The following is a 144,179-nucleotide window of genomic DNA, read 5'->3' as shown; positions in this document are numbered from 1 at the left end:
ATTTGTGACATTTTCATGTCCTCTAACAAATCATAAATACAGACATCCGATAAACGTGAAAATCACATTACACTTCATGAGCGCCATCCTAAAACAGATATCTTCTCCGTCAATGGTGCATCAGTAGCTGTTTTTTAATTTTATACAAAAAATCATAATACACATAGGTAAAATAACATTACAATATTATGCTCTTTATGAGCCAGTGTTAAAGGAGACTAATTCATCAATGGATAATTGATGTTTTGTATAGAAAACATCTGATATCTTGGTCTGAATGAGCCTTATATTTTTCTATGCAATTGTTGTAGCCAGTGAAATATTGCCCCTAAAAGACAAATCATTTAGGGCTCCACATGAGCCTGTAATATGACTTCAAAATATTGGACTGCTTAATCAAAAAAAAATTCAATGATGCAGAGAAATAAGAAATCAAAGAATCACACTTCTATAGATCAATACTTCCATACCGGGTAATGTGCCTGAAATGTTTATCGTTCTTATGTTCTATATTTTAACCTAAGTGTATGGCTAATTCTTCCTCAGTGTTGAAAGCGAATGGGATCTTAGTTTGCAGATCCACAATGAATCGGGACTCCAACCGTCTTAATTTTTTAATCCTATCACCACTTCTCTCATTTGGTGGGATATGACCTATAAAAAAACAGAGATTACTATTGCTTTTATGGTGAGTGGCAAAATGTCTTGCAACAGGGTAGGTTTGATCATTTCTCTCAATTGTCGGCGCATGTTCCAAAATCCAACTCTTTGTTGGATGTATCCGACTGCCTATATACATTAGATGGCAAAGACATTGTAAGCAAGAAACACCGAATGGTGTGTTGCATGTCATGAAATTGGTGATGTTCCTTAATCTTTTACATCCCAGTACTACATATGAGAGTGTCTTGCTGCTGTTTTTACATGCTTTACATTGTGTGCATGGAAAGAATTCTGTAATCTCATTGATCCTAGGACTAAAGGAGGCCAATAGTAGATGGCTCTGTACTATGGTGTCTTTTATTGAGTGACTTTTTCTATATGTTATCTTAGGAAATTCTTGCATTGTCTTTCTTATCACGGAATCAGTTTTTAAGATATGCCAATTGTGCTGCATAATCTTGGTCATAGCACCAACATCATTAGAGAAGGTTGAAATAAGTCTAAACTCTTTATCTGTTTTCTCTTCAATAATCTTATCTTTGAGTAGAGTGATAAGTGAAACTTTTCCGTGTCTTTCTTGGGCCTGTTTCAAAACAGTGTCCGAATACCCTCTCATTTTAAATCTATCCATAGCAGCATGGGCTTCCTGTTCATAATCCTACATATATATCTATTTATCCAACAATGATTTCTCCACTTCTGAGAGCCTCTACGGTGCGCGCACAATGAAAAACCCTTAAACAAAAAAAAAACATTTTAAACTGTTTATAAGTTTATAGAAGATATTAACTATGATGTTCAACTTTATCCAAATTAAAAAAAAAAGAGCTGAGCCATTCCATATTACAGGATACAGTCAATCTATAACTATATACATAGGTAGTTTATTGTAAAGTAAATATATAAAAAATATAATAATACATACATAAATTAGCATTTAAAAAACCTTGCAAATTCACTTAAAAAACCATAGGTTTCACACACGTTATAGTTAGGAATTAGCATTTAAAAAACCTTGCAAATTCACTGAAAAAAACATAGGTTTCACACATGTTATAGTTAGCTGGACATTTCACTCGTAAAAAACCATTGAAATTCCCCCGTTATAGTTAGTTCAGCTAACTATAACTCGCGCGACCGCAATCCACTGCTGATGACGTCACATATTACATCACTCATGACATGGTCAGTGACATCACTCATGACATCACTGATGACATCTCAAATGACATCACTGATGACATCACTGATGACATCATCCAGTGAATATGTGTCTTTCTGAAAAAAAAAAAAAATTTATATATGTATATCTAAAGGTTAATGGAAGAATAAATGGGTAAATAAGTGTTTAAATGGATGTTTTTTTTGGTAAAATTAATTGTATAACTGACTTATTAACAGTATCTTAGTGAATACAGTGATGTATATGTGACGTCATCAGCAGTGGATTGCGGTGGCGCGAGTTATAGTTAGCTGAACTAACTATAACGGGGGAATTTCAATGTTTTTTTACGAGTGAAATGTCCAGCTAACTATAACATGTGTGAAACCTATGTTTTTTTCAGTGAATTTGCAAGGTTTTTTAAATGCTAATTCCTAACTATAACGTGTGTGAAACCTATGGTTTTTTAAGTGAATATATATCTATATATATATATATATATATATATATATATATATATATATATATATGCTTTTTCTCCATGGAACTCCACAATCATGCAACACCACTGAAAATGTCTCATGCTGCTTTGCTTTTAGTAGAAATTAGAGGTGGGCTCTGATGTCAGTGAAATAACTAAAGTGGACCTCAATCAATGACTAAGAAAGACTAGTACCCCCTCAGCATAGGTTATGAAGTCACTGTAGGTGGTGGCTGTGTGATTATATAAAATCTTCCTGTGAGAAACTGCCAGCTAGCACTCCCTCCCCCCCAAAAAAGTGTGTCCAATCACCGTAACAGGGTTTAGTTGTTTTCAATTTTTCTTGTCTGAGTCATGAATGCAAGATGTTTGTATGTGTGTGGAGGTGGTGGATTGGTGAATGTTAGGATCTATTAGGACCCTGTGTATGTGCTACGGAAAATGGTGATATCCTTCCTGTAGTCCAACTATATCCAATTTGAGTATTCCAGCTTCAACCACATTTTCCAGTGTTCTTCCTTGAATCTGGTGTACCTGCTGAGCTGGGAGAGGTTCAGTACATTTCTTTGTTCAGGGTAGATATCCTTGCCATGAGTCAAACTTGTCAATTTCCTTTGTTTTGGTCCTCCTCTTTGGTAACAGGAGTGGATACAGACCTGAGAGTGAGTTCAATACACATAACGCCTACATCTGTCAAACTTATTTTGACTGGGTACTCCACTCTGAAGCCTGCAAAAATCTGGTCATCAGCAAAGAATTTCTTGGATTGGAGGAGCCCATGTATTTTGAAGTATTACACACCTTCTGGTTGATTCTGGCATCCTAGCTAAACCATCAGAGATATAAGTACTGTGGTCCTCGGCCACTTCTGAATTTATTGTCTTCGTCATGACACCAAGGAGACTTGCAAGCCCTGTAAAAGAGAGAAGAGTGCAAGTCAGAAGTAAATTTGGGGGAAACCTGCAGATTCACCCTCCTGCTTAGGACTGTGGAGAGAATGAAAGCCTATATGGCCTCAGTGGATTTGGATTGTACCTGCTAGGAGGAGGCAGCCTGATCTGCAGGATGATCTGCACAAGGACCGGCTGTTTGTAAGACCTATTGGAATACACACAGGTAGACAGAAAGTGCCCAGAAGAAACTAGGTTGCCTCAGCTCTGCTGCCTGAGAAGAAGCAAGAATCATAAAGATCAGTGTGTGAATTAAGCAGCTGCAACTTTGCATTTCCAGATTGCAATGGGGGGTAGCCGGACTGTTCCATGTTGATACGGTGTTGATTCCCTCCTCTCTGCCCCAGTAAGGACAGGAATGTAGTCAATTTATACACCCCTAGCAGGGACTCCAATGTGGATGACTGGAGAAGCAATAATGTCACTAGTATTTTTCTAATAGACTTGTTCAGTATCCGAAAATATTGAGGAATCTGATTTACAAGATGAACTGACAAAAGGGAATAGCTATTATAGGGGAGCACGATTTAGCTCCCCTCAGAACACTGCAATTCAACTCACTGTTGGCATGGAATCAGCATGAACAAAATGACATGGGTGCTTTTTTTTTCTTTTTAGTTACTGATCCAGTTGGATCAGCAAACTAAAAAGAAAAAAAAAACATGCAAAAGCATCTTTAAAAAAAAAAAAGCATGTGGGGTAATAGAACCAATATGTCTGAAAACAATGGGGCTGTGGAAGCAACACAGGGAAGACTTAGAGGACACCAAAGAAGCACTGGATTTGGAAGCAACACAGGGGAAGGCAGGGAGAAACAAAAGAAACTAGGGCCTCAGAAGCAATCAGAGTAGTGCGGGAATCAATACATGGTCTCTGAAGAGCAACAGAGAGGGCAAAGGTGAGTAAAGCAACAACAGGAGGGAAGAAAGATGGTGTGGGTAGGGGAAACAGCATGGACGGCACAGGTAAGTAATGAGAAGAAACACATGAGGAGCACAATGGGGGAAGAAGCCCACAGGCAACAAAAAGCAAAACAGTGTGCTGGGGGAGGGAAGTAAAAAGCTCAAAAACACATAAACTTTCATGGAGTACTTAATAACACAAAAGAAAAAAGTAGTACTTGAAAAGTAAGCAGTGGAAGCAAAGGTGCAAGCCAATCAAAAGATATTGTAAGGAGTCAATGCTCCATAAGAGGAACAAACAGAAGACTGACAAGCTACTCTTACCCTCAACTGATCTCCCAACATATGCCCGAGATGCACTCCTCTCACAATCTTCCACACAACACTCCAGAACTTTATTAATCTTCCCACGTATGAATGGCTTCTTCTCTGTGTTGAATGTTGTATTGTCATGTAGGATTTGATTATTGTGTCTCCTACCCCTGTGTGGGGTATTTAGGCACTTACCTACATGGATAGCAAGCTACACTGTATGGGAAATGTGGTTGGGAGGATGAGAGTCTTTATGTCATACATGATGATCACCGAAGTGCGGTTATCGTGTGATGGGACGCAGCACTAGCTGTGTGATGGCTGAGGTTATCTGCGAGACAGACATGCAAATAATAATTAAAATAACAACTAACCAGGTTAGCCACAGGGCAGAAGGATGCTGTGTGCCCCAAACCCAAAAGGGGTGTTTTTCTGAGAGAAACCCATTAGTCTATATGACAACATGCACAAGGCAGTGATGCTGTTCATAAAGTAAAAGGATACCAAAAGGACAAGAATGGGTCTTGGTAACATAAGCAGCAGACATGCACCATTTCATTTTTTTCATTTATTTGTTTATCAAAGGCAAGGATACAGCCTGCTGCTGAATAAATACATCCCACGAACGAGGAAGTAAGTGGAAGAGTCATCAAGACTGGCAAACTGAGCAGAAAAATGCTAACTTCAAAAGAGTAAGACCATCTACTCCTGCTAGACTAAAGGAAGGCAAGGGTTCACAGTCTAAATTCTTCTAAAGTTCTCGAAGGGTCTCAAAGCCAGGAGGGCACAGTATGCAAGGCCTAGTCGGGACATGAATTGGATCCCAGCAAGGCTAAAACTAAACACGTGCAAGGGTGAGAAGAAGCACTTGGTAGGTTGCTGCCCTGACTGTTCTTACCCCTCCATGTGAGCTGACACCTTTTCTTGAAAGCCAGAGACTCATTATGTCTATCTTACATAAAGACACAGTATCCCACCATTCTAAAATTTCCTCCCAGAAAAACGTCCACTTTCATTATTAGTGGTGATTTCAGGGTCAAAAGGAGACAATGTCGTGAATGTGGACTTGCCCAGCTTCCAATTCTTTGGCTAGGAGCACTAATTTGGTAGTTCTAAATTTGTACAATCTTAGTCCAGCTCTTCCCTGATCTATACGCCTATTGAATAACACTGTAGATGTCTCCAATACTTAACTTCCCATCTGAGTTCTGTTGATCGGTTTCCTGTTCCATTCAAACCCTGCCTCTACTCTACTCCTCCCCCCCTTTAACTCTGCTCTCACATTTAGCCAGAGGCCTTTGAGGCTAAATAATATTAGCAAATAGGTGTCATTTCCTGTCCTGGACAACTCCTTGTTTAACCCCTCTGATTGCCGACACCAGCCAGCAGAATGTGTTCAATGAGTCTAATGGATATTGCAGCTTAGGTCTGCCCTGGGACAGCGGAGCTGTTGTCTGTCTTATTTATTCATGAACTCCTGACTGGGGACAGATAGTTGCATTGTGGGGAAAAATTAGCCTACCCATTACCAATTTGAGGCTTGGTGCTATGTCCTGGCCTAACCTCACAGATTACTGGGCCACATCCTGCTGACCTATAGCATTATAAATATGTGACCCAGAATCTGCATTTATGAGCATTTAAATATGGAAGTACTCTAAACCCTGCCAGCTAGGACAAAATTAACTACCCCTTCCACATCGAGGCTGGTCGCAATGTGTTGAACTGGCCTTGCTGAATCCTATGTAATTAGTTGTGTCCCACAGATACTTTTTCCTGTGAAGATATGGCCCTTAATCTAACTTTATAAGCATTGAAAGATGAAAGTATGCTAAGCCCTGCCCACCAGGAAATATCACACTAACCATATTAAGGCTGGATGCAATATGTCTGGCTAGACTTGCTGCATCCTAAGCAATTGCATCAATTCTGCTAACCCTTCCCGTTATGTAAATATGACCAGCATTTGAGGCAGAGCTTCTATTAGTAAAAGAAACTCCTGTTTCCTCACTTCTTCTATCCTATCCTTGAAGTCTAGCTCAAAACTGACATGCTGGGACACAGTACGACCTACCGCAGACAGACATGGCACCCATCACAAGTGTGTGTTTTTCTTTCATTCCTTTGTATGATTGTGATACTTGTATAGCATACACATAGCCAAAAGGCAGCACAGTTGTGAATAGGGCTGAAGAGCAAACATCCACTCAATGAGTGAATGCTGAGGTATCTGGGTTCTGAGAGCAGAAGTGTACTGTTACTGCATTGTGATGAAGTGTTCTTTAAAGAGGTGCATCGTCAACATTTTCCTGAACTGGAGCAGGATTGGATGTTCCTGAAGGGTACAGGTATATTGTTCCAGACCCTGAGTGCATTGAGGAAGAAGGCCTGTTGCCTTGTTTTTTTCTTTAGTACTCATGTATGCATCCAGTTTTATGGTGCCCTGGTTTCAGGAGTGCAGTCACCAGAGATAACAAGCTTGTCATCCAGCTAATCAAAGGTGCTGGTTGTGATGGCTTTTGTAAATGATACAGCTTGTTTTGGAGATGGCATGTACTGGTAAGGAGAGCCAGTAAAGTTCCAGATGGATGGAGGTGATAGGATATTTTTTCTGACCATGGATAAAATGTGCTGCAGTATTTAGGAAGCCATTAAGGGGACCAGTGTGGAATCTGCAAATTGACGGAACAAGGTATTGCTACCATACAGATGCGAGAAAATGTAGGCAGGAACAGCAGTTCTAAAGTTGATTTCTGGGAGGTACAATTAGATATTCTTCCTAGGAGTGGTCTGGAATTAGGTCATCTTAATTTTATTGCTAATGGGTTCCTTCGGGGAGAAGTTGTGTCCAGGGTGAATCCAAGTACTTGGAATTGCCTGAAAGTTGTGGTTCAAAGCTGTCAAGGTTCATGATGAGCCATGTTTGCGCAATGGACGAAGGCACCATTGGTAGCGATTCTCTTTTTGTAACGGAAAATGATTTACAGCCTGGGGACCGATGCATCTGGGGAAGCTAGGAAATAGTCAGATGAAAAGGATGATTTGCATTCCATTGCTTAATGCATTTCAACATAAGAATATGTTATTTCCTTCTTCAAAAGAAATCTTCTGTATTTTTTTGTTGGAAGGTGCCTCAAGTTCAATGTAAACAGAATCTGATATAAGCTGAAGATATCTGGCAAGAGGCTTGCTAATATGTGATGCAGCAAAATACCTCTGAAAACACCATAGGTTGCAAATTGTCCCTTGTCCTGTCTGACACCATAAGCAATTCCTCGGTCAATATATAGCTGAACTTTGGGGCTTGTAGATTTCATTTTAACAATCATGTGTATCATTCAAGCTTGACCTGCCAGTGATGTTCATGATGCCTGTGCCAAAGTGAATCTCCCAATTAAAGTTGAGTCTTTTCACATGGGCCTCTGCTGGCATTGGGATTCCAATAGGACATTGGAGAATGTAATTCAACAGCATAGCATAGCATAGCATCTGGCAAATGATGGTTGTCCATGGGTATGTTAAGGCTGTATCTTCGACATGGTAGAAGTCGTTGAAGTATGTGTATGATAACTAAATAGTGCTATACTGCCTCTACCACCTTTTTTATTGAATTAATCCTGAACTAGGGAAAAAAACCTAATCCTACTTACTAGAATTTGCTAAACAGTTAACTATAGTTAGTCAAATACTCTATAAATAAAAATATTCGTAAAGAGAGAACTTAATATACTAAATAAATTAGCTTAGTTTATTGAAGCAAAATATTACTATCTCAAAAAAACAAAACTTTTTACACTTAAGACATTTGTAACATAAAGAAATTCTATACACTAAATTTAATTACAAAGTGTAAGTCCATCAAACCTCCCAACATAGCACACAGCCATCCTGTCCTAAAACACACCTTCTTATTTATACCTCACATATCTCCATACATACCATATCATAAAAAATAAGCATAAATAGCATCAAAATGTTGTGCTCAGAATGAAAAGAACTTCATCATAGCTAATTCATTTTTGCTGTACATCCTATCAATATTCAATTATTGTTTTTCTCTCTTGTTACATATTTCCTGTCAGCATTGTTAGCATACCTCACTTTCTCTTTAATTCTTTTCACACATTTTGCTATACCAGCTATGCCAATCATTCACTGTACCAGGACTGGTGCAGTGTCCACCCTCACAATCAGTTGGCAGTGTTTATTTTTAAACGCCAAAAATGTTTATCATCAAAATAAGAAAATCTTCAATATATTTTGGACCAAAGGTCCTTCATCAGGAGGTCATTGTATACTGTGGAAAAAAAGAAAACTCATGTTCAAATACATATGTTGAAAATGTCATTATACATCTCACTTAATTAACATTGCTTCAAGAGATCAGGTTCAATGCCTATAATGTACAACTCAAGCTGAAAATCACACCCAAAATATCATAAGTTAAAATAAACAACTCCTGCTTGCACATTCATTACACGCGCAAGGTTTCATAGTTTACAGGGCATTTGCCTTTATCCCTTTTGAGTGTGGATTCTAAGCTATTTACCTTTGTTTATTGTAGGAAGGTGGCTTTGTATATACTATACCAAAAAGAGGTATAGTGTGCACAGAGTCCAGTGAGCTCCCAAATGTATGGCAAAGGTTAAAGTAGATAATACCATCCTCTCAATTTAGTCATAGCTGAGCAGAGCAGTTAGGCTTTTCAGAGGGTAGTTTGAATGCATTTGGTGCACATACTCATTCAAGACAGTTACACACACTCAATGGCTGACTCCAGGCCAATGGATGTCGACAAATATTATTTTTATTACTTTTTTTTCTTATTAAACTTTTACTCTTTTATTTCTAGTAACCAAGTTGAACTCAGTTACAGACAAGTAGACTTTTATGCAATACTTTCAATTACTGGCAATAGGTATTGTAGAGCATCAACAATACTTTGCATGTGCATGAAATGCTTTTCAATACAGAAAGAGATACTTTGTAAGCAGGATCACACTTAGTAGAATACAGGTAGACCAATGCAATCCTATAGGAAAAAGACACACAAGTAACTTACAAGTAAGTATGCGTTTCTCAAGTTCAGTCTCCGGGGGTTTGAGTCAACACTGGGCCAGGGTCTGACCAAGGTCGGTACTGCACCACCAGTGGCACTGGAGAGGCCGTGTGCAGAGGTCACGGGCCAAATGTTATCCTATGAAGGCTGGGGGCACCTCAAAGATGCGCCAGTTACCGGTAAGTACCTGTGGCACAGGGACACAGGCCCTGGGAGTTAATATCAGCACTGGAGGCGCCACCATAGAGCACTGAGACTGCACCACCGAGGCACAGGGGCGGATGGGTGCTGAGCGCAAAGAAGGCTTTTGGAATCTCTTTGAAACCAATGGAGATCCTCGGTCAGGCAAAAGGGATGCAGGCTAGATTCTGAAGGCTAACAACCAAAGAACAAACAGCTGACTTAGGTCAAGCACTTAATTTCCATGTATCGTCCGTATAGGTATATGAGTGCCACAACTTCCAGTATCCGCTGTCTAAAGATACTTATAATTCAACCAGTCCACAAAAGAAGGAAGGTGCACTCTATCACGAGTAATGCAAGAACCAACACCTGTAGTAGAAAAAGTTTCTTCTTTATTCGTCGTCTTGTTTAAAAGACAGGCACACAGCCAACGCGTTTCGTTCCCCTGTGCCTTGGGAACTTCGTCAGGGCTCACTACAAGTTACTAGAGTGTTCACTAGAACGTCAAATGGCAATGACCGACCAGAGTGTAAACATATATGCACGACATCAGTGCGTACAATTCTTAATATATATCCAATAGAACTCCCGTATTCTACCGCTTAAATATTGCAGGAATCAAGTAACGCTCCCAGCAAGGCTAAAACTAAACACGAAGATCAAGCAGCTATCGAACTGTGTCGCTTGCAGACTGCCGAATTTATATATGCCATGAGGACTTTCTCGTTACTTGATTCCTGCAATATTTAAGCGGTAGAATACGGGAGTTCTATTGGATATATATTAAGAATTGTACGCACTGCTAACCAGTGCTAAAGTGCATCTGCTCTCTTCCAAAAGCATTGTAACATTAGTTCAGACCCAAATGACATATTTAATTTAGTTATAAGTCCCTAGTCAAGTGCACTACATGTGTCCAGGGCCTGAAAATGAAATGCTACAAGTTGGCCTGCACAACTCCTTGTGCCACCCACCTAAGTAGCCCCCTAATCATGTCTCAGGCCTGCCACTGTAGGGCCTGTGTGCCCAGTGTACTGCCACTTAGACTTGGCATTTAAAACTAATTGCCAACCCTTATACTCCCATTTTATTACACCTATGTCAACTCTAAGGTAGGCCCTAAGAAGCCCTGAGGGCAGGGTGATGTGTAACTAAAAGGGAGGACATGTAATTGTATGTTTTACATGTTCTGGTAGTGGCAAACAGCTACATTTGTTTTTCACTGCTGCGAGGTCTGCTCCTCTCATAGGCTAACATTGGGAATCCCTTAAAATACCTTTAAGCTGTAATTCCTGATTAGAAAGGTATAGTCGCATCATGTTTCATATCTTTGGAATGGTAATGATAAATCCTCTTTACTGGTAAAAGTTGGATTTAACATCACTATTTTAGAAATGTCACTATTGGAAAGTGGACATTTCTCTGCTCCCTGTCTCCAATACACGTCTGGGCTAGGTGACAGTTATACCTTGTGCGTTCCTTCCAGACAGGAAGGGACAAAGGGGCTAGGCCTGGGCGGAGTTGCAGAACTCTGCAACGTGACCAAAAAGTGCATTAGGTTGCGCTGTTTGTGTGGATTTTTAGCATTGGGTGTTTGTCCCGTGCTGGAAAATCAGCACGAACAGCACCGTGTGCAGAACAAGAGGGAACTGTTTCTTTTTGCTGCTTGAGTAGATTTTCTACTCGAACAGTAGCTTCCTCAATGCGAACGGATGTTTTCTCAAAGCGAGCGGTCGCAATCATCCGCGACCGCCCACATTGAGAAATCTCACTGGGATGCAGTCTAGCGTTGGATTTTCCTCGCTCGTGCTCACCAACTTAACATTGGCAAGTGAGGAAAAAACTCTACTCCAGTTTTTCAAACCTCCTCATGCTCCGTAGAGTGCAGAAAACTCTGCTAACTCTGCGAATGGAGCAGAGTTCACTGCCCAGGCCTATAAGGGACACACACTTACACTTTAAAGGGTACTGGTCTGACCCCACACAAAAGACTGATTATCCCCCCACTGATAGCCTGGCAGACAGGACTGGGCTGAAAGGGATACTGGTGCACTTCAAAGCCATTCTTTGAAGCCTCCCCCACTTTAAAGGCATATTTGGGTATAAGTACTGTTTGTCTGATCCCAGTAAATCAGACACTTCTGGACCTACACCTTAGCCTCTGTGAGAATAACTGCTGTGCTGCTCAAAGGACTGCTGATGTGGAAGGCCTACTTTTCTGTTTGTTGTTGTTGCTCTGCTGCCTGCTGCTCTCAGACTCTGCTGAAGGAGAGCTGGACTCTGCCTTCTTCTAAGTGATCTCCAAGGGCTTGTTTTCTTGCCGCCTGTTGCTTGACACTCAGGGATTTCAAAGTCCCTACACCTGCTCTGGTCCAGATACTTGCAACATGGATTTTGATGCATCTCCTCTCTCGGGGTGTAGCAGAACAGACGCATCCACCAGGTTGCCGGAGTGAAAAAATTGCATTGCATAAGAATCAGCGCGTTGCCTCCAGAGATCGATGCTTCAGATAGTGAATTGCTACCCCTGCAGCTTGGTAAGATCACCACATCCCCGTGACTATGTGCAGAAACCAGTGTATTGCTCAACGTCTCTCAAATCCAACACTCGTCTTTGGAATTGGCATCTCCCTCACTACCTGGAGAAGATCAACACATCTCGCTGCTTGCGACTATAAAAGGTACTTTGTTCACTGGGGCCTGATGGGCCCTGTAACCAGCCAGTGCTCCACTGTGGTTGGTCGAGCTTTGACTTTGCCCCAGTGCAGAGCTACCCAAAGTAACCTTTTTAGCGCTACTTGCCTCTAAGCTCTTTACTGCATTTATTTCTTCAAAATTCAATATCTCAAATTCCACACATTCGATTTTTGTCATATTATCCTCTATTTTTCTAAACCGTTGTGGAATATTTTTGTGGTATTTTTGCTGTGTTACTGTATGAGTTATTGCACAAATACTTCACACATTGCCTTCTAAGTTAGGCCTCCCTGCTCTGTGCCAAGCTACTAGAGGTGAGCACAGGATAATTTAGGTTGTGTTGTGACTTTTTCTGACCAGATTTCTGGTCCCTACTTGGAAAGGGTACATAGCTCTGCCAACTAGAGACTCAGGGCCCCATTTATGCGGTATTGGCATAGGCCAGCACGACAATTCTTCCTGCGGCGCTGCACTACCCCAATGTACAAGAGAAGGATTGCACTATATGTTTGAAATATGGTGCATTCCTGTCCTTTTCCCTGTACTGGCACACAATTAGCTGCCTAGCACCAATATAGGCACCCTTGCACCATGGTGCAAGGGTGCCTCCAAGCAGGCAGGATTGTTTTTGCGCAGGTAGGGGCACCTTCCGGAGCAAAAACTATCCAGAGAGGCGTTTTCCTCTTTCTATGTATGCGAAAGAATGCTGCACGCATGGAAAGAGGAAAAAACGAGGAGAAATACAAAATACTTCTCCTCGCTGTGCCTGCTCTGGGGAGGTGTAAGGTTTTGGTGCTGCCCCAGGTTTACATGATTAAATAAATCTGGAGCAGCGTCAAAATCCATGGGTGTTGCATGGGAAAACCCAGCGCAATGCCCATGGAATGCCTCCTTGACGCAGAGTAAGGCAAGACAGTGAATTGCACTGCTTTGTCTTGCTCCATATCTATGAGGCCATGCAGAGTGGCTTTGCATCGCCTCATAGATATGATTGAGAGGCTTGCGCTACCAGAGCGTCAAAAAAGTAACACTCCAGAGCCTCAAGCCCCTCATAAATAAGCCCCCCAATATCTAACAGACTCCAAAATCCTTATCAATAATACTACTGGAAACAAAAATACCCTCAGCCATATGTGTACCCACAGCACCCAAAACACCAAACATAATAATGTTTATATAGACATATACTATATCTTCACCCATCAATGAGCTGTCACCAGAGCTTAACTGACATGTTTAAGCCCACACATCACCAGTATCACAATGTGTGTCCTCATAACCAACCCAATTGACAAAAACAAAACCAGAGCATCACACACCTGTCTGACCAAAGGTCCAGTTATCTGAATCGCAAAGGCACACCTAGAACCAACAATATTACCTTTAAGATGTGGTATATGTATCCCAAAGTGCTGCTCAAAGGGATAACGAGTAGGCCTCCATTATAGAAAACAGTTTAGAGAGCAGCCCCATTAATAGATTCTGCAGATCCGAGGTAATTACCTCCATCTGCAAAAAAATTATGAATTATTATCAGTCAATGTCACAGAACTACATCAACACAACTGAAAATCTACTTGAAAAATCCAAAGCCTTTGTCTTAGGACTAAAGTGTACCCATATTAGAAAACCAAATGCCACTACCCTAGTATATAACCCTTCCTATTCATGTAGTCCTTACACATGTCCAAAGATGTATAATAAAGGATCGACCAGAGTGCAAAAAAAAGTATAATCCCATTGAAGAGTAAAAAACAAAGATGAAAGAGAATCAGTGCCCAACACAGTATAAGATCCCCAGGGCCTAAAAGTAGCAAGCTAAACTGACAACCTACAATCCTTTAATACACAAGACCACTGAAGAAAACCCCGATACACTGCCTCTCACATGCTTATGGATACAAGCCAAAGTCAGAGCACTCTTGAGTTTCCCTACATCGAGAAAGACATCTAACATCCTGAGCGGCTTGATATATTTTCACATCAATTCTCCCATTTGACTAAGAAAGTAAAACATATTGCCTCCTTTTAGTTTAGGGGACCAACTTAAAATGATCAAAACGAGGATATAAGATGGCCAAAAGTTGATTACTTCCTTAACCACAAGTGATTTACCATCCCAATGCAGGAAAAAGAGCAAGAATTTCACAAGAATAGTCATTCGATACCACACAGAAATCTAAATAAGGCACAACCAGTAAAGAAGCAAGAACTAATAATCATAAACAAATTAAGCTTCCAAACTAGGGGAATGCCTTGATATACGTAACTTAATATTGCATAAACCGGGATACTAGGAGACATACTCTCACATAATGGAGTTACAAAAATAAAAACAGAGGGAGGGAAGGGGGGAAAGAAGAGATTGGGGGACAATATTCCCAGCTGATGCTAGATGGTATTCTCCCATGGGATCATATCATTTAGTCCCTCCTTCTGCATTCCTATGGTGAATATCCAATAGACTTCTGTTTTGCTCCAAAATGTGGTACTGTCTACTACATTTATGGTTCTAATTTTTTCTAAAATTGTCCACCTAAGGCTACTCTCTGAGTGGTCATTTCCAACACAATGTGGAACTACAGGGGCCTGAGGTTTCTTCATTATTATTAAGGGCTGATTTATGTCCACAATATCCAAAGTGGAATTTGTGCCCTGTTTCTCCCACATAGCCCAGGCCACATAAGCACAGGACCAAATACACTACAGTTGATCATTTACTGAAGTGAAATGAGGATAGCCCTATATCTGATTTAGATAGCTACTATAGCTTTTGGTAGTGTACGCATTGGTGATTACTAGTCACTGGGGATCCCCTGACAGAGACTTGTATAAAGTTAGATTGAGTTGTGAATCTAGATCTCAATAATCTGTCTCTCAAGTTACAAACCAGGCAGCCTTTAGTTTATTTCTGCTTATGCTAGAACATGAGCTCTCTATTCTAATACCTGACCCTATTAACTGACAATCACCTGGAATACCCTATTTTCAACGTCTTTTCATTTAAATTATCATTATGGTTCCATTTCTAAAGCTTCCATCCTGATGCCAAAAACAGATATACCTTTAGTAATTTTTTTCGGATTCATAGGAATAGCTCCAGTCTGCAGGATTTTGTGCACAATGTGGATAATTTAAAGGACAAAATTGTTAAAAAGAGGATATCTTAGAAATTTGGTCTGAGATTCATTCAATGGGCTAAATAATTCTAATGCTCCAACAAGCTAAGCACATACTGGAGATGACTAGACTATTGGCTACATTGCAAGAGGAGCTATGCAAGATAACCAATAATTACCAGCTAAAAAATAATGACGTTCACGCTGTAACAAGTGAAATCATTTGCAAGTAGATTGACCATTAAAGTAATAATATACAGACACAAGAAACCACATGCTAAATTGTGCACCTGGGCCCTCGAGTAAATGCAAATTCATCTAGATCTACGACCAGGCATTCATTGCAGCTTTGCACTTCTCATACTTTATGTGCCCAATGACACAACCAATTCAATCTGCTGAAAAGGGCAGAAATACATTCCTTGATTTGTTAACTGGCCAAACATCTTAGCATCTAATACTTTCAAACACTTTATTTTTTAAACAAGAAGAGGCTCCCATGGCAAGAGAGTTCACCAAATCTCAAGGAAAGCTTCAAGTTAAAATTGGAGGATATTTTCTTTTGGAAAATGTGGTTTCTGGCTCTTAATTCTGATGGAGTCATTATCAAACGTTCCTGGCCACATTGAATATATGGGTCAGAGACTCACTTGCAGAGACCCTCTTGCTAAAGGTTAGCATGTCACTGGGTGTAATACTGGGTGAATCAAGAACAACCAGGATAATTACTAATTATTCTGGTAATTCCACATTTCCTAGGTTACTTTCAGGGATTTATAATTTTGCAGTATGTTTGGGATCACACATCTAGATGATTTTGTTGAGTACGATTTAACATGGATCCATGACTTCACTACATTTGGAGAATTGGGTGCCTAGCATTTAAGATGAATTTTCATTAATCTTTTCCAGCATTGCAACCATGATCACATTCTATTCTTTAACAGTGTGAGTACAAATACAATATTTTTAAGTTAAAGATTATTAATTCCCTTCACCTTCTCCTCTTTCACTGGAGTACCTTTGCCTTACGTACTTTGCTTATGGTCCCATATAGTCCGATGGCTGATAGAAAATGTGTATCCAACATTATGCTACTCTAAAACTAATTACCATATGTCTACAAACACTCCATTGAGCATTAATATTAATTTAAGTGTTTGCTTTTTTGGTTAACTGAAGAATAAGAGTAAATCCAAACTCAGGTTAATGTATATCATAAAAAAAACACGTTCTGCAGCCTGGAGCCAGTTGCTGAGTCCACTGCAAGAAGAGAAGGCATAAATTAAGTCACAGTAGAAATGAAAGAACCTAACTTGATAGGATTCTCCTAAATGGAATTAAAATGCCATATACACTAAATAAACCAAGGGCCTTATTTTTGGTATGAAAAGCGATAGAAATCGTAATTGTGCTATCAACATTAAAGCTAATTTAATCAAATATGAAAAGGTGAGAAAATCAAAAATAGAAATTCATGCTCTTGGGATGAGTTGGAAGTTGTTTGTGCTGGAGACCAAAGTCTGTGGATAGAGTTCCTGATTCTCTGTATTTGTCCAGCAGCTGATTTACTCTTTTGTGGTTGGGTTCCAAAAAGAATTACAGTAACACATGAGCTGCAATATCCTAAGGAGATCCTATTGTGTAGAAATATTTATTTAGAAGCTATAGATGAGTGATGATATCTTCTTCCTCTATGTGTGCCTGCCTGTAAGTATAATCCATCTGATGTCATTATTCCATCTCTCTTACAGTATGATAGGTTGACATAATTTCTACATACCTGTCTTTATCATTTTCTTTTCTGTTTTGCCACATTTCATTGGATAAACAGGCACCAACGGGATGAACAACGAATAGGATATTGAAGAAAGGTATTGGGAGGTTAGAAATAAATGGTGTGTGGGGCACGTTTTAGCATCAACTTAACTCTGATTAGCATGCATATTGATGATATGTCAGCCTTGCCTGAGAGTTCCTTGTCTCCTTGCTATCGCTGCATAACACAGAAGTAAAATACTTGTGACATGCTGATGATGTGGTAATTCAGATTGGAAACCTGACCGCCCCCGCAGAACCTACTTCTGACAAAGTGATACGGCAGATATGGCCCACTAAGGCTGATCTTTTACAGACATAGTTATTGTCTTCCAAAATAAACTGAAAAATAATTCAAATAAATTAAATATTTTATGAATGGCACAGAATTCGATCACAGATTTTAATTTTAATAATTTTGTCTCAGGTAAAGTGTGTCATGGAGCTTTAGCCTCGCATTAAAATAACTTTAGTAAAATGCATTGTGTGAATTCTAGCAAAAAAAATAAATCACTGAACAGTTTCGCTAAAACTGCTGCGAAATATATTTGACAATAGAGTTCTGCCAATCATATCGTTGTACGTGAAGACTGAATTCCAGCAATTAACCGAACTTGAGAGAAAACAATTGGAGAAATCACCCCCTACAGGTTTGTACAAAGGAACACTATAAATGAAAAAAGATTTCCCTAAACTCCCATAATTTGGCTGCAGAGCAGAATGAGCAAATTCCCTGCCGTTGTCAGGGATCCGGAAATTGACCGTTGCATTTTGGCTCAATCTGAGTAATAGTGATACAAAATTAATCCATCACCAGACACTCAATAAACACGAATAGAAACCAGATAAATCAGTTTGGGATCCTGATCTGTTCACCTATGAGAATATAACCAGCCTAGTCTATCAGCCCATAAAGCGATACCAGGCTCACAAACAAGAAAAAGCACTAAATGCAAACACATGAGTGATTGAGATCAAATGAAAGCGATTTTGGTCTGAGTTAGTTGCCAGACTCTGGGGAAATACTTTAGCAGATTTAACATTAAAAAGGGAAGGTGGAGTTGATGAGAGGCATAAAAACGTTGAGAACTGGCTTTGAGGCTCTAAGGATGCCTTGATCCCTCTGAAGTTAACAGGATTAGGTGCCCGGCAAGTCATGCCCCTTGGTACTCTACTAACCATACTGAATTAAATAGAGAAGCAAAAAAAGCAGAAAGACAGTGGAAAAAATGTACGAAGGACTAAGTATGGCATTATACAAAAGAGCAACAAAAAAATACCAGTATGCCATCAGAGAAGCAAGGCTACTATATTTCAGCATCAAAATAGAAAATGCACCAAATACCTCAAAGGAATTGTTTAAACGCATAAACAGTTTTACAAAGCCAGCGGAAACTCAAAATGGGCCCACACCCTCAGTTAAGTGGTGTTACACACTAGCTGATTTCTTTCTATGAAAGGTGAACAATATCCTACTTACCCTTCTCACAAACCCTACTCAATATTCTATCAACACCGTGAGTGCTTCTGTAAGCTATACACTAACATCCTTCCCCAAACTGCACATTGAGACAACTGAGGAGATCCTCAGCACAATTGAATCAGGTTCTCCCTTAAATATATCCCCTCCAGACATTCTAAAAAAAAGGAGGGAATATTATGTTGATTGAACTGAAATATCTCCTCTGTTATACATTAGAGAGGGCTACAGTCCCTGGGACATGGAAACATGTGGTAGTTAAAACCCTCCTGAAAAAGCCAATCCTCTGCTGGTGGAAAGCTACCACCCCATATCAGTCCTTCCTGGAGTGAGCATGATTCTTGAAAAATATGTGAATAAACACCTTTTCACCTCTTGGAAACACATTCCATCCTGCACCCTATCCAGATAGTGTTTAGACCAGGTAACAGTACTGAGACAGCCCTCTTAGTGGCAACTGAAGAGCTAAGATCGATCCTGGATCAAGGTGGCTTAGCAGCAAGGATCTTGCTGGATCTGAGCACCGCCTTTGACACAATATCCCACCCAGTCCTCATTCAGAGAATAAAGGAGGCAGTAATAAATGGAACTGCTCTCAAATGGCTAACAGACTTTCTATAGCTGTGAAGCTTCTAAATTCAGGAGGACTCCTCCTTCTCTTCAACCTTTTCATTAAATTGTGGAGTACCCCAGGGATCCTCATTGAGTCCCACCCGTTTTAATCTTTATGCATGCCCACTGGCAGAAATTACACAAACTTATGGGTTCACTCTTGTCTCGTATGCAGATAACACTCGGATTGTCATCTCGCTCTCTACAGACATCAAGAAAACCTCACAGCAGCTGAATGCATGCCTTAAGAATGTTACCAACTGGATGTAGGACAGTCACCAAAAACTGAATGAGGATAAAACAGAGGTGTTGGTCATAGGGAGCAACACCCTTCCCTCTGGAATGAACTGAGCTGGCCAATTGAGTTACGATTGCCTCCGACACCTCCTCCATCAGTGAAGAGCTTAGGATTCTGGTTCAATAAAAGACTATCGATGGAAGTCCAGGCCACAAATTTGACATCATGTTGATTCGGATTTCTTCGCTCCTTAAGAAGGTTCTTGAGATGGCTTCCAATCCAGCTGTGCAGAATAGTAGTTCAGGGTCTTCTCAACTTGTACTTAGACAGTGGGAACTCCCTTTACCTAGGCAGTCCCAAATTTGTTACCAATCTACTGCAGGTAATACAGAACGCAGCAGCAAGTACACTTTTTAAAATCCCTAAGCACACCTCAGCTGCTCCGGCATTGGCAGCACTTCATTGGCTGCCAATCCAGAAGAGAATACAGTTTAAGGCTCTCTGCCTGGTCCACCAAGCTGTACACAGAAAGGGACCCCAGCCCATTCAACTTCTTATAACCCTCTATGTCCCTAAATCAACCTTACATTCTGAGGGTCAGAAACGTCTTCTTGATCCCAGGATCAAGAGATTAAGAAGTGGCAGAAGCTTCTTTACATTTCTAGCTCCCAAGCTCTGGAATGAGCTCCCTTTGTACATTAGATAGGAGAAATCAGAAATGTCCTACAGGAAGCTATGGAAAACCCACCTATTCTAATGACTTCTAGATATTCTATAACCAGAGCGGAGGTCATTACCAGTGCTGGAAGGCCCATTGGGAAGCCTTGCGCTATTTAAATCCCAGAAAATAGAAATAAATAGGATAGCTGAAAATGAACACCAAGCCGGACTGGTTTGGCTGTGGCGGGAGCTGCTGTTTAACGTGGGTGGTGAAGAAAAAAATAACTTACCTTCAGGCCAGTCGCCCCCTCTCGGTCCTCCATGCAGGCAGCTCCCACGCTCCCGTAGCCAATCACGATGCTGTTGTCACCATGACAGCAGCGTCGTGATTGGTCTGAGCGCCGTGGTTCAGTGCTCAGACAGGGACTGAGACCCTTTGCATTTTCTCCACCCAGGCTGTGCAATACAGCCAGCGGAGAACATTCAAAGTGGGCATGACTGTATGGCCGGCTCAAGACAGACGGCCAAACCGTCATGCGTACATAAGAGAGTGCCCACCACTCCACCTGTGAAACCCAAGCCCCGCCCCAGATGAGCCGAGATGGAAAAATAGAATGATAATAACTGTGTTACTATCATTTAAATTTTCCTTTTTGAACCGCTCACAGAGCAGTGGGGCGATGCTCCGCTGCCTTAGCGGTGGAGCCGCTCTTGTGTAACCACACAGCCCAACAGGATTCCCCACCTCCCTGTCTGGAATACAGCCTAGAAAACCCCTACCAGACACAGACTTTGTAACCACTAACTGGAGATAAAACAGTTTGATACAAAAATAAGTGTAACTCAAGAAAGCCTCGGCTACTCACGCAGCTTAGTTAATGAGAAATAGAAACTGAAGGGCGCTTTCTTCCGGAATTCCCAAGTTAAATAAATATCAGAGAAACATATTTTCTGAAATGACTATGTATCACCTAGGAGAAAACGAAGTGCACGAAGGTGTTTGGCAGATATATTGCAACATGTCATAAGTCAAGATAAGGAATATATACAAAAGTATTTTTGAGCAACTACATGGGTATTTGTTATTCGCGTGGGAAAACTGTAAAGTAATAATGCACTGACAGTGCAGTTTGTCCATTGTCTGTATACGTTTGCCAGCATTGATGTGAACTGACGTGCCAATGAAGTTCACAGAATTTAATTACATTGATTTAAGGAGAGAATGTGTGATGGCTGTTTGTGTTCTGTTGTTTTAGGTCTGGCTTCCTAAGAAGTGATATTATATTTTTATTTTTTTTAAGTTTAAGTTTATTTGTCATGAAACAATAATGTACAAATAGAAATAACATGTACAAAAGTAATCTTAACAACAATACTCTGTAAAGGAATGCATAAAAGCAAATGAAGTTAATTTTTGTAAGCATACAAGGCAATTTGAGGAATTAAGAAAACAACTATTATAATAAGAAATTAAGGAAAAAACATATTTGACATAAGCAAGTTAAGGCAACCAAGATGTCAAGGAGGTTTCCGAACCTCATCTGAAGTTTGGACTAATGGAGTACAGTAAGAGGCCAAGTCAAGCAGGTTTTATTCGACAATTGTCATAAAAGCACAATGCATACATTAATCATAAAAATTCATACCCTTGCTTTAAAAGAAAAACTTTAAAAGATTACACAATAAAAAACGTCATAGTCTTAAAATGCAGATGCGATATTTTCATAATAAATATCATACAAATAGGATATTTAAGAAAATCAACCACTAATCATTTTTCTCCTTAGAGCCCAAGACCACCCAAGAAACTTTGCCACTGTTATATAAACAAAAGGAATGGTACTTGTGCAGATAATTCTAGTTGCTAAAACACCACTCCTAGTACCAAGTAGCTTGCACATAGGTCTCAGCCATACCCTGCGCGGAGCAGAGTATGCCGAGCACTCAAATAGAATGTGAATAACTGATTCCATAGGTGCTAGGCAACTAGGAAAGGTGGCCATCTCGATGTAAATGCTCTAATTGGCAAGCTTCCAATTCTAAGTTGAAAATAGAGCTTTCTATCAAGTGGCTTAGTTATATCATCCCAGTATGCTTCAAGGCCAATTTGATCTTTAAAATCTAAGAAAGTCCCTGTAAGCGAGAGTGGGGCACTTGTCCTAAAAGTCTTAGATGCTACCATCTCCCAGTATTTATTCTTAAGGACCTTCTTAGATGGAAAACTAGCATTAAGAGGATCCTCCCATAGTGTTTCCATTCCCAGTTCTCCGAGAATGCCCCTGATGCCAACTAGCCATTTGATTTTGTGAAAGATATCATACTTTATAATATCCATAAGACCTGTGGCGTATGTTCTTAGTTCAGGGGTTAACCACAGGCACCTCCAATATAGCACAGGGCACAATTTTGCAATGTAATTAATTGGCTTCATTCGTAAATCATAAAAAAGGGGACACATAGGAGTACTCTGTGGTAGATTAATAAGAATACGTAGGAACTTGTTCTCGGATACAGACATTTTTGGTAGATTCTCAAAGCCCCAAATCTCGGCACTGTAGAGGGCAGAACTAACCACCTTCGCGTCATAGACTCGGAGGACTAGAGCAATTGTCTTAGTAAATGATTTAGCAAACACAGAATATAGGGCTCCTGTCAATTTAAGCGTTGCCAATTCTGTCTGTTGGTTTCAATGTAAATCATGTTGGACATTTACACCCAGATAGCTAAATGCCCTCACTTGGTCAAGCAGTAAGTTATTCATAAAAAGTTTACCCTTGAAGGTTTTGTGCTGATTAAAAGACATAAATTTAGATTTTAGCACATTTACCTCAAGGCCTCTTGTGGTACAGAATTCTTCAAAAATAACTAGTGCTCTCTGTAACCCACTCGGGGTCTTGGAAACAATTAGGGTATCATCTGCAAACATTAAAATGGGTACTTTAACACCAGCTAGAATTGGGGCATCTACATTGGCTTCGATCATTAGCTTGGCTACGCCATTAATATACAATGAAAACAAAGTGGGTGCCAGGACACATCCCTGGCGTACCCCTCTCTCTACTGGAAACTGGCTGGTAACAATTCCAGGGGAACCCCACCTAATTTATGCGTAATTATGCTCATGAAGTCTCATGACCAATGTTAAAAGGGCACAAGGCATGCCCAAGTCGTGCAAAACCGACCACAAAGTAGAGCGTGGAACAAGATCGAAAGCTGCCCTTAAATCGATAAAGGCAGCATATAGACTACCCTTTTCCAGTTGCACTGCCTTCCGGTGCAACATTGAAAAATTTAATACTTGGTCAATGGTGCTGGTGCAAGCCCAAAATCCTGCCTGGAGGTGTGATAGGATGTTCTGCTCTCGCTCCCAGGCCTGGATTTTGTTTAAAATCATTCTACCTAAAATCTTTTGCATAGAATCTATCAGACTAATCATCCCCCTTTTTGTAAACTGGTATAATTTCCGCACCATTCCATGAGGCCGGAATGGGCGCTCCTTTCGCCACTGCGTTCGCTAATAACAGTATATACCTACCCCAGGACTTTTTATCATGCAAAAAAGTGTCTGCTGGGACACCGTCTATGCCCGGCGCCCTGCCAGCAACCACAGATTCCAGTGCCAAGTTTATGTCCCCTATATTAAATGCCTCATCTAAGAAGGGTGAGTAGGTAGGTTGATCCCTAATGCTTGCTGCCAAGCTTTTTGCATATTGGGGCTTAAAATAAACCACCCAGTCATCCTGTGCAACCCAGTTATGGGGTTTTTCTGATTTCCCAATACATCCCCACTTGATTATGCTCCAAAAACACTTTGAGTTTTTGAGGGCACTAGCCTTTTTGAGCTCTTGCCACCTTTGTTCGTCCCATGCGCGTTTTGCTTTATACATTGCTTTTTTGTAGTCAATCCTTGCACTGTGGACAGCACTACTAGTTCCTACTCTTATAGCCTGCCCCAAAGCAAAACAAGCTTGCCTACATTCTTGGTTATACCAGCGTGGCGAGTTATTGGGCAATTCCTTACTTGGCTTTGCTGGTCTAATGAAGAGGTTTTTTAGTTGGTGAAAGAACGTTTCGTGGACCTTGGTAAAAGACTCAAGGTCTGAGCTACTACTAAGGATTGTACTCATCTCATGGGTTGCATGTGATAACTTACTAAGAATAAGGTCTACTTTCACCTGGTTATCTCCCATTTGCACCCACTTCAAATGGCGCATATCATTTGTAGGAACTATATATGGGGGGGACGATTCATTATACACACTTTCAGGTACGGTCAATACCCAGCAAGACAAAAACATACGTAGAGGGTTATGATCGCTCTCCAACCGATCAATAACCAACATATCCTCTAGGTAAACCCATAATCTTAGAGTCACTAGGATATAATCTCTTCTACTTCGGCCCAAACTGCTCTTATAGGTACTTGCCCCCAACCTGTCCTGTGCAGTCCTACCATTGGCTGCCCTAAGGCCTTTGTTTAGACATATTGAATTGATCTGGATAGCCACCTCGGACCATCTTTTAATTGGCGCAAGTTCCAGTTTTGGGATACCCCATTGAGGATCTTCTTCCATTGTGAGGTTCCAATCGTAGCTTAACATGGGATCGAATGTCACATTAAAATCACCAGCAACAATTATATGCGATTGTGTAGAATATCTTTCGATAAGGTCTTCTAAGGCAGCGATTGTCTCGGATTTCCTACCCCCTGTGCTCCTGGCATATACGTTGTAAATATCCACAGGTTTAGACTGCCCTTGTTTGAGACTGATGATCTGGATATCCCTATGGTTAGATGGAAGTGACTTCACACTAATTTCCAAATTCTGCTTTATCCAGATAGTCAATCCCCCTGAGGGACGCCCTTTTGCGCCCTTCTCTGCCGGTGTATTAAAAATGCCGGGTCGAGAAGCAATGTTTCCTGAAATATGAAAATACTGTACAAGTTAATAAAGGTGGTCCATTCCGGAATCAGTACTTTAGAGTTCAATCCTGCAATGTTCCAAAATAAGATTGAACCGGGTTTCTCTAAAGTATCAGGGGAATTAAAAGGTTCAATCTTGTTAGGAACATTTGGATAATTTCTTTGCCCAAGGGATGGTAAACCTTCCAACATACCTGAAGTTTCTGAAGTGCTCATAATACCTAAATCAGGGTTCGCATGTTTACTTTGGCTTTCTGCTGACTTGCCCTGGAAAGGATTAAATAAGTCACTTGGCCACCCTAGTCAATCATTAAGTTCGAGGCCCGAGCAATAATTGTCTTTCTCAGTTAACCATTTTATCTGGCTATCGTGCCAATGTCGGGGGAGTGTGGATCTAAGTTGAATAGCCGAATAATCTGGAGAACAACTTCTAAACTCCAGTGAGACTAGATTTTCTGCCATGACCACCTTTTTAAATGTCAATTCAATGCAATCAGTTGACTCCCCATAGTGAGTAAGCCTGCGCGCCCTGGTAATGTCTTCACTAATCACAGAGCAACAGCCCCTGGTGTGCCTGATCCCATGAATAGCCTTGTTTGTTAAAGAATCTGTTGATTCTATATTTTTTCCTAAGCCCAGTCTAGGGACGTTCACCATATAAACTTTAGTTTAGGTACTCTAGGCGTCTTTACAACACTCGGGTAATCACCCCTAGAATCAGTGGTAGGTTTACTGTTAACTTTTTTAGATATAAAAGAGAAGTTGCTGCTACTATGCATGTCATTTACTTGTTGTCGACCACTCCTTTCATTGGGCAATGATTTCCTAGGTCCATCACATTTTTGGTTTGCACTATGAGCTTTCTCGACCCCCTTTTTACGTTTGACCACTTCGCTATATTGGACGGCAGTTTCAGGCTGTCCAATAGCCCTACAAGTGCCATGCATGGTGGATTGCACTAGCTCTTTTACCGGGACTTTAGGTATGCCACTTGATTCCTTATTAGCTAGGCAAGTTGGACAGTGGCCTTTATCTAATAGACTACTACTCACTACAGCGGTGAGGTTGTCAATCTTGGCTTTCATACATTCAACTGTCTCACATAATAATTGGACCATGGAGGTCAGGTCAATCCGACCATCCATGTTGGATGCATGAAGATCAGGAACATCACACAATAATATCTCTTTATCACCTCGGGAAGCATCAGACTTACACGAGCTAGCTAAGTGTAAATCATGACCTATCATGTGATTATCACTTACTGCATTTGCTAAAGCTGAGAATCTGTTTTTACATACTATGATAGGATCAACCACAAGAGGGCAGATATCTCTTATCTCAGTATTGGTGTTCGAGCGACCCCCCCCCCCCCTCAGTGTTGTTTCGCTCTTGGCCTTTGTTAGGATAATCACTCTTGTTCCTAGCTACAAACATTTCTGGGACCACTGGGCCTTGTTTTTTGCCAACCCTCGATACAGAGACTGGATTTTTACACCCTTTTTCTACTGGCTTCCTTGAGACGGGGTTGGCTATAAGTAGGTCTCCACATTCCTCAATTAAGTCATCTATACGATTCATAACACAATTGTTCCCCGCATGTGTAGCTAGCTTCCTTGTCTCTCTAGCTTTTTTTACCTTGGTCAACACACTTGAACTCTCATCCCCTCCCTCAATGGTCTTCCTTTTCCCCATGATATAGGTCTTATTTAAAGCAACTGGGCTTTTTCAGTCTGAAGGAGTCAATATCAGTTAAGTATCTTTGGGAAGGAAGAGTAGCACAACAACAGTACCTTTAGATCATGAAATAGGGGGTGGCCCAGCCCGGCCTCATCCGGTCACAGACGGGCAAGGACGGGCCCGCCCGCGCGCGTCCCGCGCTGCGGTGCTCGTCAGTGCTTCTTAAGCGCAAGGGCAGTGGTGGCTCCTCCCTCCTGGGAGCAAAGGACTCTGGTGCTGGTAGTCCCCCCTGCAGGCAATCAGGCAAAGTACAGCGCGTCCCACGCTGCCGTGCTCGTCGGCGCTTCTTAGGCGCAAGGGCAGTGGTGGCTCCTCCCTCCTGGGAGCAAAGGACTCTGGTGCTGGTAGTCCCCCCTGCAGGCAATCAGGCAAAGTACAGCTCGTCCCGCGCTGCGGTGCTCGTCGGCGCTTCTTAAGCGCAAGGGCAGTGATGGCTCCTCCCTCCTGGGAGCAAATGACTCTGGTGCTGGTAGTCCCCCCTGCAGGCAATCAGGCAAAGTACAGCACGTCCTGCGCTGCAGTGCTCATCGGCGCTTCTTAAGCACAAGGGCAGTGGTGGCTCCTCCCTTCTGGGAGCAAAGGACTCTGGTGCTGGTAGTCCCCCCTGCAGGCAATCAGGCAAAGTACAGCGCGTCCCGCGCTGCGGTGCTCGTCGGCGCTTCTTAAGTGCAAGGGCAGTGGTGGCTCCTCCCTCCTTGGAGCAAAGGACTCTGGTGTTGGTAGTCCACCCTGCAGGCAATCAGGCAAAGTACAGCGCGTCCCGCGCTGCAGTGCTCGCCGGCGCTTCTTAAGCGCAAGGGCAGTGATAGCTCCTCCCTCCTGGGAGCAAAGGACTCTGGTGCTGGTAGCCCCCCCTGCAGGCAATCAGGCAAAGTACAGCGCGTAAGAGGCAATATGTGTCAGGTATGAGGAGACAGGAAGCCATAAAAGGTCTCATTTAATGGACATTGAAAGAGGGGAAATGTAACTTGTATCAAGTCTGTGATGGAAACATACAGCATTCCACCAAGCTTTAAAAGTGACTTTGTCGGCTTGTTTCCAATTAGAGGTGATTAAGTGAAGAGCTATTTCCAATAACAGGTCTAATGTTTTGTAATTAGAGGGAGATCGGGGCCAATCAGGTGACAAAGAACCTAGAAAAATGTTGGAAGGAGAAAAGGGAATTTTTGTGTTAAAAATTGTATTAATCTGAGTCCAAACCAATTGCCAGAAATGATGAATAGGAGTACAGTCAAACAGCATGTGCTTGAGATCAGCATTTGTGCATGGGCAGGACCAACAAGTAGGAGTAGATTCTGTAGAGAAGGAAGCTAACCTTGCGGGAGTAAATAAAACACGTTGATGGACAAAATAAAGGGTTTGAGAAGTGTTAGCAGCTCTGGAAGTCTTATGAATTTTAATCCATATCTTATCCCAAAAAGAAGTTGTCCAACATTCCGTCAGATCCTTTACCCAAGCCAACTCAGCTTTTGTCTTTTTTTGATCGGAAGAGTTACGGATTAGTTGTGAGATCCAAAGTATACCCCTACTCCTCCACTTTTTCCAGTAGATAGTATGATTCTTAATGCGTAGTAATCCATTATGCCAGATGGGCTGTTGATCTAATGAAGACAATGCTGGATAGGTAGAGGACAACAATGGCGCAAGAAGTTTATGAGTGTGAGAAATGATTGGAGTTCGAAAAGAAGAAAGATTGTTAGTAAAAGCAAGAGATTCTTGAAAATTGAAAGGTGACATAAGGAACTTCTCTATAGTCAACCAAATTGGCGGATATATATACCGATCAAGAGAAAGCCAACGGGAAGATTGTTTTATAGAAAAGGCATAATGATATTTTCTAAAGTCGGGAAATTTGAGACCGCCTGCAGTTTTATCTGCTTTCAGAGTGGACAAAGCTATTCTGGGAGATTTATTTCCCCAAAGGAATCTTCTTAAAAGAGAATCAATTTTTTCAAAGTATAATTGAGGAATATTAACAGGAATCATTGAAAGAACATATAAGACTAAGGGAGAAAGCATCATCTTGATAGAATCTAATCGTCCCCACCAGGAGAGAAAAAGTGGATGCCAGCGGTCAATAGAATCAGATAGAGTTTTGGTTATATACGCAAAATTGAGCTTTAGCGTCTCGGGAATATTAGAAGAGAACCATAACCCGAGATATTTTATCTTAGAAATGTTCCAAGAAAAACCCGTAGAAATGAAGTCCTGTTTGAGGCAAAGCACATTAAGAGGAAGAACTTCACACTTATCAGAATTTAGACGATAACCGGATAATTGAGAAAAAATATCAACCTGTTTCATAAAAGCAGGAATGGATGTAGAAGGGTTGGAACAATATAAAAGAATATCATCTGCATAAACAGACATTTTAACCTGGGACGAATCAAGTCGAAAACCGGTAATTTGAGCATCTTGCCTAATTCTAGTTAAAAAGGGTTCCAATGCTATTATAAATGAAAGAGGAGAAAGGGGGCATCCCTGACGAACCCCTCTTAAAAGTGGAAAAAATCAGAAATTTTCCCATTAACAAAAATAGAAGCTTTAGGACCAGAATACAATAGTGAAATAAGCGATATTAATTTAGGAGGAAATCCTATCCAATGTAATGCCTGGAACATGCAAGCCCAACCAGTTCTGTCAAATGCTTTTTCTGCGTCTAGTGCTATAGCAGCAATAGGGTAATCAAGAGAGGAAGATTTACCGAGGATATTAAAAAAGACTCTGGAATTATCGGATGCCAAACGAACTTTAACAAAACCTGATTGCTCAGAGCCAATAAGATTAGGTAGAATAGGATCAATACGAAGGGCAAGGATTTTTGCAAAAATCTTATAATCAAGATTGACTAAGGAGATCGGACGGTAATTCTTGCATAGCAAAGGGTCTTTATTATCCTTGGGTATTAAACAGATCATAGCTTCTTGAAAGGTACCAGAAGAAGCCCCTGCGGTAATAAATGAATTAAAAAGTAATAGAAGATGTGGGAGAAGAAGATTAGCAAAATATGCATAAAACTTAACAGTAAAACCATCTGGAAACCTGTTGGGACAAAGATTTACTAAAAAAGAGATAATCTATTCGCGATTGTGAGTGATGGGAGGGAGAATAAAAGCTGTATTCTCGGGTGTCGGGGTTACAAAGTCTCCAAATATCAACGAGGAATTTACGGTTTATGGTACAAGTAAATTGGGAATCCATCTTAGTGTTGGTAAATTTAACTGAAGAACGCCTGTCCAAAATGGGATCAAAGATCTGGTTACAGTCGCCACCAAAAATAATATATTCATCGTCCAGCAAAAGAAGCTTCTCAGAAATATGAGTCCAAAAAACATTATCTACTGTAACTGGAGCATAGACATTGAACAATACTAAAGGTATATGGTTTACGAGGAACCTGACTATTACCCAACGCCCCTCTGAGTCACATTCTTGATGGGAGACTGACACTTGGTATTTTTTATGACAGAGAATAGAGACTCCATTTTTCTTACCTAAAGCTTGAGAAGAAAAAACATTACCTATCCAACAACGCTTCAATTTAGACGCTTCAGCATCAGATAAGTGTGTTTCTTGAATAAGGGCTATGTCCGTCTTCAATTTAGCTAAATGGGATAATACCCGTAGCCTTTTTATAGGATTATTTAATCCTTTAACATTCCATGTAACTACTCTAAAAGGAACCAATCAAAATCCATTTGAACAGTTATTATGCAAACAGTGAGTATACTAAAAACCTTATTGAATAAAAGGTACAAAGTAAAATGAGAATATAACCAAATAACTGCAACATAAACTGTTGTAATGCAAGTAATAAAAAAACTAAGTTCATTACGTAAAGAAAGGTAGAGAAAAGGAAAATAATGAGAGAAATAGAAGAAAATCCAGATTGGGAAGAAGATATAGAGATAAATGGAAAAACTATCACCAATTAGAAAAAGGAAAAGGGGAAAAAAGAAGAAGAGAATTAAAACAGGCGAAGAAAAGAGGGGAGAAGAAAAGAGTATAGGGAGGAAGGAAACATAGAACAGGAATATAAAACAATTCAAACAACATGTGTTGACGATGGACATAAATGTCAAAAAGACATACCACAAGAAGACAATGAAGATGGGGAAGTAGGAACCACATAGGGAAGGTAACACACCGGACGGAAGACTCCAAGGCGGCGCAGCAAAGGGGAAACCACCTCCGGGCATTAAACGGAAAAAATCATACAACAGATGATCACAGGACCGCACCTAAAAAAAGAAAGGGGAAACATTAGGAAGAATTATTATACCCCACCCAGATACAACAGGAGAGGGAAGTAAAAAACAATTAACAGCACATAAAGAAGGAGCAAACAAGACAATTATAGATGTGGAATGTCCATAGAATCATTTCTACAAGAGTTCAGGAACTGTTGAAGAAGTGCAGGATCTCCATAATTAGTCGTTCTATTATTGTAGGTCACTTTGAAGAGACAAGGATGAAAAAGTCCGTAACGAGCATTCAGGGTACAGAGAGCAGGCCTCATGTCCAAAAACTGTTTCCGGCGATCTGCAGTAGCTTTAGCGTAATCTTGCGCAAAAAAGAGATTCGAACCATTCCAAGTAAGTTTCCCTTTTTGTTTGGCTGCTTGGATAACTTTAAGCAAATCCGTGTATTCAAGGAAATAAAGGATAACCCCTCTAGGTTTCACAGACGATGAAAAAGAGTTGGATGAGTGAGAAAGTGGGCCCAAACGATGAGCCCGTTGAATCTTCAATGGAGGAGAGCTGGAGAGACCAAGGAGGGTTGGCAAAAATGATTGAAAGAAATGTATAGGATCAGGAGTCTTGAGACCTTCCGCCAGACCATAAATTCGTAGATTATTGCGTCTGTTACGATTTTCCAAATATCCAACTTGTTGCTTTAGATTCTGTATTTCTCTATGCATGGTTGGAACCTGGTCTGAGACTACTTGCACTGAGGCCATTCTTCTTTCAAGATCCGCAACTTGCTGCTCGGTATGAGACCATTTATCTTCCAGACTTTGAAGGCGTGTATTCGTTTCTGCCATGTAAGGTTTAAGCGAGCGAATCTCTTCTAGGAGAAGTTCCCTCGATATGGAAGAGGAGGAATTAGTAGGGGAAGGAGGATTTGCCTTAGCTCGCTTTCCTGAAGTGGAAGGTATTTTAGAATTAGGTTTGGCACCAGGACGTGTGATGGTAGAGGAGGAACCCTTCATCCCTGCTGAATCTGTAAGAGTTTCATCCATGCTGTCTTGTAACACACTAAAGGGGTTATTATCCTCAAGCGATACGCAGTTACTGTTGATTTGTTGCACAGTACTGCGATTGGAGCGAGCCATTATATCCAGGAAAATGACAGAACTGGAGCCTGTTAGCCGGTCCGTAAGTGACAAGTCAAAAGAAATGATGTGAGGAGGTATAAAAAGCCACCTAATACCTGTCTGGGATAAGTTCAAAAGACTGAATAAAACATGTTATGCAAATCCAATGAGCCTGGCTAGGCTCTTGACTCCATGGAAAGACTTAAAATGGCGTCCAAGGGAAGAAATGACACTCTGAGGGACTATTTGCTCCAGTCTCCAAGTGCCTCAAAACACATGCTGCAGTCCACAAGAAAAAATAGAGGAATGAGAAATGAGGCAGTGTACTAGCAGAGAGGCGGATTGCAGTCCAATATAAAACTCCTGAGAGGGATTCCAGCGAGAAACGTGGGAGCGGCAAATATACAAAATGGCCGCCGCGACTCGGCCGCTAATTATTTCGCCGAAAACATCAAAAATGCTCACCCCGCAGCTCCTCAATGCTCCAAAACAGCGCAGGCGAGGTTCCGCTGCCCAGGGAAGCAGTCCTGCGGTCTACCCATCAACGTTGGGAGCCCGGAGGAGGCCCGTCGCTCTGCGCTCCCTCGGAGCTCCTCAGAGCGGCGGCCATTCCCTCCGGCTCCTAAGCCACGCCCCAATATTATATTTTTCAAGTTGGCTTTCTCTTAACTTTCAGAGAGAATCAGGATGTTGATTATACCCTTGAGTTTTATTTGAGTTTAATTCCAGAGGTATAATGTGGCATCTGCAGGAAAGGGTAAGCTAGCATTAAAGATAGTCAGTATCATAGCAAGGCTAGTCATGAAAGAGCAGTCTCTGCTAAATGGCATGCCTGTGCTGAATAGATTTAAAGATGTGTTTTTGTCTGGGGCTTCGAGTGTGATTCACAGGTATCAAGATGCGCTTTACAAACAACGAAAAACACACAATCCACTTACCTTTCAACAAGCGCGAAGAGAGATGACCTCGTATTGAGTTAGTGATTTGTTAGTCTTCAGAGCTTTCTCTGTGCTGTTCAGATATGTATTTGTTCATCACAGGCAAAGACCCAGGCATTAAAAAATTATTGTTGTTTTGTAAACAGACATCAAATTTGGCAAAGAGTGTTGTAACAATCCTATGACTGCTTTGAAGCAGAAGCTCTGGGGACGTCATTAGTAGCCCTGTAGTGTTGGTGTGATATGATCAGATTTTGATTGCAAATATGATAATACTGTAATTGGTTGTCAAAGCCTTTGTTGTATGCCTTTTCTTTTCCTGTTCCTACTGTGAGCTTGCTTTCTCAAAAGCTTGCAGCTACAATGGTCACAGATGTCCCCAAAAGAGATGAACAAACAAGGAATCTTTTGTTACCTGTGCACAAGAGGCTAAGAGTGTGTCACATGGCCCATGGGGACATTGTCCTCTATGTTAGCATGAGCTGCAGACAGCACGCAGCTCTGGCTTTAGTTTTGCAAAGACTTTATTCGTACTTTTCACATGAGAACCGACTGCTGTGTTCAATCTCTGCCTATTACTGGGATTTAGTCTGAACATTGTGAGCAAGGTCGGTAAACAACGCCCCTTATTATTTGTTCTGGTCAGGCCCTAGCACCTAGACAAAACATACCAATGCAGCTGTTTGGAAATTGCACTTTGGTATTATTGAGATGCATCTATAGGGGGCATACACTTGGAGACAGACCTTTCCAGGGAGAAGAGCGATACAGCACCTATGATGTAGAACTACTCTCTATAGTCTAAGGTATGGGGTCTGCAGACAAAACCCAGAGATCTTCTAATATATAATACTACTACTTCTAAGCAAGGGGAGGGAGGTTGGAGTATACAGTCTTTTTTCATGATGGCATCTCCTCATGATTTATGGACTAGCTGCTGTGCTGCTATGCTGACTGTATTTGTATTTTCCTGCTTGTTGCGGCACGCATACTGCATGTTGGAGCATGTTAGTTAAAATACATATTTTAAACTGGTTCGTGTCTCTGTCATATCTTATTGTGGACAGGTACAAGAGTGTGAGCGAAAGGGTGTGTCTTGCAAATGTGAGTCCTGAAAGATTTGGGAGTTTTATGTTCTGGAGTGTCTAATCACTTGCTTCTCTGTTTGTGAGTAGAAGGGCAGGTGAGACACTATAGCTAGTTGGTCCTGGGCGCATGGGTACTAAGGTGGCAGGATGACTCAGTCCGAGGACCCATAATCCTACGTATAGTTCTGCTCTTGGGCAGAATCCCTGCAACAAGCGAAACAGAAAATGGGTCTGAATTAATCAACCTTTATTCTTGCGAGTAAATATGCAGCAGCAGTTTATGGAAGTAATGTAGAGTTTGGAGGACAGTCAACTCCATTACAAATGCAACTGAGTAACCAGTCTGCCAAACTGATGGTCTGTCCGCCCCAATTTGAAGTAGGTGGACAATAAGCTTTCTGTCAGTGGAGCCCCTGTTGGATTGGAAGATGAAAACCTTCCTCCAATGGCTTGATGGAGTAGGGGTCAATTGCCCTATTTAGGGTGGCTGATATGATTTTCTCTTTTACTGTATGTCTCCACCAAGTAAGGAGGTGGCATGGGACAGAAAGGATGAGGTTTGGGACAGAAAAAAACTAAAAATAACCAACACACTCAGGGAAAAAATCCCTGAATGTACGGCCATTAGATGTTTTTTTTTCAATAACCAACTTCCCCTTTGAGAGTTGTTTTTTAAAGAAACAACAAAACTTTGGATGGCCTTCAAAATTAGTGGTGGCCAGCCATCAAACTTTTGGTGCCTTGACACGACCATCACGATCTGCCAAGGTACAGAAATCATAGCTCAATCTGAACTGGTCTCTATATTTGGCCATCAGTATTGCAGAAGTAATGTCCTTCACCACCCTGACTAAGTGCCATCTAGCAAAATCTAAATTAGTATTGACTTAAGAGAAGTAGTGTGGGGGTGATTTTAAGGCTCAGATTTAAACAAGGGTTTGGTGATTATTTCCACAATGCAAAATGGGAGAAAGCAGTCAAAAGAGCCACAAACACAGTGTCAATAAGCTTTCCAGCACCACAGGATTTCAGTGTGGTAAGTTGGCTTTCCCGCACAATCAAACCCGTTTTGACAGTGAACGGCCTGAAGCCTAGTAATATGCTCAAAAGGTCCTTTTCTGGGGCTGAGAAGTGCAAACTTCCATAGCTTATAATGCAAATCCATCAAGTAAGTCAGTGTGACTTTTCTTTCAGTCAAAAGATAACGCCCAGTAAAACCAGGCACAATTTTTTGTTGCAAGTGGTACCAGAAAAAAACATGTACATGTGTAGCACATATCATGTGTGCTAGGCAAAAAGCACACATCCTACATTTTTAACTTCTGGAGTTTGAGTTTGAGTTTGAGTTTAAAAATGCTTATATAGCGCTCTTACACCAGCGGTTTCATGGCGCTGTAACTGGCAGATCTCCTCAATAGGCAAGGAAGGGAGGTCGGGTAACAGAGGATTAAATGAAAATTTTGCTGAAGAAGTAGGCTTTAAGTTTCTTTCGAAACTGGGAATATGGGGTTAGGGATCTGAGATCAAGGGGTAATGAGTTCCAAAGGGTTGGGGCAAGGGTCGCAAATTTTGAGCCCCCCCACTTTTTCCGGTGAAACCGGGGAACTATCAGGAGGGATTGGGAAGAAGATCGGAGCTCCCTAGTTGGCAAGTAGGGGATAATCTCCGAAGAAATGAATGCAGGGGCCGTACCCAATCGAGCCTGGCAAGTGAGTTGTTTATGCATAGGAATCTGTACTGAAGGCTATACCTTTAGGACAAAGCCCAATAACAGACAGAGCAGGCTCACCCTTGAATCATGGCGCTAGGACATGCATTGCACAAAGCAGTAATTTTTAGCATGAGTGCCACCAATGGCATCATAAGCAGAAACCTTTTTGTAAATTTCGTGTGAACTACAATTTATTGTTCAAGAAATACAGCACAACTGCAGGAATGTGCCACTTTCTGACAAGGTCACCCCCTCTTTTTGCCCTAGTACTGATGCTTTATGACTGAAGTTGCACTGGTACCTGCTAACCGGGTCCCCGGTGCCAGTGCTCTTTCCCTAACACAAGGTACATTTTCTATTGTAACCGAATTAGCATGGACTTTAGAACCCTTGTAATACCCTAATAAATGGTACCCCTGGTACCCAGGGCATGTGTAGTTAAGAGGGTCCCTAAAGGCTGCTGCATGTATTATGCCACCCTAAGTGACCTACACAAAAACTGCATGCAGACTGCCATTGCTGTATGTGTGAAATGGAGAAAAACATCTTGAAAGCACGACATGGCACACTCCCTGTGTGCCTATGTGCCATAGGGAGTGTGCCATGACACACTCCCTATGTGCCATGTCATGTAAGTCACCCCTACAGCAGGCCTTGGAGCCCTAAGGCAGGGTGCATTATATTATATGTGAAGGCCCATCTGCATGAGCAGATAGGCCCCGATGATGTCTAGGTATATTACGCAGACATTGATAGTGATCAGGCAGCCATCTTGAATATATGTAATACGAGTATATGTAAAGAGCTACAACATGGCTGCACGCAATCCAATGGTGTTTGGTATCAAACACATCATCTCAATAAATCTATACTGATGCCAGTATCAGCCTTGCAGTTCAGGATTGACTGTTCCCATGAGGCACAGGGTCAAGACTGATTTGCATATGGCTGGGTCTGAACTGGGGTGGCAAAGTGAGCTAAAGAACGATAATGGATTCAACCCAGATCTGTGACTGAGGGTGAGCGTGAGTGTCTGAAAAGTTTCAGTGCTCCATTCATCATCACCTTGTATTTGCTTTGTTCGCCCTAAGTTGGCAGGGTATGCCCAGACGTGGGTCCCTTGCTCAGTTTGCCCCTGGATTCAAGCTAGCCTATCTGATATGGGGTGTTACCCCGAAACTGGTCCACGGATCCTTGTTTCCGGTCAAGGGAGGACCTGGCCTGGCAGTTCGGGCTGGACTGTTCCCATGAGGCACAGGGTCAAGACTGATTTGCATTTGGCTGGGTCTGAACTGGGGTGGCAAAGTGAGCTAAAGAACGATAATGGATTCAACCCAGATCTGTGACTGAGTGTAAGCGTGAGTGTCTGAAAAGTTTCAGTGCTCCATTCATCAACACCTTGTGTTTGCTTTGTTCGCCCTAAGTTGGCAGGGTATGCCCAGACGTGGGTCCCTTGCTCAGTTTGCCCCTGGATTCAAGCTAGCCTATCTGATATGGGGTGTTACCCCGAAACTGGTCCAAGGATCCTTGTTTCCGGTCAAGGGAGGACCTGGCCTGGCAGTTCGGGCTGGACTGTTCCCATGAGGCACAGGGTCAAGACTGATTTGCATTTGGCTGGGTCTGAACTGGGGTGACAAAGTGAGCTAAAGAATGATGAAGGATTCAACCCAGATCTGTGACTAGGGGTGAGTGTCTGAAAAGTTTCAGTGCTCCGTCCATCATCTCCTTGTGTTTGCTTAGGGCTATTACGTAGACATTGCAAGGGGTCAGGCAGCCATCTTGAATATATGTAATGGGCTAATGGGAGTATATGTAAAGAGCTACATCATGGCTGCACTGAAACCAATGGTGTTTGGTATCAAACACCTCATTTCAGTAAATCTATACTGATGACAGTATCTGATTTATTATGACATCCATCCAGAGGGCACCTTAGAGGTCCCCTGAAAACCTACTAGTCCTCCAGTGTGTTGGCTGAATGGTATCATCCAGCCTGCCACCCAGGTGAGTTTCTGGCCCCCTGTAGGTGAGAGCCCACACTCTCAGCGACCAGAAACAATGCCTGCACCATAAGAAGGTATTCACTCCTCTTCCAGCAGGTTGGCTGGCAAATCAGCATGTCATGACCAGCGGCTTCAAAGCCTCTGCCGCCTTGCATATGTGACCATGGCTTCTCACCAGACCTAAAGAATGTCAATTCCTCTTCTGTGGCCCATTTGGCACCAGAGCAGGTGGGAAAATTAGATAGTCAGACAGCGAGTCACATTTTCAGGCAAGGTACAATCCTAAGGTGGGTCATCAGAAGTGACAGTCAAGAAAGGGTTTTACCATCTTGGATTTTGTGAAACTAGAAACTCTCAGCGGTGGCCGGCACAGGTAAACGCAGTGGGGCGGTGGGGCGAGACAGGGTGGGAGGGGGAGTTGACAGACGACAGAATAGGTATAATTAAATAAATAAATAATACCTATTTTGTTGTATGTGGGCTTCCCCCAGCCGAGTCCTGCCCCACCCCACCCTGCTTACCTCTGCCAGCTGCCACTGGAATCTCTAGGCCAGGATTATGCCCACTCTCCACAGAAAGTGGTCACATAGGGGATGCAGTCAGCCAAGGGGTAAGTAGCCCATTGACTACTACCTTACACTCCCCTCAACGCCTCTAAAATCAATATTTATGGGTGCCCCTGACAACAGGAACTCAGATTTGTCTACTGGGAACCGAAGGAAGGACAAAGAAGAGCTGAAGGTGTGAGAACAGAGATCCTACACCAACATTGATGCCAAACCTTGCCTGGCTGCTTGCTCCGTGACAATCACAAAGACTGACTCATCCAGAAGCTGAACAGCCTCCCCAAACCTGTGCAGGACTGTTCTTACCTTCAACAACCAATTAGCATCTCCCTTGGGGTGGAGGAACTTTCACCCTGCAGCTGTAGGCCGCCAACCGTGCTTCCCTGTACTTCGACAGAAGTCTTCTCTGCTCCAGGTCAGATCCATCTTCTTGCCAGGTTTGGAGATGCCAGGCCCTCCAGGAGACTACCTGCCCCAATTCCCTGGTTACCAGAGCATTTGTCCCAACCAAGACTTGTTATGTGTCCAGTACGGGCACCACCAATGTCAACCTGCCAATGAGGGACTTAAGGATTACCGTGGCCAGCATCGAGGGTGTCCCTGCTGCCCTGTTTTCTCACTCTCTCCAGATCACCAAAGCCAAGCGAGAGACTCTAACTACAGCAATCTGCTGGCCAAAACACCTCTGAACCAGAGCCCTCCAGCCCACGTCATTATGATTTACTATTCTTAATTGTACATCTACGCACCTTCCAGAGATATATAACATCAAGGTACATATACGTGGAGTTAATTATAGAAAGCATGTAGTTATCTATATATACTATTCAATAGTTTGACTATGATAAAACATGCATCACACCTCAGGTTTATGCAATCATAAACAGTACCATGTAAGTATAAGATTTGCACAAATCTTTAATATCCCGTTCGTCGACACACAAAATCTGTGATCAAAATCCATCAAATATGTTGTACATTGACTATTGTTCACAAAATGCATTGGAACTGTAACCATTAGTGCCTACCTTTAGAAAAACGTCAGATGATTAGCATCTGAGGTAAAGTGTTCTATAGAAGGTATGCTTGAACATATGTACACATTCCTGTGGACACACAAGCAGGCTGATCAAAAAAGTCTGGTGTCTTAGTCACCCTGGCATCGGCACACAAGCGCTAAAGCAGATGGGACCCAGAATAAATTGATCTTGGCTTGCTGAGGTTGTATAACTCAATTGAAAATCCAAGATGAGATCTCCCTGTTCCTCTGGCTGAAGTGTAAATTCTGTACCGTGTTAACTACTTTAGACTATGATAAAAGTATGTCTAAGCCATAACTTTTCATTGACATAATAAAAGTAGGAAAGTCATTGACTTAGCTTTCCTTCTAAACTTCTAGGTCGAGAACATGTATACAAAATAATATTTATTCTAAATGCTTTCATTTATGTGCTTTTAATATGGGCATATTTCCCTGAACCAGCCTTAATGAAATGCATGCTTTGATCTACTTGTCTGCTCAAGTTAATTACTCTGCAGGTCAGCTGACACTTCAAATCCACCCCACCACAAAATGAGTAATAGGCCTATCCTGAGAGATTAGCCTTACCATGGCATTGGAGTGGTAGGGGCTGAAATGTCCATAAGGTAGTTAATTGCATTTCCTTGAACAGAAATGTCATAATGTTCGCATAGGGATCAGCAAGACATAGCATTTCAATTCACTACAAGAAGATTTATTTCAAGATGTTTAGGGAAGAAACCAAATCTTTAGAGGCAGAGCTTGACTCAACGAGAGGGATCTGTCCATATGTCCCTTCAATTTGCCATTTGAATTCTTCCTACTTGGCTGTGCAGGGGTGTTGGACAGCCAGTGCGCTGCTCCCAGGTACGGCCAATCAAGTGTGGCAACCTCTATTTTGAAACCCCTTTACAGGGAAGAACCTTTCTGAAGAGGAGAAGCAATAGATGGAGAAGAAGAAGCCCACAGTGTGCATGAAGCCCTGTCTAGAGTGGACGCATACTCTGGAGCCATACTTCTTGAACTTTTGTTGGGCTCTATCTTCAAAGGCAGATAATAGATTTGCTGGGGACCATGTAGAAAGGTCCTCTTGCCCATTCGTGAACTAGTCCTTGTTTAGGATGCACAAGGTGATGGTACATAAAGGCTTCTCTTGTACAGTTGTGCTCTAAGGTAACTGTAGCGCCCCGTCATGCACAGTTTTTGCATCTATAAATTTATTGTAAATGGTGTACTGATATTATCAATGATGTCATAAAAGATGTCATGATATAACATGTGCGGTAATTAGCAGGGCGTGAGTTATGGTTATCTTAGAGCACAAGTTGTAGTTACTTAAGACAACTCTAGATATAATTGCTACATTTGTATGGTTTTTGTGTGTGTAAAATCTGAACCTAACTATAACGCCCCTGTAACCTTTGTTTTTTCAGTGAACTTCTACATTTTTGTATTGCTATTTTCTAACTCTAACGTCTATGTAACCTTTGCTTTTTCAGTGAATTTCTATATTTATTTATTTTTAAAGTAAAGTAATCTTTATTTACCATACATTAATTCAACCGCATTTGGCAATGCATGGCATGGAATTGGCCAGGCCCTGCGGCCAATCGCCCACATGCAGCCAACCCCACACCACGCACAGCTTTTGGCTGTGCACAGCAAGACATTGGCCACAAAGCCTGGCTTGTAGCCATTCCCTTTGGCCAAACACCCAAAGGCAGCCAACATGTGGGCCCAATCCTTGGACTGCTTGTGGCCCCAGGACCCATCTCTGGGGCCCGACCAATTACTAAGGGGAGGGGGATGCCAAGCACCCATCCCCAGGCTGATTTCTTTCCCAGGGACCCCATCCTCCAGGGCCTGGCCAACAAAGTGTGAGTGCCATGGTGCTCCCATAGGGCATCCACCATATCTTTGGTGGGGTCCATGGGGGGAGCCCCAAGGCACCTGCAGCCCCAGCCGATGCCCGCATCGAGCGGGAGCCAGCAGTGCTCTTGCCACTGGCAGCAGCTACAAATGTAACATTCAGATCTGTTTCCCTACCCGCATCACAGTGGGAAGGGAAACAGATCTGAAGTCCGCTCCAAGCTGGTGGGAGCATTTGTAAAGCTCCCATCAGCTGGGAGCAGACTACGTGTTTGATCTCGCTTGGTGGGAGCTTTGAAATTGCTCCAGCCAAGCGAGAGCAAACATTGGTATCCCTGTTCACACCAATATGGGCAGGGAACCCAGGGCCGTTAATGGCTCAGGCAGAGGGGCCATATTCCCACCATCCCCTTTTGTATTGTGGCCATGCCCTAGGAGATGGGTTCCTTGGGGACAAAATTGGCCAATGGATGGGGGCCATGTGGCCCCCTTCCCCATTACTAACACAGCTGGGTGCCGTGTAATGGAGTCCACAGGGCTGAAATCAACCAAGGGAGGTGGGCTGCATGCCCCCTCCCCCTCATTAACTTTGGCTGGGCCCCGGGGAAATGGGTACCTGGGGCCAAAATCCCAGGAGCTGAAATCAGCCTGGTGACTAAGACCACATGCACTTCCTCCCCATATTAAAAAAAACAAATCCCCCTGGGACCTGGCCCACCCAGGGGCTAAATAAATAAAGCACAGGAGACCGGGCTTGTCTTTTTAAAAATAAAAAATATTGCAGTGGATCCACCACAAATTTGTGGTAACATTTAATACAAAAATCATTGTGGGACCCAGGCGGGATCCCTGTGGAACCCGACCACCAGATCTAGGGGGTCAGGGTATTACTACACTACCCCATTGTGTTTGTTTTCCATTTGTCTTCAGACTTGGGCTGAGTCCCGAGTTCCATGTTGGCTGTCACCACTTCCAGGCTGACGTTGTGGCAGCCAATCAGATTTCAACATGAGATCTGTCGAATAAGCAAACCCTCTGAGTCCCTAAATGCTTTTTTATAATTACTTAAAAACTACTGAATGGATTTACACTGAATTACAAAAAGCACTCTTTCTGGAGCAAGGTCTTGCGTTCTGCTAAATTTGGTGTAATTCCATTCTGCAGTTCGGGCTGAAGTCGTGTCCAAAAATCGCTATAGGAAATTACATGGGGAAAACGTGTTTTGAGACCCCCCTTTTTCTTGGCCTCTTCTCAATGAATCACTCCGAAACTTTGCAGACAATAGTTAAATGGACTGGCACACTAATTTTGAAAAATTTGAGAAGATTCGTTCAACTGCACCAAAGTTATTAGAAAAACAAAAATTGTTTTTTTTATTTAGAAACTATGTCTTAACTATGATTACCTGCTGGTAACCGCCAGGTGTGCATATGTATACAAGTATAGAGCACAGTGCTATCCACGCCCAGATAGAAAGGGACAGAAAGGGACAAAGTCTTTTGCCATTGGCAAAATACGTTGTCCCTTTCTATCTCATTGTGTATGGCACTGCTTAAAGACTTTGATAGAAAAGCAGACATTTGAACTGAGCAAATTTAGAGTGTTGCTGGTGTTGAGTGTGCTCTGTACTGGAGATGCTTTCGACCTAAATCTGAGAACTACCCAAAGTTCTCTGCTTCTTTTTTTGCATAATTTATGCATCACTCTATGCCTGAAAGGGTTTTGTTTTGACTTATACTGGGTGCTCCCTTGTGTCTGGACAAAGCTATACCTCTCTGAAGAGCTCTAATGAGAGTGAAATACGTTACGGGTTGCTTTTATTCATTTCAAGTTGACTTGGATGGTATTTTACCAATTCAAAGCTGTAATACTGTGCCTGGAGTGGTAAAAGGCTTTGGTAATTTTACAGCTTTGGTATGGATAGCACTGTGTTTAAAGACTTTGCTGTAGAAATGGCAAAGACATTGTCCCTTTCTATCTCCGCATGGATGACACTGTGCTAATCCTCTGCTTAAAGACTTTGATTAAAAAGCAGACATTTGAGGTGAGCAAATTTATAGTAGAGCTGGTGCTGAAAGTGCTCTATACTGGTGCTGCTTTTCACCTAAACTTGAGTACTACCCAAAGTTCTTTGCTTCTTTTTTTGCATATCTCTCCCAAATTGGTGTCCCCCCATTAGTTGCGGTGCTCATTTGCGCATGAAGTATGAGTCCATGCAGCCCCCCTTTTTTTTTTCTTTTTTGTTTTGTAGCAAAGGATGGACATGTTGGCTTTGAGGCCTTAGTGAAAACCAACATGAGACAAGGAAGCAATTGCAACTGCCACTTTTCTGGGGAAACATAACTATCAAACCAGTTTTTAGTCACTGCTGCAGACTCAAATATAATCCCTTCTTGATGGGTCTGAGTGCTGCCCCCCCCACCACCGCTTAGCCCCGACCTGGTAGGCAATAGTCTCTCATCATAAGTGCATCAGTTGCATGTGCACTTTCTACTGTGAGGGTTTGTGTTACACAAAGGACAGTTTTAGTGTGTGGCACAGCTCATGCCCAGAGCGCCCGGCACAAATGGCATGTGAGGCATTCAATGTTGTGTCCCAGATGAGGTCTAGGTATTGTGGTCAAGTCCTTCCCCGCCCTCAATTCAGGGCGGTTTCTCATCTGTTTTGAATTTTAGTGCTGCCAAATAGTCTTTCCATGTGTCTGCAGCAGGATCTCTTAGACCCTGTGCACATAGTTTATTCACATGTCAGGCTCCACTATCCCCCTTTTGAGGAGATGTTTTAGCACCTGTTGATGCTTCAGGACCCCTGGCGACTTTCAGGCCATGGTAATGTGACTGGAGCGTATGTCAGGGCTATGAATATCGCACCTATTTGGTCTTTTTCGTGTGTGGTATCAAACCTAGAAGAAACTGTTCAGGGGTCTGTGTAAGCAGTCTGTTCATATGCTCAGTCATGGTCCCCACCACGTCCTCTCAGTAGCTTTCTTATTTCAGGGCAGGACCAAACCATGTATTGGAAATCTGCTGTCTGTGTGGTACATCATGGGGATTTGGGTTCTATACCCAGGAACATGCAGCCCAGCAGCACGGGGGTAAGGTATTCCTGATGGAAATAAGTGAACTGGGTAAACTTGATACTCAGGTTCCTTGACACTGTCTTTACATGCCTCATCACCTCCTCCCACTGCGTTTTTGTCAATTTCTGTCACATAATGGTATCCCATTTACCCGTTAGGTCAGGGTACTCAGTGAGGCGGGTGCCAGGCAAAGCATTCTATAATAGTATTACCGCCCTCCTGCCGGTCCGTGTGCTAACAAGAGCCCCAGCATTTCGGAGATGTGTGGCTTGGTCTGGTCTTGATCCTATGTCTTTCTAAAGACCTGCTACAGTGCGTTATACATCATGAAGTGCCCTGGGCCAATTCCATATTTCTCAGTCAGTTACGGGAACATGAGCAATATGGTGTGTTCAAAAATATCTCCAAATATGAACAGTCCATTCTCTAACAAGTGCTTCATATCATGGTGTTGAGTGAGTGATTTCAAGTCAGGGAGTACCCATAGGGGCATGGCTGGAAAATAGGGAAAATTGGACATCCCAGTGAGTACATATTTATGACAACAGTGCTTTGCCACTTTAGCTAGTCTGCTATCCATGATGTCCATGGCCCCTGAATCCTGCAACCACTCCAGTAATGACTTCTCTTTGAGCCCCTGTGATATGTGCATTGTTTTAGGATTCAAATTTTCCAACAGCCATTTCATGGGCCATGCAGGTGCGCAGCTGCATAATATAACTCATAATTGGGTATTCCCAGACCCCCGCTATCCATCAGGTTATAAAACTTCTGCAATGCTACCCTCTTCCTGTCATGTCCCCAGACTAAATCTGTCAGGGGACTGTCCAGCTACGTGAAAATGTTCAAAGGAGCTACACTTGGAGCGCCACAAAATAGTACAGCAATCTCGGAAGTACCATCATCTTGGCTATAGCTTTTCTGGCCATTGGAAGATAGTGGAGGGGTCTTCCAAAATTGCACCAATTGTCTAGTGCTAGTCATGACCTTGGACAAGTTCCCTTGTAGTAGAGCCCTGTTCGTGTGGTATATATATTCACTCCCAGGTATTTGAAGGTGTCTCATCTCCATTCCATCCCTGTGTCCGCTAATCCCTCCCTTTCTGTGTCACTCACAGCCCTAAGTAGGAACAAGAATGTCATCACCTCATTGAGCTTCAGCACTGTCCTTTCCCCCAAACTCTTCCAGCATGGGCAGTGTGCTGGGGAGGGCTTGTTAAACATCCCTGTGGTAGAGGAGTGTGTCATTCGCAAAAAGGGAGATGATGTCCCGTGTGCCAGTGTTTGTTATTCCCCATTCTGAGCACCTCTCTCTAAAAAGAGAAGCAAACGACTTGATGACTCGTACAAATATTAAGGATGACAATGGGCACCTTTGTCTGGTACCCTAGTCAATAGGAAAACATTCAGAAGTGTTTCCGTGTGTGTGTATTCTAGCCATTAGGTATAGGAGACCAATCCTGTGTCTAGTTTCAGGTCCAAATGTTCTAGTACTGCCTTCAGGAACGGCCATCCCACCATAATAAATGCTTTCTCTGTCTAGAGACATCGTTTTCAGTGATGTACCTTCTTCCGGCGTCCGTTCCATTATTGAGATCGCTCACTGTAGATTAAGGAATTTATTACTCTGTGGGATAAACTCATTTTGATCCAGATGCAACAGAGTACTAATCACGTGGTTCAACTTGTTTGACATCACCTTTCCTAATATCTTACAGTCAGTACTGAGCAATGAGAGAGGCCGGTAGGATATCGAATCCAAGGGATCACGATTTGGTTTGGGTAGAACAATTATCAATGCATCCCTCATTGTATGGGGTAGGACTCTGGAGGTTTTAGCTTCCTCAAACAGCTACAGGAGTTTCCGAGCTAATTGCAATCTGTAGGTTGTGTACAACTCCACAGGGAGGCCATGAGTCTTGTTGTTCGTCAACTGGTCTATCGCTGCACATACTTCCGCTATATTGAGTGATTCATCAAGGACAGCTCTCTGTAGGGGTCTAAGCATGAAATAGGTGTTCTATCCAAGAATGTATAGAGTGCTGCATAGAAAGCTGAAAATACTTTGCTAATATTTGCCTGTGAGGTAAGTATGTCAATGGCTTGCGACCTTATAGCAACAATGGGGGCTCTCAAGTAGTCCGATTGGAGGAGCCATGTGAGAAGTCAATCTGCTCTATCCCCATTAGCATCCTGTCAGGAAACATATTCCCTGTAGTCTACCTGCCCTAGGTGGTTTGTCAATGTCCTATATTCACGTCACAATTTGGAAGGTTTGCACCCGTCTCCCCACTCTACCATCTGCCTTATCTCTACTGCCCTGATTCGATGTTCCAATGCTTTAATCTCACTCATTAGTGTGTGCCTTACCCCATAGGATGTCTTGAAGCAAAGCCTCCGGATTACCACCTTGAAGGCATCACACTTCATGCCCCTCCCGGATGTCGAGCTGTCATTTTCAGTGATGTATTGATCTATGTGTTCCCCAATAGTCTCCCTGTATGGAGTGCATTACAAAGCATTGGAATTCTGCCACCCCCATGTGGGTATGCATGTGCAGAGTCTGCCCCAGCCCACTACCACTTTGAGAGGGCTATGGTCCGGTAGGGTCTGGCCCAACTACTCAATGTCTTGAATATTGACTTACATTGCCTCACTACACAACGCTAAGTCAATTCTCATGTGAATCTGGTGTACAGGTGAAGAGTATTCCAAACTATCAGGGTGCAGTGTTTTCCACAAATCATGGGGTTGCCCGTCTGTGGTCCATGTGCTGAAGAGGTGCAACACCGATGAGCTGTTCATGTCCAACTATGGGGTGTCGATCAGTAAGGTATTCAGTTAAAATCCTCCGCCATGTGCACGGAGCAGTCAAGTCTCACACCAGTGTGGGGAGGAGAGTGTCCAGAAACTGCAGTAGGTTTCTGTTGGGAGCATATACCACAACCAGCACCAATGGGCACTTGTCCAGTTCCCCATCGACCGCCACATAGATCTCCTCCATATCAGTGACAGTGCGATGAATCACTGAAGGCATGCACTGAGGCTGAGCTCCATATTAAGACTACACAAGCATATGCTGAGTAGGTCATGCCCATATGTGCCCCCTCCACTTTTTGGAGAATCTCTGGAAATTTAGAGAGGGCGAATGTGTGTCTTGTAGGTATGCCACGTGAACCCACCTGCACTTTAAGTAGGTATGGATCTTGTGCTGTTTTGCTGATGTGGCTATTCTGTAAAAATTCCAGGTCATATTAGTGTACCGATGTGGTGCCCTCCCCCATGTGTTCACCATAGCGAGTTAGTATGTGTCGGGCTACATCCCAGAGAGATGGCACATGTGGTGTTGCCCCAGGGTTCTATCATCTGCACATGATGCAGCCAGTAACTTATCCCCATAAACCTGAACAACTATATAATATTCAACCCCCTTACCCAGGTCCAGCACACAACAGTGAGCCAACCAGGTCATGAGGGGTAGGCCAAACCCTGCCAATTTGTAGCTGAGGAACCACCCCTGTGCCCCAATGCATTCAATATACTCCATGTCTCCCCTCCAATGATGGGCTATAATTTGTGTGCCACTCCTTTTCCCAGCACCCAGTGCCACGGGCCAACCACCTTGTGTTCAACACACAAAGAAATTACACTTTTCAGGTAAAATGACCTGGTCTGAGGTAATCTGGGTAACATCTGGTCAGATACTAAGCTCCAACTCAGTCTCCTTCGCCTGTTCATTAATGAGTCACAGTGGAGAGTCTTGAGGTGTTTAGAGTGGAGCTGCATCAGCGTGACCTTGCTGTTCATGTTCCGCTAGCACCATGGCTCTTTCCTTTTCTGCCTGTGCTTGTGAGGGTTTACCCCTCATGGCCTGTGCTTTCTGCCACTCCCAGCCTTCCCATAGCACCAGTTGGCTGTCCATCGGTACCCCTTTTGCACTCTCCAGCCAATCACGTACCTCTGATTGAGATGTCAAAAACAGACTTTTCTGAGTCCAACACCCAGAGTTTAGCTGAGAACATAAGTGATTATTTGATGCCAAGTTGCCAGAGCTGGCTCTTGACATCTAAGAAGGCGATGCAGCATCTTTGAACCTCCTTTGTGTAGTCTGGGAATATATGTACAGTCCCTTTGCCCACCTGCCATGGGCCTCTTCTTCTCGAGCTCTGCCAGATGTGGTCCCTGTCGCGGTAATTGAACAGCTTTGCCTCCACTAATCATGAGGGGGCTCTGGGTGGGAGTTTTCTGGCGGGTGCCCTGTGCTCCTATTCTACGGAGATAAAATGTGATATCTTCCATCTCAAGACCATGTTCGTCAACCAGTCTTCAAGGTATAGTCCATTCTAGGGCCTTCCGTTCCCTCTTATAAGCCTGTGTTACACACATTATTGCACAGGGAGCCGCCTTCTGCATCGTCTGCATTCACTCCAGGGTGGCCACAGTATCTGCAGATCCTGTAGCTATGTTTGCATATCTGTTACAGTTGTTTGTATACCAGCCAGCATGCATTCCATAATGACTACATGATTTACAAGCTTTTTATTATCCACGTGCAAAAGCCCAATCTCAATCGTCAACACATCTAGTTTAGGCTCCAATGTCATTGGGATGTCTTTAATGGCCTGTAGGAGCATCTTGAACGGCCCCAAGGTGTTCGAATCATTTGTTTCTGCTGCATTTGTCTCCATCACATATGTCGGGCAGGCACAGCACGTCAAGCACTTTGTACCCATCTTCGGACCCTTTGGACTCACCAGGCTTTGTGTCGGTGTAGTGCCAGAGTGGCTACAAACAATGTGGCCCAGAAGGCCAGGGGACCCCCTCTCACCACCTTCCACTAGGTGTCTGCATGCACTCCTCTAGTTCATGCACTGGCCAGCCCTGTGTGTTTCCCTTGTGGCAATTTTTCCCCAGACACTAGGGCTCCTCAGGTGTGGTCCTCCGTTTCAGCAGGGGAGGGGATGTCCAGCATAAATGCACCACCACCTCCGAAGCAGGCACTCCTCCAGGCTTGCTGTTCTCTTGAGCCACGTCTCGCCTTTCGTTGCAGCCGATCGTCAGTTGGGAGATTCTTAGGCCCTTTGGCATTCTCCGATCGGGTTGATCTCCCTGCATGAGGCTCCTCTTTTTTCACAGGCCCCGATGGCGCCTTGTGTCGGGCCACTCCCTGCAGCAGTATGGCTTCACAGTGTGTGTGTCTCTGTCCCATCTCCATCTTGCGACCTTGTCAGAGCCCGGGATCGGGTCCCACTGTAGAGGCTGCAGATACTGTTGTCTGCTTGGTGCCAGGAATGCAGCTGCCGTGATCACAGCAGCCCTCTGTTCTGTCCCATGGAGATCAGAGGGATTGTCGTATCCAACCAGGGGAGACCGGTTGTCAGTCCACAGGATAAATTGTATGGGCACAGCAGAGCTCACTAATGTGCTACCAGCACAGCCACCATCTTAACCGCCTCCCAACAACATTTGGAGTTAAAGAAAAAATGTGACCTGTGATCAATAATTGTTTTTATTGTAATATATCTGTACTTACAGAACAGCACATTGATGGTTATCAATAAAGTGAATATTTTCCACTTAGGAATCAAATCATTATCTGGGTTAGCAGCACAAATTTCGATAAGGGGGAGATTTTAATCCTCTTAAACAAAGACCAGTGGTGGCTGACGGAGACAAAGACCAGTGGGGTGGGTGGATGGGGCAAGGGGGGGGAGAGGGGACTGATGTGAAGCGGCATGGGGGGGGTTGGGGTTAATAATAAAAATTAAAAAACAAGACTTACCTTGTGCTGTTGGCTGTCTCGCGCTCCTCTCTTCCTGGTCCCAGCAGTCCCTGGGACAGCATCTGACTCCCCATCCAATCCCCACACTGCTCTCAAGCATGAGAGTAGCGTGGAGATTGGCCTGACTAGGCTGAAAAGCCACTCACTCATGCACAGGGAGTCTGTGCTGTTTCTCCAACCCAGCTGTACAGTAAACCCGGGTTGGAGAAACCTAAGTGTGCATGTCAGTTTGGCTGGCCAAACTGACATGCTACTGACAAAGACAGTTGCCTGTGTAATAGGCGGAGCCAAAGATTTAAAACCTCAAATGTCAGAAATGTCTACAGAAGGTGCTGAGTTGCTTACTCCTGCAACTTGTCTGGCATGTGATAAAAGCAGGTGTTCCATAAATGTGACTTTCATAAATTAGCAGCTACCCATGGTCTTTATGGATTATACTATGGTGACTTTCACAGTGCTCAGCCATCTAACTCCCTTTGCTGATATAGAAACACGTGGAAGGTGGGTCTAAAGCTAGGATATCCCATGTTTTATTTAGACGGAGGAAAGGAGTGAGTGCACAGAACTGTTAAAAGTTACTTTAATTGTACAAGTGTGTGACATCATAAATGTACTCTATTCCTTTTTTCAACAAAAAAATTTAAATCAGTGTGTACGTTGGTCTTCGGTTTGTTGTCTTATGTTGCTTCATTTGCATCAACTGGACCAAAGCATCAGCTCCAGAATACAAAAAACAATCATGGCCCAGAATCGCTGTTGTTGAGTAAAATTAAACCATCTGAAGAAGAATTTATTAGGGGGGGTATATAATCTTAATTGCAAAGATGCACTAAATTATTTGTGTTATGTTCTACATAAAGCAAAACTCCAAAACTGTGGTCCAGTACTCATGAATTAAAATGTGGCTGGTGGGAATGCAAGGGTTCTTCATCCAGTGATCTGTATACTTGGGCTGCCTCTGGAGTATGGAGTGACAACTTTCTTGGGTTTTGTGTTTCTCAAACAGCAGTCAGCAGAGTCAGTATCCACCCTGGAATATAATTATAGACTTTCCTGTTCCCTTCACTTTATGCTCTGTGTATCTCAGGCATCAGGCCAAACTGCAAAACAAATGACACAGGTTACTTTATCTTCTACCTTATCGTGTGATCTTAATCAGATCAAACATAATGTTCTATGCTTGGATTTGAAAGTGATCATTGCAAAAGCATCAAAGTACCTGTTAAATCGCTTCCATTTCCAGCAACTGGTCACTCCCCTGAACTCCTTCTCTTACCAAAAATAGCGAGGCAGATAATTAAATGCGTCAGGCGTAAGTCTGAGGTTGCACCCCAAAGACCTAAATTAGTAACCACTTTCACCAACTTTGAGCACACAACTTTTCTTTATTCATTTCTGTTGATTCTTAAATTCTACTTTGTATTTTTAATGTTTTGCAGTGCTTCTGTTAATTGCATGATCTATATGTCTCATTTTGTGATGCAGTATCTGCACTTTCGTGTGTAAAAGATTTTGAACTGAGGCTGTGGGCAAATGTAAATAGCACTGGTACACTAGTGTTTTTTGCTTCCCTACTCACTTCATGAAGCAACTCTCATCCATCTTGGGGGGACTGGTAGTACTTCACTCTCACAGGGGGGATCAGTCCACACAACTTGGAACAGTTCCACAGATCAAAGTACAACAGAAAGGCATTGTTCGATGTAACATAACCAGAAAGGCAGCATACAATTTTAACCCAACAGCCATCTGGACAGTGCCTGGGCTCCTATCCTACGCATTCTGCTAGGAACAGCAGATTAATTCCAAGACTCCTATGACCTAAGGTACAATAGACATTTCAGAATGATGTGTTAATAGAGTTTTAGTATTGTTAGATGTCTAACAAGCTTGTCACCAATGTCACAGAGTAAACATTGACTTCATGTTTTATGGAACTGTAGTGATTTTCTTCTTGCATAAAGAGAAAGCAAGTTTATGGAAGCAAAGCTGAAAACACACATGATGTTCTAGTTCATGCATTAGAGGATTTAAGACGTAGCTTTCTAGATTTAGGAAATCCCTGAAGTTGGGTGTGAGAAGTTGGCCTGGTATATGATGCTCACTAGTTAAAGTGATCACCTTGCACCATGCCAAGCAACCCTTATGGTGTGGTTGTAAGTCAACCTTTTCGGACTAGCTGCCCTAGTGGTAGCGTAGGCTAAGCAGTCTTTGAGGCTAAACTCGTGAAGCGTGTTAAGCCAGCTGTTTTACCAAATGTAACCCCCTTTTATACCAATGAAAGGACACCACACAGATATATATTCAAAATATATATGTATTTATTTCTCAAAGTAACCCCTAGTCTCTTTATGAGCACAGGAGCACAAATCGTCAAACAAGATTACAGTAGAATACACAGAAGTTGCACTTTATATGGATAGGCCCTGGTGGCCGCTCAAACCATATACTAAAATAGTGGTATAAGTACCACGAACAGAAAAGGGAAAAGGCCTAGGGCCTCTAGAATCGCTGGGCCTACAAGGAGCTAACTTCAGTTAGTGACCAGGAGGTCCACGGGTGGCGTGTGCAGAGCAAATAGTCACACGCGTGCTCCCATAGGTTTCAATGGGTGCGTAAAAAGTACAAAGTTACTGCAAAGAGGATCTTCCGGATGGACTAGGAACTCAAGATTTGGAACACAGGCACTAGAGATGTAATACTACACTTGGGCACAGGTGTGCCAGCTTTACCTCACCCACAGGAAGCGGGTGCATAGGCCTCGAAGTGCGTCGGGTTTCTTCTATCTGTTCCGTGGAGCTTGAAGACAAAGATGCTGCAGGCGGTCGGTCCGGGAGAGATGCAGTGGATCCAAGAGTGGATCGGAGATGTTGAAGACCTGTAAGCAGAGGGGACAGTGTTCACAGTCACTAGCCAGTGACCAGCGTGGCACCAGGTGTGTACCAGGCAATGTCGGGTGCAAACAGGAAGAAAGGTGTATCTTGTCTCTGCAGCCACGTGGTCCCTGGAGGTCGACGACGTCCAGGAGTCGGTTCACGAGCTGTCCCACGCAGGCTCTCGCTGTCGGCGGTGTCGGCGACTTGATCGAAGCAAACAAGCCTTGGCAAAAGCAATTGTTGTAGGAGATTAAATAAGCTGATGGTTCTGATCAGCAAGGTCAGAAGGACTGCTCCTTTGGAGGGGAGCAAGGGCCAGTCTGGAGCAACCAGACCAGCGGTGTATTTTGTAAAGTTCGTCGCCAAGATGGCTACTAGCCAGCGGGCCAGCAACTGGTTAGGCGCGTCGAGTGGCAAAATGCAGAAGGGCCCCACGCAGATCGTGGAGATGCTGGAGGGCTCACCTTTGGTGCAGATGCTGCTCGAGGGTTGGGCTTCTCGGATCCCAAAGCACAACTTGGAGGGAGCCTCGGTTGTTGCACTTGCAGCTTGTCGTCGTCGTTCCAAGATGGCTGGCTCCACGTGTCTCGTTGCCTCCACGGGTCTCCTCTTCTCAGGGACTGTGAATCGGGCGGTGAGAGGTCTGGAGGTCCAGGTCTTGTCAGTCTCTGGGCTCGGGCTCCGGCGGGAGGCGGCGGCAAAGCAGACGTTGATTCGCTGGATGGTGCTTGCGTTAGCAAGGTGGTCACTCCCTGACCACAGGGGAGATTTCCTTCAGTCTTCTGTGCAGCAGAATGTCGAAGTTCCCGTCTTCTTCTTAGTTTCAAGTTGATTCCAGGATGTCTGAAGTCTTAGGACACAGCTCCTACCTTTAAGCGGATTCTAGGGGCCGGACTACCTGCTAGGTCCCTCCCTATGGGTGGGACCAGGAAGGGGGGTGGTTACACCCCCAATCCTTTGTCCAGCTCGCCCCAGGCCCGGGACTGGTGTGCCCCAGGACCGGTTTGAACTGGCATATGCACCGAGGCTCCTTGTGAGCCACAGGCATGTCTGGTTTCTTTCAAGCCCTACCTGACCAATACACAAAATCCTGTCTGGGGTGGTGCATGCACCTCCCCTGGCAGGAAACCCTTTGTCCACACCTCCCAAGCTGGAAGGACTCCCAGCAGCAGGAGGGCAGACTTGTGTCTGTGGTGGCAGCATCCATTTTGTGGAGCTGAGGCTATGTCTGATTTTACCCGGGTTTCAGGTACTGTACATGTCGTGTCCCTCTAGAAGGGTGGAATGCTAACCCCGTCGCCAGAATTGGCGAGGGGTTAGTATTCCAATTCGTATGACACCTTACTCGACATGTTTTGATAAAGCCAAACCAAAGATAGCATTTAACCGCGAGGTTCATAATGCACTTAAGAGTATATGGTATGACGATATCTGGAAACAGTAGAAGGAAGTTGTTCCGACCACTGCAGACAGGCTCAGCTCATGCCAGAGCACCATCTCACATGGAACCAAGCACTCTGCCTTCAGGATTGTTAAGGCCTGCCATAGGAGTGACTTATAGGTTACCAGGTGTCCCATTTAAGGTTAGGTATAGGTATACTACACCTTAGTAAGAGGTGATTACACCAACTTACCCCAGCTGAGTGATCAGCCAGTTGTGTCAAATTGTTAGGCCAAGCCTGGGGTGGCATAATACATGCTTCAGCCCCTGGCAGGCCTTGGGTACACCAATGCCCTGGGTACCTAGTGTACACTGGTACAGGGGCTGACAGGGTGATCCAACCAATTGGGTATGTACCTAGGGTACATGGAGTCCATTTTAAAGAGAGAACAGCCAGGCTGAGATCCTGAATAGCAGGATCTCAGGCCAACTAAGTCGAAAAACCAGCTAGACACTAGGCAAAAATTTGGGGGTAACCATAGTCAGATATCCACTTTCCTACACAACCCCCCCCCCCCAAACGAAGGGAGATAAGGCTGACCTTGACCAGGTAAGCCTATATTGCCCAAGTGGCCATATAAGGAGGAACCAGCACTGGCATGGTTACCCCCTGTCTCATGGTCCACTAAGCAATCCCTCACCCTAAGGGTATCAGAGGGTCTCCACCATAGGGAATCTCTACCTTTGGTGTGTCTTGGCAAAGTAAAAGGCTGGTGTTGAGATGGAGTACTGAAGTGAGTGTCCTCAAAGTGAGGCCTCACCTTCCTCCAATCCCCCTCCACCATGGATGCCTTTCTTTCCTTAACTGAGTTGCACTGTGCTCTCAGGGTCAGCCTCTGGCTACCTAAAGCTGGAGGCTGGGTCCCTTTTGTGGGCTTACTGGAGGGACAGGTCAGGTCTGGGGCCCTAAGGTCCCATGTTTGCCTGTACCCAACAGAATCCCTCTGGGGGAGGTCCCTAACTACCTGTAAAGGAGATCCCTCAGGAATGTTTTTACCCATCACCTGACTAGGGCTACTAGCCAGGCAATCCTCATTCTTTTGATGGGGGGGTTCTTGTGGACAGGGGCCCTCTTGGGGTCCACTGGTCTCCCTGACCTCTGCAGCCCTGGGCTGACTGAGGCAGGGTAGAGAGAGGCAGGCTACCTGCACCAGACTGGGTCCCACCTTGGAAGGGGCCACTGACATCAGAGGCTCTGCCAGGCCAGGCCTGGCTACCTCTGGGGCAGTTCCTTCACAAGGGGTGAGGTCAGCTCCCTGAGGAGGCTGACTTTTTCCTAATGTCTGGGGAGAGGGAGACTTTTCTTCCTCCCCACTACTCTCTGTTTGTGTGGAGTGATCCATAGTTTCAGGCTTCACTACACCTATGTCAGTCTGAGTATAGGCTGAGACCATTACAGCCTTGCCAACCTTTTCAGGGGGGCCCTCAGTTTGTGTTTGAGCTGTGACTGTCACAGCTCTGCCAGTCTCTACAGGGAAGTCTGTCTGGGCCTGGGCTGTGGCTACCACTGCCCTTCCAACCTTTCCAGGGAGGAAATCTATTTGGACAGGGGTTGTGAATGGCACAACCCCACTACCCTTTTGTGAAAGGCCTAACATTTTAGAATGGGTGTCTTGTTCAACTCCAGCCCAAGCTGAGAGTTCTAAGTCATTCCCCAGTAAGCAGTCTACAGGCAAGGTTGGGGACACTGCCACCCTTTTAGGGCCAGTGACACCTCCCCAGCTGAGACATACCTCTGCCATGGGATGACTGTTCTGTTTGCCATCAATGTTGGTCACCTGGTAGGAGAAACCAGGCAAAAGCTGCTCAGAGGGAACTAGCCAATGGGCCACCATTGTGATGCTAGCTCCAGTGTCTCTGTAGGCCTCAGCTTTTGTACCATGGATGTAGGGCTCCTGTCTGTACCTACCCAAAGTGTTGGGACAGGCAGTGAAGTTGGCAAACCCCATGCCACCATCATAGACAAGAGTATCTGCTGCAGGGGAATTGGCTAAGCCAGGGTCCCCCTGTGTTCCCCAAGTAAACCCACCCAAATTTTTGGGGGCATTCCCACCACCTGGGGGATTACTGCTGACAGTAATAGGTGGTGTGACAGGAGTAATTGGAGGAACAGTTTTGTTTGTAGCCCTTGGGCAACTGCTGTCAGTTTTCCAATGCCCAGGAGTTTTACACTCATGGCAGTAAGGCTTTTTACCTGTGGTAGAGGAGGGAGCTTGGGACCCACCACCCTGTGTGGAGTTTTGGGGCCCTGGGGAAGATTTCTCTTTTGCTTTATCTCCACCCTTCTCTTGAGGTTTGGTGGTATCTTTCTTTTGGTCACCACCCTGATTCTTAGGCCTGATCTTGGTCCTGACCCATTTATCTGCCCTCTTTCCCAATTCTTGGGGAGAGGTCAAATCTGAGTCTACCAGGTGTTGATGGAGGAGCTGGTTTTGACAGTTACTTAAAATCTGTTCTGTCATCATCAAATTGTACAATCCTGTATAATCAGATACCTTACTTCCCAGCAACCAACCCTCCAAAGCCTTAGTGGCACATTCAACATATTCAGACCAGTCCTGAGTCTGTGTCTTTTGGGTGTCTCTGAACATTAACCTGTACTGTTCAGTGGTTAAGCCTAACCCATCAACCAGAACACTCTTCAGGACTCTGTAATTTCTGACATCCTCTTCTATAACAGTGAGGAGTCTGTCTCTGCCTCTTCCTTCAAAGGAGAGCCAGAGGATTGCTGCCCACTGGTCTTCAGGAACCTGCTGTACTTTGCAGGCTCTCTCAAGAGCAGTTATCCATTTGTGGATGTCATCCCCACTTTTGTAGGGGGGCACAACCTTAGACAGGTTCCTATTATCAAAGACCCTATCTTTGGCCTTAGGGACAATGCTGCCACCAGTGGGTATAGACCCACTCTCTCTAGGTTGCCTAGCCTTGTTCAGTTTTTCTTCCATCAGGGCTACTTCTAGCTCCTGCTTCCTGATCCTCAGCTGGGCTTCCTGCATTCTGGCCTCATGTTCCCTCCTCTGAGGGGTGGTCATCCTTTTCCTGGAGTGACCTTGAGAGCTTCTAGAGCCATGAGAAGCATTGGAGTCACCTGAGCGATTCCTTTGCCTCCCAAGCCCTGTGTTAAGTCCACTGGGGAGATCCAATGGGGTAAACCCATTGTCAGTCCCCAATAGCCTTAGTTTAGCTGGGCCAAGTATAACACTTGGCACTGGGCTAGTTCTCTCTTCATCATCACTACTTTCTGTATCAGCACCTTTATCACTCTCATCCTCTGTGGTATTATTGCCATCTAAGGGGTGACTATTGGAACTGGGTAGCTCTGTAGCATCTTCAGAAGGGGGGCCTCCTGTTCCTGTCCCTAAGGGGGCTAACTGGGAAGCTTTCTTGAGTTCTCTCTGATTCTCATCATTTTGCAAGAGTTCTCTGAGCTCAGCAGAGGTAGGGTTCTTGGGCTGTTTAAGGCCTCTAAGAGTTGCCAAATGCCTGAGCTCATTCTGATTAAGGGTAGCAAAGATGGATGGTGCCCTCTGGGGGTCACTCTCAACAGAGATAGGTACATTGGACCCCTCTGCCCCAGCCATTGCTCTTAAGTGTGGGTGGATGTGTTGCAATCTACCTACACTTGGGTTTACCTACTAAACCTATCTAGTAGTTGTAGTCAGGGTGTGCTACTCCCTTTGCTCTACAACAACTAAGTTCAGTAGAACCTATGTATATCTAATCTTGTTTTATATGTACCTACAGGTACCTATGTGATCTTTCAATTGGTAACCAAGAGATTACAATGGTAAAACACAGCAAGCTCAAATCCCACCGCTGCTCACCAATGTGAGAAGTTGGCCTGGTATATGATGCTCACTAGTTAAAGTGATCACCTTGTACCATGCCAAGCAACCCTTATGGTGTGGTTGTAAGTCAACCTTTTCGGACTAGCTGCCCTAGTGGTAGCGTAGGCTAAGCAGTCTTTGAGGCTAAACTCGTGAAGCGTGTTAAGCCAGCTGTTTTACCAAATGTAACCCCCTTTTATACCAATGAAAGGACACCACACAGATATATATTCAAAATATATATGTATTTATTTCTCAAAGTAACCCCTAGTCTCTTTATGAGCACAGGAGCACAAATCGTCAAACAAGATTACAGTAGAATACACAGAAGTTGCACTTTATATGGATAGGCCCTGGTGGCCGCTCAAACCATATACTAAAATAGTGGTATAAATACCACGAACAGAAAAGGGAAAAGGCCTAGGGCCCCTAGAATCGCTGGGCCTACAAGGAGCTAACTTCAGTTAGTGACCAGGAGGTCCACGGGTGGCGTGTGCAGAGCAAATAGTCACACGCGTGCTCCCATAGGTTTCAATGGGTGCGTAAAAAGTACAAAGTTACTGCAAAGAGGATCTTCCGGATGGACTAGGAACTCAAGATTTGGAACACAGGCACTAGAGATGTAATACTACACTTGGGCACAGGTGTGCCAGCTTTACCTCACCCACAGGAAGCGGGTGCATAGGCCTCGAAGTGCGTCGGGTTTCTTCTATCTGTTCCGTGGAGCTTGAAGACAAAGATGCTGCAGGCGGTCGGTCCGGGAGAGATGCAGTGGATCCAAGAGTGGATCGGAGATGTTGAAGACCTGTAAGCAGAGGGGACAGTGTTCACAGTCACTAGCCAGTGACCAGCGTGGCACCAGGTGGGTACCAGGCAATGTCGGGTGCAAACAGGAAGAAAGGTGTAGCTTGTCTCTGCAGCCACGCGGTCCCTGGAGGTCGACGACATCCAGGAGTCGGTTCACGAGCTGTCCCACGCAGGTTCTCGCTGTCGGCGGTGTCGGCGACTTGATCGAAGCAAACAAGCCTTGGCAAAAGCAATTGTTGTAGGAGATGAAATAAGCTGATGGTTCTGACCAGCAAGGTCAGAAGGACTGCTCCTTTGGAGGGGAGCAAGGGCCAGTCTGGAGCAACCAGACCAGTGGTGTATTTCGTAAAGTTCGTCGCCAAGATGGCTACTAGCCAGCGGGCCAGCAACCGGTTAGGCGCGTCGAGTGGCAAAATGCAGAAGGGCCCCACGCAGATCATGGAGATGCTGGAGGGCTCACCTTTGGTGCAGATGCTGCTCGAGGGTTGGGCTTCTCGGATCCCAAAGCACAACTTGGAGGGAGCCTCGGTTGTTGCACTTGCAGCTTGTCGTCGTCGTTCCAAGATGGCTGGCTCCACGTGTCTCGTTGCCTCCACGGGTCTTCTCTTCTCAGGGACTGTGGATCGGGCGGTGAGAGGTCTGGAGGTCCAGGTCTTGTCAGTCTCTGGGCTCGGGCTCCGGCGGGAGGCGGCGGCAAAGCAGACGTTGATTCGCTGGATGGTGCTTGCGTTAGCAAGGTGGTCACTCCCTGACCACAGGGGAGATTTCCTTCAGTCTTCTGTGCAGCAGAATGTCGAAGTTCCCGTCTTCTTCTTAGTTTCAAGTTGATTCCAGGATGTCTGAAGTCTTAGGACACAGCTCCTACCTTTAAGCGGATTCTAGGGGCCGGACTACCTGCTAGGTCCCTCCCTATGGGTGGGACCAGGAAGGGAGGTGGTTACACCCCCAATCCTTTGTCCAGCTCGCCCCAGGCCCGGGACTGGTGTGCCCCAGGACCGGTTTGAACTGGCATATGCACCGAGGCTCCTTGTGAGCCACAGGCATGTCTGGTTTCTTTCAAGCCCTACCTGACCAATACACAAAATCCTGTCTGGGGTGGTGCATGCACCTCCCCTGGCAGGAAACCCTTTGTCCACACCTCCCAAGCTGGAAGGACTCCCAGCAGCAGGAGGGCAGACTTGTGTCTGTGGTGGCAGCATCCATTTTGTGGAGCTGAGGCTATGTCTGATTTTACCCGGGTTTCAGGTACTGTACATGTCGTGTCCCTCTAGAAGGGTGGAATGCTAACCCCGTCGCCAGAATTGGCGAGGGGTTAGTATTCCAATTCGTATGACACCTTACTCGACATGTTTTGATAAAGCCAAACCAAAGATAGCATTTAACCGCGAGGTTCATAATGCACTTAAGAGTATATGGTATGACGATATCTGGAAACAGTAGAAGGAAGTTGTTCCGACCACTGCAGACAGGCTCAGCTCATGCCAGAGCACCATCTCACATGGAACCAAGCACTCTGCCTTCAGGATTGTTAAGGCCTGCCATAGGAGTGACTTATAGGTTACCAGGTGTCCCATTTAAGGTTAGGTATAGGTATACTACACCTTAGTAAGAGGTGATTACACCAACTTACCCCAGCTGAGTGATCAGCCAGTTGTGTCAAATTGTTAGGCCAAGCCTGGGGTGGCATAATACATGCTTCAGCCCCTGGCAGGCCTTGGGTACACCAATGCCCTGGGTACCTAGTGTACACTGGTACAGGGGCTGACAGGGTGATCCAACCAATTGGGTATGTACCTAGGGTACATGGAGTCCATTTTAAAGAGAGAACAGCCAGGCTGAGATCCTGAATAGCAGGATCTCAGGCCAACTAAGTCGAAAAACCAGCTAGACACTAGGCAAAAATTTGGGGGTAACCATAGTCAGATATCCACCTTCCTACATTGGGTCTGTTTACAGGGCTGCCTTTGGCACTGGTGGCGCCTGGTGCAACATTGTTTGTTGGCGCCCCAATGCCCACCTTCGCCACGGATTTCATATCTTCCACCCTTTAACAGTGCCCCTCAAGTGTCCATAACCCCTCTCTCTCAGGTGCATTTAATTTGTTTTATGGCACCAACTCATGCCAGTGTACGTTGTCAGAGCACTTTACATCACACACATATTACATAGAGACAATCATACGTAAGTAAATCAGTATGCAGGAAATGTTACATAAGACAGATGACTACAAGGTGTAGTAGTCACGTCATTGATACTGGTAGGTAGTATAGTTTAATAGTGCTTGGTCTGGAGGAGCACAAATTCAGAATGTAAAACATAACACCATGGTTGGGTGTTCACCTTAATAATAAGAATTGATTTCTACCCAAATTAACCCTTTTTGCAACATTAGGATAATGAAAGACTAGGGAAAAAATATTAACACTCTAATCTATATCTTGCAGTTTGCTTGCAGCTCTTTATTGACAGTTGATATCTCACTGTTCTATATTAGGATTTTAACTTATAAACTGCAAATAACATAAGGATCTCTCTGACAAAAGCAGTAACCCACTGACCTATTTTACATTATATGCACTTTGTGATCTGCATGGTACTCGTTCTTTGCAGCAGGCATATTAACCCTCTGCGCTACCTTACGATGTCTTACCATGAGTCAGAACTTCCACTACAGAAAACTCTGCTCTCCCTCTTGGGAAGAACATTAATCACAGGAGTTATCTTGACATTTTTATTGTTGCCTGAAAATTGCTGGCGGCTGGGAACACAGGCAGCAGTAGGCGCTTTTAAAACCATAACATTCTTGCAAACATAGTGCCCCCCTCCCCACCCAAAGTCAGCGCCCGGTGCGGTTGCACCAGTCGGACTGTCCTAGAGTCAGCCTTTCCTGTTCAGGCAGGCCTTTGGCCTCCTCTTTATACATGAATGACATGGTACAAGTCATCAGAAGCCAGTTAATGTGATTATGGTTTCACTGGGCTGTTTGAAGCTCTCTTCCAGGTTCTTTGCAACTGCAACCCCTGAAGGTGGCTCAGTGAGTTTTATATTTTTTACTAATTTAATTATTTGTTTTACAGAGTTTCATATAGCGCGAACTTGACCCGAATTGGGTATCAGAGCGCTTTACATAGCACCAGTTGCATTAGATGAGGACACATACATTTATTTTTTTTGTTAGGCATGGAAGATTAAGTTATTTGCCCAGAATCACAGGATGTTCAGCATCATTGCCGAGACTCGAACCTAGTTCCCCAGATTCGAGGTCGACCACCCTAGCTCTTAGGCCAGATTTACACTCATTTAACAAAAATGATTATGTATAAAGGCTGAGCCACAAAAGTGAGGGAACCCTGACACAAAGTTTTAGGAAGTCTGCCTCTTAATGCTCATCGATAATATATTCTATAATCTCGAATTTTGACTTTTCCGATAGTACCATAACATTGGATTAAAGTTATAGCCGCTACTTAGGAAATGTATAAATATCAGAAGCACTGTAAGCAAAAAAATGTTGATACTATGACCACCTCTTCTCTTGAAAGTGCTCTCTGAACCGGCCTCCCGTTAGAAGCATAAAAATAAAGTAACGAAAACATTCATATCAATTTTTTGCGCACATTTGTAATGACATCTTGCAAAGAAGGTCGGGAAAGCCATTCAGCCACTCTGACATTTTTCCGGTAGCCTGCTGACAAGGTGGCTACCTCCTGACCCCACTCTAGTCGTGGCCCAGTGTGGGGCTGGTTTACATTTTTTTGTCAGGACTGAATTTGGTTTCTAGTCTTGCGCTGTTGCACAGGATTACTGCAGATTTGAGGTCTGGGATGTTCTTTCTGACCTGAGTATGTAACTGATTTGTGTGCGGGTCACGGTGGGGGCAGCGAAAGTGTCAGCCTCTATAAACAGCACGCGTAATTAGCCATGCATGTCTTCCTCTACTAAGTGGTCTCTTCCTGTTGTTATCAGGCAGCCATGGAGGGATTAAAATGGAGCATGCGAGGTGGGGGGTGTTCAAGGCCTTGCCATGTATCTGCTTAAATTAATCCAATGTGAGCTGGGTAAAAATACATTCGAGGCCCCCTCAACAAACATACAAAAGGGAAAAAAGATTCGGAGTGGCAAGTTATTAGTCTGACGGTGACGCGGCCTGCTTCCTGTCACTCCAGCTAATATATTTTTCCAGTTATGAAGGCAGCCGTTATCAGACGGAACAATCATAGTGTATGACAAGGCCTCGCAATTATTTGAGCAGCCTTTCTATCAATGCCATCGCGAGCGGTTTTATTAAAAAATAATTCTCTCTGATATTCAATATGTATTTAAAGCCCGGGGGCGCTGCTTGTTAATTTGGAGATGGCGTTGCCGGACTGCGTTTGTAGCTAATGTGGCGGCTGGCTTTAAAATGTGTTGTCTCAGCAGGAAGAAGATTCATTTCACTTCTTTGTCATGTCTCGCTGGCTTCCTGTCCTGTCTGCCTGTTATCTCCGGTATGCCACTGCTGTCACAGTGCATTCGCTTTCTACTCAGTTCCCGTTATCCATGGATCTGTCCACGGGAGCTCGCTTCTCGGTGTACTTACTGCGCAGTGTTTTTTTTGCCTGGACGGCATCCGCTGTCACTAACTCCGCATTGGAGGTTTTAGATTCGTTTAAATCCACAAACGTTCCTATGCAAAGGATACTTTTTAAACAATAAAATACATTTTGCACGTGGTGTGGAGTGAGAGTTAAACAGACTACTGTCTTTGAGAAATGGCTATTGACGACATCCAAAATCAGCTTAAAAATTAAGAGCAAACATTGTTAGGCATTTGAAATGCAGTAGGTCTCGCATTTACGAGAGTGTGAGTTATTGGCATTGTAAATGGCAATGCCTTTTATTTATGTGTTGCTTTAAAACATAAATGAAAGGCATTGCCATTTACAAAGCCAATAGCTTAAACTCCCGCAAATGCGAGACCTATTGCACTGCATATGCGTTTGGCGCCCATCTACAAAAAATCTAGGGGCATATTATCAAGAAACGGCGTTGAAATTATCGCCGCTTTAGCGGCAGAAAACTGCCGCTAAAACGGCGATAATGGGCTTGATAATATGCCCTTGTGAATTCCCATAGAAGCCCATGTTCCGGTGTGAACGTGGGCTTCTATTGGAATTCTCTGCGGCATATTATCAAGCCCATTATCGCCGCTATAGCGGCAGATTTCTGCTGCTAAAGCGGCGATAATTTTAACGCTGTGCTTGATAATATGCCCCATATTTTGTAAAGCGTTAGGAGAGAGCTTGTCTTGCCTGCAACACATGTAATAGGGGTGTCGTCATGGGACAAGGCGGTATTAAACCCATTAACCAATGAACTGTTACATTTTATCGTGGATAATGACACAAGATATGGGTGGAGAGTCCCTACCTGAATACAGCATGCCTCCCAAAGCAGCTCATGCGCTGCCCAGGCTCTACCTGAAAAGGATTGTTACCGCATTTTACAGCATGCTCTAGAAAGAAGAATGGGGCATATTATCAAGACAGGCGATAAAATTATCGCCGCTTTAGCTAAAGCGGCGATAATGGGCTTGATAATATGCTCTATGGAATTCCAATTGAAGCCCATGTTAAATGTCCTTCACATCTAACATGGGCTTCAATTGGAATTCCATAGAGCATATTATCAAGCCCATTTTCGTCGTTTTAGCAGCAGTTTTCTGCCGCTAAAGCGGCGATAATGTTATCGCCTGTCTTGATAATATGCCCCTTTGTTCTTTGTGATGGCAGGTGTGTGCCTCTTCGAAGCTCAGGGTATTAAGAAGAATGTAACATGCATAAAAAGCTGCAGCAGCTCTGATTTAACAAAAAATGGCCCATCATGTGTATGCTAAAGTGTTCTTTACAAAGAAAAGTAATGCACTATTCAGCAGGTTCCACATATTCCTCTGCCAACGCTCTGTTTATGGCCGTATTTACATCAATGCAGTACAAAAGTCTTGCAAAAGTGAGGTTTTGGTCCTGTATACCATTACAGAGTGGCTACACATTTTAATATCTAAATTCAAAACAATATGCTAAAGTTATAGCTCTGTTTTTTTGTCTAGAGCATGTTAGCAACATCCATCCATCTCTTTTTGTGCCTAGATTCTTACCTGCCTGAATGTATATTTAGCTATCTCACTCCTCTCGGTTTATCTCTGCTCCTGCTTTCCTATAAGCTGACTCTTCATCTGTCTATCACTTTGAAATCCAAAGTGCCTGGGACCAGCAAGAGCCGGAAGTTTGTATCAACTGCATTGGTGTTAGGACAAGTACTGCAAACGCGACTTATTCTGTACAGTACTCGTACAAAGGCTATGCAAATCATAACTCGCACATCAAATGCAATGCTCAGGGCCTAACCCTTAATGCAACAGATGCTGTTAGAAATGTTGTAAATCATTTGAGAGATAAATGTTTTTGTTTATTAGTACAAATGCTGTGAGGTGATATGCATTGAATTTGCTTTTCATGATTGTTTTGTGAGTTATTATTTGTCGTCTGGAACATAACTTGTGAATTTTAGTTATATTTGGTTTTAATTCATGACCGTAACTGTACTTTAACTGTGCTTTTGTAGGTGAATTTCTGAGCTTTTTTATACATACATGTTGTTAGCAACATATAACTTCAACTTAACCTTTGTTTTTTCAGTCATAGTTTTTTTTAACCATAATCCACTTTAAAGAGTCCCCCGGACCCAACCCTCAGCGGTAGTCAAATGACTGCACCCCACCTTCTGCAGACAGCCAGCCCCCACTGCACATGTCCTTCAGCAGTGCACAGTGGGGATTCGCCAAAGGCCCTGGGCATTCTCCAGGTGTGGCCAACCTGCAGCTAGCAATGCATAGGGCCATATGAAGTGGAGGTTGGTCAAAAGGCCTGGCCTCTGGACAGGCCCTGCTTTTCTTTCATTTCTGAATGTTTTTAAAAGTTTGTGGACCCAACATTGAATACACAGTTCCCTGAGAGGCTGTGGGCAAACTTTAAATTCTGGTACAGCGATCCCAGGGCAAACTTCATAGATTTTGAATTCTGAAACAGAGCAGCGACTCCAACAGTAGGTCAGTATTGGGCCATGACGCTTGCCCTAAATTTGCAGTTTCATGCCCATAGGCCTGTACCATGTTTGGGGTTCCCAGTTGGGATCTGTAGAACTGGGGAGATCGCGCTGGTGACAGTGAAACAGACGTCGGTATCTGTGAATCTTGTGGAAAGATCATCATTTCATTTATTTTAAATAATTCGCAGTCCTTTTTGTGCTGCTCCACCCACATGGTGCCTTTTCACATCATTTTCAAGTGTCAAGAGCGTGCGAGTCCCCATGTACTGTAATAACGGCAACAACATTTCGTCAGTATTCTTTGGCCAGCTTACAGATTCTTTCAGTTTAAATCTGAAAATGGCCAACAGGTGAAAAAGCTCCTTCAGACAATTAGTTTCAAGTATCTTTTTTCAATTTTTGTATCTGCAGACCTCCACGAATCCGGATTCATGAAATTCAGGGCGCTATTCACAATGACCCTCTGCAGTGGTGGAGGCTCTGCAGTCCTGGCTGAGTCTTCGCACTCATGGTGAAACTTCACCAATGAGAAACTGCATTGCGGAGATTCCACCACGAGTGTGGATACCCCGATATGACTGTGGATCATGCCCCCAGTGAATTAATAGTCCAGATCTCTCTAAAATGTAAGCTCTTCGCCTCAATCTGGTCCTTTCATACCTGCTAATTTCTTGAAAACTACTCAACAGGTTTATACTAAACCAAAAAAAGGTACCACTTGCTCAAATAAAGTTTTACTTTCTTTCCAAATGTGGTGCAATACCATTCAGCTGTTTTTTTCTGTATCGAGGACCAAGTATCCTATGGGAATTAAAATATCAAAGACCATTTACAGAACCCCCTTTTTCGGCTCCTGTTTTATGGATCTGCAGAAATTTTCCATGAAGGACCAAGAGTGGATGTAGTTTGTTTTGGAAAGTTTTGTGCAGATTCAGCGTCAGGGTTTAGAATGGCCCTTTGATGTGTATATTGGACCATATGATAGGGATATATATATGGGACAGGCAGTCCAGAGGAAAACATAGGCGGGTGCTGGGAGATTAGTATTCGAGTCGGTCAAGTGTATTAAACCATTTATAGTTTAGGCTTGGGGCATGTTACATGATTCGCTAGAACTCTGTGAGCTTAGCTGTATTTCATGCATTTTAAAAAACACAGCTTTGAGCATCATCCTATAACCGAGGTCAGAGGCTTATCAATGGTGAACTGGGAGTCCCTGAAGCATTTATACTCTGTTTTTTTTTTCAAAGTGACTGTTGTGTCATACGTAGCAGCGCTGCTTTTCAAGTATTTTTATCCATTTTGAGTGTTATATTTAGAGGCAATATACTACGAGTGATGGGCGTCGCATTGTCAATGTATAGAATATTCCTACTAAGGCGGATATCACAATTCGTCTTGAAATACAATTAATATGTTCCATGCTTTTAAAATTACAGTAAAACATTGAGAATTGATTATTAGCACTGTGCTAAATATTTGCATTTGTTTTACGAGTTATAGCATGTATATATCAAAGCATTGCTTGAAAGTATTTCTTTTGTGTTTGTCAATGCCTTAAGAGGGAAGGACACACTATATATGCTTACCTAATGGTGGAGCCAATCAGATTGACAAAGGCTTCTGCGAAGCCAAAACGCGTCCCTCGTATGTCCAGGTCGAGGGTGACCTGAAATAATAAAAGAAGCCATATTCCTAACAGCCTGATGTCCGTGCCTTCTTCGTTGGAAGCATCTATGGAAGCGGGATTGTTTGTTCATTCAAATGTAGCTTTAACGGTCTCAACGCTTTTCACGGAACACTGGTCGTTTTGTGGCTCTCCCATATGACCAAATTTTGTGCGAACAGTACGGAAGTGCTATCGGGATAGCCCTCAGTAGGGTATCCAGAGAGAGGACCAAGGATGGCAGCAATGGGAGATCAAGAGCCTGCAGTGGGGAGGTTTGTCGACTGCCAGCACAGGGTCAGTGTTTCCCTTGCGAGAAATGCCTTGCCTACGATACTGGTGCCCACTGGTGACCGGGCACCGCCAACGCCTAAGCCGAAGCGGTGAGGTCTGTTTTGGCACACGGAGATTTTTTAATTATCGATCCCCCTCCACCTGGATTTTGTGCTTGGTCCAATTTAATATTTGGCGCTCGTCATCATTGTCACGGGAATTTACACTATCAAGAGACATCATATTGTCCTTTTAACTATATAGTGTTTTATGGCCCCGTTACACTATGCCTCTGACTTTTCTACAGACTTTTGCCCATGTACTTCTGTCAAACATGCACCCGTCGAGCTGCATTATGGGACAGGCAGTCCCAAGGAAAACATAGGCGGGTGCTGGGAGATCAGTATTCGAGTCGGTCAAGTGTATTAAACCATTTATAGTTTAGGCTTTGGGCATGTTACATGATTCGCTATACCTCTGTGAGCTTAGCTGTATTTCATGCATTTTAAAAAACACAGCTTTGAGCATCATCCTGTAACCGAGGTCGGAGTCTTATCAATGGTGAACTGGGCGTCCCTGAAGCATTTATACTTTGTTTTTTTTGCAGGAACGGAATCCGTTCCTGCAATTAAGAGCCCGCCCTGCAGAGCCGGTGGCCCCCGGTAAAATGGAGGACCTTTTGGAACTATTAAAAAAGAGGGGGCATGGCACGCTTTGGTACGCACCTAACCACGGACTGCCACAGGTATTGGTAGCGTTATTCAGAGAAAGGGAACAGGGGGAGACGTTTCTCCTCGTGTGTAACTCTGCAGTGCAATCGCTTATCATGGATGGGGGCAGTATTGTGCACTTGCTAAGAAATTACGTTGTGTGTGCATCTCAGATCGTGCAAGATTGTCAGGACATTGCGGCAATTTACGCTATTTGGGCAATACGAACATTAAGCAATGCCTTGTGAATACATGACGATTGTGATGCATGCTGGGACCTGAAGTTATACATGAAGGCCTCGTGACCACATGGTTGAAAATGCAACTCACCTGTGATAAAGGCGTGATGACGCCGAAACCGGTCAGGACTATGAGTTACTTAAATACTGCCTCAGACGAATAAAGTCTTTCGTTTTGCACAGAAGCCAGAGTGGGGCTCTATTTCTTTGGCGTTTTACTGATGCAGGATTCTCCGTTCCTGCAATTAAGAGCCCGCCCTGCAGAGCCGGTGGCCCCCGCTAAAATGGAGGACCTTTTGGAACTATATATATATATATATATATATATATATATATATTCACTGAAAAAACCATAGGTTTCACACATGTTATAGTTAGCTGTACATTTCACTCGTAAAAAACCAATGAAATTCCACGTTATAGTTAGATCAGGTAACTATAACTTGTGCGCCCACAATAAACTGCTGATGACGTCACATATTACATCACTCATGACATGGTCAGTGACATCACTCATCACATCAATGATGACATCTCAAATGACACATTGTGGATTGCGGTCCATGTGTGAAACCTATGGTTTTTTCAGTGAATTTGCAAGGTTTTTTAAATGCTAATTCCTAACTATAACGTGTGTGAAACCTATGGTTTTTTCAGTGAATTTGTACGGTTTTTTAATTGCTAAGTTATGTATTTATTTTTCATTTTTGCGCGCACGGTGCGCTTCTCGCCCCGTGCGCTCGCTGTGGGCACGCGGTGCGCCTCACGCACCGAGCGCCCACGTTGCGCATTTCGTACCGTGCACGCCTCGCCATTTTTTACAAAATATCAATTGTTTTTTTCTCTCTTGGGGGTCCTTAGATTTATATATTAAATGTGATTGTTAATTCTTTTTTTTTTTTTATTTTTTTTTACCGTACGGTAAGCTTACCGTACGCGCACCCCGCGATTTTTAAAAAAAATTATTAAATTCATTTTTCATACTTTTTGGTCCTTCGTGATCCCCCTGACGAACGCTAGGGGGTCTGCAACTCTCTTCGTTGCCCCCTTTTCATGTTATCAACCTTTTTTTTTCAGTGCGAGAGACAGAAAATGGCGGCCGATACTTCCTGGTTTCGACCGATTCGAATGTTTACTTTGATCTAACAACCAATCAGAATCGCGCTCGCGCACGGCACCGTACGCGTACGGTAAGCTTACCGTAAGCGCACGGTAAGCGCACGGAGCGCGCTTACAGATATATATATTGATTTAAATGCTATTTTCTCAGGAACTACTGAACAGATTTACACCAGACCGACAAAAGGCACATGCTTGACCTGTGGACTACCTCTCTGCCAAATTACAAGTAATTCTGTTCAGCCGTTTGGGCTGTAGCTGTGTCTAAAGGTCCTATGGAAAAATGCATGGGGAAAACGCGTTTTGGGACCCCCCTTTTTTCTCAGCCCCCGCTTGACGAATCACCCCGAGACTTTCAGGGTAGGAGCGGAGCGTAGCGCCCCATTAGTTTTGAAAATTTCGCGAGGATTCGTCAACCGGTGCCAAAGTTATTCAAAATAGAATTTTCAGATTTCCTATGGAAACACGTTCCTAACTATAACTACCTACTGGCGACCGCCAGTAGGTAATATATATATATATATATATATATATATATATATATATATATATATATATATATATATATATATATATATATATATATATATATATATATATATTTATTTGTATATATATAAAAACACAGAAGGCATATTTAGAAATGAGCATTTAAAAAACCTTAGAAACTCACTGAAACGAACTGACGTTTCAGGAACATAGTAGTTAGGAATTAGAAGTACAGAAAGAAGGAACAGGGGTGCAGAAAGAGGCAAGAGGGGTGCAGAAAGAGGGAAGAGGGGTGCAGAAAGAGGCACGAGGGGTGCCTGTAAGAAGCAAGAGAGGTGCAGAAAAAACAAAAGAAATGTAGAAAGAAGCAACAGTGGTGCAGAAAGAGGGATGAGGGGTGGAGGAAAAGGCAAGAGAAGTACATAAAGAAGCAACAGAAATGTAAAAAGTGGGAACAGCGGGTGGAGAAAGTGGCAAGAGGGGTGCAGAAAGACACACGAGAGGTGCAGAAAGAAACAAAAGAAGTGCAGAAAGAAGGAAAAGAGGGGCAGAAAAAGGCAAGAGCGGTGCAAAAAGAGTAAAGAGGGATCCAGAAAGAAGTACGAGTGGTGCAAGAAGAAGCAAGAGAGGTGCAGAAAGAAGCATGAGGGGTGCAGAAAGAAGCAACAGAAGGGCAAAAAGAGGCAAGAGGGGTGCAAAAAGAGGGAATGGGGTGCAGAAAGAGGCAAGAGGGGTGCAGAAAGAAGCAAGTTATGTGCAGAAAGAAACAAAAGAAGTGCAGAAAGAAGGAACATAGGTGCAGAAAGAGCAACAGAAGTGCAGAAAGTGGGAAGAGGGTGGGGAAAGAGGCAAGGGGTGCAGAAAGAAGCAAGAGAGCTGAACAAAGAAACAAAAGAAGTGCAGAAAGAAGGAACAGAGATGCAGAAAGAGGCAAGAAGGATGTAGAAAGAGGCAAAAGGGGTGCAGAAAGAAGAGAATTATGCAAAAAGAAACAAAAGAAGTGCAGAAACAAGGAGCAGAGGTGTAGAAAGAGGCAAGAGGGGTGCAGAAAGAAGGAAGAGGGGTGTGAAAGAGGCACAAGGCATGCAGAAAGGAGCAACAGAGGTGCAGAAAGAGGGAAGAGGGGTGGGGAAAGAAGCACGAGTGGTGCAGAAAGAAGCAAGAGAAGTACAGAAAGAAGCAAGAGGAGTGCAGAAAGAAGCAACAGAGGTGCAGAAAGAGGCAAGAGGGGTGCAAAAAGAGGGAAGAGGGGTGCAGAAAGAGGCATGAGGGGTGCAGAAAGAAGCAAGAGATGTGCAGAACGAAACAAAAAAGTACAGAAAGAAGGAACAGAGGTGCAGAAAGAGGCAACAGAGGTGCCGAAAGAGGGATGAGGGTGGAGAAAGAGGCATGGGGTGCAGAAAGAAGCAAGAGAGCTGCAGAAAGAAACAAAAGAAATGCAGAAAGTAGGAACAGAGGTGCAGAAAGAGGCAAGAGGGGTGCAGAAAGAGGCAAAAGGGGTGCAGAAAGAAGTGAGAGGTGCAGAAAGAAACAACAGAAGTGCAGAAAGAAAGAACAGAGGTGCAGAAAGAGGCAAGATGTGTACAGAGGGGTATGAAAGAGGCACAAGGGGTACAGAAAGAAGCAAGAGAGGTGCAGAAAGAGGGAAGAGGGGTGGAGAAAGAGACAAGAGATGTGCAGAAAGAAGCAACAGAGATGCAGAAAGGGGTAAGAGGGGTGGAGAAAGAGACAAGGAGGGTTCAGAAAGAAGCTAGAACGGTGCAGAACTAACAAAAGAAGTGCAGAAAGAAGGAACAGAGGTGCAAAAAGAGGGTTGGAGCGGAGAAAGAGGCAGGAGGGCTGCAGTAAGAAGCAAGAGGTGTGCAGAAAGAAGCAAGAGAAGTACAGAAAGAAGCAACAGAGGTACAGAAAGAGGATTGAGGGGCGGAGAAAGAGGCAAGAGATGTGCAGAAAGAATCTACAGAGTTGCAAAAATGGGGAACAGGGGTGGAGAAAGTGGCAAGAGGAGTGCACAAAGAAGCAAGAGAGGTGCAGAAAGAAACAAAAGAAGTACAGACAGAAGGAACAGAGGTGTAGAAAGAGGCAAGAGAGGTGCAGAAAGGGGGAAGAGGGGTGCAGAAAGAAGTATGAGTGGTGCAGAAAGAAGCAAGAGAGGTGCAGAAAGAAGCAAGAGGAGTGCACAAGGATGCAGCAGAGGTGCAGAAAGAGGCAAGAGGGATACAAAAAGAGGGAAGAAAGAGGCACAAGGGATGCCGAAAGAAGCAAGAGATGTGCAGAAAGAAACATTAGAAGTGCAGAAAGAAGGAACAGAGGTGCAGAAAGAGTCAACAGAGGTGCAGAAAGAGGGAAGAGGGGTGGAGAAAGAGGCAAGGGGTGAAGAAAGAAACAAGAGAGCTGCAGAAAGATGCAAAAGAAGTGCAGAAAGAGGCAAAAGGAGTGCAGAAAGCGGCAAAAGGGGTGCAGAAAGAAACAAAAGAAGTGCAGAAAGAAGGAACAGAGGTGCAGAAAGAGGCAAGATGGGTGCAGAATGAGGGAAGAGGGGTGTGAAAGAGGCACAAAGGGTTTAGAAAGAAGCAACAGAGGTGCAGAAAGAAGCAACAGAGGTGCAGAAAGAGGGAAGTGGGGTGGAGAAAGAGACAAAAGAAGTGCAAAAAGAAGGGAGAGAGGTGCAGAAAGAAACACAAGAAGTACATAAAGAAGGAACAGAGTTGCAGAGAGAGGCAAGAGGGGTGCAGAAAGAGGGAAGAGGGGAGCTGAAAGAGGCACGAGGGGTCCAAAAAGATACAAGTGAGGTGCAGAAAGAAGCAAGAGAACAACAGAAAGAAGCAACAGAGGTGCAAAAAGAGAGAAGAGGGTTGCAGAAAGAGGCAAGAGGGGTATAGAAAGAGGGAAGAAAGGTGCAGAAAGAAGCAAGAAAGGTGAAGAACGAAACAAAAGAAGTGCAGAAAGAAGCAAGAGGGGTGCAAAAAGAGGGAAGAGGGTGGGGAAAGAGGCAAGGGGTGCAGAAAGAAGCAAGAGAGCTGAACAAAGAAACAAAATAAGTGCAGAAAGAAGGAACAGAGGTGCACAAAGAGGCAAGAAGGATGTAGAAAGAGGCAAAAGGGGTGCAGAAAGAAGAGAATTATGCAAAAAGAAACAAAAGAAGTGCAGAAACAAGGAGCAGAGGTGTAGAAAGAGGCAAGAGGGGTGCAGAAAGAGGGAAGAGGGGTGTGAAAGAGGCACAAGGCGTGCAGAAAGGAGCAACAGAGGTGCTGAAAGAGGGAAGAGGGGTGGGGAAAGAAGCACGAGTGGTGCAGAAAGAAGCAAGAGAAGTACAGAAAGAAGCAAGAGGAGTGCAGAAAGAAGCAACAGAGGTGCAGAAAGAGGCAAGAGGGGTGCAAAAAGAGGGAAGAGGGGTGCAGAAAGAGGCATGAGGGGTGCAGAAAGAAGCAAGAGATGTGCAGAACGAAACAAAAAAGTACAGAAAGAAGGAACAGAGGTGCAGAAAGAGGCAACAGAGGTGCCGAAAGAGGGATGAGGGTGGAGAAAGAGGCATGGGGTGCAGAAAGAAGCAAGAGAGCTGCAGAAAGAAACAAAAGAAATGCAGAAAGTAGGAACAGAGGTGCAGAAAGAGGCAAGAGGGGTGCAGAAAGAGGCAAAAGGGGTGCAGAAAGAAGTGAGAGGTGCAGAAAGAAACAACAGAAGTGCAGAAAGAAAGAACAGAGGTGCAGAAAGAGGCAAGATGTGTACAGAGGGGTATGAAAGAGGCACAAGGGGTACAGAAAGAAGCAAGAGAGGTGCAGAAAGAGGGAAGAGGGGTGGAGAAAGAGACAAGAGATGTGCAGAAAGAAGCAACAGAGATGCAGAAAGGGGTAAGAGGGGTGGAGAAAGAGACAAGAGGGGTCAGAAAGAAGCTAGAACGGTGCAGAACTAACAAAAGAAGTGCAGAAAGAAGGAACAGAGGTGCAAAAAGAGGGTTGGAGCGGAGAAAGAGGCAGGAGGGCTGCAGTAAGAAGCAAGAGGTGTGCAGAAAGAAGCAAGAGAAGTACAGAAAGAAGCAACAGAGGTACAGAAAGAGGATTGAGGGGCGGAGAAAGAGGCAAGAGATGTGCAGAAAGAATCTACAGAGTTGCAAAAATGGGGAACAGGGGTGGAGAAAGTGGCAAGAGGAGTGCACAAAGAAGCAAGAGAGGTGCAGAAAGAAACAAAAGAAGTACAGACAGAAGGAACAGAGGTGTAGAAAGAGGCAAGAGAGGTGCAGAAAGGGGGAAGAGGGGTGCAGAAAGAAGTATGAGTGGTGCAGAAAGAAGCAAGAGAGGTGCAGAAAGAAGCAAGAGGAGTGCACAAGGATGCAGCAGAGGTGCAGAAAGAGGCAAGAGGGATACAAAAAGAGGGAAGAAAGAGGCACAAGGGATGCCGAAAGAAGCAAGAGATGTGCAGAAAGAAACATTAGAAGTGCAGAAAGAAGGAACAGAGGTGCAGAAAGAGTCAACAGAGGTGCAGAAAGAGGGAAGAGGGGTGGAGAAAGAGGCAAGGGGTGAAGAAAGAAACAAGAGAGCTGCAGAAAGATGCAAAAGAAGTGCAGAAAGAGGCAAAAGGAGTGCAGAAAGAGGCAAAAGGGGTGCAGAAAGAAACAAAAGAAGTGCAGAAAGAAGGAACAGAGGTGCAGAAAGAGGCAAGATGGGTGCAGAATGAGGGAAGAGGGGTGTGAAAGAGGCACAAAGGGTTTAGAAAGAAGCAACAGAGGTGCAGAAAGAAGCAACAGAGGTGCAGAAAGAGGGAAGTGGGGTGGAGAAAGAGACAAAAGAAGTGCAAAAAGAAGGGAGAGAGGTGCAGAAAGAAACACAAGAAGTACATAAAGAAGGAACAGAGTTGCAGAGAGAGGCAAGAGGGGTGCAGAAAGAGGGAAGAGGGGAGCTGAAAGAGGCACGAGGGGTCCAAAAAGATACAAGTGAGGTGCAGAAAGAAGCAAGAGAACAACAGAAAGAAGCAACAGAGGTGCAAAAAGAGAGAAGAGGGTTGCAGAAAGAGGCAAGAGGGGTATAGAAAGAGGGAAGAAAGGTGCAGAAAGAAGCAAGAAAGGTGAAGAACGAAACAAAAGAAGTGCAGAAAGAAGCAAGAGGGGTGCAAAAAGAGGGAAGAGGGTGGGGAAAGAGGCAAGGGGTGCAGAAAGAAGCAAGAGAGCTGAACAAAGAAACAAAATAAGTGCAGAAAGAAGGAACAGAGGTGCACAAAGAGGCAAGAAGGATGTAGAAAGAGGCAAAAGGGGTGCAGAAAGAAGAGAATTATGCAAAAAGAAACAAAAGAAGTGCAGAAACAAGGAGCAGAGGTGTAGAAAGAGGCAAGAGGGGTGCAGAAAGAGGGAAGAGGGGTGTGAAAGAGGCACAAGGCGTGCAGAAAGGAGCAACAGAGGTGCTGAAAGAGGGAAGAGGGGTGGGGAAAGAAGCACGAGTGGTGCAGAAAGAAGCAAGAGAAGTACAGAAAGAAGCAAGAGGAGTGCAGAAAGAAGCAACAGAGGTGCAGAAAGAGGCAAGAGGGGTGCAAAAAGAGGGAAGAGGGGTGCAGAAAGAGGCATGAGGGGTGCAGAAAGAAGCAAGAGATGTGCAGAACGAAACAAAAAAGTACAGAAAGAAGGAACAGAGGTGCAGAAAGAGGCAACAGAGGTGCCGAAAGAGGGATGAGGGTGGAGAAAGAGGCATGGGGTGCAGAAAGAAGCAAGAGAGCTGCAGAAAGAAACAAAAGAAATGCAGAAAGTAGGAACAGAGGTGCAGAAAGAGGCAAGAGGGGTGCAGAAAGAGGCAAAAGGGGTGCAGAAAGAAGTGAGAGGTGCAGAAAGAAACAACAGAAGTGCAGAAAGAAAGAACAGAGGTGCAGAAAGAGGCAAGATGTGTACAGAGGGGTATGAAAGAGGCACAAGGGGTACAGAAAGAAGCAAGAGAGGTGCAGAAAGAGGGAAGAGGGGTGGAGAAAGAGACAAGAGATGTGCAGAAAGAAGCAACAGAGATGCAGAAAGGGGTAAGAGGGGTGGAGAAAGAGACAAGAGGGGTCAGAAAGAAGCTAGAACGGTGCAGAACTAACAAAAGAAGTGCAGAAAGAAGGAACAGAGGTGCAAAAAGAGGGTTGGAGCGGAGAAAGAGGCAGGAGGGCTGCAGTAAGAAGCAAGAGGTGTGCAGAAAGAAGCAAGAGAAGTACAGAAAGAAGCAACAGAGGTACAGAAAGAGGATTGAGGGGCGGAGAAAGAGGCAAGAGATGTGCAGAAAGAATCTACAGAGTTGCAAAAATGGGGAACAGGGGTGGAGAAAGTGGCAAGAGGAGTGCACAAAGAAGCAAGAGAGGTGCAGAAAGAAACAAAAGAAGTACAGACAGAAGGAACAGAGGTGTAGAAAGAGGCAAGAGAGGTGCAGAAAGGGGGAAGAGGGGTGCAGAAAGAAGTATGAGTGGTGCAGAAAGAAGCAAGAGAGGTGCAGAAAGAAGCAAGAGGAGTGCACAAGGATGCAGCAGAGGTGCAGAAAGAGGCAAGAGGGATACAAAAAGAGGGAAGAAAGAGGCACAAGGGATGCCGAAAGAAGCAAGAGATGTGCAGAAAGAAACATTAGAAGTGCAGAAAGAAGGAACAGAGGTGCAGAAAGAGTCAACAGAGGTGCAGAAAGAGGGAAGAGGGGTGGAGAAAGAGGCAAGGGGTGAAGAAAGAAACAAGAGAGCTGCAGAAAGATGCAAAAGAAGTGCAGAAAGAGGCAAAAGGAGTGCAGAAAGCGGCAAAAGGGGTGCAGAAAGAAACAAAAGAAGTGCAGAAAGAAGGAACAGAGGTGCAGAAAGAGGCAAGATGGGTGCAGAATGAGGGAAGAGGGGTGTGAAAGAGGCACAAAGGGTTTAGAAAGAAGCAACAGAGGTGCAGAAAGAAGCAACAGAGGTGCAGAAAGAGGGAAGTGGGGTGGAGAAAGAGACAAAAGAAGTGCAAAAAGAAGGGAGAGAGGTGCAGAAAGAAACACAAGAAGTACATAAAGAAGGAACAGAGTTGCAGAGAGAGGCAAGAGGGGTGCAGAAAGAGGGAAGAGGGGAGCTGAAAGAGGCACGAGGGGTCCAGAAAGATACAAGTGAGGTGCAGAAAGAAGCAAGAGAACAACAGAAAGAAGCAACAGAGGTGCAAAAAGAGAGAAGAGGGTTGCAGAAAGAGGCAAGAGGGGTATAGAAAGAGGGAAGAAAGGTGCAGAAAGAAGCAAGAAAGGTGAAGAACGAAACAAAAGAAGTGCAGAAAGAAGCAAGAGGGGTGCAAAAAGAGGGAAGAGGGTGGGGAAAGAAGCAAGGGGTGCAGAAAGAAGCAAGAGAGCTGAACAAAGAAACAAAATAAGTGCAGAAAGAAGGAACAGAGGTGCACAAAGAGGCAAGAAGGATGTAGAAAGAGGCAAAAGGGGTGCAGAAAGAAGAGAATTATGCAAAAAGAAACAAAAGAAGTGCAGAAACAAGGAGCAGAGGTGTAGAAAGAGGCAAGAGGGGTGCAGAAAGAGGGAAGAGGGGTGTGAAAGAGGCACAAGGCGTGCAGAAAGGAGCAACAGAGGTGCTGAAAGAGGGAAGAGGGGTGGGGAAAGAAGCACGAGTGGTGCAGAAAGAAGCAAGAGAAGTACAGAAAGAAGCAAGAGGAGTGCAGAAAGAAGCAACAGAAGTACAGAAAGAGGCAAGAGGGGTGCAAAAAGAGGAAAGAGGGGTGCAGAAAGAGGCATGAGGGGTGCAGAAAGAAGCAAGAGATGTGCAGAACGAGACTAAAAAGTACAGAAAGAAGGAACAGAGGTGCAGAAAGAAACAAAAGAAATGCAGAAAGTAGGAACAGAGGTGCAAAAAGAGGCAAGAGGGGTGCAGAAAGAGGCAAAAGGGGCACAGAAAAAAGTGAGAGGTGCAGAATGAAACCAAAGAAGTGCAGAAAGAAGGAACATAGGTGCAGAAAGGGGAAAGACGTGTACAGAGGGGTATGAAAGAGGCACAAGGGGTACAGAAAGAAGCAAGAGAGGTGAAGAAAGAGGGAAGAGGGGTGGAGAAAGAGACAAGAGATGTGCAAAAAGTAGCAACAGAGATGCAGAAAGGGGTAAGAGGGGTGGAGAAAGAGACAAGGAGGGTGCAGAAAGAAGCAAGAGCGGTGCAGAACTAACAAAAGAAGTGCAGAAAGAAGGAACAGAGGTGCAAAAAGAGGGTTGGAGCGGAGAAAGAGGCATGTGGGGTGCAGTAAGAAGCAAGAGATGTGCAGAAAGAAGCAAGAGAAGTACAGAAAGAAGCAACATAGGTACAGAAAGAGGATTGAGGGGTGGAGAAAGAGGCAAGAGATGTGCAGAAAGAATCTGCAGAGTTGCAAAAATGGGGAACAGGGGTTGAGAAAGTGGCAAGAGGAGTGCACAAAGAAGCAAGAGAGGTGCAGAAAGAAACAAAAGAAGTACAGACAGAAGGAACAGAGGTGTAGAAAAGAGGCAAGAGGGGTACAGAAAGGGGGAAGAGGGGTGCAGAAAGAAGTATGAGTGGTGCAGAAAGAAGCAAGAGAGGTGCAGAAAGAAGCAAGAGGAATGCACAAGGATGCAGCAGAGGTGCAGAAAGAGGCAAGAGGGATACAAAACGAGGGAAGAAGGGGGAAGAAAGTGGCACAAGGGATGCAGAAAGAAGCAAGAGATGTGCTGGAAGAAACATTAAAAGTGCAGAAAGAAGGAACAGAGGTGCCGAAAGAGTCAACAGAGGTGCAGAAAGAGGGAAGAGGGGTGGAGAAAGAGGCAAGGGGTGAAGAAAAAAACAAGAGAGCTGCAGAAAGATGCAAAAGAAGTGCAGAAAGAGGCAGAAGGAGTGCAGAAAGAGGCAAAAGGGGTGCAGAAAGAAACAAAAGAAGTGCAGAAAGAAGGAACAGAGGTGCAGAAAGAGGCAAGATGGGTGCAGAATGAGGGAAGAGGGGTGTGAAAGAGGCACGAAGGGTTTAGAAAGAAGCAACAGAGGTGCAGAAAGAAGCAACAGAGGTGCAGAAAGAGGGAAGAGGGGTGGAGAAAGAGACAAAAGAAGTGCAAAAAGAAGGAAGAGAGGTGCAGAAAGAAACAAAAGAAGTACAGAAAGAAGGAACAGAGTTGCAGAGAGAGGCAAGAGGGGTGCAGAAAGAGGGAAGAGGGGAGCTGAAAGAGGCACGAGGGGTCCAGAAAGATACAAGTGAGGTGCAGAAAGAAGCAAGAGTAATGCAGATTGAAGCAACAGAGGTGCAGAAAGAGGGAAGATGGGTGCAAAGGAGTATGAAAGAGGCACAATGGGTGCAGAAGAAGAAACAGAGGTACAACAAGAGGGATTAGGGGTGGAGAAAGAGGCATGAGAGGTGCAGAAAGAAGCAAGAGATGTGCAGAAAGAAGCAAGAGAAGTACAGAAAGAAGCAACAGAGGTGCAGAAAGAGGGATGAGCGGTGGAGAAAGAAGCAAGAGATGTGCAGAAAGAAGCAACAGAGATGCAAAAATGGGGAACAGGGGTGGAGAAAGTGCCAAGAGGGGTGCAGAAGAAGCAAGAGTGATGCAGAAAGAAGCAAGAGAGGTGCAGAAAGAAAGAAGAGGAGTGCACAAGGATGCAGCAGAGGTGCAGCAAGAGGCAAGAGGGATACAAAAAGAGGGAAGAGGGGTGCAGAAAGAAGCACAAGGGATGCAGAAAGAAGGAACAGAGGTGCATAAAGAATCAACAGAGGTGCAGACAGAGGGAAGAAGGTTGGAAAAAGAGGTAAGGGGTGCAGAAAGAAGCAAGATAGCTGCAGAAAGGTGCAAAAGAAGTGCAGAAAGAAAGAACTGAGGTGCAGAAAGAGGCAAAAGGGGTGCAGAAAGAAGCAAGAGGTGCAGAAAGAAACAAAAGTGCAGAGAGAAGGAATAGAGGTGCAGAAAGAGGCAAGATGGGTGCAGAATGAGGGGTGTGAAAGAGGCACAAGGGGTTTAGAAAGAAGCAACAGAGGTGCAGAAAGAAGGAAGAGGGGTGGAGAAAGATACAAGAGTAGTGCAAAAAGAAGCAAGAGAGGTGCGGAAAGAAACAAAAGAAGTACAGAAAGAAGGAACAGAGGTGCAGAGAGAGGCAAGAGGGGGTGCAGAAAGAGGGAAGAGGGGAGCAGAAAGAGGCAGGAGGGGTGCAGAAAGATGCAAGAGAGGTGCATAAAGAAGCAAGAGAAAAACAGAAAGAAGCAACAGAGGTGCAGAAATAGGGAAGAGGGTTGCAGAAAGAGGCAAGAGGGGTATAGAAAGAGGGAAGAAAGGTGCAGAAAGAAGCAAGAGAGGTGAAGAATGAAACAAAAGAAGTGCAGAAAGAAGCAAGAGGGGTACAAAAAGAGGGAAGAGGGGTGGAGAAAGAGGCAAGAGGGGTGCAGAAAGAAGCAAGGGAGGTGCAGAAAGAAACAAAAGAAGAAGTGCAGAAAGAAGGAACAGAGGTGCAGAAAGAGGCTGGAGAGGTACAAAAAGAGGGAAGAGGGGTGCAGAAAGAGGCAAGAGAGGTACAGAAAGAGGGGAGAAGGATGCAGAAGGAGGAAAGAGGGGTGCAGAAAGAAGCAAGTGAGGTGCAGAAAGAGGAAACAGATGTGCAGAAAGAGGCAAGAGAGGTGCAGAAAGTAGAAGAGATGGACAGAAAGTGGCAAGAGTAGTGCAGAAAAAGAAAGAAAGGTGCAGGAAGAAGCAACAGAAATGGAGAAAGAGGCAAGAGAGGCACAGAAAGAAGCAAGAGTGGTTTGCACACCTTTAGTACCAATTTAACACCCACATTTAGCAATAAGTAACAGGTAACTATTCTAGGTTTTCAAAGGGCCTTCCATCACACTGCATTTTAGGAAATGTTTGAGCCGTTTGAGCTAGAAACAAGATTTTTTTGTTCAAATCTGCAGATTAGGCAGCAGATGATGGATTTTGTGGCTAATGAGGAAATGTATAATTGTGTGAATGTAGGTCTAGCCAAACAGTTGCATAATTCCAGTGGCCCTGTTCATACCTCTGACTAGGTCCAGAAGTGCTCCTCATTGGATCCTTCTTTTATTTGTCTTCATAGTTTAGCTTCTATGGAAACGAGGAATATTAAATGTGAGATTATCACTCCACAACACAGACTACCATACCACATAATTACTCTTCATAAGACATACTCCCACTCTACATAATTCCTATACACTAAATACCACATACTTTCTCTCCACATAATTTCACTGCACAAATATACCACATAATTCCACTATACAAAACGTACATCCACTCCACTCCAAAAAACATTAGTAAAAAACTTTTACATTTACAATGCCAATAGGTATAACTCTCGCAAATGCAAAACCTATTACATTGCAAATGCTTCTTTAACTAGTAGTTGCATTTGCAGAGTGGTGGATAAAGTGTGCTGGGACTCTGACGAGTGGTCAGGAATTGCGCTGCGTAGGACTTACAGGAGGTACCAGGAGGGCTTCTTGGCCCCCAAAGTCCCTCAGTAGTAAAGTGGACTTTATCCCCCGTGTGTTTGCAGATTGGTGGAGAAAAGGGAGCGTAGCCTCCATAGACCTCTGAGCAATCCCACTGTGTGAGACTTACAGGAAGTAACAGGACGGGTAGTTGGCCCACAAGGACATCTTTGGGGGCCAACTACCCCTCCTATTACCTCCAGCAAGTCTCACACAGCAGGGTTGCTAAGTTCTCATATGAGGCACGCCCTCTTTGCCCACCACTCTGCAAACTCACCTCCTGGCACACTCTTGGATGGGGATTGAAGTCCCCTTCACTTGTGGGGGTCCTCAGGGGCCAACTAGCTTACCTGATACCTCCAGTAGGCCCCAGATAGTGGAATTGCTGAGAGGTGGACACAGGCCATGCCCCCTTTCTCCTCCACTCTGCAAACGCGCCTCCTGGGGCGCTCTTGGCTAGGGGATGAAGTTCATTTGCCTCCTGAGGGTCCCAGGGGGCCAACTAGCCCTCCTGTTATATCTAGTAAGCCCCACACAGCTGGATTGCTGAGTGGTCAGAGGCCACGCCCCCTTTTTACACCACTCTGCAAACGCGCCACCTGGCGTATTGCTGCTCGGGGGATGAAGTCCACTTTAGTCCTGAGGTCCTCTGGACACAGGAGGACCTCATCACCCCACCAGCAATGCACCAAGAGGTGTGTTTGCAGAGTGGTGTAAAAAGGGGAGTGGCCTTGGACCACCTCTCAGCTATCCCACTGTGTAGGGCTTACTGGAGGTACATGGTGGGCTAGTTGGCCCCCTGGGACCCTCAGGAGGCAAATTAACTTCAACCCCTAACCAAGAGCACCCCAGGAGGTGCGTGTGCAGAGTGGCAGAGAAAGGGGGCATGGCCTGTGTCCACCTCTCAGAAATCCCACTTTCTGGGGCCTACTGGAGGTATCAGGTAAGCTAGTTGGCCCCTGAGGACCCCCACAAGTGAAGGGGACTTCAATCCCCATCCAAGAGCGTGCCAGACCTTGAAGCCTTTTTCGGCCCTGGCACCCCATACCCCGGGGCTTTGCCTCTTTTTTTCTTTTCTTTTTTTCGGTAGGGAAGCAGTGTGGCCCCATTTCCCTTGGCCACTTTTTGCCCTGGGGACCCCATCCCCAGGGCCTGGCCTCACACTGAGGGAATCCTGGGGGAGCCCCAATGCCCCCACGGTCCCTGCGAGCTCCCAGCCTCCTGCAGGAGCTGGCATTGCTTTTGAGTCGAGGGAGCTCCAAACATGCAGCTCCCTTTTCCCAAAAGAAATACTGCTTCGCTTCATGGAAGCGAGAGCAGGTTTCTCCCCGCCCTGCCATTGCAAACTGCAATGTCCCAGGGGTGAGCACCCTGGAACATTGCTGGAGCCGGCCCTGGGGGGTTGATGGTCCCCAGGGCCAAGGAGGGCTCCTGGAGGGGGGCCGAGTGGCCCCCCTCTCAACTGATGTGAAGCCACGGAGAGGTGATGATCCCCAGGGCCAGGGGCCGGGGCCAGGGGTCTGCAATGGACCCTCATATTTAAATGAAGTGTGCCCCGGCGCCCCAGTGCCCTGGTGGTGGTCCTCCGGGCGGTGTGGAGGGCTGGAGCCTCCCACACTTCCTTTTTACAAGTAGCCCCAGGGAGGTGGTAGTCCCCGGGACTTGGGAGGCCCACAAGGCCCCCCGCCCATAATAAATTGAAGCCCTGGGGAGGTGGTGATCCCCGTGTCGGGGGAAAGGGTCCTCCAGGCACTTTTTCACCAAGTCCCAGGGAGGTAGTGGTGTCTGGGGCTGCTGGGGGCTGCATGCCCCCTGTGAGATATTATCAAAGCCCCAGGGAGGCTGTGGAGGCGCCCATGTGCCCCCACTACATAATAAAGGATTGCCCCCGGGATCTGGCCCACCCAGGGATATAACACGAATGAAGCACAAATCCCACCTACATTTGTTTTTTAAATGCATTTTTGGGCCCTCTGGGTCCCTGTGGGACTCCCTGAGTGGGCCTAGGGGGTCAGGGTGTTTCTACCATGCCCCCTTATCTTGTTTTTTATGTTTTTTCTTGTGACTCGGTTCTACAGAGTTACAAGATGGCTGCCAACACTTCTTGGTTTGAAGTGTTGACAGCCAAGCAGAGTCAAGCTCGTGCTCGGAGGGTTCGCCGATCCACCGCAGTCACCAGATATAGAAGTTTTCTTTTTTTTAGAATTTCTCATAAACTTCAGAATGGATTTACACCATTTAAGAAAAGGTCACTCTCTGAACCCAGAGATACCTTTTTGCCAAATTTGGTGTAATTCCGTTCAGCAGTTCAGGCTGTAGCTTTGTCTAAAATTTCTTATGGAAATTAACATGGAGAAAGCGCGTTTTGGGACCCCCATTTTTTCTCTGCCCCCGTTTGACTAATCACACCTAAACTTTCAAGACAGAGGTGACAGGAGTGCCCCATTAGTTTTGAACATTTTGCGAAGATTTGTCAAATGGCGCTAAAGACACTGGCAAATCAAAAAATGATTTTCCTATGGAAACTAGGTCCTAACTATAACTACCTACTGGCTGCCGCTAGTAGGTAATATACACACACATATATATAAATAAATAAATATATATATACATTCAATGAAAAAACCAAAGGTTTCACACATGTTATAGTTAGCTGGACATTTCACTCGTAAAAAACCAATGAAATTCCCCCGTTATAGTTAGTTCAGCTAACTATAACTCGCGCGCCCGCAATGTACTACTGATGACGTCACATATTACATCACTCATGACATGGTCAGTGACATCACTCATGACATCACTGATGACATCTCAAATGACATCACTGATGACATCATCCAGTGAATGTGTGTTTTTCTGAAAATTAAATATGTTTTATATATGTATATCTCAAGGTCAATGGAAGAATCAATGGGTATATAAGTGTCTAAGTGGATGATTTGTTTTTGAAAAATTGATTGTATTTCTGACTGATTAAGTGTATCTTATTGAATACATGGCTTACTGAGTAATGTTTAAATATGTAAATATCTGTATCAGTCTCTCACTTTGTGTATAAGTGGCTGCGTGGGTTGGTGAGTAGCTACATGAGTGTCTATAGAGGCTATTAGTTGGTTTTTTGAGTATCACTATGAGTGTCTGTATGGTTCGGTGGGGGGTATTATGTAGTGCATAGGTGCATGAATGAGTGACTCACTCTTTGTATGTGTTGAAGACAGCATGTGTGCAGGACTGTATGGGTGGATGACTGTATGCATGGATGTGTTAGTGAGTGAATGACTGTCTCAATAGTGTCTTTATGAGTAACTACATATGTTTTAAACTAGTATATGTGACTATTGGTGTATATAAGTGAGTATATGTGAGAGTGAGAGATTGAAAGAGTTCCTGTATGAATAAGAATGTGTTTCTATAAGTGATTGTTAAAAAGACTAAGTATGTGTAAGTTTCTGTTAAAGTAAGTGTGCTGGTGTGTGTATAACTGTATATGCAAGTAAATTGATGTTTGTTTCTTTATTAGCATGAGTGACTATGTGTGTGAGTACCTCTATGGATGAGTGGCATTGTGTAACAGGATGTATACGTGTATGAGTACATATGATGAGTGAGTACATGTATGAGTGCCTGTATAGGACTGTTGGTGGATGAGTGGATGTGTATGTTGATCTTAGAAATACTGAATAGGTTGTTGTTACTGTTATTGGTATGTCCATTGTTTTGATAATTTTAGTATCTATTTTTAAATGTGTGTATCAAAGGTTATATTAGGGTGAGAGGAGGTCTACCACTCTCTCACAAGGATGATGTCATCAGTGATGTCATTTGAGATGTCATCAGTGATGTCATGAGTGATGTCACTGACCATGTCATGAGTGATGTAATATGTGACGTCATCAGTAGTACATTGCGGGCGCGCGAGTTATAGTTAGCTGAACTAACTATAACGGGGGAATTTCATTGGTTTTTTACGAGTGAAATGTCCAGCTAACTATAACATGTGTGAAACCTTTGGTTTTTTCATTGAATTTCTAAGGTTTTTTAAATGCTAATTCCTAACTATAACGTGTGTGAAACCCATGGTTTTTTCAGTGAATTTGCAAGGTTTTTTAAATGCTAATTCCTAACTATAACGTGTGTTTAACCCATGGTTTTTTCAGTGAATGTGCAAGGTTTTTTAAATGCTAATTTTTTTTTCTTTCTTTTTTTTTTTTACATATTTTTATTTTAATTTTCTATCCTTTTTTAAAGATTATGGTTAAATTTTTAAAATTCTAGAATATGTTTTTTTTAATATATTTTATAAAATAAACATGTAAAATTTATTAGCAATACATTTTTTCCTTTTTTTTTTATTTTTTTTTAGTACGCGTACCGTAAGCTTACGGTAAGCGTACGGTTTACGCAACGTCTGTAATTTTTCTACGCTGTTTGCGTATAGTTACGCAATTTGCGTAGCCGCGCGTACTCCGCGTGGGACGCGTACGCGTGTACGCTACACGCGCACGTTACGCGGAAGTGTCGGGTAGTGACTGTTATGCGCATGCGCGCAAGCGCGTGTCTTTTTTACGCGCATGCGTACTTTTGCCGTAAGCGCACCGTAAGCGTACCGTAAGCGTACGGTAGGTCATGTGATCATGAAACACAACTTTTGATTGGATGAAACTACTTTCAGTTCTAGAACTCTCCTACACCACACCCATTCCCCTCATTTCTGCTTGTGATCCCTTAGGAGAAGGAGCTGGGTTGTCTTTGTGATACGATGGCAGAACAGCAGAGCTCTTCTGAGAGTGAGGCTAGCACTAGCAGCACTACCTTGAGGCAGAGAGCGAGGAAACAAAAGACCTCTTATGTATGGGATTATTTTACTTTTCCTGAAGGCCAGCTAAAGGTAAATGCACCCTTAGTGACTTGCAAGCTGTGTCAGCGTGTACTTTCAAGAGGTAATCCTGACAGGAAGTATTCCTTTGGGAATCATACCATGATGAGGCACCTCAAGGATGTACACAAAAGGACACATGCTCGACTTTTTGGAGGTAACCCTTCATTAAGTCAACCAAGCACATCCACAGCAGCTCAGCCTGGACCATCATCTGCAGGGCTGAGTCCTTCTTCTGCAGGTCAGGTGAGCCCTTCATCTGTGGGGGGAGCATCTCCTTTTGCTGACCCTCAGGAAATTAACCCTCGATTTCTGAGGGTTGATATTCGATGCGCCTCTTGTCATGATCTAATTTGTCATAGGGAGACCAGTGTTTCCCTAGTGAACAACAAAATAGATCAGCACACTTGTCGCAGAGACTAATATTCCCACTCTTTCTTTCCTCTGTCCCTGCATGAACACAACGGCTCTTTTAAGAGCCAACCTTATCTTTCATCTTTTTTTTATATATGTTTTTAAAAACTTTTTTTTTTTTTTTTTTACCGTACGCGTACGGTGCGCGTAATTTTTTTTTTTTTTTTTTAAAAACACTAAAAATCAATTATCACATTACAAGGTCCTTGAGAGACTACAATTATTATTATTGACTTACCATACCCACTCAAAAAAATATTTATTCATTTGTTTTTAAAAAAAATTGCTTTAAAAATGGTTCTAGTTTTCGAAAATTTTCTATATCAATCTGAAAAAAAAGAAAAAAGTATTAATATTTTTAAAACATGTTATAATACAGTACACATATTTACATATTTATCAAAAAATATTTTTGCCTTATTTTTGCTGTTTTCAGAATATATTGCATTTCACTATAAATTGTGAAAGCAATTGCATTCATCATTTTACAGCGGGCAAAAAAAAATAACAATCTCAAAGATTGTATTAAAAAAGCCCAGAATCTCTTTTTACTTAAACTTAACATTATAGAAATGCATAATATTCTAAAAAAATATCATCTAATACCAATACTTATTTCTTTAAAATACCGTCTGATATGTTTGTTTCAGAAGTATAATCACAATATTATATATCAAATAACTCCACATTACATCTGGTTCCATTTCCTTTAGGCCAAATAGTAATTTTAAAATTCTTTTTTGATTATATTTCCAATGGTAATCCAATAAAATTCTAAAGTTTTATTTGTACAGATCTCACCGATTCTCTGTAACATATTGGTTCCCGAAAGATTTATTAATAATTTATTAAGTCCACAATAGAATTGGTTACCTTTCCACATGGCCAAATAGTAATTTAAAAAATCTTTTTTGAATAAATTTCCAATGGCACTCCAATAACATTCCAAAATTTAAATTGTGCAGATGTTACCGATTTTCTCTAAATTTTTGGTTTTCCAAAGTTTCATTAAAAATTAAAAAAGTCCACATTACAATTGGTTATCTTTCCATTAGGCCAAATGATAATTTATAAAATCTTTATTTTTGAAAATTCCAATGGTAATCCAATCAAATGGTAAAATTGTTTTGTCCAGATCTTGCCAAGTCTCTCTAAAATTTAGGTTTCAGGAAGATTAGATAGGAATTTGCTAAATCAAAAGGCAAACGTTGCTTAAAAACCAATTGGGAATCATTACACAGTGTCCAGCCTTTTTCACATTTAAGATAAACTGTGTAATGTCCAGAAGTAACAGTAGGTCCTTCATGGAAAATTATTGCAACAGTTACAAAAGTTTTTCCTGAAATTGATAATTGCTGTCCTGTAAACTTCTTTATTAAAGTATCCAATTTTGAACCATCAGCTCTACATCGTTGCATCATTAAAATTAAATACTGTCCGTATTCCTTTAAAATTAATGTTGAAAACATGTCAGATTGACACTCACTGCATTGCATGCTATGATTAGCATCTTTAACTAATTTAGCAAAAGTGACTGTTTTAGTCTCTGGCAATGTCAAAAAAATAAACCTTTCATTATCAACATTAGAGCCACATATATTATAACAGTTTTCACAACTATGTTCCCATTTATAAGAGAGACCAAATAAATTATCAATTGCAACTTCTTCTTCTTCCAGTACCTGAAGAAAAAACATCAAAAATTCGTGTGCATCTTGCTGTTCATTTTGAGAAAACTGTGTTCGTCCTGAACATACATCTAAAAGTTTTCTAATTTCAGTAGCACTTTCTATTTGAGTTTTATCATTACTCAGCTTTTGAAAAAGGAGACTCAGCTCTGAACAGAATCTTTTTCCCTGATTTACTATTATCTGCTCTTGCAAACTTTCCAGATAAAATGCAACATTCAGCACTACATTTGCGTAGCAGTTGACACCAGAGCTATTTTCAAAATGACATCCTACAACCTGTTCTTCTTTTTCCTTACTCTTTTTGCTTGCAATTACATCACTCCTCTTTTTTTTCCTCCTCTGTACATCTTCATTACAGATATTCTCATTTCTCCTTTTACGAGAAACTACACATTTCTCCAACACAGGATACTGACCTAAATGAGGAGCATAGCTTCTTCTTAATCTATTATACTCCTTTACACAATTTGTATCAGCACTAACTTTTGAGTCATCAAAGTCTATCATGAATAAACCTGATAATGTTTTCACTCGTGACAAAGCAACATATGCCATACCTTCTTTGAACACAGTTGAACCAATGTTCACAAATGCACAATCTACAGTCAATCCTTGAGACTTGTGAATAGTTACAGCATATGCTAGCGAAAACGGAAACTGCTTCCTACGTACATATAAGTCTTTCACAAGCATGAAACGAACTGAACAACGACAAATGTCTTTAACTTCTTCTATCTGATCAAATTTTATTTTTAAACATTCAATTCCATCTTTTTTCTGATAATTAATAAAACCCACAACTCTTCCCATAGCTCCATTAACTAAACCTTTTTCAACATCCAAATTTCTCCTTAAAAATACTCTACAGTTCATGCAAACATATAGATTTTTTTCTAATCCAGCTGTTTTGGAAATGTTCTTCTCTAGTGAATCCAATTTATTTTTCAGTGTGCCTGTTACTGTGACAGTAATTCTTCCATCCTCTATTTTGTCCACTGCTTCTAATTTCCTGATCTCTTCCTTTTCCAATTTCAAAAGCTCCTCATTGAATATTGAGCATTCACGTAGAGTTGGCATTAAGCAGATGATACTTTTCTTTTCTGCAATGTTCTTGTATATCTTCTCTGCAACTATTTCTTCCTTTGGAAATAAATTATGTAGCAGCCGACTCTGTAATGCTTTTTTGCCAACTTCTGTGAGTAGTCCAATTCTGATATCTTTCAGAATACTTCCATATTCTTCATCGCTTGCTTGCCTCATATTAGTAGTAAGTTCCTTGTACTCAAAGAAGGACCAAATATTTGTATTTCCGATGCTTCCCAATGACTTCTTTGTGTCTTCATGTGTCACAGTATTAAACACTGGTTGTCCTTTAACTGGAGTAAGTTGCAAAAGATCTCCAAAAACTATGACGTGTTTTCCACCAAATAACATGTCATAGTCTGTCTTCAGAATTTGCTGCATTCTTAAATGCACAAAGGCAAGCATTAAGTTTGAAACCATGCTCACCTCATCAATAATGAGAACTTGCATCTTCTTCAAGACTCTTGAAACTTCCAAGGATGCTTCTCCAGTTAGCTTGTTGTATTGTATTTTGTTCTCATGCTCCACTGGTAACATTAGCAAACGATGTAAAGTGATTCCTTTTATGTTATATGCTGCTAACCCAGTTGGAGCAGTAACCACACAAGACAAAGTAGAATCCGTTTTTTGCTGTAGGTAGCTTCTGATGACTTTAATTAGGAAACTTTTTCCAGTTCCAGCTTGTCCGCTTACATACATCCTGATTGGATGAAATGATGTGCATGAGCACTCTTTTTTTTCATGTAGAAATCCGTGATCAATTTTGTTTCTGATCTCTTCATAAATTTGTTGCTGCTCTTCGTTCAGTTGTCTTTCCAAATTTTGTAAGTCTATAAATTCTTCTTGAGCTTGATTCATAGCCGTTTCCACTTCATTCATGGCTATTGATGCTTCATTTTCAACGATTGGTTGTCCTAGGGGATCTTGACTGAGTGTTCCTGAACTTTGGCTGTCCTGAGAACTGTCTCTAGCTATTTCTGCTGCAATTGTAGTTTCCTGTTCAATTTCTTCATTTAACATTTGCAGATAACTTGAGAATGTACTGCATTGTATGCTGTCTTTGCAAGCATTAAAAGAATCTTCATAGCTTTGAAATTCTCCCAGTAGTTCATCCTCTGTACGCCATGGTTTAAACAACTGTAAAAGAGCCAAGTAGTAAAATTCCTTCTTGTCAGTAGTGTCGCAACTCAGCTTCCTGTGATTTATCAAACTTCCTTTTGTTTGCTTCACCAAACATCCTTCCTCACCAATGACTTTATATTTTCCATTGTTGATGTCTTCTGCGGCTTTCCGTGAATAAATGTAGTTCTGCAGCACTTCATAGAGACACATGTTCTCCAGATGTTGACTTCTCTTGGGATAATATCTGTCCAACATGTTTGATTTCAAAATATCTGTACTTTCTGGGTCATTCTCGGCCAAATATTCAATTTCTCCAACAGATTTTAGTACCCGATTTCTCATTGCTGCAAGGCCTAAACTTGCCCAAATTCTTCTTCTTGACTTCGAGTAGAGACTTGCAGAAGATAACCTATCTGAACATTCGTAGGATCCAATTTCTCGATGCGATAACATCTTCAAACTGAAACTGTACAGCTTCTTACTGACAGTCTTCTCGTGAGAAATCTCTTCCCACATTTCCTTCAATTCTGTTTTTTCTGATTTTGTAATGTAAGATGTTACATATCGAGCAACAGCAATGGAATTGTCAGCTACATACTGTATATCCATGTTAGCGTTCCACATGGATAAAATGACTGGGTTGTAGTCATTTATATTTTTTGATTCTTCTTTTCTTTTAAGGTTGTAGGTATTCTTAGGTGATTTTCTTGTGATAGTATGTCTCACAGCTGACATAAAACTGTTTACTCTTCCATTTGAAAGAACAGGTCTAGGAAATCCAAATCGACATTTAGTGTAGTATTTATCTTTGCTCTTGTATTTCCGTCGACAGTATTTTCCACACCGATGACTTTGGAAACGTAAAACTTGCTCCTTTAACTTTTTCTCTTCTGTGCTTTTTGGTATAGCACATGTTGCATATTCTTCAATGTAAGATAACACTGCTTCATCAGTATCTGTTCCAAACTTTGGGGCATCCTTGATCCACAACAGCATATGAATATGAGGAGCACCTCTTGCCTGGTACTCTTTTCTCCAAAAGAAATCTACTACTTCTCCAAGAGGTGGATTTTTTTTATTGCAGATGAAGGACATCATAGCCTCAAATCTATGATTGAAATATCTGCAAACATTAACCGGATCCAATGAGCACAGTTCTCCTGCTGTCTTGTATTCGATGTTTTTAATGTTTGAATTTGCCTCTCGTAGAAAATCCAGTAAATCATCCCAAGCGTACTCCGCACAGCTTAGGGTAACGAACCATGTTGGTGTTCCTAAATTCCGTAACATGCATTTTAATTCACCATGGCGTCGGTACCAATATTCATTTGTCCCACGCTGACAAGCCATCAGATTGATCAGTTGTGTTTCCAAATGATCATCTCGGTGCTGCACTTTCTCCATAAAATCCTTAGCAGACACATTTTGTAAATGTACTCCACTTTTTAAAATGTGATTTACTGCATAAGACAGTGCAGACAAGTCGCTTTCAAATAAAAGATGGAACAAATAAGGAATACTTTGTCGAAATCTGGGATCTTCAGCATATAGTCTTGTAGTCCGATACTCAGAAGCTGGAATCTGTTCCGGACGTTCATCGTATCGTCCTCCTTTTCCTTTAGGAAACAGCTGGGGAAATCATCGAGCTTCCAAGCTCTCCTCCCATACACTCACGGGACTTCCTTTTGCTTTCTTCATCTGAAAGAGATCAATATTGTCTCCCATAACTTCTTTTGAATGAAGAGGATGTATGCAAAAATGTTCATAAATTTCTTCTTCCTTTGACTTGTCCACTTTTTCAATTTGTCCAGTTGGTGTTTCTGTGTCTTCTTGTAAATCTTCTTCTTCTTCTTCTTCTATATAAATTGATTCATACCATTTGTTATTCCTTTTCAAATACAAATTTGCTCTTTGTACTTTCCGTACATCTACCAGCTCCTGCCAAATCTTCTTATTCTTTGTAGGTACACCATTAACCAGAATAATTAATGGTTCAGTTTCCAAAGTATCCGCATCAAGAGTTTCCATATTTTTTTTCAAATCCAAGGGCAAATACACCACTCTACCTTTTAAACCTCTCAGTAAATCAGAAGGAGGTAATTTACCAGTTTTGGGCTCCATACGTACTATGGTCTGGAACGGATGAACACATTGAATGAGTATAGACTCATATGTATTTAATTCAGAAAGTTCAGCAGGAATAGCATCCAATTCTAAATTATTATGTACTGCTCTGGTCGGCATTCTATTTTCCTCTAACTTGTTGTAACAGTATTTACAAATACGCTGTACTTCACCCAATTCAAAACAATTTTCAAGAAATATATATGTGGCAAAATCCTTCCACTTATAATTATCTTCATTTTCACTCTTTCTGTAGAGATCAACATACCTGGTTTGTTTTCTATAATGAGTTCTGCGGCAACAAATACAAGTAATATTTGGTCTTTCATTAGAGATTATTGCAAATTTTGTTATGTGATCATTAAATGTCTTACTTACAGAGGGTTCTACATTCTCTTCCACTTCTTCCTCATTTACTGTGTCCTTCTCTGCACTGTTTTGTTCAGGACCAAAGTAACAAAACTGAATTTCATCAACAACCTTCTCTACATCTGATACCGTTCCACGGAACAGAGCCCTATTCAATTCATCTAACTTTATTGCTGGACTTTTAGCAAAATACAACCGTCTCACAAACTTTCTCATTTCAGTATGATGAACAGCCAACATCCTAAAATGATGGAAAACACTATTACACACTTTCCTAGATAGACAAGCCAGAGAATGACCCTGCAAACCAGTATTCTCTCTCACTCTGCACGGATCTAGACTTTGAAGCACCTTAATCTTCTGTTTTATACTTTTTTTACTAAATTCTCTTAGAAACTCACGAAATTTGTCAATAGATTCCTGACGCACAGTGCAAATACTACTACAATTCCAAGTGTACACTGGGGCTTTAGGACGTCTCCCCATAGCCTCATCCGCCATCACTTGTACCTCATCTCTTGGAACCATTATCTCCTTCTCCATTATGCAACCATTTTTTACTTCGTAAGCACGACCTCTGGTGTCAACTGCATGCAGCAAACTATTACTTTGAAAATAGCTCTCTTCATTAAAAAAAGGTTCACTACTTGAACTATGCATCCACTTTCCTAAAAACACTTTACAAAAGTTTGTTCTGTTCACTACTCTTTTCCTTTTGCTATGTGATTTCAGTACATTAACCATTTTGTCTAATGTACGCATCCTATTCAAAATTAAAATGAATAGTTTCCTTTTTAATTCTAATGCTTTTGCTGCAATGGCTTCAATTTCTTTTTTTCTTTTATAAAACTTACTCTTTTGCTTATATTTCTTCACATCCTTTATCAAATTGGACATAACTCTTCTCTGAAACATTTTTCTACGTATCTCTTTAAACGCTGTTTTTCTATTTATGTAAATCTTTTCAGTTGCAGAAGGTATATTTGCATTAACTAAATTCTCAATTTTTTCCTGTCCTTTTCGATTGAAATCATTCTTTCCAGTACAGACATTTTGTACATTTTTCCTTTTTTTGAATATATTTTTTAGAAATTGTTTTTTCTGCTTACCAGAAGATTTTTTCTTTTTCCCAACATGAGCATCTTCTACTAACTTTGGTCCTCCAGTTGTCTTCAAATATAGGTTTTTTTTGTGAGTTTTTTGAACTCTGGATTTTGTAGGCATCTTAAATTTTGTTCACTGCTCTTCAGCAATACCTGAAAAAAACTAAAAAAAAATTCCTTTATTTTATTTAAATATATTACTACATTTCTTTTCACATTAGTCACAAAACGAAATTTCTTTGCCAATTTGAATGCACACTTACTGCTCTTTTTTTTTGGCAAGTGATAATCACTTTTACAGACTGACACATTATGAATCCACTTGTCAGATTTTTTTAAATGCACATGTCCAAACTGCTTTTTCAGACCACCACCATGTGTATCCTGGGTGACTGCCTACACTCCAGCAAGGGCAACCAGCCTTAGTGATGCTGAATGTCTTTGCATTACAGACTGAAACCTCAAAACCCACTCGCTTGTAAATACTGTGCATGATTATACATGGAAAGGAGCTGGGTGTGTGCTAAGAGTCTGCTTCTGCACCAAAAAATCGCTCCCCCTTTTTCCTACTAATGCAACTGTGAAATCACCAGAGCAAAACGCAATAAATCTCTGCCTGTAATTCCTATTTGCACACAGAGTCATGTTTTCACATTAGTCACAAAACGAAATTTCTTTGCCAATTTGAATGCACACTTACTGCTCTTTTTTTTGGCAAGTGATAATCACTTTTACAGACTGACACATTATGAATCCACTTTTCAGATTTTTAAAAAAGCCCATGTCCAGACTGCTTTTTCAGACCACCACCATGTGTATCCTGGGTGACTGCCTACACTCCAGCAAGGACAACCAGCCTTAGTGATGCTGAATGTCTTTGCATTACAGACTGAAACCTCAAAACCCACTCGCTTGAAAATACTGTGCATGATTATACATGGAAAGGAGCTGGGTGTGTGCTAAGAGTCTGCTTCTGCACCAAAAAACCGCTCCCCCTTTTTCCTACTAATGCAACTGTGAAATCACCAGAGCAAAACGCAATAAATCTCTGCCTGTAATTCCTATTTGCACACAGAGTCATGTTTTCACATTAGTCACAAAACGAAATTTCTTTGCCAATTTGAATGCACACTTACTGCTCTTTTTTTTTGGCAAGTGATAATCACTTTTACAGACTGACACATTATGAATCCACTTTTCAGATTTTTAAAAAAGCCCATGTCCAGACTGCTTTTTCAGACCACCACCATGTGTATCCTGGGTGACTGCCTACACTCCAGCAAGGGCAACCAGCCTTAGTGATGCTGAATGTCTTTGCATTACAGACTGAAACCTCAAAACCCACTCGCTTGTAAATACTGTGCATGATTATACATGGAAAGGAGCTGGGTGTGTGCTAAGAGTCTGCTTCTGCACCAAAAAATCGCTCCCCCTTTTTCCTACTAATGCAACTGTGAAATCACCAGAGCAAAACGCAATAAATCTCTGCCTGTAATTCCTATTTGCACACAGAGTCATGTTTTCACATTAGTCACAAAACGAAATTTCTTTGCCAATTTGAATGCACACTTACTGCTCTTTTTTTTTGGCAAGTGATAATCACTTTTACAGACTGACACATTATGAATCCACTTTTCAGATTTTTTTAAATGCACATGTCCAGACTGCTTTTTCAGACCACCACCATGTGTATCCTGGGTGACTGCCTACACTCCAGCAAGGGCAACCAGCCTTAGTGATGCTGAATGTCTTTGCATTACAGACTGAAACCTCAAAACCCACTCGCTTGTAAATACTGTGCATGATTATACATGGAAAGGAGCTGGGTGTGTGCTAAGAGTCTGCTTCTGCACCAAAAAATCGCTCCCCCTTTTTCCTACTAATGCAACTGTGAAATCACCAGAGCAAAACGCAATAAATCTCTGCCTGTAATTCCTATTTGCACACAGAGTCATGTTTTCACATTAGTCACAAAACGAAATTTCTTTGCCAATTTGAATGCACACTTACTGCTCTTTTTTTTTGGCAAGTGATAATCACTTTTACAGACTGACACATTATGAATCCACTTTTCAGATTTTTTTAAAAAGCCCATGTCCAGACTGCTTTTTCAGACCACCACCATGTGTATCCTGGGTGACTGCCTACACTCCAGCAAGGGCAACCAGCCTTAGTGATGCTGAATGTCTTTGCATTACAGACTGAAACCTCAAAACCCACTCGCTTGTAAATACTGTGCATGATTATACATGGAAAGGAGCTGGGTGTGTGCTAAGAGTCTGCTTCTGCACCAAAAAATCGCTCCCCCTTTTTCCTACTAATGCAACTGTGAAATCACCAGAGCAAAACGCAATAAATCTCTGCCTGTAATTCCTATTTGCACACAGAGTCATGTTTTCACATTAGTCACAAAACGAAATTTCTTTGCCAATTTGAATGCACACTTACTGCTCTTTTTTTTTGGCAAGTGATAATCACTTTTACAGACTGACACATTATGAATCCACTTTTCAGATTTTTAAAAAAGCCCATGTCCAGACTGCTTTTTCAGACCACCACCATGAGTATCCTGGGTGACTGCCTACACTCCAGCAAGGGCAAACAGCCTTAGTGATGCTGAATGTCTTTGCATTACAGACTGAAACCTCAAAACCCACTCGCTTGTAAATACTGTGCATGATTATACATGGAAAGGAGCTGGGTGTGTGCTAAGAGTCTGCTTCTGCACCAAAAAATCGCTTCCCCTTTTTCCTACTAATGCAACTGTGAAATCACCAGAGCAAAACGCAATAAATCTCTGCCTGTCATTCCTATTTGCACACAGAGTCATGTTTTCACATTAGTCACAAAACGAAATTTCTTTGCCAATTTGAATGCACACTTACTGCTCTTTTTTTTTGGCAAGTGATAATCACTTTTACAGACTGACACATTATGAATCCACTTTTCAGATTTTTAAAAAAGCCCATGTCCAGACTGCTTTTTCAGACCACCACCATGTGTATCCTGGGTGACTGCCTACACTCCAGCAAGGGCAACCAGCCTTAGTGATGCTGAATGTCTTTGCATTACAGACTGAAACCTCAAAACCCACTCGCTTGTAAATACTGTGCATGATTATACATGGAAAGGAGCTGGGTGTGTGCTAAGAGTCTGCTTCTGCACCAAAAAATCGCTCCCCCTTTTTCCTACTAATGCAACTGTGAAATCACCAGAGCAAAACGCAATAAATCTCTGCCTGTAATTCCTATTTGCACACAGAGTCATGTTTTCACATTAGTCACAAAACGAAATTTCTTTGCCAATTTGAATGCACACTTACTGCTCTTTTTTTTTGGCAAGTGATAATCACTTTTACAGACTGACACATTATGAATCCACTTTTCAGATTTTTTTAAATGCACATGTCCAGACTGCTTTTTCAGACCACCACCATGTGTATCCTGGGTGACTGCCTACACTCCAGCAAGGGCAACCAGCCTTAGTGATGCTGAATGTCTTTGCATTACAGACTGAAACCTCAAAACCCACTCGCTTGTAAATACTGTGCATGATTATACATGGAAAGGAGCTGGGTGTGTGCTAAGAGTCTGCTTCTGCACCAAAAAATCGCTCCCCCTTTTTCCTACTAATGCAACTGTGAAATCACCAGAGCAAAACGCAATAAATCTCTGCCTGTAATTCCTATTTGCACACAGAGTCATGTTTTCACATTAGTCACAAAACGAAATTTCTTTGCCAATTTGAATGCACACTTACTGCTCTTTTTTTTGGCAAGTGATAATCACTTTTACAGACTGACACATTATGAATCCACTTTTCAGATTTTTTTAAAAAGCCCATGTCCAGACTGCTTTTTCAGACCACCACCATGTGTATCCTGGGTGACTGCCTACACTCCAGCAAGGGCAACCAGCCTTAGTGATGCTGAATGTCTTTGCATTACAGACTGAAACCTCAAAACCCACTCGCTTGTAAATACTGTGCATGATTATACATGGAAAGGAGCTGGGTGTGTGCTAAGAGTCTGCTTCTGCACCAAAAAATCGCTCCCCCTTTTTCCTACTAATGCAACTGTGAAATCACCAGAGCAAAACGCAATAAATCTCTGCCTGTAATTCCTATTTGCACACAGAGTCATGTTTTCACATTAGTCACAAAACGAAATTTCTTTGCCAATTTGAATGCACACTTACTGCTCTTTTTTTTTGGCAAGTGATAATCACTTTTACAGACTGACACATTATGAATCCACTTTTCAGATTTTTAAAAAAGCCCATGTCCAGACTGCTTTTTCAGACCACCACCATGAGTATCCTGGGTGACTGCCTACACTCCAGCAAGGGCAAACAGCCTTAGTGATGCTGAATGTCTTTGCATTACAGACTGAAACCTCAAAACCCACTCGCTTGTAAATACTGTGCATGATTATACATGGAAAGGAGCTGGGTGTGTGCTAAGAGTCTGCTTCTGCACCAAAAAATCGCTTCCCCTTTTTCCTACTAATGCAACTGTGAAATCACCAGAGCAAAACGCAATAAATCTCTGCCTGTAATTCCTATTTGCACACAGAGTCATGTTTTCACATTAGTCACAAAACGAAATTTCTTTGCCAATTTGAATGCACACTTACTGCTCTTTTTTTTTGGCAAGTGATAATCACTTTTACAGACTGACACATTATGAATCCACTTTTCAGATTTTTAAAAAAGCCCATGTCCAGACTGCTTTTTCAGACCACCACCATGTGTATCCTGGGTGACTGCCTACACTCCAGCAAGGGCAACCAGCCTTAGTGATGCTGAATGTCTTTGCATTACAGACTGAAACCTCAAAACCCACTCGCTTGTAAATACTGTGCATGATTATACATGGAAAGGAGCTGGGTGTGTGCTAAGAGTCTGCTTCTGCACCAAAAAATCGCTCCCCCTTTTTCCTACTAATGCAACTGTGAAATCACCAGAGCAAAACGCAATAAATCTCTGCCTGTAATTCCTATTTGCACACAGAGTCATGTTTTCACATTAGTCACAAAACGAAATTTCTTTGCCAATTTGAATGCACACTTACTGCTCTTTTTTTTTGGCAAGTGATAATCACTTTTACAGACTGACACATTATGAATCCACTTTTCAGATTTTTTTAAAAAGCCCATGTCCAGACTGCTTTTTCAGACCACCACCATGTGTATCCTGGGTGACTGCCTACACTCCAGCAAGGGCAACCAGCCTTAGTGATGCTGAATGTCTTTGCATTACAGACTGAAACCTCAAAACCCACTCGCTTGTAAATACTGTGCATGATTATACATGGAAAGGAGCTGGGTGTGTGCTAAGAGTCTGCTTCTGCACCAAAAAATCGCTCCCCCTTTTTCCTACTAATGCAACTGTGAAATCACCAGAGCAAAACGCAATAAATCTCTGCCTGTAATTCCTATTTGCACACAGAGTCATGTTTTCACATTAGTCACAAAACGAAATTTCTTTGCCAATTTGAATGCACACTTACTGCTCTTTTTTTTTGGCAAGTGATAATCACTTTTACAGACTGACACATTATGAATCCACTTTTCAGATTTTTAAAAAAGCCCATGTCCAGACTGCTTTTTCAGACCACCACCATGAGTATCCTGGGTGACTGCCTACACTCCAGCAAGGGCAAACAGCCTTAGTGATGCTGAATGTCTTTGCATTAAAGACTGAAACCTCAAAACCCACTCGCTTGTAAATACTGTGCATGATTATACATGGAAAGGAGCTGGGTGTGTGCTAAGAGTCTGCTTCTGCACCAAAAAATCGCTTCCCCTTTTTCCTACTAATGCAACTGTGAAATCACCAGAGCAAAACGCAATAAATCTCTGCCTGTAATTCCTATTTGCACACAGAGTCATGTTTTCACATTAGTCACAAAACGAAATTTCTTTGCCAATTTGAATGCACACTTACTGCTCTTTTTTTTTGGCAAGTGATAATCACTTTTACAGACTGACACATTATGAATCCACTTTTCAGATTTTTAAAAAAGCCCATGTCCAGACTGCTTTTTCAGACCACCACCATGTGTATCCTGGGTGACTGCCTACACTCCAGCAAGGGCAACCAGCCTTAGTGATGCTGAATGTCTTTGCATTACAGACTGAAACCTCAAAACCCACTCGCTTGTAAATACTGTGCATGATTATACATGGAAAGGAGCTGGGTGTGTGCTAAGAGTCTGCTTCTGCACCAAAAAATCGCTTCCCCTTTTTCCTACTAATGCAACTGTGAAATCACCAGAGCAAAACGCAATAAATCTCTGCCTGTAATTCCTATTTGCACACAGAGTCATGTTTTCACATTAGTCACAAAACGAAATTTCTTTGCCAATTTGAATGCACACTTACTGCTCTTTTTTTTTGGCAAGTGATAATCACTTTTACAGACTGACACATTATGAATCCACTTTTCAGATTTTTAAAAAAGCCCATGTCCAGACTGCTTTTTCAGACCACCACCATGTGTATCCTGGGTGACTGCCTACACTCCAGCAAGGGCAACCAGCCTTAGTGATGCTGAATGTCTTTGCATTACAGACTGAAACCTCAAAACCCACTCGCTTGTAAATACTGTGCATGATTATACATGGAAAGGAGCTGGGTGTGTGCTAAGAGTCTGCTTCTGCACCAAAAAATCGCTCCCCCTTTTTCCTACTAATGCAACTGTGAAATCACCAGAGCAAAACGCAATAAATCTCTGCCTGTAATTCCTATTTGCACACAGAGTCATGTTTTCACATTAGTCACAAAACGAAATTTCTTTGCCAATTTGAATGCACACTTACTGCTCTTTTTTTTTGGCAAGTGATAATCACTTTTACAGACTGACACATTATGAATCCACTTTTCAGATTTTTTTAAATGCACATGTCCAGACTGCTTTTTCAGACCACCACCATGTGTATCCTGGGTGACTGCCTACACTCCAGCAAGGGCAACCAGCCTTAGTGATGCTGAATGTCTTTGCATTACAGACTGAAACCTCAAAACCCACTCGCTTGTAAATACTGTGCATGATTATACATGGAAAGGAGCTGGGTGTGTGCTAAGAGTCTGCTTCTGCACCAAAAAATCGCTCCCCCTTTTTCCTACTAATGCAACTGTGAAATCACCAGAGCAAAACACAATAAATCTCTGCCTGTAATTCCTATTTGCACACAGAGTCATGTTTTCACATTAGTCACAAAACGAAATTTCTTTGCCAATTTGAATGCACACTTACTGCTCTTTTTTTTTGGCAAGTGATAATCACTTTTACAGACTGACACATTATGAATCCACTTTTCAGATTTTTTTAAAAAGCCCATGTCCAGACTGCTTTTTCAGACCACCACCATGTGTATCCTGGGTGACTGCCTACACTCCAGCAAGGGCAACCAGCCTTAGTGATGCTGAATGTCTTTGCATTACAGACTGAAACCTCAAAACCCACTCGCTTGTAAATACTGTGCATGATTATACATGGAAAGGAGCTGGGTGTGTGCTAAGAGTCTGCTTCTGCACCAAAAAATCGCTCCCCCTTTTTCCTACTAATGCAACTGTGAAATCACCAGAGCAAAACGCAATAAATCTCTGCCTGTAATTCCTATTTGCACACAGAGTCATGTTTTCACATTAGTCACAAAACGAAATTTCTTTGCCAATTTGAATGCACACTTACTGCTCTTTTTTTTTGGCAAGTGATAATCACTTTTACAGACTGACACATTATGAATCCACTTTTCAGATTTTTAAAAAAGCCCATGTCCAGACTGCTTTTTCAGACCACCACCATGAGTATCCTGGGTGACTGCCTACACTCCAGCAAGGGCAAACAGCCTTAGTGATGCTGAATGTCTTTGCATTAAAGACTGAAACCTCAAAACCCACTCGCTTGTAAATACTGTGCATGATTATACATGGAAAGGAGCTGGGTGTGTGCTAAGAGTCTGCTTCTGCACCAAAAAATCGCTTCCCCTTTTTCCTACTAATGCAACTGTGAAATCACCAGAGCAAAACACAATAAATCTCTGCCTGTAATTCCTATTTGCACACAGAGTCATGTTTTCACATTAGTCACAAAACGAAATTTCTTTGCCAATTTGAATGCACACTTACTGCTCTTTTTTTTTGGCAAGTGATAATCACTTTTACAGACTGACACATTATGAATCCACTTTTCAGATTTTTAAAAAAGCCCATGTCCAGACTGCTTTTTCAGACCACCACCATGTGTATCCTGGGTGACTGCCTACACTCCAGCAAGGGCAACCAGCCTTAGTGATGCTGAATGTCTTTGCATTACAGACTGAAACCTCAAAACCCACTCGCTTGTAAATACTGTGCATGATTATACATGGAAAGGAGCTGGGTGTGTGCTAAGAGTCTGCTTCTGCACCAAAAAATCGCTCCCCCTTTTTCCTACTAATGCAACTGTGAAATCACCAGAGCAAAACGCAATAAATCTCTGCCTGTAATTCCTATTTGCACACAGAGTCATGTTTTCACATTAGTCACAAAACGAAATTTCTTTGCCAATTTGAATGCACACTTACTGCTCTTTTTTTTTGGCAAGTGATAATCACTTTTACAGACTGACACATTATGAATCCACTTTTCAGATTTTTTTCAATGCACATGTCCAGACTGCTTTTTCAGACCACCACCATGTGTATCCTGGGTGACTGCCTACACTCCAGCAAGGGCAACCAGCCTTAGTGATGCTGAATGTCTTTGCATTACAGACTGAAACCTCAAAACCCACTCGCTTGTAAATACTGTGCATGATTATACATGGAAAGGAGCTGGGTGTGTGCTAAGAGTCTGCTTCTGCACCAAAAAATCGCTCCCCCTTTTTCCTACTAATGCAACTGTGAAATCACCAGAGCAAAACGCAATAAATCTCTGCCTGTAATTCCTATTTGCACACAGAGTCATGTTTTCACATTAGTCACAAAACGAAATTTCTTTGCCAATTTGAATGCACACTTACTGCTCTTTTTTTTGGCAAGTGATAATCACTTTTACAGACTGACACATTATGAATCCACTTTTCAGATTTTTTTAAAAAGCCCATGTCCAGACTGCTTTTTCAGACCACCACCATGTGTATCCTGGGTGACTGCCTACACTCCAGCAAGGGCAACCAGCCTTAGTGATGCTGAATGTCTTTGCATTACAGACTGAAACCTCAAAACCCACTCGCTTGTAAATACTGTGCATGATTATACATGGAAAGGAGCTGGGTGTGTGCTAAGAGTCTGCTTCTGCACCAAAAAATCGCTCCCCCTTTTTCCTACTAATGCAACTGTGAAATCACCAGAGCAAAACGCAATAAATCTCTGCCTGTAATTCCTATTTGCACACAGAGTCATGTTTTCACATTAGTCACAAAACGAAATTTCTTTGCCAATTTGAATGCACACTTACTGCTCTTTTTTTTGGGCAAGTGATAATCACTTTTACAGACTGACACATTATGAATCCACTTTTCAGATTTTTAAAAAAGCCCATGTCCAGACTGCTTTTTCAGACCACCACCATGAGTATCCTGGGTGACTGCCTACACTCCAGCAAGGGCAAACAGCCTTAGTGATGCTGAATGTCTTTGCATTACAGACTGAAACCTCAAAACCCACTCGCTTGTAAATACTGTGCATGATTATACATGGAAAGGAGCTGGGTGTGTGCTAAGAGTCTGCTTCTGCACCAAAAAATCGCTTCCCCTTTTTCCTACTAATGCAACTGTGAAATCACCAGAGCAAAACGCAATAAATCTCTGCCTGTAATTCCTATTTGCACACAGAGTCATGTTTTCACATTAGTCACAAAACGAAATTTCTTTGCCAATTTGAATGCACACTTACTGCTCTTTTTTTTTGGCAAGTGATAATCACTTTTACAGACTGACACATTATGAATCCACTTTTCAGATTTTTAAAAAAGCCCATGTCCAGACTGCTTTTTCAGACCACCACCATGTGTATCCTGGGTGACTGCCTACACTCCAGCAAGGGCAACCAGCCTTAGTGATGCTGAATGTCTTTGCATTACAGACTGAAACCTCAAAACCCACTCGCTTGTAAATACTGTGCATGATTATACATGGAAAGGAGCTGGGTGTGTGCTAAGAGTCTGCTTCTGCACCAAAAAATCGCTCCCCCTTTTTCCTACTAATGCAACTGTGAAATCACCAGAGCAAAACGCAATAAATCTCTGCCTGTAATTCCTATTTGCACACAGAGTCATGTTTTCACATTAGTCACAAAACGAAATTTCTTTGCCAATTTGAATGCACACTTACTGCTCTTTTTTTTTGGCAAGTGATAATCACTTTTACAGACTGACACATTATGAATCCACTTTTCAGATTTTTTTAAAAAGCCCATGTCCAGACTGCTTTTTCAGACCACCACCATGTGTATCCTGGGTGACTGCCTACACTCCAGCAAGGGCAACCAGCCTTAGTGATGCTGAATGTCTTTGCATTACAGACTGAAACCTCAAAACCCACTCGCTTGTAAATACTGTGCATGATTATACATGGAAAGGAGCTGGGTGTGTGCTAAGAGTCTGCTTCTGCACCAAAAAATCGCTCCCCCTTTTTCCTACTAATGCAACTGTGAAATCACCAGAGCAAAACGCAATAAATCTCTGCCTGTAATTCCTATTTGCACACAGAGTCATGTTTTCACATTAGTCACAAAACGAAATTTCTTTGCCAATTTGAATGCACACTTACTGCTCTTTTTTTTTGGCAAGTGATAATCACTTTTACAGACTGACACATTATGAATCCACTTTTCAGATTTTTAAAAAAGCCCATGTCCAGACTGCTTTTTCAGACCACCACCATGAGTATCCTGGGTGACTGCCTACACTCCAGCAAGGGCAAACAGCCTTAGTGATGCTGAATGTCTTTGCATTAAAGACTGAAACCTCAAAACCCACTCGCTTGTAAATACTGTGCATGATTATACATGGAAAGGAGCTGGGTGTGTGCTAAGAGTCTGCTTCTGCACCAAAAAATCGCTTCCCCTTTTTCCTACTAATGCAACTGTGAAATCACCAGAGCAAAACGCAATAAATCTCTGCCTGTAATTCCTATTTGCACACAGAGTCATGTTTTCACATTAGTCACAAAACGAAATTTCTTTGCCAATTTGAATGCACACTTACTGCTCTTTTTTTTTGGCAAGTGATAATCACTTTTACAGACTGACACATTATGAATCCACTTTTCAGATTTTTAAAAAAGCCCATGTCCAGACTGCTTTTTCAGACCACCACCATGTGTATCCTGGGTGACTGCCTACACTCCAGCAAGGGCAACCAGCCTTAGTGATGCTGAATGTCTTTGCATTACAGACTGAAACCTCAAAACCCACTCGCTTGTAAATACTGTGCATGATTATACATGGAAAGGAGCTGGGTGTGTGCTAAGAGTCTGCTTCTGCACCAAAAAATCGCTTCCCCTTTTTCCTACTAATGCAACTGTGAAATCACCAGAGCAAAACGCAATAAATCTCTGCCTGTAATTCCTATTTGCACACAGAGTCATGTTTTCACATTAGTCACAAAACGAAATTTCTTTGCCAATTTGAATGCACACTTACTGCTCTTTTTTTTTGGCAAGTGATAATCACTTTTACAGACTGACACATTATGAATCCACTTTTCAGATTTTTAAAAAAGCCCATGTCCAGACTGCTTTTTCAGACCACCACCATGTGTATCCTGGGTGACTGCCTACACTCCAGCAAGGGCAACCAGCCTTAGTGATGCTGAATGTCTTTGCATTACAGACTGAAACCTCAAAACCCACTCGCTTGTAAATACTGTGCATGATTATACATGGAAAGGAGCTGGGTGTGTGCTAAGAGTCTGCTTCTGCACCAAAAAATCGCTCCCCCTTTTTCCTACTAATGCAACTGTGAAATCACCAGAGCAAAACGCAATAAATCTCTGCCTGTAATTCCTATTTGCACACAGAGTCATGTTTTCACATTAGTCACAAAACGAAATTTCTTTGCCAATTTGAATGCACACTTACTGCTCTTTTTTTTTGGCAAGTGATAATCACTTTTACAGACTGACACATTATGAATCCACTTTTCAGATTTTTTTAAATGCACATGTCCAGACTGCTTTTTCAGACCACCACCATGTGTATCCTGGGTGACTGCCTACACTCCAGCAAGGGCAACCAGCCTTAGTGATGCTGAATGTCTTTGCATTACAGACTGAAACCTCAAAACCCACTCGCTTGTAAATACTGTGCATGATTATACATGGAAAGGAGCTGGGTGTGTGCTAAGAGTCTGCTTCTGCACCAAAAAATCGCTCCCCCTTTTTCCTACTAATGCAACTGTGAAATCACCAGAGCAAAACACAATAAATCTCTGCCTGTAATTCCTATTTGCACACAGAGTCATGTTTTCACATTAGTCACAAAACGAAATTTCTTTGCCAATTTGAATGCACACTTACTGCTCTTTTTTTTTGGCAAGTGATAATCACTTTTACAGACTGACACATTATGAATCCACTTTTCAGATTTTTTTAAAAAGCCCATGTCCAGACTGCTTTTTCAGACCACCACCATGTGTATCCTGGGTGACTGCCTACACTCCAGCAAGGGCAACCAGCCTTAGTGATGCTGAATGTCTTTGCATTACAGACTGAAACCTCAAAACCCACTCGCTTGTAAATACTGTGCATGATTATACATGGAAAGGAGCTGGGTGTGTGCTAAGAGTCTGCTTCTGCACCAAAAAATCGCTCCCCCTTTTTCCTACTAATGCAACTGTGAAATCACCAGAGCAAAACGCAATAAATCTCTGCCTGTAATTCCTATTTGCACACAGAGTCATGTTTTCACATTAGTCACAAAACGAAATTTCTTTGCCAATTTGAATGCACACTTACTGCTCTTTTTTTTTGGCAAGTGATAATCACTTTTACAGACTGACACATTATGAATCCACTTTTCAGATTTTTAAAAAAGCCCATGTCCAGACTGCTTTTTCAGACCACCACCATGAGTATCCTGGGTGACTGCCTACACTCCAGCAAGGGCAAACAGCCTTAGTGATGCTGAATGTCTTTGCATTAAAGACTGAAACCTCAAAACCCACTCGCTTGTAAATACTGTGCATGATTATACATGGAAAGGAGCTGGGTGTGTGCTAAGAGTCTGCTTCTGCACCAAAAAATCGCTTCCCCTTTTTCCTACTAATGCAACTGTGAAATCACCAGAGCAAAACACAATAAATCTCTGCCTGTAATTCCTATTTGCACACAGAGTCATGTTTTCACATTAGTCACAAAACGAAATTTCTTTGCCAATTTGAATGCACACTTACTGCTCTTTTTTTTTGGCAAGTGATAATCACTTTTACAGACTGACACATTATGAATCCACTTTTCAGATTTTTAAAAAAGCCCATGTCCAGACTGCTTTTTCAGACCACCACCATGTGTATCCTGGGTGACTGCCTACACTCCAGCAAGGGCAACCAGCCTTAGTGATGCTGAATGTCTTTGCATTACAGACTGAAACCTCAAAACCCACTCGCTTGTAAATACTGTGCATGATTATACATGGAAAGGAGCTGGGTGTGTGCTAAGAGTCTGCTTCTGCACCAAAAAATCGCTCCCCCTTTTTCCTACTAATGCAACTGTGAAATCACCAGAGCAAAACGCAATAAATCTCTGCCTGTAATTCCTATTTGCACACAGAGTCATGTTTTCACATTAGTCACAAAACGAAATTTCTTTGCCAATTTGAATGCACACTTACTGCTCTTTTTTTTTGGCAAGTGATAATCACTTTTACAGACTGACACATTATGAATCCACTTTTCAGATTTTTTTCAATGCACATGTCCAGACTGCTTTTTCAGACCACCACCATGTGTATCCTGGGTGACTGCCTACACTCCAGCAAGGGCAACCAGCCTTAGTGATGCTGAATGTCTTTGCATTACAGACTGAAACCTCAAAACCCACTCGCTTGTAAATACTGTGCATGATTATACATGGAAAGGAGCTGGGTGTGTGCTAAGAGTCTGCTTCTGCACCAAAAAATCGCTCCCCCTTTTTCCTACTAATGCAACTGTGAAATCACCAGAGCAAAACGCAATAAACCTCTGCCTGTAATTCCTATTTGCACACAGAGTCATGTTTTCACATTAGTCACAAAACGAAATTTCTTTGCCAATTTGAATGCACACTTACTGCTCTTTTTTTTTGGCAAGTGATAATCAGTTTTACAGACTGACACATTATGAATCCACTTTTCAGATTTTTTTAAAAAGCCCATGTCCAGACTGCTTTTTCAGACCACCACCATGTGTATCCTGGGTGACTGCCTACACTCCAGCAAGGGCAACCAGCCTTAGTGATGCTGAATGTCTTTGCATTACAGACTGAAACCTCAAAACCCACTCGCTTGTAAATACTGTGCATGATTATACATGGAAAGGAGCTGGGTGTGTGCTAAGAGTCTGCTTCTGCACCAAAAAATCGCTCCCCCTTTTTCCTACTAATGCAACTGTGAAATCACCAGAGCAAAACGCAATAAATCTCTGCCTGTAATTCCTATTTGCACACAGAGTCATGTTTTCACATTAGTCACAAAACGAAATTTCTTTGCCAATTTGAATGCACACTTACTGCTCTTTTTTTTTGGCAAGTGATAATCACTTTTACAGACTGACACATTATGAATCCACTTTTCAGATTTTTAAAAAAGCCCATGTCCAGACTGCTTTTTCAGACCACCACCATGAGTATCCTGGGTGACTGCCTACACTCCAGCAAGGGCAAACAGCCTTAGTGATGCTGAATGTCTTTGCATTAAAGACTGAAACCTCAAAACCCACTCGCTTGTAAATACTGTGCATGATTATACATGGAAAGGAGCTGGGTGTGTGCTAAGAGTCTGCTTCTGCACCAAAAAATCTCTTCCCCTTTTTCCTACTAATGCAACTGTGAAATCACCAGAGCAAAACGCAATAAATCTCTGCCTGTAATTCCTATTTGCACACAGAGTCATGTTTTCACATTAGTCACAAAACGAAATTTCTTTGCCAATTTGAATGCACACTTACTGCTCTTTTTTTTTGGCAAGTGATAATCACTTTTACAGACTGACACATTATGAATCCACTTTTCAGATTTTTAAAAAAGCCCATGTCCAGACTGCTTTTTCAGACCACCACCATGTGTATCCTGGGTGACTGCCTACACTCCAGCAAGGGCAACCAGCCTTAGTGATGCTGAATGTCTTTGCATTACAGACTGAAACCTCAAAACCCACTCGCTTGTAAATACTGTGCATGATTATACATGGAAAGGAGCTGGGTGTGTGCTAAGAGTCTGCTTCTGCACCAAAAAATCGCTTCCCCTTTTTCCTACTAATGCAACTGTGAAATCACCAGAGCAAAACGCAATAAATCTCTGCCTGTAATTCCTATTTGCACACAGAGTCATGTTTTCACATTAGTCACAAAACGAAATTTCTTTGCCAATTTGAATGCACACTTACTGCTCTTTTTTTTTGGCAAGTGATAATCACTTTTACAGACTGACACATTATGAATCCACTTTTCAGATTTTTAAAAAAGCCCATGTCCAGACTGCTTTTTCAGACCACCACCATGTGTATCCTGGGTGACTGCCTACACTCCAGCAAGGGCAACCAGCCTTAGTGATGCTGAATGTCTTTGCATTACAGACTGAAACCTCAAAACCCACTCGCTTGTAAATACTGTGCATGATTATACATGGAAAGGAGCTGGGTGTGTGCTAAGAGTCTGCTTCTGCACCAAAAAATCGCTCCCCCTTTTTCCTACTAATGCAACTGTGAAATCACCAGAGCAAAACGCAATAAATCTCTGCCTGTAATTCCTATTTGCACACAGAGTCATGTTTTCACATTAGTCACAAAACGAAATTTCTTTGCCAATTTGAATGCACACTTACTGCTCTTTTTTTTGGCAAGTGATAATCACTTTTACAGACTGACACATTATGAATCCACTTTTCAGATTTTTAAAAAAGCCCATGTCCAGACTGCTTTTTCAGACCACCACCATGTGTATCCTGGGTGACTGCCTACACTCCAGCAAGGGCAACCAGCCTTAGTGATGCTGAATGTCTTTGCATTACAGACTGAAACCTCAAAACCCACTCGCTTGTAAATACTGTGCATGATTATACATGGAAAGGAGCTGGGTGTGTGCTAAGAGTCTGCTTCTGCACCAAAAAATCGCTCCCCCTTTTTCCTACTAATGCAACTGTGAAATCACCAGAGCAAAACGCAATAAATCTCTGCCTGTAATTCCTATTTGCACACAGAGTCATGTTTTCACATTAGTCACAAAACGAAATTTCTTTGCCAATTTGAATGCACACTTACTGCTCTTTTTTTTTGGCAAGTGATAATCACTTTTACAGACTGACACATTATGAATCCACTTTTCAGATTTTTTTCAATGCACATGTCCAGACTGCTTTTTCAGACCACCACCATGTGTATCCTGGGTGACTGCCTACACTCCAGCAAGGGCAACCAGCCTTAGTGATGCTGAATGTCTTTGCATTACAGACTGAAACCTCAAAACCCACTCGCTTGTAAATACTGTGCATGATTATACATGGAAAGGAGCTGGGTGTGTGCTAAGAGTCTGCTTCTGCACCAAAAAATCGCTCCCCCTTTTTCCTACTAATGCAACTGTGAAATCACCAGAGCAAAACGCAATAAATCTCTGCCTGTAATTCCTATTTGCACACAGAGTCATGTTTTCACATTAGTCACAAAACGAAATTTCTTTGCCAATTTGAATGCACACTTACTGCTCTTTTTTTTTGGCAAGTGATAATCAGTTTTACAGACTGACACATTATGAATCCACTTTTCAGATTTTTTTAAAAAGCCCATGTCCAGACTGCTTTTTCAGACCACCACCATGTGTATCCTGGGTGACTGCCTACACTCCAGCAAGGGCAACCAGCCTTAGTGATGCTGAATGTCTTTGCATTACAGACTGAAACCTCAAAACCCACTCGCTTGTAAATACTGTGCATGATTATACATGGAAAGGAGCTGGGTGTGTGCTAAGAGTCTGCTTCTGCACCAAAAAATCGCTCCCCCTTTTTCCTACTAATGCAACTGTGAAATCACCAGAGCAAAACGCAATAAATCTCTGCCTGTAATTCCTATTTGCACACAGAGTCATGTTTTCACATTAGTCACAAAACGAAATTTCTTTGCCAATTTGAATGCACACTTACTGCTCTTTTTTTTTGGCAAGTGATAATCACTTTTACAGACTGACACATTATGAATCCACTTTTCAGATTTTTAAAAAAGCCCATGTCCAGACTGCTTTTTCAGACCACCACCATGAGTATCCTGGGTGACTGCCTACACTCCAGCAAGGGCAAACAGCCTTAGTGATGCTGAATGTCTTTGCATTAAAGACTGAAACCTCAAAACCCACTCGCTTGTAAATACTGTGCATGATTATACATGGAAAGGAGCTGGGTGTGTGCTAAGAGTCTGCTTCTGCACCAAAAAATCTCTTCCCCTTTTTCCTACTAATGCAACTGTGAAATCACCAGAGCAAAACGCAATAAATCTCTGCCTGTAATTCCTATTTGCACACAGAGTCATGTTTTCACATTAGTCACAAAACGAAATTTCTTTGCCAATTTGAATGCACACTTACTGCTCTTTTTTTTTGGCAAGTGATAATCACTTTTACAGACTGACACATTATGAATCCACTTTTCAGATTTTTAAAAAAGCCCATGTCCAGACTGCTTTTTCAGACCACCACCATGTGTATCCTGGGTGACTGCCTACACTCCAGCAAGGGCAACCAGCCTTAGTGATGCTGAATGTCTTTGCATTACAGACTGAAACCTCAAAACCCACTCGCTTGTAAATACTGTGCATGATTATACATGGAAAGGAGCTGGGTGTGTGCTAAGAGTCTGCTTCTGCACCAAAAAATCGCTCCCCCTTTTTCCTACTAATGCAACTGTGAAATCACCAGAGCAAAACGCAATAAATCTCTGCCTGTAATTCCTATTTGCACACAGAGTCATGTTTTCACATTAGTCACAAAACGAAATTTCTTTGCCAATTTGAATGCACACTTACTGCTCTTTTTTTTTGGCAAGTGATAATCACTTTTACAGACTGACACATTATGAATCCACTTTTCAGATTTTTAAAAAAGCCCATGTCCAGACTGCTTTTTCAGACCACCACCATGTGTATCCTGGGTGACTGCCTACACTCCAGCAAGGGCAACCAGCCTTAGTGATGCTGAATGTCTTTGCATTACAGACTGAAACCTCAAAACCCACTCGCTTGTAAATACTGTGCATGATTATACATGGAAAGGAGCTGGGTGTGTGCTAAGAGTCTGCTTCTGCACCAAAAAATCGCTCCCCCTTTTTCCTACTAATGCAACTGTGAAATCACCAGAGCAAAACGCAATAAATCTCTGCCTGTAATTCCTATTTGCACACAGAGTCATGTTTTCACATTAGTCACAAAACGAAATTTCTTTGCCAATTTGAATGCACACTTACTGCTCTTTTTTTTTGGCAAGTGATAATCACTTTTACAGACTGACACATTATGAATCCACTTTTCAGATTTTTAAAAAAGCCCATGTCCAGACTGCTTTTTCAGACCACCACCATGTGTATCCTGGGTGACTGCCTACACTCCAGCAAGGGCAACCAGCCTTAGTGATGCTGAATGTCTTTGCATTACAGACTGAAACCTCAAAACCCACTCGCTTGTAAATACTGTGCATGATTATACACGGAAAGGAGCTGGGTGTGTGCTAAGAGTCTGCTTCTGCACCAAAAATCGCTCCCCCTTTTTCCTACTAATGCAACTGTGAAATCACCAGAGCAAAACGCAATAAATCTCTGCCTGTAATTCCTATTTGCACACAGAGTCATGTTTTCACATTAGTCACAAAACGAAATTTCTTTGCCAATTTGAATGCACACTTACTGCTCTTTTTTTTTGGCAAGTGATAATCACTTTTACAGACTGACACATTATGAATCCACTTTTCAGATTTTTTTAAAAAGCCCATGTCCAGACTGCTTTTTCAGACCACCACCATGTGTATCCTGGGTGACTGCCTACACTCCAGCAAGGGCAACCAGCCTTAGTGATGCTGAATGTATTTGCATTACAGACTGAAACCTCAAAACCCACTGAAACCTCAAAACCCACTCGCTTGTAAATACTGTGCATGATTATACATGGAAAGGAACTGGGTGTGTGCTAAGAGTCTGCTTCTGCACCAAAAAATCGCTCCCCCTTTTTCCTACTAATGCAACTGTGAAATCACCAGAGCAAAACGCAATAAATCTCTGCCTGTAATTCCTATTTGCACACAGAGTCATGTTTTCACATTAGTCACAAAACGAAATTTCTTTGCCAATTTGAATGCACACTTACTGCTCTTTTTTTTTGGCAAGTGATAATCACTTTTACAGACTGACACATGATGAATCCACTTTTCAGATTTTTTTAAAAAGCCCATGTCCAGACTGCTTTTTCAGACCACCACCATGTGTATCCTGGGTGACTGCCTACATACCAGCAAGGGCAACCAGCCTTAGTGATGCTGAATGTATTTGCATTACAGACTGAAACCTCAAAACCCACTCGCTTGTAAATACTGTGCATGATTATACATGGAAAGGAGCTGGGTGTGTGCTAAGAGTCTGCTTCTGCACCAAAAAATCGCTCCCCCTTTTTCCTACTAATGCAAATATAAAATTACCAGAGTTGTACACAATAAATCTCTGCCTATATTTCCCAACACGTGTAACCTGGGTGACTGCCTACATTCCACCAAGGGCAACCAGCCTTAGTGATGCTGAATGTATTTGCATTACTGAGTCCAACCTCAAACCCTTAAACTATTCATGTTTTATACCAATACACCTTAATTTATCGTGAAAACATAGTCCATATTATTTTACATGTTCCTCACATTTAAATTTCTCCCAAAACAGAAAATAATAAACACAACTTCAACAAAAAGAATTACATTTCTATTTTTCATTTCTTAATTTACCATATACATCCCCTCTCAAACTCTAACCTCACCTTTTAAATTAGTTAGTTGTGAAAGAAATGTGGCACTCAAACAGCAGATTATCAGAGCCAGGATCTCTGTTCTCTACACCTCTCTCCTCTCAGCAGAACCAGATAATGGCAAACTTTCCCTCTATTTTTCCACACATATACATGTAAGTTTCAAATCTCAGTGCTTCCCCCTTTTTTTCAAATGTAATCACACATTTCTATTGGTTGAAAACCAACCCTTTTCCAAAAGTACCCTGCCCCCAACTTGACTTCTGCCTAGTACCCTTCCCCCAACTTGACTTCTGCCTGCTACCATAGCAACAGCTCATGGAACACTGCTGTGTGGAGTTAGGTCAGAAGTTCGCCACACAATGTTTCAATTCCACAGAGCAAGAGTGCTTGACTTTTCAAACCTAACAGCAAATCCATAGAACTGTTCTTTGGTAACACATTTTTTTGTACCAATACAAAACATGTTTCTATTAATTTACACATACAGCCTAGTTTTTATTCTAGAATGGTATGAAACAGCCAATCAGTTCTTTTTGTTTTGAAATAAATATGTATGCCTCCATTTCCAAACTGTCTTTCTTTTCATATTGCCATTCTACTGAAAGACACCTCCTGAGTGCATCCAGTTCTCCTTTGAAGATGTTCACAGTGTGGATTGTAGGGCACAGCTATGTCTTCTGGAGTGAAAAGTTTGCAGAGAAAACAGGTATGGTGAGAGACCTTGCTTTGCCAAATGTAGACATTAAATGGATTGGTCAGAGAGGGTTAAAGTGGCACCAATTGATGTCATTGGTGAAATCCTTCATGCAAATCCAACACCCTGACCTCATAATAGTGCACTGTGGTGGCAATGACCTAGGCACTTTGACTGGGGTAGGTCTGGAAATGCTTATGAAGGACACCTTTGCACAACTGTTTTCACTTTTCCCTAAAACTGCCTTTGTGTTTTCTAACATATGCCAAAGGCAAAAATGGAACTGGTCCAATCATTTCTGTCCGCAGATTGACAAAGCAAGAAAGCACGTCAACAAATCTGTTTCTGCTTTCCTCCGTGACTATGGTATGGGTTCCATTTACCACAACAACTTGCGTTACGACATGCAAGACATTTATAGAGGAGATGGTGTGCACTTCAATGATGAAGGGAACAGAGTCTTCCTCTTGAACCTTAGACTCTGCATCGGTACTTACTTGTAGGTACCACAAAAAAATCACTTAATAAACACAACGGCTCTTTTTAGAGCCCCCTAATATCTAAACACTTAAATCTGAATTTCATTTTTTTTTTGGTTTTTTTTTTTACCGTACGCTTACCGTAAGCTTACCGTACGCGTACCCCGTGATTTTTTTTTAAATCAATAAATGTTTCCTTTGTACTTTTCTGTCCTTCTTTGACCCCCTTACAAATGTTAGGGGGTCTGTAACTCTCTCCCTTGCCCCCTTTTCAAGATATCACTCTTTTTTACCGGAGTGAAATACACAAAATGGCGGCCGCCGCTTCCTGGTTTCGGCCGATTCGAATGTTTACTAAAATCTAACAGCCAATCAGAATCACGCTCGCGCACGCCACAGTACGCGTACGGTAAGCTTACGGTAAGCGTACCGTAAGCTGGCTCAGATATATATATTGATTTAAAGGCTATTTTCTCAGAATCTACTGAACAGATTTACACCAAACCTACAAAAGGCACTTCCTTGACCTGAGGACTACCTCTCTGCCAAATTTCTAGTAATTCTGTTCAGCCGTTCGGGCTGTAGCCCTGTCTAAAGGTCCTATGGAAAAATGCATGGGAAAAACGCATTTTGGGACCCCCCTTTTATCTCAGCCCCCGCTTGACGAATCCCCCCGAGACTTTCAGGGTAGGAGCGGAGCATAGCGCCCCACCTATTTTGAGAAATTCGCGAGGATTCGTCGACCGGCGCCAAAGTTATTCCAAATAGAATGTTGCGGATTTCCTATGGAAACAGGGTCCTAACTATAACTACCTACTGGCGACCGCCAGTAGGTAATATATACATATATATATATATAATTTGCAAACGAACACCGCCCGCCTCTCTTTGCTCTCAACAGTGGGGGTGCGGGAGGTCGTGCAGGTGGTCCCATGACCATATGTTGCACCACAGTGTCCCCGCAATAGAAACAAAGAAGCTGCGCAGTCTGGCTCAATTTCTTTGATTATTTATTCCATCTCCAGAAAAACAGATAACTAACAAACGTGTTCCGGCTTCCTGGCCTTCGTCAGTGTTAGTCAAATTCATCGCATAACACACTTAAATAACAGATTACTTCATTTGTTACAATAATCTATCAAAATAAACAAAGGACTTGCAGATATTGAAAGGCAGCCTAGTGACATTCTAAAATGCATGTATCAACATATATTTGACCTCTTAATTCTCAATTTCTTTTCCACTGTTATCTTTTCTTCACTATACTTTTTTTGCCTCTGAATAATTATTTCACAGCACATTCGATCAATAAAATATTGTGGAGTTAGGCAGCATAAATAAAATGTCATCAATATCATAATAATGTCCAGATTTACGGTAAGTCATATAATTAATTGCTCTAATGCATTATTACCATTATTCAAAATTAAGCCCTTAATGGGCACAAAGACTCCAAAAAGTGCCATTAGTGCCATTCCAGTCCCATGGGTCTCATGGAGCCACGCTTGGATTGATTAAGGACGGCAACATACTGGGGGTCCATACAGGATGAGATGCCATTAATTTACAGCAACGATATTGTGGGAATCAGAATTGCACACACTGCATCTCCCAGAATCCATCTGGGACCGACCTTTCACCTGATTGGCCCATTGGAGGGCGTGTGACTGGTTAAATAATGATGTGGTGTGTGGCTGGACATGTTGCGGTGGTACACCAAGAAGAAGGGCGTTCCGCCCGAAACGCGTCGTGATGACACTAGCAACTTGGCTTTACTAACACGCAGTTTTGTATGCTGTCCTTCCTGAATTAAAGGCTTTCCACAAGCCGGCGTTGGCTCGAGTGCGCTCTAATTTGCAAAAGGCAAACTGTTGATGAAGATATTCGCGGCCGCCTTGCCGTGTTGAGCAGCACCACCCTGAAGATTGTAAGGGGGCCAGGGGGCCCGACATTTGCTGGGTCTCATGGAGCCACGCTTGGATTGATTAAGGACGGCAACATACTGGGGGTCCATACAGGATGAGATGCCATTAATTTACAGCAACGATATTGTGGGAATCAGAATTGCACACACTGCATCTCCCAGAATCCATCTGGGACCGACCTTTCACCTGATTGGCCCATTGGAGGGCGTGTGACTGGTTAAATAATGATGTGGTGTGTGGCTGGACATGTTGCGGTGGTACACCAAGAAGAAGGGCGTTCCGCCCGAAACGCGTCGTGATGACACTAGCAACTTGGCTTTACTAACACGCAGTTTTGTATGCTGTCCTTCCTGAATTAAAGGCTTTCCACAAGCCGGCGTTGGCTCGAGTGCGCTCTAATTTGCAAAAGGCAAACTGTTGATGAATATATATATATATATGTATATATATATATATATACATATATATATATATATATATATAATATACTTAAAAAAACAAAGGTTACAACGACGTTATAGTGTGGCAAAATTTCACTCCTACAAAACCAGTGAAAATGTTGCAGTTATAGTTACCTGAGCTACCTATTATTTACATCCCTGCAATGCCCTGCTTATGACCTCACATACTACATAAAACATGACATGGTCAGTGACATCAATGATGACTGATGACATCTCAAATGACACCACTCATGACATCAATGATCTCCAGCATAAGTTAAATTGCTACTTTTTTGGTACTAGCAATTAGTCATACTGTTTCTCACATATCTCATCTAAGTGGCTATGAGACTGCCTGTATCAGTATGTGTGAGGATGTCTGTGTGGTTGTATGCGTGTGTGAGGGTGTTTGTGAGCAGCAGTATGGATGTCTTAATGGATATGAGAGTAGCTATATGAGTGAGTGAGTGGCTGTGTGAGAGGCTGTTTTGGAAAGTGAGTGGCTGTGTGAGTGGCTGTATGGGTGAGTTAGTGGCTGTTTGAGTAACTGCATAGGTGTGTGTGTGAGTGGCTATATAGATGACTGAGTAGCTGTGTGAGTGGCTGTATGGGTGAGTGAACAGCTGATTTAGTTTGTGTATAGGTAAGTAAATGGGTGTGAGTGGCTGTTTTAGAGAGTGTATTTCTGTGTGAGTGACTATAAGGATGGGTATGTGGGTGTGTGAGTTGTATGGATGTGTGAATGAGTTGGCAAGTGGTCCAGTGGGTGTGTGACTGGGTATGTGAATAGTTGAATGGGTGAGAGTGTGGCTATGTCATAATCTGTATGGCTAAGTGAGTGGGTGTGTGAGTATCTGTATTGGTGAGTGTGTGTTAGTATCAGTGGCTGTGTGAGTTTCTCTATGGGTGACTGAGTGGCTGTGTGAGTGGGTATAGCGATGTATCAGTGGGTTTGTAAGTGACTGTATCTCTGTATGACTGTATGTGTGAGTTGCTATATTGGTGAATGAGTGGGTGCATGATTTGTTGTATGGGTGGTTTAGTGTGTACGTGAGTGGCAATATGAGTTTGTAGCTGTATGAGTGGCACTATATGCAAGTGATTAGTTGTGTGAACACTTGTATGTAAGGGGAAATATGGAAGGGCAGTGTAAGGTGTATGAATGGCTCTATGGGGTGTGAGTGGGTATGTAAGTGGTCCTGTGGATGATGTCATCAGTGTTATCATTAGTGATGTCATTTGAGATGTCATCAGTGATGTCATCAGTGATTTCACTGACCATCTCAGGAGTGACGTAATATGTGAGGTCATAAGTAGTGCATTGTGGGGGCGTAATTTATAGTTAGTTCAGGTAATTATAACTGCTGAATTTCACTGGTTTTATACAAGTGAAATCTGAGCCTAACTATAATGTCCTGGTAGCCTTTGATTTTTTTCTGTGAATTTCTAAAGTTTTTGAAACATTTATTTCCTAACTATAACATCCTTGTAGCCATTATTTTTTTCAATGAATTTTTAAGGTTATTTTAATGCTGTCCCTACCTGGTAAATGTCCAGCACATATTCTACACTACATCTGCATAATGGAGCATGAGGATACATCAGTGATTTTGTGCACATTTTGATAATGTGATTGTTTCTGGTGCGTTTTTATCCAAAAATATCTGATAACATGAATCCACCTATAGAGAAGACGATGAGACTACAAAGAGTTAATTCTCCACCAAAAAAGGGTCCTTCCTCTTAACTATATATAAGTAAGTTTTTCTTTGCTTGGTGGAGATGTCCTCATATTCCTCGGCATCAAGAACTCTTCACCAAAATTGATAGGAAATGTACTGGCAGGTCGCTTGTTAAGCTGTCTATCATCCTGGCAATAGGCAGGAAGACCTAGGGAAACTACTAAGGTGGGTGGGGCCAAACGGGTTAGCATCTAAGTGATTTCCACATTTGTAAATTCCTAGCAATTTACAGAGAGAACCATGCACTCTGCTCTCACCAGGAGAGGACAAGAAAACAAACCACTCATCACAGTCACAAACAGAGTGTGCTTCAATAGATCAATGATGCAGTCATCTCCATGAAGGATTTGAGGTCGCTTTTCAATACGTAATTGCAGAGAAGCACACTTGCTTTGCCTCCGCCAAGCCCAGGAGTTAGGATCATATGTCCTTTACAGAGGTGGAGCTGCAAGGGGGGCCCCTGCTCTATGTAGTTTAAGTGCTTACTGATGTGGTTTAATTGTTGTAAAATGAACGTCAGGGCCAGAACACCCCTGGTACCCCATCCCCCGGGGCCAGCCACCCATTAAGGGGGGTGAGTGGGTACACAGCCCCCCTCCCGGGCCGATTTTGGCCAGAAGGACCCTATCCCCCGGGGCCCAGCTACAAATCGATGGTTCCTTGGCTCGATTTCGGCTCAGGGAACCCCATCCACTGGGGCCAGGCCTTGCCTAAGTGGGGAAGAGAGCTGCATGGCCCCCCCACCGGCTGATTTCTGTCCTGGGTACCCCACCTCCGGGCCCAGCCATGTGCCCCTGGGTGCCCTGGTCCCACCCAAAGCACCCAGTGAGCAGGATGGGGACCCCGGGGCTAGCCTCAAGGCCCCTTGGTCCCAATAGGCTCCCTGCCTCCAATGTGAGCCGGCATTGCATGCAGGGAGCTACTGGAGATGCACCTCCTTGCGTGCGAGAGCAATAGTTTCATCTCATTCCATTCCCGCTTGTCTGCGGGCAGGGAAATAGATGAAATATCTGCTTCCAGCAAGCAGGAGCACTTTAACAGCTCCTGCTTCCTGGAAGTGGTGTGTTTGCTTTTTCTTGGTGGCAGCTGTCACAGCTCCGGTCAAGCAAAAGCAAACCGCTACATCCCGGGGGTGGCACTCCGGGAAATAGCAAGAGATGGCCCTGGCAGGTTGGCGGTCTCCAAGGCTAATAATGGCTCCAGGAGGGGGCATGTGGCCCCCTCCTTCTGCTTGCATGGGCTGACTCTGACGAGGTGGTGGTTCCCAGGGCCGTATATGGCCTGGGGGTCCACATGTGTCCCTTCCCTCTTTTCAAATAACTAATTGGCCCAGGGAGGTAGTTGTGACCAGGGCCAGGGGGGGCCACGTAGCCCCCACCTATTTTAAATTTCAAGGCCCAGTGAGGTCGTGGTCCCCAAGGTCCAGGGGCTCCAAGCGGCCTCCCTATCTATTTTTCAAATTAGAGACCCGTGGAGGTGGTGCTCCCCGGGCCCCCCCTGCATTAATATGAACAAGAGCCCCAGGGAGGTGGTGGTCTCAGGACATGAATGAGCCCTAGGAGGGGGGCACCATGTGCCCCCCTCTTTTTTTAAAAAATAGGCAAGCCCTGGGACCTGGGGCAATATTAAAAGCAAGCTCGGGAGAAGAAGCTTGTTTTTTTTTATATATTCACGGCGATATTCACTAATATTTCTTGAAAATTTATGTGAACTCATAAAAAAATGATTTTTTGCCCTGGTAGGGTCGCTCTGGGACCCCAGCTCCAGAGCTAGAAGGTCAGGGTATTTCTATCCGGCCCCCTTTTCTATTTTTCTGCATTTGCTTTGGGTGTTCAGCTGGAGCCGAGTCCCAAGATGGTTGTCAACACTTCCTGGTTGAAGTGTTGGCAGCCAATCAGAGCTCTGCAGAAGTCTGTACGAGATCCTCATTATTAGCAACGGCTTCGAGACCACAGATATACAAATTTCGATTTCCCTTAATTTCTCACAAACTACTGAATGGATTTACACCAAATATTAAAAAGCACAATCTGCGGACCAAAAGCTAGCTTTCTGCCAAATTCGGTTAAAAAAGCACAATCTGCGGACCAAAAGCTAGCTTTCTGACAAATTCGGTTCAAAACAGTGGTTCAGGCTGCAGGCATGTCTAAAGAATCTATGGGAATTTACAGAAGAAATGCACCTTTTTTTGAACCCCCTTTTTCACTGCACCCTGCTTAACGGATTGCCCCAAAACTTTCTATGAACAACAAGAATCACCCGCACACTTTTTTTGCAAAATGTTGTAAAGATTCATTAACAGACGCCAAAGATATAGGCAAATCAAAAAACACTTTTCTTATGGAAACATGGTACTAACTATAACTACCTACTGGTGACCGACAGTAAGTTATATATATATGTGTGTGTGTGTGTGTGTGTGTGTATGTGTATGTGTGTGTGTATTTATATATACACAGCATATTTTTATTACCTTTAAATGTCTATGACAGCTAACGTATGCCATGATTAAGCCTTTAATAGATATGCAGGTATGCATTTAAATCTAGTGACTACATAAATTAGAAGCATAAGTGTGTGTGTGTATAAAAGAGTATATCACTTGGATATCTCAGAATTAATTAGATCCACTGTATATATTACAAACCTATTGCTCAACAGACTACTCCTTGATATGCAAACAGCATCAAACACACAGAATCAAGAAAAAGTAACTGTGAGGCACGTATGAAAATGGTGTAGACTGGCAGGTAGACTGCTGTTCGCCTTATCCATGTCAGACTGTGCTGACACGTTGTGATTCGTCAATCAACTTAATAATAGACCGTTCTCTCCAGTAAGGTCACATCCACTCTGCAGAACAATACAACATTCTATTAAGCAATGTTCTTGTCATTTGTCGTTGCTTTACTTTTCTGCTGTGATACTACATTCAGTGATGAAAAGCATCCTGACCTTACAGTGTTCATCTTTTTTGGAATATCATAGCTTGACTGTTGTGCTAACTAAAGCGGCAATTTCACAAACACCGTGCATCTTCTTTACACATTATCAGAGAGAGATTCTAGAGTTGCAATGGAAAATAAAACCGAAAAGATTGGTGGATATTAAACAATATTATCTGATATGTTTGTGTAAAATGAGATGCTATTTCCAATACTGAATATGGGTTTTTGGTGGGAGGAGTCCTCCTGGGTTCAGAGCTGACCTGGGTGCTAAAAGATATGTTAGAAAATATGTTCATATCATCCCTATATTGTATCAAATGCGCAAGCAATTCCAGCCCTCCAGGTTTGAAATGAAACCTGTGACATAATACATACCAATTTAGGAACTCGCAAAGTATGTAGGAATCTGACACATTCCCAGGTTTACAATTCCTCATAAATCTGGAAATGCTTCAGATTCCATGGGTGTTGGTGGGAACACCCACAGCAACACCCATGGAAAACCCCTTTCATGTAGTGTTCTGCATGAAACGAGCGCAAATTTACATGGTCAGGAAAAGCCACATAAAGTGGCTTTGCGTTGCCTTGTAAATATGCTGTGGCACATTGTGGCACCGTAGAGTCAAAAAAGTGACGCTATGGTGGCGCAAATGTGCCACAGGGGCCTAGCAAATGAGGCTCCCAAAGTTTAGTGCTTCCTTCTGTCTAACATATTTAGAGATCTCCACCACCCTCTGCCATCAAAGGAGCTGCTGCTATTGGTGCTCCTCTAAAAGCAAGATGATTTTACTGAGCACTGCCATATTCCATGCAGCCACTCAGCAAACTTTGTTTTTTTTTAAAAAAAAACACCCAAAGTGGGAGCTTTCTGAAAAACTAACAGTTAATGACTCTAACAGCCTGACAGTTTTTACTGTGGATGTGGGAGTCATTTTCCCTTTTTTGTGTTTGGGACAACCAGGCTTATCCTGGTGGTCCAATGAGAAAAAATCTTACATCAGTTTATCCACCTTAAATATGGCGGATAGTGTGATGTGCTTACACCGATGGCCCCACGATAATTGGACTTTCATTGTAAGGTTTCTGTGTGCGCAGCGAGGGGGGACATTTCCAGCGGAAACATGTCCACCCAACAGTCCACTTGTGAAGGAGTACCAAGTTTGCCAAACTCTAAATGAGACTGTGTTGCAAGGTGGAAATATTATGTTATATGGCTGGTGGGTATTATCATGTAATACTAACAAAATACACAAAAGTGGACCTCGGATTCTCTCACATCAATCCTTAGCTCAACCCTGGTAGAGTGGCAGACAGCAGTCACGCTTACTTAGAGGAACATGTGTAAAGCATTTCCTGCACCAACATTGACAATAAGTAAATGACACGACTCGAAACTCTGACACCAATTCATAAAAATAAACTGTATTTTTATATAAACATAGGCACCAAAATGAACGTGATACTTTGCATATGACTGGAGTTATAGGTTTTCAAAGTATTAAGCAATAAATGCTATGAAAGCTGTCAAATGTTCATCATTGAAGTCAATGGGGGAAAATACACTTAGCAAAATAATAGGTGCAGGGCGAGTTCAAATGAACCCTCTCGTGGTTAAGGTTCTGCGGGTCCCTAGACCAAGACTTGACAGTCATTACTTTGTTACCTTGCCTAGGGAGTCCGGGCGCAGAGGTTACTTGGCAAGCCCTGGTGCTGATGGGATTCGCAGGAGCTGTCAAAGATGCAGCACGTGGCAAATTCACATTTGGAAATGGAGCTACATTCTACCCTCAGATAGAAGAGGCCTTTGGAGTCCCTAAGCCGAGGTGTAACAGCTGTATTTCTTCTACCTTGCTCGTGGTTCCGGGTGCAGAAGTTGCTGGCAGCTGTCAATCACCGGTGCAGGTTATGCCAAAGATGCTTTACCACACATTTGACGACTCCAACTTCAGGATGCATGAATACAGCAATGTGGTCCTTGCTGACGTCACTCGCTGTTAGTTGCTCTCATGCTGGAGATGTTACTCAAGGGGGCGATCACCCGACTGGCAATCACCAAGCCTTGGCTGCAGCAAATGTGGTCCCTGGGTACTTCGGCACCTGGAGGTCAACAGGAGTGGAATAGTGGCTTGAAACTTGGTGTGAGCTAAGCTACCACTTCAGGCTTGCATGGCACCACTTATCTCAGGGCTCACTTTCAACAGGCCCAGCGGGTCGCAATTTTTGTGATGCAGCATGTCGATTCATCTGCAGGTTGCAGTTGACTGGCGCCACCAGACAGGAGAGTCTGCTTTGGATTCATGGTGTCCACTGGAGTCCCTCTTGCTGGGAGGAATGAGCTTTCACCACAGACACACGTTGACAATCGATTCAGAATATGGTCTCTTCATGACACTTAAGTGTCCTCTCTTTGCTCTGATACTTTTTTGGTGACTGCATCTTCTTTGTGCCTCTTCTCGGATTGTAAAATGTGACTCAGGCCTGCCATTGCAGAGCCATTGTGCAGTTTGGGACTGCCATGTCGACTTGGCAAGTGCAGTCACTTGCCAGTCCCTAAACCTTCCCTTTTCTACATTTTAGTCACCCCTAAGGTAGGCTCAAGGTACCCCAATGGGCAGGGTATATTGTAAGTGAAAGGTAGGACATGCCCTGATGTGTGTGGCATGTCCTGATAGTGAAATACGGCCAATTTCGTTTTTCACTATTGCAAGACTATCTTTTCCCATAGGTCAGAATTGGGAGTTAGTTTATAACATCTTATAAACATAACTGTTTATGTGAGAGGAGTTGGCCTCACGGCTAGGGCGCTCGACCTCGGACCTGGGGAGCTCGGTTCGAGTCTTGGTAATGACGCTGAACATCCTGTGATTCTGGGTAAATCACTTAATCTCCCCGTGTCTAACAAGAAATGAATGTGTGTCCTCATGTAACGTAGCTGGTGCTATGTAAAGCACTCTGATACCTGATTCGATTCGGGTCAATTTGCGCTGTATAAAACTCTGCAAAAAAAAAATAATAATAACTGACCCCAGGAACAAGATAGGAAAATAAAGTTTAGCATGCCTGAACTCGTAATGTTAAGATGCATCTTTTAGTGAGGGTGATATTTACATTCTGTGTTTGAAAATACCACCTTTAGAAAGTAGATATGTTCTTGCCTAACCATCCAGTGTGTCTCTGAAAGGTTTGGGTATGGCATGTCTGGCTTTTGGATGACAGGGGGCTGGAGAGGGCTATGGCTCCAGAAGTCTGATGAGTCAGGGCTGGACTTAATAGACCTGGGTTGCATTTGGAGTAGGGGGAGGAGATTTCCTTTTCACCTAAATAGGTCTGGTCTGCCCTCAACAATGCTGTCTCCACCTCCTGCCAGGAAGCTGCACCAGTGAGGATAGAACTGGTTTTGGCTGGGTACAGACACTCTCTGCTTTCAGAGAACAAAGGATTTTGTGATATCAATATTGGGGCCCAGAACTTTACATCACTCTAGGAAATCAAGAGGAAACCTTTGCCAAGGAGAAAAGCCAGATAAGCTGAGGAGGAATACCGCCCCTATGCCTGTTTGCTGCCTGGGGTTGGCCTCCAAGATCTCCAAGGGCTTGAAACTGAGCTTGCCTCCTGTTCTGAAGTCTCAGGAACACAAAGACTTCACCCTTTCTGTCTTCCTGCATCTAGAACTGCTGTTTTAGCTGCTACAGAAGGATATTGCAACACCGATGCCGGAGAGCTATGCCGTAATCTGCACCGGAGCCATTAGCGCTGCTCCGACTTGCGAAGTAGACCCAACGCTGGCCGTTGTGCCAAATCGATGCCAGAGAGCGACGTGGGCCCGATGCCTGCTGCTGTGCCGCATCGACTCCGAAGCCGACATCATCATCGCGGAGCCGATCCTCGATGTGGGTGACTTCCTGAATCCATCAACATCACGCCATCATAAGGAACAGAGGCTTCGGCGCCATTCTGACGTCACCTCCCCGACGCAGTAAGGAACAGTCGTCTTGCTTCCCCTGCGTTGCAGGAAGGAACAGAGGCTTCATCTCCCCTGGGGTTGTAAGGAACTGGCGCCACGCGGCGCTAACGAAGCATCACCTCCCCAACGCTCTCTTTGTTTTCATCGCTTTTCCAAGGTACTGTTCTGTGAGGGCTTGAAGCCGCGCACCTCGTGGTCGGCCCCGTTACTTTGGGATTTCTATCTGTCACAACGTCGTATAACTCAAAGTGGAGTTATTTGTTGCTACAAGCTTGATTTAAGTGCATAACCTACTTTTAAGGATATATTTGATACTGTATTGTGGATTTTTGTCGTTTGCTCTTGTTTTGAGTTTAGATAAAGATTACTTATTTTTCTAAACTGGTGTGGTGTCCATTTGTAGTGTTTTCACTGTGTTACTGTATGTGTTCACAAATGCTTTACACACTGCCTCTGAAATCAGCCTGTCTGCTCGTGCCAAACTGCCAAGGGGAGGAGCAGGGGCTATTTTAGGAGTGTACCTCCCTTACCCTGACTAGAAGCAAGGGTCCCTATTTGGACAAAGGTACCAAGCTCTGCCAACTAGAGACCCCTATTTCTAACAGCTAGTTTAGTGGGAGGTAAGGGAGTGAGAAGCAGTAGCCAGTGAGCTACTGGTCCCTGCGGCTAACCCGCCCCTATAGTGACAACATCCTGTGGGTGTACATCACTGTGCTACCCAGAATTCTCTATTTTAGGGTCTTTCAAAATGGCAGAAACCTTCCTCAGCTGCACAGCCCTCCTAGCTTACCCTAAAAGTGTGGCTAGTCTTTTGGAGGTGTACGCCACCTGAATAACTAATTTTCCCACCTGCCTGAGCTGCTGGCGTGGTAAGGGCTTTGTCCTCGAGTGAGGGATAGGGTAATTACATATCAATGGCGGAGAAAGCCTTTGAGGGTCACCACCTTGATGACTGTAAGCACTAGTCATCCTGGAAGGGAGGAGGTGTGACCTCCTTCCTGCCCAGGCATCTGTCTCCATCCTGGGGAAGTGTTAGCACACCCCACCAGGAGGGCAGACTCTTGTCTTGGAGGCATACAGCTCGGTGGAAGGCCGCAAAGGCACTGGAGCTTTGTATACTAGGGGGGTACCCATGCAGGGTGGCCCCCTTGTGCATGCCAGCTCACCCTCAACACGAGAATTGTGTAGGGGTTGAAAAAGCACAACACAATTTGGTCATTCCACAATGGAGCTGGCTATCTTGAGTTTTCTCAGTAGCCAGCCCATTAATATATGGACCACCGGCCACTCACAGTAAAGCATTGCTTTACAGGGTTTATGTATGGATATATATGTATGTACATATCTATCTACACATTTAATATAATGCACTTACTTACATTAAGGCAGTGGTGTGGCTCTGCAGCACATTGTGTGTGCAGAGTCACTCTCGAGTAGACAGCCGGCTCGTGCAGGGCTTCAATGGTAGGCCTGCAGGCATACATTTACTTGGATTTCTCAGGATGGCACAATAAAGTGCTGCAGCCCTGGTGACCCCTTTTATCACCTGTGCTCTGGGTACCACTGGTACCATCGACTAGGGACTTATAAGGAGTGATAAGTGCTTGCTAATTGGGTATACCAATTCAACAGTTACAGTTTAATGGGAAAACACTGGTACTGGGGCCTGGTTAGCAGGTCCCAGTTCACTTTCAGTTCTATAAAGACAGAATCTAGAGAAAAATGCAGGGGTCACCATGACAAAAAGGCAGTTTTCTAACAGACTGTTAAACCTTGAGCATAAGCTTGGCAAAACCTCACACCCAGTAAATACCGATTCACCAGGGAGAGATATTTACCAGGTGCAGTAAAAAGCTCTGCTTCTTAATTTGCAACGGGTATATGAGAAATCCCATGTGGAAAGAGGTGCTCACCACATCTATTTTAGCATTTATCATAGGCACCCTTAAAAGAGGAGGCCACATCACTTCCCACCTGTATAAGCTCCTTGATACACATAACATACAGGCTCTGAGACTAATCAACAGGAAATGGGAATGCCACTCCCATTCAATGGGCTCTCTCCTTATCGACAAAACATCCTGGTGAAAAATCTGTGACTCCCCTTTCGAAGCCAAAATTACCCAGCCCTAGAACAATCCAGATTCTTGTCTATCCACAAAACCTATTGGACTCCAGACAGACTACATAAACTAGGGTTATAGGGCTCGATTACATGCTGGCGCTGTGAGGCAGGACCTGGAGACCTTCAACACATGTTTTTTTTAAAAACGTTTTTATTAGAAATAAAATACAATCTGCATATACATTTCTTGCAATCGGGAAACACATTGTTTTTCACTGTAAGATGACACTACCACTATGGACAAAAATTCAAGACCTACTGCTCCAAATTACAAAAGTGTCTACAGAAATCGACTTCCTAACAACAGCCCTCGGACTACACACCAACCCCGCATGAGGGAATTTGACCCTTATATCTCTTCACTTGTAGATCTTCTCCTCTCCTTAGGCACCAAAATTGTTTCCTCTGACTGGAAATCCACCACCCCCAGCGCCTTTGACAAATGGTAGTATTTTCTATGTTCAATTAGAGAAGCTGATAACATCTTACAGTCGAAATTCCATGGCCCCTCGAGCCCTCGACAACTATGGGATGCTTTTGACAAGTACCTACAGAAGAACAATTTGCCATAAATCCTCCCCATGCTCCTGCATCCCCCTTTTGTGGGGTGCGATTTATACCGGATCTATCCTTTATTCTGAACTTATTCTAGACCCAACCCACCACTGCTCAGCATAGCCGTACTCACCCCTCTCTTCTCCTCCCATAACCCTCACCTCCACTCTCTTTCTCCCACTCTTTTTCTTCCCATGAGTCAGAGGGCTTGGTTTGCGGTACATTCCATTCCGTCTGTTCCAATTGTGACTGACTTGATCCGCCAAATGATAGCTGTAACTATCTTCATATCTGTTTTGAAATACCAGCCTTTTGTTTTCTTTCATCCATGCGTTATTTCGTACCTACTGTTGTCAATGATATTATCAGATGGAGATCAATGACTTGTTCCTTACCTCCTAGGATGCCTGGATGTATGGCTCCTTTTGTATTGTTCTTTTTATAGCTTATTTTGTAAAATAAATAAAAACTATCTGAAAAAATAAAAATGACATTTGTCTGTTGAGAATTGTGCAGGCATGGCGTTAACAATGAAACTCACAATTCCAGTCTCTGCAGAAATTCCTGTTAGCAGGGACATTGGACAGCATCACTTCACTCAAAATGAGGATCCCTGTGTAGAAGAAAGCCCTGATCTAGAAACCAGCACATCATAACATCACAGTAAGATGGCCATTGTCTGGTGGGTCCTTGGAGCTTTGTGGAAATAGATGAAAAGACTTCAAGAAGGAAGGCACCTACAGACATTCACACTATATTTCAGAGGTGACACCTGTTCTTGTGAGACATTTTGTTGCTGTTCATTAGAAAGTCAAAAGACACACAATTGATGGACGGAATGCAGAACAAATCAAAACATTCACCCCCAGTCAAGAGATCTGGGTTAAATCCATCATTCTTTTGCTCACCATGCCACCTCAGTTTAGACCTGGCCATATGCAAATCAGTCTTAACCCTGTGCCTCATGGGAACAGTCCAGCCCGAACTGCCAAGCCAGGTCCTCCCTGCTGGATGGATTTAGGCCCAGATCTCTGTACTGGGGTGAATGTATGACATTGTTCTGCATTCTGTTCATCAACTGTTGTTTTTGCATTTGTCACCCCGAGTGGGACGGGTATGCTCAGACGTGAGTCCTGTGCTCTCCATGCCACTGGAATTAAGCTATCCTGGCTAAAGAGGGGTGAAACCCCGAAACCGGTCCTAGGATGCTTGTTTCCAGTGTAGGGGGGACATGGCTTGGCAGTTCAGGCTGGACTGTTCCCATGAGGCACAGGGTCAAGACTGATTTGCATGTGGCTGGGTTCAAACTGGAATGGCATGGTGAGCAAAATAACGATGGATTTAGGCCCAGATCTCTGTACTGGGGTGAATGTATGACATTGTTCGGCATTCTGTCCATCAACTGTTGTTTGTTCATTAGAAAGTCAGTATTACACTGCCCAAACTAAGGGTGCTGGTTAAAGAGATGTGTTTTATTTTGATGTGACCCATTTCGGCTGTGACAAATGTATTGGTTTTTCACACAAAAGAAAATTTCTGTGTTTTTTACTCACCAGAGAAATCCCCTTGGCAGAAATGTGTCACAACTCTGCTAAATTGCTCAGTACTACTATAATATATCTAGTTTAATCAGTACAACTTTTATTGGCAAGGTGCTAGAGTACATTTGTCTCCAGAGTAGGATTCAGCCATTGGGCCATATCACATAAAGTGAGCACTGTAATTGCTATTTTAAGAGCACTGCCACAGTTTGGGACTCACTGGTAGTACTTTTCCACTTTGTTAATTTTTACCATGTTTTTCTATTTGTTTATTTATTTCGCGTAACTTATTTATTTGAATCATTTATATAATGCCGGCCTAGCAACTTGGGAAATGGAAAGCTTTACATATAAACAGGAAGTACAACAGAAAACAGTGTGCAGTAACTGATTACGCTGATTCAATGAGATATAGGCATAAGGTTGATGAAGGCGTATGCAGTTTTAATGATCTATTTTCAAAAGTAGGACTTCAGGATTTTCCTGAAGGACAGGAGGTTTTATTTGATCTTCCCACTTCTGGAAGGTTGTTCCAAAGCCTTGGAGCTATACATAAGAAGGCTTGGTTCAGTGTTTTTGCCTTAGACAGTGGTAAATGGTTTCTTGTCCCTTGAAATTTAGAGTTATGTGCTGTTTTGGCTTGAAATTTAGCAGCATTTGTGTTGAATTGAAGAAGCAGAAGGCAGATTGTAAATTTGAAGATGTTTATTCCATGAAAAAGTGTGGGAGCAATCGCAACCCACAACCGCTCATTCTGGTACTCTGGTCGTAACTGCCGAAGAAAACAGTTTCGGTAGAGCAGACGAGACGCCAGAATGTAGAGCAGAGATCAAACAGAAACAGCGCCCGAGGACAGACACATGGGATAGACAAGTTGTCCTTAAAGGAACAAGGACAACTTGTCAATACAACATCACCCCATTTATTTTAACAGAAAATAAAAGCATATTGCAACATTACAATTAATAAGTAACAAAATGCAAAACACAAGGTGAAAAGCACAAAAAGAATATACAGCCAATAAATTAATGACAATATATTGAAATAAGAGGTTACATAAGATAATAATCTTTAAACCTCTGTGGAAAAGAAACATTGCGAGGTAACTTATGAGGAGTCACAGGAATCTCGGGGGCATATTAACAAGGGCTTTAAAAGCCAAAGAAGCGGAGATAAAAATATCGCTCTATCAACAACAAGGTGCTAACATGCAAAATGGCATGTTAGTACCCTTTTTAGGTCTCGCTAGCGTAGGCTGCGCGCATGCACAGTCTCGCTGGCGAGATTTAATGATTTGGGGTATTTTCTGTAAGGGGCATTAAGCCCCGCCCCTCTTTTCCATTGGCTGGCGTCACCGTTTATGTTAAACGGTGGCCAGCCATTAAAAAAGAGCTGTTGGGGATGTATTTGCTCTGCTTTCTGAGTAGTCCCATTTGGACGGTCTCGTCTGCCTTCCTTGTGTCGCAAAAGGGTTCTTATCTTTATGGGGCCAAACACATGGCCCCATAAAGACAAAAAACCTTTTAGCAGGCGAGGATGTCCAAGTGAGACGGCAGAAAAAGCCGAGCAAATATGTCATGGCGAGCGCTTGTTAGCCCTGCTTTCAGTGCCCACAACAAGGCATGATTGCTTGTTTTCTTTACCATCCCACCATAGGTTCCCCGAAGTTTCAATGAGGCGCTTTGTAATTTACTCGCTCGCACGCTCATAGAGGCGCTTGCTCACCCAGGAGCTCCAATTACAAACTCTTAACCAGTAAAACAACTCTGTGAATTATGCGATGGGTCACGGATTGTAATAGCAGCTGCCATCAGGGCTGACCCAGGCTTTGATCGCTCCGAAGTCGACAGGATAATTAGCATGTTGGGTAATACACAATATTATAGCACAGCTCATGCAGTCTATCTGTACTGTGAGTAGCGGTACCACATTCATCTCACTATCTTCCTTGAGTACCTACCTAGGTAACTGCAGACATTTGCCCTTCCCATCTGACCTAAAATGCCTTGAAAGGCCGTCGAGGAACAATGCGCCATACATTTTAACTTCATATAACTCACAGAACCTACTTTCCAGATAAATGGCTACCACTGATCAGTGTATAGATTAGTGTGTATATTTTCCACCTCTTACCAAGTACCAGCACTTCTTCGAGCAGGATGCGCTTAGAAGCGAGTTTTTTCTTAGGGACTTTATGGAAGCCTCCACAATCACGCACTCACTCAGAGGGCCTTACCAGTGCCGGCACTTTTTCGAGAAGGAAGTGCTTAGAAGCGAGTCATTTCTTAAAAGAAGCTGCTCACGCTCCTCACTCACGCACTTACCCAGGGCTTTTACCTGTCCCTGTACCTCCTCAAGCAAGAAGCGCTTAGAAACAGCTCATTCCTTAAAAGGATGCTACACAAGCTCCTTGCTCATGCACTCACCCAGGGGCTTTGCCCCCCCTTCCCCCGCTCTTCCTTGAGCAAGAAGCGCTTAGAAGCGTTCCTCCCCAGTAAGGCGCTACACGTCCATCCTTACCTGTGCCGGTTGGCAGTGTGGTGCCCGTTCTGCAGCTGGGACACGCCCTGCACTGTCTGCACATGGGTCTGCGGTGCCATGCCACCCGTGTACAGGTTGTAGCGGTGCAGGAAGTTGGCCGCCCGGGCTCTCCGCCAGCAGCAGCAACGCACAGCCCCAAATCCACATGAAGCGAGCGGCGGTCATCCCAGCCCTGAGATCCAAGAAAAGCGCCTCCCAAACTTCTAGGCACTGTGCGGTTGGGCAGGAGAAGTCTCACGCAAACATTTTCAAAAGAAATCCTGTGATGTTCTCCCAAAGTAAACAGAAATCAAAGGCTCCGACCCAAGTACAAATCTGACCACGAAGAACCTGCGATGTGCCTCGGACCACCAATCATGCACCCATCCTGCACTTTGAATACTGCACCCTCAAACATTATTCGTTGCACTTTTAATGGACGCACTGTCCCTGTAGATGAAGGAACTGGCTCCCTTCTCACTGCACTTCGCACGAATACACCCTTCGGCACTTTAAGTGCACCTGTGTCAGCTGCGCGTTATTCAGAAAAGTATTTAAACGTACACCCCGCAACCCTTTCAAAGCACATTACTCATTTGATTAGCACTTTAAATTCATGCACTCATTCAATTTACGCTCGTGCACAATCACTGGGCTTTAAATCCATATACCCCGTCAGTTTGTGTGTACAGATGTCGCCTGCACTTTAACACATTCCAACTGTAAACACTATACTAGACACCGCCGCTGCACTTCAGATTCACACGTTAAGATTAACCGCCCCTACTTTTTCATTATTTGCTCCACTTTCACTATTTTTTTCCACCCTCTTCAATTTTTGGGGAGAGAGAGGATATAGCGTAACAGACAAAACTGTTGACTTTGAATCTGGGGAACCGGGTTGGAGTCTCAGCTTTGGCACAACGCCCTGTGATTCTTGGCAGAACAGTCACTCTCCCTGCACCTACAAACAAGCATTTGCAATGCAGTAGGTCTCGCATTTACGCGAGTTTGAGCTATTGGCGTTGAAAATAACAATGCATTTTATTTTTGTTTTCGTTTTAAAAAGAAATAAAAGGTATTGTCATTTACAATGCCAATAGCTTAAACTCGTGTAACTATGAGACCTATTGCATTGCAAATGCTTGTTCACTACGCTTCCCTTTGCATCTCTAATGAGATGCAAAGTGGGCGTTCCAGAGCTAACCACGGTTAGCGCTGCTTTTTTACGTCTGCTAATTTTCAGACTTAGCCATGTAATTCAATGGGATGTGGATTACATGGCTAAATCCACCATGGGCTATCAACAAGGATATCCCTATCCTTGTAGTTTTATTGCTGCATTACCAGCGATAACCTCCCAAAATGCCGCTATCGCTGGATTTTTTATCGCCTAGGCGGTTAGCGTTGTCAACAACGCGATAACCAGGCGATATTATCCAGCGATAGCGGGCATTAAAAAAATTAACGTTAAGCGCCCTTAGCATTAATTTTCCCTGTTCCTTGTTAATATGCCCCAAACAATCTTGAGGTAACAACTGCAAGTTGGTGGAATCAGTGTGTCTGGATTCAACAGTTGATGATGAAACATGAGTAAAATCATTAGCATTTAAACCTTTATGTACCTGAACATCAGTATTCAAGGAAGAAGATACAGGTTTATCAAAGCCAAAAATCCATACCAAAGTTCTCCCCATAAAAGTATGACATACAAAGACCTCTCTTTTTAGTAGACATAATTTTCAAAGCTTGCTCATCTGTGATTTTCACGAGGTTCCTCCTGTTCCACTACCCTCTACCATCCAAAAGAACTGCACCCTTTGAAACTTTGTTAACCCTGACAGGTAGGGTGAATGCCGATTCTCATAGATTAATTGCAAAGATAATCGTGATTTTATTAAAGACAAGGGGGCAGATTTATGAGGCCCATTGCGCCATCGGAACGTCACTTTTTGTGACGTTCCGTGGCGCAGAAGCCTGCGTGATATTTATCAGGCAGCACTGAGACACTTTTTTTGGCTTAATGCTGCCTCATAAATATCAGTCCCTTTAACGCAGTGTTCTGCGTTAAAGGGGCGTGCAATGGGTGTTGCTGGGGGCGTTCCCAGCAACATCCATGGCCTTTTGACACTGCCCCAGATTTACGATAAATCGTAAATCTGAGGCAGCGCCAAAAGCTTCCGCCTCCCCAGGGGAGGCGTAAGGGAGGCGCAACGGGGAGAAATATCTTTATTTCTCCTCGTTTTTCCTTTTTCTATGTGTGCTGCATTCTGCAGCACCCATACAAAGAGGAAAAACCTATTGTGATTATTTTTGCACAGAAAGGTTTCCCTTCCTGTACAAAAATATTCATCTCCGCAACGCAGGCACCCTTGCACCATGGTGCAGAGTTGCCTGCGTTGGCGCAGGCAGCCCATTGTGCGCCGGCGCAGGGGAAAAGGACAGGAATGCGCCGCATTTTATAGATACGGCGCATCCCTGCCCTTTTCTTTTGCCGTAGGGAAGCGCAGCAGGAAGGCCTGCTCCGCTTCCCTACGCCAAAACCTCATAAATCTGCCCCAAGGAGGCTAGCATTATGCATTATTACTTTTATTTACCACCTCTGCAGCACTTTAAAGAACTCAGAACATAGTCAAACACAAAAACTCCAAAATAGAACTCCATATTTCCTTAAGATCCTGACGTCCGCCATCTTCTCCCTCTTTTGTTTCTTCTTCTCTAAATCAAAAACCTTCTTCTTTCAATAAAACACCAAACCGAGACTGAAATTCCACAGACACAATCAGTTCTCTGAAAACAAAACGAACAGTGTTTACCCAAGAAAACTAAAATATACATTTAATTATTCCATATACATTTAAATTCAAATGTTAAACAAAAAAACATTTCCAAATTCCAAATTCTAATCCTCCAAACCCTAAACATAGGGAGGGATGGAGGGATAATGCTAGCCTCCTTGTCTTTAATAAAATCCCGATTCTCTATGCAATTAATCTATGAGAATCGGTATTTTATGGCACGACAGGAGGCTATCATTATGCATGTTCAAAGCTTACCAAAACTTTCCTAGCAACGTGCTCAATGGGTTTAAAATAAAACTTCTTAAAAACCTCTGCATTCGACCAATCTACAGCTTTCATGATCTCATTCAAGTTTTCCCCACTCACAAATGCCTTACTTGTCATTGCACCTCTAACAGAATGAGCTGAAAAACAACTTAGATTAACACCAGCTTCCTTCATAACCATTTTGACCCACCTAGCTATTGTAGCAGATGAAACCGCCTTAAAAGGTTTAACATAAGAAATCAACAACTGTTCAACCCCGTCTGCTCTAAATTCTGCTACTCTACTCTCATACTCCTTTAGACACCTGACCACACAAATCTTTGGAAACTCATCCAGACTTGGATAAAAAACCGTACTAGACATAGTTTTTGTTCTCCTCCAGATTTCAAACATAACCCCTTGAGGTTGATAAAACCTACTGCTTACATCTAAAGCCTTAACATCTGAAACTCTTTTAATAGATAACACACAAAGTAAACATGCCAATTTCCATGACAGTTCTCTCAAACCTAGATACCTATTTCCTGGCCACTTTTCAAAACGTTTAAATATCAGATTCACATCCCAAACCGAAGCATACCTTGCCTTCGGAGGTCTCTTCAATCTTATGCCTTTCATAATCCTACATACAACAGGACTCCTACCAATTGATAAACCCTCAATCAACGAATGTCCTGCTGAAATTGCAGAACGACAACAATTTATTGATCTATAAGATAGACTTTTTTCAAACATCTCTGCTAAATAATTTGCTACCAACATCTCATCAGCCTCCACGGGATCCAAATCCCTTTCCAAGCACCAACGTGACCAACCTGACCATGCCCCTCTATATCTTCTCCTTGTGCCTGGCGCCCAAGACTCCTTGAGCAAATCAGAAGCTATTCCCGAAAGTTCTGCGAATCTAGAAGCTCCCCTGATATCTTCCATACTAGAAGGTTGAGCGAACCTTCCTGAACCAAATGATGTTCCTCTCCGTTTTGACCTATTACCATTCCAAAATGACTCTGAATTAAAAAAGGTTCTTCCACAGCCATTTCCAGAACTGAAGGAAACCAAACCTGAGTCGTCTAAAAAGGAGTTACCAAAAATATCTGAACCACTTGTTTCCTCACCTCTAACAACACTCTTTGAATCATAGAAAAAGGCGGAAAAGCATAAGCCTTCTTCCCTTTCCAATTCTGATTGAACGCATCCACAGCCAACGCCCCCAGATCCAGCCTCCAACTGAAATACTCTTTTAACTGATAAGTTAGTCTGGAGGCAAACAGATCTATCTCCAGAGGACCAAACATTAACTGAATCTCCTGAAATATTTCCCTTTTTAACATCCAGTCGCTGAAATCTACCAAATTCCTTGAATACCAATCCGCTATTATGTTTTCCTGACCTGGAAAGTACTGAGCCTGTAGGTAAATCTTGTGCACCATACAAAAATCCCAAATCTCCTGTGTAACCTCCGTCAATTTCTTTGACCAGCTCCCTCCTAGTTTGTTTATATATGTTACCGCAGTAATATTGTCCATCTTCAATAGAACAGAGTTCCCTTGGAAGATACTCCTGAAACTCTGCAGAGCAAATTGCCCTGCTCGCATTTCCAAATAGTTGATATGCTCCCCCTTTTCCTTTAAATTCCAAACTCCACCTGTTTCCTGACTCAAACACGCAGCCCCCCATCCAAGATTGCTTGCATCTGTCTCCAAAACAAAATCTGGTCTCATTCCAAAGATCGCCCGACCATTCCATGCTGTCAAATTCTCCAACCACCAATTCAATTCTATCCTTGCCTCCTCCGACAACTGCAAACGATCTCCGTACCATAAACCTCTGGCCAAACCCGAGGTCTTCAAACGTTGTAAAGTCCTGTAGTGTAAGGGGCCCGGGAACACAGCCTGAATAGATGATGACAAGAGACCTATGACCCATGCAATTTCTCTCAAAGTTACCTCATTCTTTCTTAATAAGGTTTTCACTTCCTTATTAATTTTCTTTACCTTTTTCTCCGGCAATAATAGGATGCAATTGACTGTATCCACTACAAATCCCAAAAATTCTATTGACTGTGAAGGAATCAACACTGATTTTTCCCAATTTATTATGAATCCCAACGACTCCAAAAGATCTATCAACATCTTCAAATGCATCCTCAATTCTGTCACATCCTGATTCATGATCAACAGATCGTCCAAATAAACAATCATCCTGATCCCTCTTTCTCTCAAAAAACTTACCACTGCTCTCATCACTTTTGTAAAACACCAAGGAGCGGACGAGAGACCAAATGGCAAGCAAACAAATTGATAAATCCGCCCTTTCCACCTGAACTGGAGATACTTCTGGCTCCTGATACTCATCGGAATTGTGAAATACGCATCTTTTAGATCTAGCTTCACCATCCAATCTAGATCCTGTAACAAATCTCTTAACAGATGGATTCCCTCCATCTTGAAATGCCTGTAAACCACAAAACGATTCAGACTCCTCAAATTGATTACTGGTCTCCAACCCTTCTCCTTTTTTTCCACTAGAAACAAAGTACTTACAAAGCCTATCTCTTCTTCTCCAACTTCCACGATCGCTCCTTTCATCAACATACTCTCTATTTCTTCTAACACTATTCTTTCCTGAATCTCTTTGAAAACCAGCTTTCTTGGTTCTTTTGTTTGAAATGGTGCATTGGTGAATTCTATCTCGAACCCTGTCACAGCTCTCAGGACCCAAGGATCCCTCGTTATTTTTTCCCAATTCCTTACAAAACCTTTCAGTCTTCCTCCCACTTTTACCTGGCAAGAACCAGTACAAGTCCTCATATTCAAGCTTACCTGCACTTTGACTTGAGAATTGTCCTCTACCTCTTGATCCCCTTGAACGATAACCTCTTCCTCTTTGAGGAAAGAAGCTGTACTGATTTTGTTGTCCTCTTCCTCCTCTCAAATTACTGTAGTGGGACCTATAATAGCTTTGGCCGGAAGGTTCTCCCCTTCTTCCAGCCCTGCCATAAAAACTATTCGAAGCACTTCCACTGAAAACCTTCCTCATATTCGATTGCACTCTATCCAGAGATGTAAATGTATTCTCATATTTCCCTAATTCTTTTACTGCACCATGTCCAAATAATAAACCTTTTTGATTTTCACATGTCGCTTTCTTTGCAAAATCACCTAATTTGGGGCTGATTTTGAACAGCACAGCTTTTTTTCTTTCTTCAATAATTCCCACATTTGCGTTTCCAATGAAACATATTGCCCTTTGGCACCATCCTCTCAATAATCCTATATCTACATCTTTTCCTTTCAAAACTGCCTTCTCCACCAAATCAAACATTCTTGCGACTGGTCCTAAAGTATCTAATATTTTATCTTCGCACTGTTTCAAGGCCTTCTCCAATCCCTTTCTAGGATCTCTCCCCATTTTAAACATATATGTTATAATCTATGGATCCAAATTTGGTGTTAAGGCATCTCTTTCACCAATTACCGGGCGAGAACACTCTGCCCTCATTATGTTTCTTTCATCTCTTTCTAAAGGCCTTCTTATCCAATACTGAATATATTCTGAAACATGTTTCATTGGCCCCCATTCTGATCCCCTTGGATGTCTAATATCTTTTGGATCAAACAGTTTTTTCCCAAAAGGATCAACAACCTTTTTATCATTTCTTTTACGCTATGAATCACTTCCCAATTCATCTTCTTCATCTTCTGTGTAATTCAAATCCAAAACATATTCATCAACATCACTCTTATCCGCAGAATAATCCTGCACATCTCTTATGTTACCCTGAACATTCTTTCTTCTTGAGCCGCTTTGGACCCCACTTCCACTTGCACCGTCTTCAAGATGCCTCCTCTTTTCTTTTCGTTTACCACTCACTTCAATCATATTTCCTTCCTCATCCATCGAGAAAAACTCCTCCTCATCATTAATGTGAGTTCTCTTCACACCTGACAAAGCTGAACCAACCGCCTCCTTCACCAACTTCCTTAACTCATCTGTCAACAAACCTCCTGTTTCACCTGAAGATTGCTCGCCTGACATTCTCCTTTCCTTCTTTCTCTCTCCTCAAAATACTGACTCCCTACCAAACAGCTGATCTAAATCGTAACCTTCGTTTATTTTCCTCAGAAAAAAACGTTGCTAGGAAACTCTCCCCAAAGCACTCATTCACTTTTAAACAACATGCCCAATTTCCTGTTGAAAAATGGTCCAATCGCTAACTTTGAAAAATAAACTAGACCGCTAATTCTTCACCTTGTTCATCTCCCCTCTACAACTTTTTATTAACTTTACCTTATTAAATTCCTCTCCCTTTTACTTCTTCCGTTATTTTTTTCTCATTTATTTATTTTTCTCTCAAACTCCTTCTTTTTAAAATCATTTCCGATCCTCTTTTCCCTGTATATCGTAAGCTCCGATGCGCACGCGCACACGCACCTTCTTTACTTCATGAAATGGCCACCATACACGAAGCAACCCTCTCTCGCACGCCCTCTCAATTGGCTCTCCTGCTTCCCTTAAGACTCTCCTGCTCGCGCCTACGAACCAGACGAGAGAAACTCCTCGCGCCAGCAACGGTATTCTTTTTTTAAAAAATACTCACTTATGCTTTACTTATAAATTTACACATAATTTCGCCGAAATTAATTTCTTTCTGCTTCATACATTCAACAACTACAAATTTCCTTTAAACTTCCTTCCCAAAAAAAGTCGTATTTTTTACCCATTTATCTACTTGTCTATTTAAATTATTTAACTCATTAAAAACTCACCTATTGTCCATAAAGTGGACATTTATAAACATCTAACTCATATTTTATCTATTTTAAACCAAATACTTTAACATTTAATAACCCTCAAAAACAATACTTATCTGCTCCAGAAGCAGCAAACAAAAGAGGGAGAAGATGGCAAACGTCAGGATCTTAAGGAAATATGGAGTTCTATTTTGGAGTTTTTGTGTTTGTCTATGTTCTGAGTTCTTTAAAGTGCTGCAGGGGTGGTAAATAAAAGTAATAATGCATAATGATAGCCTCCTGTCTTGCCATAAAATTTGGACTCTCCTTTTATTGATCATGTTGGATTTTTTGATTAGGACCCAGTCACCAACAGTAAATAACACATCTTTGGTGTTCTTCAAATTCCTATGGTAAATGGAAATGGCTGTAGGTTTTTGGCTGACCTTATCCTTTACTGTTTCCAAACTGTCCTGAGAATTGCAACGAGAGATTGTTAAACCTTTCATCCATGCAGGACATAATTGGGAACTGGCATATTTTTCCGTAATAATCTAAAAGGAGAAACACCAGTGGTGCTATGAGGAGTTATCTGGTAATTCCAAATCTTGTGTTTTAAAAATTCCTCCACATGAAAACCACCTGACAGAGCAGTTTGAATCCCCTCTTTCAAAAATGTGTTGACTCGTTCTACGAAGCCATTGGAAAAAGGGGAGTACAACGCAACTGTTAGGTGTTTAATCCCCAAACCTTGAACAAACTTCAACATCTGGTGAGATTTAAATTGTGTGCCATTGTCAGTTACAAGTTCTTTGGGTGGACCCTTGATTTCAAAAACACTTTTCAAAAATGTAATAACAGTATTGGTATCAGGTGATGAAACAAAATCAAAGTACACCCACTTAGACATGTAATCAACCAGAACTAAAAGATACCTTTTGTTACTGGGAAGGAGTTCAAAAGGCCCCGCAAAGTCAAGAGCAACTTTGTCCCATGGTAAAGGAACCATTTGTAGATTGGGTTCAGATAATTTCCAGTGCTTGTCAGAAATTAAACATGTGCTGCAATCAGAGATCCATTTTTTAACCTGGGAATCAAGGCCTGGCTACCAGTAAAACTGTTTTAAATTGCGGATGGTGGCTGAAACACCCATGTGACCTTCATGACCCTTCTTAAATAACAATTCTCTGAGACTAGTGGGAGGGATTAATGAGTCATGACGAAGCAAAACTCCATCCACAACTGACAATTCACCTGAAACTTGTGCAAAGGGTTTAATACCAGGAGAACGATTTCTGTCATGAGGCCAACCTTGCTTGATGTGAATAATAACCTGCTGAAGGAGAACATCCTTATCAAGTGCGGATAACCATGACTCTTTAGAAAAAGAGGATTTCACACCGTTGCATCCTCAATGAGAGCCGCAACACACTCCACTTCATCTGTTTCAGGCAGGGAAGAATCCTTGATGGGCATTCTGGAAAGACAATCAGCACGTCCATTTTTGCCACTAGGTAAATAATTAATTGAAAAATTGTACTCCTGCAATTTAGAAAGAATGCGCACCAACCTAGACGAGGCTTTACCAGTGCCATTACCATTAAGTGTATAAATAAGAGGTTTATGGTCAGTAAAGACTTTGAACTGGGTACCCCATAGATAGTTTTTGAATTTTCAACTACCCAGGCACAGGCAAGTGCCTCTTTCTCAATGGTGCTGTAGTTTATTTCAGAGGATGATAGAGAGAGTGAAGCATAAGCAATAGTTTGTTCACTACTCCAAACACATTGTGACAGAACAGCACCTAACCCTAATTGACTTGCATCTACTGTTAGGCAACACGGTTGTCAGGCAGTAAAGGGTGACAAAATGTGTGCAGAAGTGATTAAAGTTTTAATCTCAGAAAATGACTTCTGCACAAAATCAGACCAAACAAATGTTTTTCCCTTGCATAATAAGTCCCTTAAAGGCTGTACAATTAAAGCGTACCCATCTATGAAACGATAGTAGTATTCGCACAATCCAAGAAACGAACGAAGGGTGTCCTTGTTGGTGGGTGGTGTGGTGTCTTGAATAGCAGAAAAAAGGGACATCTTAGGACTAAAACCTTGATTGGAAATGCAATGACCAAAGTAATCTAATTGATCCACCATGAATTTGCATTTCTCCTTTCTGAGTGTAATGCCTACCTTCTCAAAAA

Source organism: Triturus cristatus, chromosome 4_1 (assembly GCF_964204655.1).
Source record: "Triturus cristatus chromosome 4_1, aTriCri1.1, whole genome shotgun sequence".
NCBI classification, from domain to species: Eukaryota; Metazoa; Chordata; class Amphibia; order Caudata; family Salamandridae; genus Triturus; species Triturus cristatus.
This window is presented reverse-complemented; position numbering follows the sequence as displayed.